The following is a 144179-nucleotide window of genomic DNA, read 5'->3' as shown; positions in this document are numbered from 1 at the left end:
TTTTAAGAAATTGTGTATTTCCTAGCTCTCTCTGCTGTAAAGGCTAAGCAACAGCCAACCCAGGAGCAGGGAGCGCCACTGCTAAACTGGTTGTGGCCGCTAAATACGACTTCTCCCTGGTAATTTACAGGTCCGGGACAGGAACTGTAGCACTTGAGCCTAAACATTCTGTCATCAAGAAAGTAAGGAAGCTATCAAAAACTACTGGGCGGAGGAGTTCATGTCAAAGGTGCATAGGCCAACTCGAGGAAGTTTCTCTTGGCAAAAGACAGAAATCAATAGAAATAACTACTGCTGAGGATTGCAAACACATCAAATACGGTAACATCCATGAGTTTATGATACTTTAAAAAAATCTCATTGGTTACCTTTGGAAGATGTTAAGGAATCAGCTCATAATTCTTAAATCTGGTAAATACAGAGAAAGAATCAAGCATTTAACGTGCCTGTTCGTATCGAATACTTCAGTGCACTGCTCTGATCCCCCGCTCCAAGACTGAGATGTTCATCCGACTGTCGGGAGCCTCTATGGCTAAAGGTTCCTGGCTGAGCCTTCCCCAGGAACTGCCTTTTGATAAAGGCTGTTGTCTTACACAAGAAAACATTCTCAATCCCGAGGCAGCCCACAAACAAGGATTTGTCATTGCAAAGGTAGAATGGGAATACGAAGGCACAACCTCCGTTCCGAAGAGTTTTCCCAGCTTCAAAGTTCCCTGTGGGATGGGCTGAGTCCTCCTTGGCAATTCCTTCACCATTCAATCTCTCCCTCATCCAGTCCCTGCCTCCATCGCTCTCTTACAGGTGTTGTTCCCCAGAACTCTCCCCTGTAAGCCTCTGATAGGCAATCTCCACCTCAAAGTCTGTTTCCCAGGGCACCGACCTATGATACTTACCCTTATAAAATATACCTTAAGGTGACAAAATAATCAGTGGGGGAAAGTTTTCTCAATAATACATAGAAAAAGAATGATGTAGCCACACAAACACCATTTTGTTGATTTCTAGTTAAATCATGGATCTAGGCAATGATTATCCATGGTTTCTGATATCACAAAAAGAGAGATAATTGGATATTATATATCTTGTAATACACACCACCATTTACCAGGTACTCTTGCAAAAAAAAAAATTTAACCTGAATTCAACCACATCTCCACAACCAACTACCAGTTTATAAGAAGTACAGAGACAGAGGGTCATAATCTGGAATGTAGGAGACTCAGGTGGATAACCAAGCTTCCTCAATAAATAGGGAGAAATCTATCTATAAGTTATAAGAAAAGGACTTTGGTTTCTGGTCTCTGATTTAAAAAAATACACACATATTGAAAAATTATGGAATAATCAGAGAAATTTGAACCCTAATTTGATATTTGATAATATAAAAAAATTATACATTGTTTTAGGTATGATAATTTTTATAGGTATATTTTTAAAATATCTTTCTCTTTTTACAGATATATACTGATGTAATTTATCATGGAAATGTTTTGAAGTCTGGAATTTGTTCTAAAATGACTGAAGTGGTGGGAAGGAGGCAGAATGGGTAAAGTTATAGATAAAACAATGCTGGCCATGAGGTAGTAACTGTTGAAGCTGGTTGATGATACAGGAAGTTCTTAAAAATACTCCTCCTTTTGTATACATTTGAAATTTTCAATAAAAAAATAAAATAATATAGGGGTGACTGAGTGGCTCAGTTGGTTAGATGTCTAACCCTTGATCTCAGCGTGCATCTTGCTCTCAGGGTCATGAATTCAAGCTCCACGCTGGGATCCACAATGGGCATGGCTCTACTCTGAGATCATGACCTGAGCCAAAATCAAGGTTCCAACACTTAACTGACTGAGCCACTCAGGTGCCTCAGGGTTATTTTGAAGTGAAATGTAATTTTAAAACACTAAATGATAACATTCAACTCACATAAGCAATGATACTACAGAATGGATATTTTTAAAAACATTTTATTGGGGTGCCTGGGTGGCTCAGTTGGGTAAGTATCTGCCTTCAGCTCAAGCCATGATCTCAGGATCCTGGGATTGAGTCCCACATCGAGCTCCCAGCTCAGTGGGGAGCCTGCTTCTCCCTCTCTCTCTCTCTGCTGCTCCCCCATTTGTGCGCTCTCTCTCTGTAAAATAAACAAATAAAATCTTTTAAAAAAAACATTTTATTTTTCACTATGGAATAATTAGAACAGAACTAAGGGAAAAGGAGATGCTTTCCAATAAAATTTTCCTGGTAAAATATAGAACACCAAGTTAAATTTGGATTTCAGATAGAAATAACAAATAATTTCTTAATTTATGTCCCAAATATTTTTATTTGTTATATCAACCCTACTCTTAATTATTTTTTTCCAGTTTTGAGGTGTAATTGACATATAACTTTGAGTAAGTTTAAGGTGTACAATGTGATGATTTTGTATATGTATATATTGTGAAATGCTTTCACACTTGTTTTTTTAGTCGAATTTTTTTTTCTTCCACCATTTGATTACCTGTCCTAAAATGTTATCCATATGGTGCTTCATTAAGGAAACTATTATTTAAAGCCTCTCATGTTAAGAAGCCAAGAGAGATTTCTAGCACTGTCACCTTGGAGATGGCAGTTCTGGTACAGGTATTTAATTTTGAGATCTCAAAATACCAGCAGAAAAATTATCCCCTAGAGAATGAGGAATCTGGAAAGTGTTTTTGACAGATGCACCACACTCTTACACCAGCAAACGCAGCTACTTTGTTCTGTCTGCTCCTCCCCTTTCCCTTGCAATAACACACAAGCCGTATTAATCAACCAGATAATGGCGGTGGTGAGTGGGGGTTGATGAGGGCTCCACTGTACTGACTGTGCTGACTTGACCAGATGTATGGCTTGAGGTGGGAAAAATAGGAACCAGAATGTGGCCTCTTAGTCCCAACCACAGCCCTTTAGAGATGACTCCATTTCTTCTACGTCTCCACAACTGTGCACTCATATTTACGTTGTGTTTAGAGTACCTTCCTACACTTCCCTCTGCTACTCAGAAATCTGCTACTCAGATAAAAATGTTAAGCAACCGGTCAAAAGTCACACACCTTGTGCTCCTGATCTCATTTCGGGATTCTCGTCATAATCTGGATAAAGTTGAGCTCTGGTAAAGTTAGGGATTCTATTCACCGGATTTCCTGTGAACTGATCACAGTTCCAGTCCCAGCCTTTGATCCTTCTAGGTGAGGGGCTCGCTCTGCACACAGTCTCACATTCTCAGCTCATTCAGTCCTCAATACAGATTGGACGAACGTTGGATTCACTGTGAGGAAACTGTGAGGGACAAGACAGAAAAGGTCTCTGCCTTCCTTGAGCTCACAGTGTAGGGGGAAATAGACAATTAGATACGCGGTAACAATAAAACGTGATGAGTGCTATCACAGAGTTGTCAGAACATAATTAGGTCTTTAACCTCTATGTTGGGGAAGCCTCCCAAGGAAGGAATGCTCAAGCTGAGACCTGCAAGACTAATAATAATAAAGGTGAAGGGAAAGAGGGTCAGAGAGACCAGAATAGTTTCCCTAGCATGGGATTAGATGTGCAAAGATTTGGAGGAGAGAAAAAGTGATATGAGCACGCTGTCATAGGGAGGGCAAACCAAAACATGGGGATGCATGAGGCAGGTCGACAATTTGTGCCTTTTCAAATCAGTATATTTAATATATTTGCTAAATATTTCCTTAGAAGAGAAGTTGATTAGCCTGGGGAAAAAATTAGCAGGGGGGACACTGGTGTCCCCTCAGCTACTCCTCTATGGTCCTAAGCAGGGACACCCTTTGGCCCCAAAACTGCAATGTCTCAGCCTAATAAAAGATCTGCACCTAGCAGGTCCTGCCCTTCTTAGAACCAGTTTAATGACTGTCTTTGTTACTGAACTAAACTCCTGGGGGAGCTCATGCCCTCTTCCATTCACTACCCCAAGAAGCTTCTTTTCAACCATAAACCCGGTTCAGTTCTTGCTGAAGAGTTTTACTAAAGACAATTTCTGCTATCTTGGTACATTCAAATGTTTTGCTTTAGCACCCTTCTTAACTGGCCAGCTTTCTGACCATGAGAGAGACAGATGAGTATGAAGAATCGACAAGGACCAAGAGTGGGGAGTTTTGTACAGAATTGGACGTCATAGGGGCACTTGGATGGCTCAGTGGGTTGAGCCTCTGCCTTCGGCTCAGGTCGTGATCTCAGGGTCCTGGGATCATGCTCCGTGTCGGGCTCTCTGCTCAGCGGGGAGCCTGTTTCCTCCTTCTCTCTCTGCCTGCTGCTCTGCCTACTTGTGATCTCTGTCTGTCAAATAAATAAAATCTTTAAAAAAAAAAAAAAGAATTGGACATCATAGGTAGCTCCTCTGGTATCTCTCAGTCACGAGGCTGGGTGTTGAGGCCTGTGCACAAGAACACATCCTGCCTCCTTGCTAACTTAGGAGCAGTGCAGGGGTCCTTGTCCTAACAGCAAATCAACAAGGCTTTGGGGTGCCTGGGTGGCTCAGTCAGTTAAGTGTCTGCCTTTGGCTCAGGTCATGATCTCAGGGTCAGGGGATCAAGTCCTGCATCAGGCTCTCTGCTCAGCAGAGAGCCTGCTTCTCCTTCTGCCTGAAGTTCCCCCTGCTTGTGCTCTCTCTCTCATACCCTCCCTCTCTCTGACAAATAAATAAGTAAAATCTATTAAAAAAAAAATACAGGTGCCTTGGTCCCATTCCTAACCTACTAAATCAGAATTTCCAGGGATAGAATTTAGGAATTTGTATTTTCAACATTCTTCTTGAGTGAATCTGATATAAAACAAATAGTAAAACCGAAATTCAAACTCTGTCTCCAGCATTTATTAGCTGTGTGATCTGGGATAAGAATTTATTTATTTATTTGTTTGTTTGTTTATTTATTTATTTTTGCCTCTCTGAGCTTCAGTTTCTCCAGTTTAAAAAAAAAAAAAAGAATTAGAAAGGCGGGAGAGGAGAAGGAGGTGGGGGAGGAAGAGGAGGAGAAAGAAATAACATGACTTACCTCATACTATTAGAGGATTCAGTGAGAGCATGGCTGGCAAGTACTTGTCACAGTAGTCCATAAATGGAATTAATTCCTATATTATCCTACCTTAACTTACCGGGATGCCAAACTCATCCTGGTACAAGCCCCATCTGCAGCCCTACTCACAACCTCTTTTTATTTCCCAAATACCTATTTTAATGCTCCTCTAACTTACTGGCAACTTTCACGGGAAATGACAAGAGAGAGTGGTCCTGCCTACTGAGAAGAGGAGTTGAAATTGAAGCTACAGAAAAGGAGTCTGTCTATACACTTCCCACCCCTACCTGAGGACCCCACCTCTGGCACAAAGACTTGCCCAAAAAGCTGGCCATCCCTCCTGTTGACTGGATAGAGTTGCTGTATACTGATCCAGGTCGACTTGACCTTTTCTTAGACATCAGGGTCAGCACACACAAATAGTTCTGAAGTGGTAATGGCACATACACTGTGCTCTTCTAATGCCTGGGAATAACTTCTAATTATTGAAAGCCACATCTGTTTATTATTAAGAAAAAAGTTGCACATGGAGACATATACTAATTTTTTCCTCTAACATAAATACTTAGCTTGTTTAGCACATGTTTGTCAGGATTCAGTTTTAAATTGTTATTTTAGGGGCACCTGGGTGGCTCAGTGGGTTAAAGTCTCTGCCTTCAGCTCAGGTCATGATCCCAGGGTCCTGGGATGGAGCCCTGCATCAGGCTCTCTGCTTGGCAGGGAGCCTGCTTCCCCTTCTCTCTCTGCCTGCCTCTCTGCCTACTTGTGATCTCTCTCTCTCTGTGTCAAATAAATAAAATCTTTTTAAAAAGTTATTATTTTATTTCCATTTTCCTTACAACATCATTATGAATTAGGCTAGAATACATTGCTTCTATTAAAAATGTCTTTTCCTGGTGGTAAAATTAATATACTATACAAACCAAGAAACAGACACTTAACTATAGAGAACAAACTGATGGTCACCAGAGGAGAGGGGAGATGGGTGAAATAGGTGAAGGGGATTAAGGAGGGCACTTGTGCTGAGTACTGGGTTATGTATGGAAGTGTTGAATCACTATATCGTACACCTGAAAATAGTATGCAGTGTATTAACTAACTGGAATTAAAATAAAAACTTTAAAAATTAGTATACTGTATGTTCATTAGACACAATTTGGGAAATAGTAAAAATACTATATAAAGAAGAAAATTAAAACCATCTCTATCGCCTAGAAATAATGAAATTAACATGTTGATGTATTTGTTTCAAATATTTTATTTTTTTAAAGAGTAGAGCCAGAGAGTGAGCAGGAGGAGGGGCAGAGGGAGAGAATCTCAAGCAGACTTCCTGCTGAGTGTGGGGCTCAGTCTCATAATCCTGAGATCATGACCTGAGCCAAAATCAAGAATTAGATACTTAACCTACTGAGCCAGGCAGGTGCCCCCTCAAGTCTGTTATGATCATGTATTTTATTTTATTTTTTTTTATAATCATGTATTTTAGAAAGTTGGCATAACTCGATATGTATAGTTTCTGAATCATGCTTTTTTCCCTTAACCTTATATTGTAACTTTTTAGTACATTGCTAAAAATTTTCAAAACTGTAATTTTTAATGTTGGTAATATTATACTTTATAAATATATTCCATAATCTACTTCCTTGTTATTGGACACTTGGGCTTCCTCCCTCTATTTTTGGTCATCACAAATAGTAAGATGAGCTTTGCTATTTTCAATTTACCTTTGGGAAAACAGCACTACAGAGGTTAAATGGCTTGCTGCAGGACTAGGACTGGAACACAAATTCTGTACTCCAGCCTAATTCTCTTTTTCATAGACCAAACTTTAATTTGTTTTAAAACTATTAATCAGTGCTTAGACCATACTTGCCACTTCAATACATTTTTATTTCCTGGCCTTCATATTTAAAAATAAATATTACTGACAAGCTAGGAGGGTATGAATCAAGTTATACATAGTCCCAAAGTGGGGGTGAATAGGGTGAGGGGGTAATTCAGAGTCCCTACAGCTCTGTTCTTTGTTTCTACCTTTTCTCATTGTACCAGCTTCCCCAAATGAATCACCTAATAGTGATAACATCACTCTCTTTTGATTCATAAGAAGAGATAAAGTTTCTCTGGTGCTCAGCATCGACCCCTACATGATTGATGGTTCTTCCCCTCTTTCTTCACCTGATTTCCCAGCTCCCTTGTTCACTCACTTACACTCTTTCTTTCTCTCTCTCTCAAAGTCTGACTGGTCTCTGATTTTCTGTAAAAACCACTGGTATTTGCTGTTCTGCTGTCACATCATTAAAAACATATTTATGGTATAAGATACAACTACCCTGTGTCTATTCTTCCATGCTGCTTGGAGTCATACTTCAAGGAGGTTCCGCACCAGGCCATGGAAAAAAACCAGTCCTGAGAACCTGGAAGCCCACACTACCAGTGTTCGGCTGAGCTCTTTCACTGCTCAGACGGCTGAGTCTGATGTTGGGCAAGTTACTGGTATCTGTGGTTTCTATTCCATCTTCATTAGCCGATCCTGAAGATTCCTTCCAGTTTGACCTCATAGCTTTGAATAGTGTTGTTCTTTCTGATGCTCTTTTAGAACATCTCTCGAAACTGCCCTGTTTAAAAAATAACTTGTTTGAAATGCTTCTTTCTGGCCATCAAACACCTTTGCTTCCATTTCTGTACAGGTCCTACACAAGAGACAATGCCCGTAGGAGGATTCCACACCAGAGTTTTCTTGTCAGCAATACTGCTCTTGATCCAATCAACCAAGACTTCTTTCCTGGGTCTAATGTTTTAGGTCCTATTCTGGCCCTCCTCGCCCCTCCTCCTCCTCCTCCCCATAAGGTGACAGGTCTGTCAGGATTTGCCCTCCTGGAACCTCCTCTCCTTCTTCTAAACCAAGCTCTCTTTACCTAGGAAACCTAGAATTCCCTGCTCATGAAGCCCTGAGCCTTCTTGAGGTGACTGCTTGAGTTCTGCTCCTCTCTGTTCTCTTGAGGGCAGACTATATTATGCACAGCAAGGTCAAGAGGTGACTACTTGTGCAATTTGTGTGTGGACTTGTGGAGAGAGCTTGGATATGTAGGATATGTAGGGTGAAGTCTATACATTTATACACAAGTTTCTCTGAAGTCAGTATGGACAGAAGTGTATATGGCCCATTGAGATAGGGGGAAGGTTGGAGACAACCATTTGCACATTCATCTCAGGCTCACAAATGTTAGGGATGGTCCCGCTTGTGAGATAAACTGCCTTGCACAGAGTGGCATACAGCAGCAAAGAAGAGTGGCTCTTCAAAGACTCTATGAGTTATTTGTAGCCACATTGGAGAACTTGCTAACTGGGATGAGTGGCCAATGGAAAGAGCATGGGGAAGCCAGAGACTTTTCATCTTCGGCTCTAGCTAGATGCAAGTTCTGGACACAAAGATAACTTATAATTTCTTACAAACTCGAGTTGTGATCTTGTAGACACAAAGTGTGATATTTATTAACAGTAATGACAATAGATTATTGAGCCTAACCTAACACCCATTTCTCTCTATGTGTGTTGTTCCATTTTCCCTCAACTCTCTCCTCCACCAAAATAAAATCTTAGGTAAACCAAAGCAATCTTCTTGGACCTAGTCAACCCTCAATTAACCACCACCTCTGAGACCATTGTTATGATAAATGTTCTATTAAAAAGCATGGTAGGGGCGCCTGGGTGGCTCAGTCGTTAAGCGCCTGCCTTCTGCTCAGGTCCTGATCCCAGGGTCCTGGGATCAAGTCCTGCATTGGGCTCCCTGCTCAGCAGGGAGCCTGCTTCTCCCTCTGCCTGCTGCTCTGTCTACTTGTGATCACTCTTTGTCTGTCAAATAAATAAATCTTTAAAAAAAAAAAAAAGCACGGTAATTCCAAACCTCATTTAACTATTTCTCACATCACAGTGTTTTTTTAAGATTAGGAGTCATGATTTCATAAATTTGGTTCTTTAAATTATATTCATATGACAGCTCGAAAGGATCAAGATGGAAAAGTTTATGCCCCTTAAAATGGCTTTAGTTGTAGTTCTACCCAATTCAAAAAATTAGCTTCAGAAAAATTCTAAACAGTTTACAAATTAGCTGGATGACATTGAACAAGTTATTTACCCTCTTGGGACCTCGATTTCTTTAACTGTAAAATGAGGGGGTTGGATTAAATGATCTCTAAATTTCCTTAAAAAATCTAAGGTTTTATGATTGCCTATGATTTTCTAAGCAGTTATGCCTAGAGCCATTTAGCAGAGAAAATTGCAGAATGTGAAAGCCTTCAGGACTTAGTGAAAAAATGAAAAGCCCATTCATCAGGAAATGGGGTCAAGTTAGAGAGCAAAGAGTGTAGTTGCCTGAGCAACTAGACTTTGAAAAGAAATTATTACAGAGTTAAGCACAGGCCTGTGCAGGCCAAGGAGAAAGAAAAGAAATGAGAGCCCCATCTTTTCCTGACGCTGTCCTGGAAGAGGAGTCATATAACTGCTTGACTTTGGGGAACAAGGTGAGGTATAAAAAACCAAACACACAGAATACCCAATTATAGGTTGATTATAGCTGTATCTGCTACAGCTTCCTTCCAAGTGTTTTAATCAAAGTCTAAAAGCTCGAATGCCAACTCCCCATGGGTACCTCAGTGGCTATCCACAGCATGCAAATTTTCCCTCCCTCTTTCAGTGTTAGAAATCCCAACCAAAGTCCTACAAGTATAATGCTATCCCGAAACTGGGGTTTAAAGCTGGTATCAAGCCCCAAAATCCTGTTAGTGATAATATGACAAAGTAAGACATTCAACTTTGTTGGGAAACTAAGTCATATTACAGCAGACAACAATATGAAATTACTCTGTCAGAGTGTTCAACCCAAAGCTACAAACTACCCCAGAGAATATGGAGGCTCTCCAGAAGGGGAGGCCTTTTAGTCCTATAACTTCTTGCTAAAGAGAAAGTGAGGAGCTATGTGGTCTGTGTTGGAAATCTAACCCTATTATGAGAAATCAATTTCACACCTGACTTCACATGCTCTGTAATTCATCAAAATGCAGAAAATTGCAGGTTTAGGGTGGGAAGGAAACAGGAACAAAAAACTTGTAAAATACCAGATCTGGCTAATCAGCCCTTGTATAAATAAAAATTGGATGTATTTCTAATACCTATAATATTAAAATTTGAAAATGTGAGTTATAAATATATATTGTCAATGAATTTCATATCATTTTCTTGCATTCAGAAAGTTAAAGATTTCCTATGAATCCAGACAATTTTTATTGTATTTATGTTTCTGAAATCTAACTCAATTTCTTCCATGATATGTTTTTGCAAAGCTCCTCTACTTAAGAGAATATTTTGTTGAACACAAAGAATGTGCTAACAACTATCTAGAAAGCAGATACTCGATATCAGTCCATCTTCTATTTAACCTAAATAAGGTATCATTTCTCATTAGAAGCTTAGACATCCAGAGCAGGCCACTGGACATACATAGGACTTCTAGGAGCACTGAATAGAGACATCTCTACAGTGAGGCCACTGATGAACTGGAGAAGGAAGATTTTTCACACCACATTTTGGGCAACTTCAGCTGCATTTGAACTTTAGGAAGGTTTCATGAACAGCTGCTTCTTCAGGAAACTCAGAAAAACAGTCGCAGTGCTCGTACCATTGTGCCATTCTTTTTTTTTTTTTAAGATCTTATTTCTTTATTTGACAGAGAGAGAGATCACAAGTAGACAGAGAGGCAGGCAGAGAGAGGGGGAAGGCAGGCTCCCTGCAGAGCAGAGAGCCTGATGCAGGGCTTGATCCCAGGACCCTGAGATCACGACCTGAGCCGAAGACAGAGGCTTAACCCACTGAGCCACCCAGGCACCCCTGTGCCATTCTTATTTAACAAACACCTACATAGAGTTTATTATGTACCAGCCCCTGTAAATGCTTTACAAATACTAATCTTTGATTTTTTTCATAGCAATCCTATAGAGTAGGTGATATCATCATCACCATCCTTGTTCCTGTTCCCATTTTAATAGATGAAGAAATTGAGTTACAAGGAGGTAAGTCATTTGTTCAAGCCACAGAGCTAACAAGAGGCAGAACCTGGGGTGTCTGACTGCAGAGTCCACACTCCTAACCAACACACTCCCCTCCTCTCAGAGTAGGTCACTATTTGACGCAGAGGTGGAGGGAAAGAATTAGAAAGCGGCCTTGTGCCAGAGCCCTTTAGTATATCACTTCTCCAGTGTGGAAACACTGCTTTTAAATTCTAGCAAATTCCACCTCTTTAACTTGGAGATTCTTTCTCAAGTCTGTGCTTCTTAGATGTTCCTACAATGAAAGATACGATAACATGAATGCTAAAGAAGAATTTTAAGAGCAACCTCCAGAATGACCTTGCTTAAGGAGATGAGACTGGTGAGCTAAAGGAGTCAACAGCAAGACATTAATGGTTTCTACCACATCAGAGCCCTCTCAGTTACCTTTATAATTCTCATAAAAAATCAACAAATGCTTTTTGTTGCTGTATTTACAGGTTAACATGAATGACTTCTCTTTGGTTTAAGAGAAAAGAAGGTACCAGTTCCTAGAAAATATACGCTTTGGCTAAGGACCTTAGAGAGTGAGGTCCTTTAAGTATGACTAAGAGGTAGTACAAGGATATAAATCTGAAGGAATAGTTGCCATCATAAAAACATAGAAAAACCCTATTTATCTGTCAGTAGGACAACGGGTAAATTAAAGATATCCATGCAATAGAACATGAAGCAATCATTAAAAAGAATCAGGTTGATCTATACATAGTTCTGTGAAAAGATATATAGAACGTACTAAGCGAAGCGGGCAAGCTGCAGAACACCTTCATAGCATTATGCCACTTCCGTGAGAGAATGACACAAGAAACATTTGGGGATTTTTTCTTTACATTCAATTACCCAACATATAGTACATCATTAATTTTGGAGGTAGTGTTCAATAATTTATCAGTTGCATATCACACCCAGGGCTCATCGCATCCTGTGCCTTCCTTAATGCCCATCACCCAACATTTGTTTTTGTATATCTATGACATAAGGCATGCTCACATACAAATTTTAAAAAAGGTCTGAAGGAATATATACACACTTCTTAAGAGTGGTTACCTCTGGACAATGTGCTGAAGGGAGAGGAGGATGGTGGTGAAAAAGAGACAATTTTTTACTTTATAGACTTCTACTTGCTTGTGGTAGGTAAGATTCACCAAATGCACATGAGTTAAAGCATAAGCAAGCATATGGAAACCATTAAACAACTGGAGAAAGATTAAGAAATCATCAATTATAAATATGCAGGGTATAAATTTGACAAACTGATTCCTGAGATACATCATGTAACCACTTTATGCACTAGTTCTTCAATAATTATGTATACATTACTGTGCTGGATTTACTAGGTTTCTATTTTGCTAATGCTATGGATTTTGAGGTCTTAACTTTTTTTTTTTTTTTAAGATTTTATTTATTTATTTGACAGACAGAGATCACAAGTAGGCAGAGAGGCGGGCAGAGAGGGTGGGGGGAAGCAGGCTCCCTGCTGAGCAGAGAGCCCGATGCGGGGCTCGATCCCAGGACCCTGGGATCATGACCTGAGCTGAAGGCAGAGGCTTTAACCCACTGAGCCACCCAGGCGCCCCAACATTTTTTTTTTTTTTTGAGAAAGAGAAAGTGAAAGCACACGTGGGAGGAGGGGCAGAGGGAGAGAGAGAAAATCTCAAGCAGGCTCTACACTCAGCATAGAACCCAATGTGGGGCTCTATCTCACAACCCCATCATTGTGACCTGACCAAAATCAAGAGCTGGACGCTTAACTGACTGAGCCACCCAGGCACCCTGAAGATTTATTTTCATTAAAACTTAAAGAGGAGGGGCACCTGGTGGCTCAAGTCAGTTAAGGGTTTGCCTTAGGCTCAGGTCATGACCCTGACTCCCAGGACCCAAAAGCAAGTTGATCTCCCTGCTCAGTGGGGAGTCTGCTTCTCCCTCTGACCCTTCCCCTCTCATGCTCCCTTCTCCCTCTCATTCTCTCTCTCAAATACATAAATAAAATCTTTAGAAAAAAAAATTTAAAGAGGAAAAATAATGCCTTCTATAAAACTGATAAGTAAATAGTTAATGTGCCAGTCTTTTGTAATCATATATTCCTTTAGAACTCAGATACACATTATGTGGACCATAACCATATTTTAGACTGACTGGATATCAGTGTAGTATGATAGAAATAATCTTAACTCATGTGATAAATGCAGCACACCAATGAGTTCAGATGGAATCAGTTTTCTTGCCTCATGCTTTCAGGTTTTAGAACTTTCTGGAATTCAGAATTACATCTAAGATATTGTGAACCCATATATGCTACTGCTTCTCTCTTCTGTTTAACACACCCTGCTCCTAGCTGGAATGCCCTTCTTTCCGTGCCCAGCTGGCTAACTTAAATTTAGTCTTTAAACACCATCTGTCCAGTGAACTTCAAAGTTGAACTATCCACGGACAAATCCCCTGTAGACAACCCCCATCCCACAGTCCTGGACACTCACAAAGTCCCTGAAACAGCCCTGGAAAACTTGTGTGAGAATTGGGCTTAAGGGAAACCCTATCCAGGGAAGCGATGAATGGACAAGTACTGTTAATGTTACATATGTCAAATATCTGTTGAATGAAAGGTTTAAAATTTCATAACATTGTTGCATGATACTAGAGAGAGTGGGTGAGTATATTCCTAAATGACTACAATTCAGTGAGTTTTAATCTTCTTTTGATCACCCTCTTGCACCAAAAACTCACAGAAAAAACATAAATAGAAATTTTTGAAAAATACTCATCTTTAGTGTGTGAAATGCATGCTGGAATTTTCTAGGCTGTTATAGTCAAAACCGCTTTTTAAAAATACTGATCGAACCCTAGAAATGGATCATCCCCATCACAGTTTGAAAGATCCCAAACTAAACAATATGTGTTGACAAATGATTACAAACACTGTGAAACAAAGAACCAAAATGTAACTAAAGTTGCAACCAAGGTTTAGTTCCTTTTTTGCCCTTTCCACTTTCATGTTGTTTCTCCCCATTTTTAGCAACTTGTTCGCCCAAGTGGGGGGCAGGAATTCCTGTCCTAAAGTTGGATGACATCTGGCCCAAACCACAGGACGTGTGTTGAGACAGAAACCAGAGCAGCCAGCAATCTGGGAGTTGGGACTGTCTTAGCCAATTTTGGATATTTGGTCACCTTATCTGAGATTACATGTAAACTCACCTGTTTCAGTTTCTCAGAAGGCAGTTTTTATAGTGTCATTTAAAAAGAATTTTTTTTTCTGTGTTGTTTAATGGTTTGAGTTAATTTTAAACAAGGGTTTATGAAATGTGAGCTGGTGCCAGAAAAATGTGGATCTATTGTTGCTTCCCTAGGGAAAGTAGTGGTGCTTTTAATATTATAGATCCTAGTAATGTGTCTATATTTCTTTTGAGGACCTAAAAGGCAAAGCAAAATATGGGTTGGGTAGGGGTGTTTTTAGTATGTATGTAGACCAAATTGCACATAGCCTGAGTAAAAAAAAAAAAAAACTGTACTTATTAGAATTTTGTTTGTAACAAACAGATCATTATTTAGGTACCATGAGAAGAAAAGGAGTTAATTATATGAATATTGTATCATTTAGGATTAACACTGCATGTAAAAGAACTCCAAAATAGTGGTGGGTAACAGTCTTATCTTAAATAAGATAGTATTTAGCCCTCTTAGAAAAGCTAAGAGGTAGACAGTCCAAAACTGGCATTGCTCCATGGTATCAAAGGACCAGGGTTCTTGCCTGTTGCTTACTACTGGTGTTTCTGTCAATGCATTCAAATTCTAGAATGCTGAAAGTAGAAGGGAGGAGAAATGGCATGACCCCTCTTTTTAAGGCTATGACCAGCAAATTGCACACACCATGTCCCCCTGTAGCCCATTAAATAGAATATAATCACGTGGCTGTACTTAGCTGCAGGGAATGTTGGGGAATGTAGTCTTTATACCAGGAGACCATGTACCCAGCTAAACAGTGGAAGGTCTCTTACATAGGAAGATGGCAAGGATGGATACCAGGAAAATAGGCAGATTCTCCCACACATATCCATGGTCTGGGATTTTAAAAGGGGGGGGGCGCCTGGGTGGCTCAGTGGATTAGGCCTCTGCCTTTGGCTCAGGTCATTATCTCGGGGCCCTGGGATGGAGCCCCACATTGGGCTCTCTGCTCAGCGGGGAGCCTGCTTCCTCCTCTCTCTCTGCCTGTCTCTCTGCCTACTTGTGATCTCTCTCTCTGTCAAATAAATAAATAACATCTTTTAAAAAAACAAAAACAAAACAACTTTAGGCTCCATTTCTGCAATCTTTGCCTCTCCTCAGTTTCTCTTTCTCCTTTTTTCCCCAATTGAAGGGAATTACAAAGAGCATGAGTCTGCTTGGCTTAGTTGATTATTTGTTATATGGCAGAACCTGCAATGACAGGACAGCATGTGGATCGTTAGAACTAGAGCCAATCAAACCCTAACCACAAAGCTGGGAAACAGGGTCTAGCCAGGCACCAGGAAGAGGGAAATGAATGTTGGGAAAGCAAGCAACAAATACCTTAACACAATGTCTAGAAGGCAGCTCTAAGTTAACACATTCTAATCAAAATTCTTAATTTCTCCCCCAAATTCCACCTCCAAACACACTACTGTCCACAGTTGTTGATGCCAACAACCTAAGCGTAATCCTTGAGCTTCTTTTCCTCTCACTCCTCATATCTGGTCAGGACCTGCTACATATTATGTGGAGCCCAATAAAAATTTAACATGTAGGGCCCCTTGTTGAAAATTACCAAGAATTTTAAGACCAACTGTGGAGTCCTTCCAAGTGTGGGGTCTGGTGCAAGCGCACATGAAGGCAGACATGCATCCAATATACATCTCATGAAATAATAGAAAATATATATTGGTCTCTGTCCCCAGTTCCTGGCACACAGTTCCTAAAACCCCTATCAATTCCTAAGTGATAAGAGCAGTACAGGCATCTTCTGTTCTAATGAGGTGACTTTGGGTGGGTTCCTGGATGGCTCCTGGATAAGGACTGGTCACTGGAAAGAGGGAGTCATGATTAGAAGCTTGGGACTTTTAGCCACAACCCCATTCTCTTGAGAGGGGCAAGGGCTGAAAATGGAATTAATGATTGATCAGTCATGCCAACATAATAAAACCTCCATAAAATCCCAAAAGTATGGGGTTCAAAGAGCTTCCAAGTGGGTGTACATATCTATACCAAGAGGGTGATGCACTCCAGATCCATGGGCACAGAACCTCCCAGACCTTGCTCTAGGTATCTCTTCATCTGGTTGTACCCCTGTCTCATGTATCATATCCCTGAATGAACCGGTAAAGGTATGTAAGCATTTCCCTGAGTTCTGAGAGTCCCTCTAGCAAATTAATTGTGCTTGTAGAGGGAGTCATTGAAACCTTTGCTCTAGAGCCAGTGGGTCAGAGCCATGGACAATACGAAGCTTGCAACAGGGGTCTGAAGTAGTGGTGGGGAGAGGCGGTCTTATGGGAGTGAGCCCTTAACCCATGAGATCTGAGGCTACCTCAAGGTAGACAGTGTCAGAATTGAGTTGAATGGTAGGACACCCAGCTGACATCAGAGGCTGGCTTGTTGTTGTGAAGAAAACCCCCCACATATCTGGTGACTAGAAATGTCAGAAGTGGTTTGTGTTAGTAGGAAATTCACAGGAAGAAACTCAAAGTAGAGAAGAACTGGGTTTTTCTCTATATAGGAAGGAAAAAAACCTGAGTTTTTCCTTTGTATCTATGTGAAAGTTACTTTTATGTGTCAACTCAACTGGGCAACAGAGTGCACAGACATTTGGTTAAGCATTTTTCTGAGTTTGTCTCTGAGAATGTTTCTGGATGAGATTAACACATGAATCAGTAGACGGAGTAAAGCAGATTGCTCTCTCTAATGTGGGTGGGCTTTATCCAACAAGTTGAGGGCCTGACTAGAACAAAAACAACAAAAAATATGAGGGACCACCTTCTGCCTAGACATAAGTCTTTTCCTGCCCTTAAACTCAAACTGAAACTTCAACTATTCTTGGGTCTCGAGCCTGCCAGCTTCCACCATCAGCCCCCCTGAGTCTGGAGCTTGCCAACCGCCAATCTTGGGACTTCACAGCCTCCATACTTGCATGAGCCAATTCCTTATGAGAAATCACTTTCTTTTCTTTCTCTCTCTCTATCCTACTGGTTTCTCTGGAGAACCACAATACGACCTTCAAAACATTTCTTAAATTGGTAAACCTGTCTCCATCTCCATGATGATATTTTGGATCTTTGGTCCTGGACTAAATGGTGTTGGCCTCTTAACAAATGTACCAGCTTTCACTTTTGCCCCTGCTTCAGTGGTGTTCAATCAGAGAAGCAGAACCGCAAGAAAGGACACACTCACACATAATACATATATAACAAATGTATAAATATAAAATATACATATCATATATGATGAGTATTTACATGAAATATCACATATTTCAAATACAAAACGTATTTACTTATTTATTAAGATTTTATTAGTCTATTTGACAGAGAGAGAGACAGTGAGAGAGGGAACACAAGCAGCAGGAGTGGGAGAGGGAGAAGCAGGCTTCCTGCTGAGCAAGGAGCCGACGTGGGGCTCGATCCCAGGACCCTGGGATCATGACCTGAGCTGAAGGCAGACACTTAACAACTGAGCCACCCAGGTACCCCACAAATAATATTTAAATGTACAAAATACATATCACACATTTGTATATGAAATATATTTAGATAAATATATTAAAATATAAAACATTTAACTCTGAGTGAAAAAAATAAGAACAAAAAGTACAATATATTGAGCACCAAATATGCTGTAAGCATTGTACTACATATTTTATATTATGGTGCAATAGAAAGAATATAGGTTTTGGAGTCAAGACAAAACTGAATTTGAAACCAACTACTCGGGATAGCTCATACAGTTAAGCATCTGCTTTCAGCTCAGGTAATGATCCCAGGGTCCTGGGATTGAGTCCAGCATCGGGTTCCTTGCTCATTGAGGAGCCTGCTTCTCCCTCTGCTTGCTGCTCCCCCTGCTTGTGGTCTCTCTCTCTCTCTCTGATATATCAATAAATAAAATCTTAAAAAAAAAAAAAAGAAACCTACTCTTGTACTCACTAGCTGCATGACTTTGACAAGTCAACTAAACTCTAGGTCTTTATGTTTCCTAATTCATAAATAGAGACAAAAATATTTCCTTTTGAAGTTCTTGAGAAGATGAAGAAATTAGAAAGCAATCGTAAGGATACTCACTGACCCTGAGAAAAGAGTAGAAGCCATCAGGCGGCAGACCCTTACTACAGAGATAAAACAGTTAAAAAAAATCAGAGATGAAGAGTGCAATAAATGAGATTGGAAACAGGCTTGATGCAATGAGCAGCAGGCTGGAAGAACAGGAGGAATGAATTTGTGACCTAGAAGACAAAATAATGGAAAATAATGAAGCTGAACAACAGAGAGAAATAATTATGAAATGGGAGAATGGACTTAGGGAACTGAGTGATTCCATCAAACATAATAACATTCATATTATAGGAGTCCCAAAAGAAGAAGAGAGAAAACAGGGAGCGGAAAATTTATTGGAAGAAATAATAGCTGAAAACTTCTCTAAACTAGAAAAGGAAACAGATATCCAGATGTAGGAGGCACAGAGAACTCCCATCAAAATCAACAGACAGGCAAACGGCAAGACATCGCAATTAAATTTGCAAAATACAGTGATAAAGAAAAGATATTAAAAGCAGAAAGACAAAAGAAGTCCTTAACCTACAACTCTGTACAGAGCTGATGAAAGATTCTTTTGATGATTGCTTCTTCTACTGAGTCACGGTCCCTCAAAGATCTGAACTGGGGAACTCCCCATTAGGACCCCTAGTGAATGCTACATGCCGCAAAAAATAAAGACATTTTTTGGTAATGCAGAAAAAGGATTTTCACATTCCCTGAAATATTAGAGGAATAACAGTTGGAATGCAGACAATGATTCATTAAAAGTTTGCAGGATCCAGATTTAGGAATCGATGTGATTGCAAAGTTGCCAGTGCATCCCTAGGGTACACTGAATCCCTAGGGTAGCTGAATGCTTAACAAGGGCATTGTTAATGGCAATCATGCTTGGTAATGTGGTAAATGTCTGGATTTATAAATCAGAATTTAGGCAGCATAACAGCTGGAAGGAGAAGTGACCTTTGCATTTCTGTTAACACTTAAGAGGCTTTTGCCATAAAGCATCACTATGCCACTGTTGGAAAGTAGTGTGGAAAAATCAGGCTTGTTGGGGTTAAGTTGTTGTAGGAGGAATTTAAAGCAAAACATTACAGGGGAAGCTTAGAACCTCTTGTGAAAATCTCGATTATCCTCCTACTCCTTGCTTTTAAAGAAGTTATTCAAAGGGAGAAAGAGAGAAGACTGAGTATTGGGGTTAGAGGTTAAGGTACTTGTGTAACTGAGTGGAGTGTGCAGAACTCAGCCACCCCCCAAGTTCAGAGAGTTAGTTCACACGGGTCGTTCACCCAACTACCAAAGCCCCCAGGCTATGGGGTAAGTGAGTTACTGACTCTGGGTCAGAGAACACACTGGAAAAAGCCCTAGGCCTAAGTACAAACCATGACTATTGAGTTTTTATCTAGTTGGGAAGCCGGGTCCTAAACAAAAGATCAGTAATACCTCACACATTTTCCCCTACCATAGAGCAGCCTCCAGAGACAGTTTTAATACCCATATCACTACATGGGTTTGGGGGATGAGAAAAAAAGATGTTTCCATCTGTTCTGGCTCTTGTGAGGATAGGTATTTTTTGGAGGGATCAAAAGAACTCAAGAAACTAAGATCCAGAAACAGGAGAGAGGTCACAGAGTCAATCTCTCCTGACCCCATAAACAAAAACGCTTGGTAGATACCATAGCTCTCCCCTCTCTCCTTGGTTGGCCTACACCCCAGTATTAAAGTAGTATGCGGGGTTTCTGTAATCAATGTGGGTCCAAAGGTCAGCCCCAACTCTAAGTGTGAACAAATGTGGTCAAAGCCCTATGTTGAGAATGCCACCTGCTTTCAGGGTAACTATAGAACTCCAGGGATTTTGAATTTGAACCAACACAAATTGGGTAGGGTAGGATGGATTGGACTGGGTAGAGTAGGATGCTACTGCCTAACGAGTCCCAGAAATCCTATAGGCATTAGCAGCAGCTTTAGAGAAAATTTCTAGCAACCCTTCAAGAGACTGGACTAGCCTGGAAGTTGGATGTGGTCCAACTGCCTTAAGTAAAATATAGCGGTACCACGTTTTACTTTCTGATTCCAACTCACCACCCCTTACCTCCAGCCCCTGCCACCCCCTCAGAAGTCCTGTACTAAAACACACAAGAGTCTGCAAATATTTTTCTTGAGAAAATGTATGACAGGAAAGAGAGAGTTTTATTCACCAAAAATCCTCTTAGAAAGGGAGTACTGTCTTTGTTGGAAAAATTCTTTGATAATTACTTGGGGGTAGAAACTGACATTTGAGGGTGCCTGGGTGGCTCAGTGGGTTAAGCCTCTGCCTTTGGCTCAGGTCATGGGGGGGTTCTCAGGGTTCTGGGATCAAGTCCCGCCTCTCTCTCTCTCTGCTTGCCTCTCTGCCTACTTGTGCTCTCTGTCAAATAAATAAATAAAATCTTAAAAAAAAAGAAAGAAACTGACATTTGAGGGGTACTGGTTTTGGTGGCTTATCTGCAGAAGGCAAGGGGATGGTTTTATTGATTGACCCCCGAGAGAAGGGGGAGAAGTGAGAGGAAAATAAGAGGGGAGATGAAAACATGAGATGTGAACTCCCTGCTAGATCAATCACTTGGGGGCAGGAAGAGCTTTAGCAAGCATTAAAACTCAATTTCATAGTTTCTTTCCTAAAAATATGCCAAAGACATATGAAAGATGTTAAAAGTGTGGACTCCTTTCAAGTGCAATTATCTTGGATGCACTTGGTACTAGCTGAGTTGCTAGAAACTGACAAGGAAGCTAAGTTGTACATTCTATGTGTTGTTGCTAAAAAGGAGAGAGATAGCTCTAAAGGTTAAGAACTACCAAGGAGGACACACACACACTAGGAGCAAACTGTGAGAACAGGTCTCATGAAGACGGTCACAGGCCACAGAACTGGGTTTTCATCCAAGTTAACCAGATATTCATGGAGTAGGAAGCCCCTAGCTGACAACGTGGCTATTCTAATTTTGCTGCTGCTGTGTTGTCATCCATCTTACTTCCGAGTGAGTTTTCTATGACACAAATGGAAGCGTGCCATACCAGTGATCAAAATTCTTCAATAATCCCCCATTGCCTACAGGATTGAAATAAAGAAGAAAAAAGAAAACCTCTGCAAGGCATTTAAGGCTTTTCTCAGCTTCTTGCAAACTGCCTGGTGAGCAGTAGGCACTCTAAACACTGACATATAAATAAGTAGGACTGCTTCTCTCATTTCTATCATGCTCCACACAAAAACCACAGGACTAATCAGTAAAGTCATCCCTGGCCATCTGTTGAAATCCCAACAAGCCCTCACACCCAAATCTCCATGACCTCCTTCTCTGCTTATTTCTCCCCTCCGTTCTCATCAATATTTTACATATTAGATATGATATATTTTCCTTATTTAGTTTATTGTCTGTATTCCTCTGTAGGCACATAAATACATAAAAAAATAAACTACGCACGAAAAATCTATGAAGACAGGAATTGTTAACTTTTTAATTTCTTCACTACTCTACCTCCAGGAACTTAGAACAGGACTTGGTACATAGCAAGGGCTTAAAATATATGTAGGTCAGATGGATGGGTCGATGGATGATGAAAGCCTCAGCTCAAAGACAATCTCCATCTGAAGTCGCCAGCAGATTTAGACATTTCTCCTCCCCACTGCTGTCGCGTACATATCTTCTCTTACCATATTGTGCTTCTTTGCATGTTGCTGAGTTGAAAACTACAGCGAAGTTAGGCCCTCACCGTTTCATTTTCATATGCTTACAAGTGAATCCTTTGTATTTTGTACATGACAGGTCCTGAGTGAATGATTAGTTATACCCCCATTTTAAAGATGCGGAAACTGAGATTCAGAAAGATTAAATAACTTTTAAGGACACACACTAGTAAGTTGCAGAGGTTAAGATTTATCATAAACATATGCCACACCATTCCTTTACTTTTCCTTGTCACTACTACCATCTCTCCCTACAATGTTCTAGCCTGCCCCCCACATTTTCTGTTTATCCATATTGAACCCACTGCTAAGTCCCTGCTCAAATCTCACCTATTTAGTGAAATCTTCCTAATGACTTATTCATGGTAATTTCTCCCTTTTTTCTCCAGAAAACTCCTGAGATGACATTCAGGGTGAAAGGGGCATGGGCCTTGGAGAATAGCTTATCCATGTCTCATCTGTGTTCCACACTCCAAATTCAGACTCTCAGTGCAAAGGCCTACATATTTTGCAGGTAACGCACACTCCATTGGTTCCAACTTCAGGTAATGTTCTCTTATGGTCTGCATATCTTTCCTGACGATTTATGTGGCTGATGATGGAGGCAATTATTTGCATGACTTGGTTGAGCTGAGCTCCCAGAAGAAGCTGCAAAATGCAGCAAAGTATCCAAGGTTATCTGAACACACAGCGTCCCTACCCTGAGGTTAGCATTTAGGACACTGAAAATTTTCCCCTCCTTTCTCTGTCTCTGCTTCTCTTGGAAGTAAGTGCTTCAACCTTCCCCAGATGTGACTCCTCCAAGCTTCCTACATAAAAAGCCAAAGCTTATGCCCTATCAGCCATTTCCTCATGTTGCTATATGGGAAATAGAGACTGACTTTTCATTGGCCCAAGTTTTCCCTTTTTAAATAGAGGAATGTATACCAACATTAGAAATAACAATTTTTGTTGTCAGTGGTCCTTAACAAGTAATGCAAAAAGTTACTTACAGTTGAAAGAAAATGTGCTTGTTTCCTGTCCTCACGTCCTCATCGCTCAAGCTGAAACACTTAAAATCGGAACCTGCAAAAATTCGCAGTAACTTCCCACTGTCATTTGTACTTAAAATCTTCGGTAGATATCTAAACATCCTATACCTAATAATGTGCCATCCAAGTCTGTAAAAGGACTGCAACGTTGAACCCTTCATTGTGCCCACATCAAATACTGAGATTAATTTGGGAAGAAGTAGTGAATTAAAAGTGCAGGTTTGGGCTAAACACCTGTGTTCGAATCCCATCTCCATCGTCTACCGGCCATGTAACACTGAGTAAGTTTCTTAACGCCTCGATCTCATTTTCCTCATTTTAAAATGAGATCCCACCCCTTCATAAAGTTGTATGTAATATAAAAAGAGTAGTAAAGGATAAAGCTATTTGGGGGCTTACTATGCTCTAGGCACTATGTTGAGCACTTTACATCCATCTCATCTAATTGTCGCCAATCAGAAGAACCCGCCTTCTTCACGCCTCTATTCTCTTCCCCGCGAAACTGCAGCGCGGGGCGAGCGGCCGCAGGGGTGGGGATCAACCTCTGGAACCCGGTTTCACGCCCGACTCGCAGACCGCGCCTAAGCGACGGCGGCCCTGGGGTGGGGGGAGCCTGTTTCCAGCCGGACCGCGTCCCTGGGCGCTCCGGAGCGCTGCGCCTGCGCGCTCAGCCCGTCGCCGCGCCAGCCCTACGGACGTGCGCTCGCTGCCTTCGCGGCGCCTGGGCCCTGGGATGCGCACCTGCCCGGTCCGTGCAGCTCCAGGTGCGTGAGGAGGACTAGAGGAGTCTGTGTGTGAGGTGGAGCGATCCCCGGGAAGGGTCGGCCCTGCCTCGATCCCTCCAAGGTGCCCGGGGACCCATAGCGGGGACGCCACGACCTCAGCTCCCATTCCTTTTCCAGTCCCCCGCCTCCCGACTGCGTCTCTTGGGGAGCCGCAATCCTTTAGAGGAAGGCGCAGTAAGGATGCATTTCCCCCCGCTGGGGGTCGAGTCGCACGAGGCATTTCCCCCCGACTGCGACCAAAGCCGTTTTCACCCTTGCCCTTCCTTTCCTGGTGTGGGATTTTGCAGTCTCTGGGCTCGACTCGACTCCTTAGGTGCTTATGCGTTGTGGGTGATTAGGGCGACGGCCGGACTTCAGGGTCCTCTGTCCTTTGCAGCCCGTTTGGGACGAGAGGTGAGGGTTTAAGAGCGTGGGCCAGGGGAAGTGGGGCAGAAGCAGCCACCAAGAAGGAAAGGCTGTGATAAATGTCGCCAGAGATTATTCCCCAGCTGGAAGTGGCCCAAGTTTCTCTCAGGGCTTTCGTCTCTTGTTCATTTGCTTTTGTGATGTCCTCACTTCGCCTTTATTATGTTAGTTAGTAAACAACAACAACAACAACGAACAAAAAACACCAAAAAGCTTCAGCCTTGAAGCGTCATTGAATTTTTTTTAAATCGGTTTTTACAGTCTTCCAACAGAGCGTGGCTTGCAGTTGTCAGAATAATCCTCAGGTTGTACCACTGAGATTTACTGTTTTACTTTTTGTTTTCAGTTTAACAGGAAAAAGTACACGGAGTTGGCTTTGGTTTGGTTTGGTTTGGTTTGAATATTACCACCAACAACAATAAAATCAATTGAGAGCACAGAGAATCAGTTGAAGTGGGATTTGCAGCTCTATCAAATTAATGTGCACCCTGTAGAAGTACATATGGGACTGCCCTTGGAGCACTGGAGATCCCTGAGCTATCACTTATAAATAGCAGATGAGATCACTTGTTGCCACCAATGGTTCTAGCAAAGTAAAGTGCTTTCGCACATGGTATGAGGGCAAATGACAATAGTATCCAGTCTTAACTGTTAGTGGTAGTTGATCAGTCGTAGACACTTTGGCACAGGAACTGTAGGTAGTCAATTCCTGTTATAATCAGAGATGGTTGTGTTGTGTGGTTCTAGTCTGGGACTTCTTTCAAGAGTATTCCATAGAAACTATTAAAGAGAAGGAAAGATATACAGTAGGAATAGAGAAGATTGGCTCCTGGACAAAATCCATTGTGTGATCTTTCAGGCCTGAAGGTAGACAATTGCATGTCTTTGGCTGGCCAGCCTTATTAGGGGGGAAAACTGCCCTCCCCACACCAGACTTGTGCATGGCCAGTGCATTGCAGTTTTCTGGAGGGAGTTGCAATCAAGGACTCACCCCATGTTTATACTAGCTTGGGTTGTTGGCTCAGTTACCTGTGTTCAGAAGGTCTTGGTGGGGTGCTTCCCAGGCCCCTTCATCTCTGCCAAGACCCCTTGGGTGGGTAGGGGGAGGGGCTTGCTTGAGGTACTTTGTTCTGTTTTAACTCAGGACTTTTCCACTGCTAGTCCTTCCTTCCTCTTCCTCTGGCGCACAGGCCCATAATGAGGCGGAAGCCTTTTTGTTCCGGCCTCCCCTGCAGGGTGGTGCGGTGTCTGCTGCATCCATCTGATCCTCACCTAGTGTAGTTCTGTCTAATGGACCCTGGGAACCAGTACTTGTTTTGTCTCATCCTTGCATTGTGGCAGTAAGTGAATAAAGGCTTGATTATTATTTTCATCTTGGCTCTTTGTCCTAATTGACCACCCTTACACCTGACAGCTTGACAGGAATGAAATAAATTGCCGTTTTTGGCAATTTATTGGATTCATAACTTAACTTTAAGTCTCGTAACTGTTGGTGTGTTAGCATGTTTAGGGATTTAGAGAGTGTTCAGCAGTATTTTCTCTAACTCAGTGTAGTGAAAATGCATATGAATAGCACCAACAGTTGATTGTTGCTAACATGGATATCTGGGTTATATGGTATATTTTGTAAATTAATATAATGGCTTGCAGAGTCTTACTTTGCATAGACTTGTATGGCATATCCATTTGGCCTCTAATTACATTTTTTGGTAAATATTTCAGGGTTATATGGGCCAAGTGAAAAAAATTAGATACTGCTGCTTTCCTTAGTAATCCTGCCTCATCCTATGGGCCCCAGTCTTACCTAATGGATTACTTGGTTACTTTGAATAAAGTGACTGATTTGTTGTGGTTTCCTCTGACTAGTGTTGTGTGAAGAAATGTACGAGGAACAGCTTTCACCACATTCTTACCTCTTTCAACAGAAGTTTCACAAAACAGTGTTCATCTTTATGTTATGCCATCTGATATTTTCTACTCTTTATTAAACAAGACTGCTGATCGTGACCCACAGGATTGATTTCACAGTGCATTAATGGTAGCAACATGCAGTTGTGTTTTTCAAACACAAAAACACTGTAATAAAGCACCTAGTAGAAGAAACTTGTTCAATAAATGAATGTTTTTGTTTCTAATTCACATTGCTGAAAAGAACCACAGTGGATATGTTTGTGATTTTGTGTTTAGGGTATCTTCTAGGAGAAAACAGTATGCATATATGCAAATAGCATATATGTTGGATGTTTGCTAAGTTAACTGACAAAAGAACACTGCATTTCTGGTAGATTTAACAACTTTCTGATTTCAACCAGAAGATACAACATTAGGTAGAGCAGCTTTTTTTTTTTTTTTTTTAATCTCTGATTCCTTTATTTAAAGTAAATGCAATAGTAGAAGAATGAGAAGATTGGTTTCTCTGATAAAAGAAGATAGGCTGTACAGTTTTTGTGAAAATACCTAGTAATCTTTTGCATGTGTCCTACAGTTATATTAGCGAAAGCATATTTGTCTTTATATTAACTCCAAAACCAAAATGATCCTTTTATTATATTGTCTGAAAAGGAAACAACACTTAACTTTCAGTTACTTAGCCATCGATAAGAATATAAGTAGCCAATTTGCCTCATCAACTCTGTACCTGTCTTTTAGGAATTCCACAACAAATGCAAAGAAGAAATACAAAGAACTATCAATTTGGTTAGTTTGTTTATTTTTTTTTTAGTATATTTATTTCTTAGTTAGAAACCCTAAAAATACATAATATGTAGATAAAGATAAAGTTTTAAAATTTGATTAGTGTTGAGCTAAGTAATACCTCCCTTTTGTATATCACTTCATAGTTTTCCAACACATTTAGATGGATTATTTCCATTGATTCTCACAACTTGATGTGGCATGCAGCCAGGAGGCATTTTCCCTGTTTTAGAGATGAAGAATTTATTTCCTTTTTTCTGCCACTGAGATCATACAGTAACAAATCAGGACTAGAACCCAAGTTATCTGGGGCATTTTCTCCCAGTTGTCCATGTTGTCTTTGTTGGTCCAAAGAGGTAATTAAAAGTAAATACTGTTAATGATATGGCTAAGAAATCCACCCTTGGTAACTGAAACGTTCTCTCAGATCATACCCATGGTATGCTATAATTAAATGCAAATAATCTTATTTTTAGTTTTACATTTTAATTCTTTTATATTTTAATTCTTAATAATATTTATATTTTAATTCTTATACTTTAATTCTTTATATATTTAATTCTTAACTTTAATTGTATTTTATATTTTAATTCTTTACCATTCTAGCTTAATTTTTAAAAAATGACAAAGTGGGACACCTGGGTGGCTTAGTCAGTTGAGCGTCCAACTTGATTTGGGCTCAGGTCATGATCTCATGGTCGTGAGGTGGAGCCCCACATTGGGCTCTGTGCTGAGGGTGGAGCCTGCTAAGATTCTTTTCTCCCACTGCCCCTCCCCACCCTGATTCACACACAGGTTCTCTCTCTCTCTCTCTCAAACATTAATAAATAATAAATAATGACAAAGCAACTAAATAATGGTGATGCTACTTAATAGAGAACTAGGATGGGACGCCTGGGTGGCTCAGTTGGTTAAGCAGCTGCCTTCGGCTCAGGTCATGATCCCAGCATCCTGGGATCGAGTCCCACATCGGGCTCCTTGCTCCACAGGGAGCCTGCTTCTCCCTCTGCCACTCTGTCTGCCTGTGCTCGCTCGCTCGCGCGCTCTCTCTCTCTCTGACAAATAAATAAATAAAATCTTTAAAAAGAAAAATAGAGAATTAGGAAACTTGGAATTAAAGAGTCTATTTATAATGTTAAGAAATTTGACTCCTCTCCCTTTTAATGTATTGTCTCAATTAATTAGAAGTATAGCTTAAAGTTTAGAGATTTTTTTACAATTTCATTTATTTATTTATTTATTTATTTTTAAGTAAGCTCTACACCCAGGGGCTTGAACTCATGATCCTGAGATCAAGAGTCATATACTGTACTAACTAAGCCAGCCAGGCACCCCTAGAAATTTCTTTTAAAGACTCATCATTTCTTTTCTTTTTTTTTTTTTTTAAGATTTTATTTATTTGTCAGAGAGAGAGAGAGTGAACAGGCAGGCAGGTGGCAGGCAGAGGCAGAGAGAGAAGCAGGCTCCCTGCCAAGCAAGTAGCCTGAGAGAGGACTCGATCCCAGGACACTGGGATCATGACCTGAGCTGAAGGCAGACGCTTAACCAACTGAGCCACCTAGGCATCCCAAGACAAATCATTTCTGTGTGTGAATTTAGTTTTATAAAGCTAAAGTTTTCATCTAAAATGGTTATTAACTTACTTTTTAAACATAGAAAAAGGCCAGGTTCTCCTGTACCCTTAATATCTTTAACCAAAGGACAACTTAAATTATTTTTATATGAATAAATAATTTTTAAATTAATACATTTTTATTTTTGATTTTTAGACATCTGTGGAGTTTAAGAACATGGAGTTCATCAGAGTATATCACTGAAGAATATGATGGCTGAAAACAATTTAAAAATGCTAAAGATTCAACAGTGTGTAGTAGCCAACAAACTACCTAGAAACAGGCCATATATTTGCAATATTTGCTTCAAGCACTTTGAAACACCATCAAAATTAGCTAGGCATTATCTCATTCATACTGGTCAAAAGCCATTTGAATGTGATGTGTGTCATAAAACCTTTAGGCAACTGGTTCATCTGGAGAGACATCAACTAACTCATAATCTGCCTTTTAAATGTAGCATTTGTCAACGCCACTTTAAAAATCTGAAGACATTTGTGAAGCACCAACAACTTCACAATGAAACCTACCAGAATGATGTTAAACAGGTCAGAAGACTGTTGGAGGCCAAGCAAGAAAAGCCAGTATATGGAATGTATCATACTTTTACCACAGAGGAAAGATGGGCATTACACCCATGCTCTAAGTCTGATCCTACATACAGCCCTACAAAGAAAAGAAAGAATATTCACGCGTGTACAATCTGTGGCAAGATGTTTCCATCACAGTCAAAACTTGATAGGCATGCACTTATTCATACTGGCCAGAGGCCTTTTAAGTGTGTCTTGTGCAGTAAATCTTTCCGACAGTCAACTCATTTAAAAATTCATCAACTCACACATTCAGAAGAAAGACCTTTTCAATGCTGTTTTTGTCAAAAAGGATTTAAGATTCAGAGCAAACTTATGAAGCATAAACAAATCCATACCAGGAATAAGACTTTTCAGACTCTTTCATTAAAGGTAAAGAGTCCAGAATCATGCCCCCTGCCTAATAAATTAAATGCAAAGCAGGATGGTTTTGAAAATGGTGATATAGGTGAATCTGAGGAGAATAATCAACTTGATGTCCACTCTATTTATATCGTCCCTTTTCAGTGTCCAGAGTGTGAAGAGTGTTTTGAATCAGAGCAGATTCTCAATGGACATAAGTGTTTTCCTGCCAGAGGTGGCAAAATTCCAAGCAGGCTCAAAAGAAACTACAACTATAAAACCGTTGTGAAAAAAATCTTGGCTAAACTTAAACGTGCTGGGGGTAAGAAATTAGATAATTTTCGATCTGAGAAAAAAGTATATAAAAACAGTTTCTTGAAAAATTGCGATCTTATTTCTGGTGAGCAGAGCCCTGAACAAACCCAGAGAACGTTTATGGGTTCTCTTGGCAAACATGGAACATATAAGCCAGTTGGCAATAAAAAGAAGAAAACATTGACTTTGCCATTTTCTTGGCAAAAGCACTTTCAGAGCCAAAATATGGGTAAAAACTTGAAAGGTATCCTTACAACAGAAAACATGTTAACTATAGATAACTCCGTGAATAATAAAGATGTATCTATCTATGGTTCATCAGGAGAGGAATTCTTTGATAACTGTGAAGTGCTTCAGTGTGGTTTTTCAGTTCCAAGTGAAAACATCCATACTGGACATAAGATGTGTCCTTGTGACAAATGTGAGAAAGTGTTTCCTTCTATATCCAAACTACAAAGACACTATTTAATTCATACTGGACAGAGGCCTTTTGGCTGTAATGTTTGTGGGAAATCTTTTAGGCAGTCAGCTCACTTAAAAAGACATAAATTAACTCATATTGATAAGATTCCTTATAGAAGATCTCTTTGCCAAGAATTTGAAAATTTGAACCAACTTCTCATTCATCCAGGTGATAATGTTAACTATAATGCTTCCCAACAATGTCAGACTCTTGGTTTCCAAAAATACGAGGTCTCAGAGTCAGATCAGATATCAGAAATAAAAGTTAAGGCTGAATCAGAGGATTTCATTCTTAGTACCCCCTGTAGGAACAGGCAGCCTTTTCTCTCTAGTGCACTACTGCAATCAGAGCAGAGCCAACACAGTCATTGTTGTAGTTATTCAGGGCGTGCAGAGAGGAATGATGGCCTTCTTTACCAATGCAGCGTTTGTTCCAAAAGTTTTAGATCTCCATCTAAACTGGAAAGACACTATCTAATTCATGCAGGGCAGAAGCCATTTGAATGCTCAGTTTGTGGCAAAACATTCAGACAGGCTCCTCACTGGAAAAGACATCAACTTACTCACTTTAAGGAATGACCAACCACAGGATAAAGTTCTCAGATTCAGTTATGTAACTGACAGAACCAGGAACACATTTGTGGTCTTTGGTGATCTTGTTCTTAAAGCCTTTAACATTTAAAATGTGTTTTCATTAAAAGGCCTTCGTTAGGTTAAGTGATGTCATAGGCAGTTGCTTATCCTGAAAGTAAGAACATAGAAAATTAATACAATAGAAAATTAATACAATGTTTTAGGAACAGCCAAATTAATTTTTAGGGGGAAGAGCATGGTTTGATGCCATATAGAAGACATTTATTTATTTTAATATATACTTTGTATTGAAAATGTAAATCCATGAGGCGGTACAATAACTCAGTTCATTCATCATTTTTTAAAGGAATTACTTCTTTTTTTTTAAAGGAATTATTTCTTACTGTATGCCATCTCCTTTTAGATATATTCAAAAGACAGAGGTAAAAGTTGGGTTTGGCTGCAGCAAATAGCCCCACTACATTTTATTTATTTTGTTTCATATGAAAGCATAATTTTGTCCACCTATGGCTCAAATTCCATTGCAAAATTTTTTCTTGTAAGTTTAAAAACTGAAGGCAGTAAAAGTGAAGATGGATGAAAAAACCATGGCATTATTTTCATTGGTCTTTTGCAACCCATTTATTCTTAGGACCCTGGTAGCTTCACCTCCTTTTCCAGAGGGGATTAGAAGTTGGCCTTTTGCGCAGCTTCTTGTCTTTCCCAAAAGATCTGAAAGTAGGAGAGAGACTAGAATGCGCCTGTATACATTTATCATGTTTACTAATCAGGAATATTTTCCAAGTGCCATAATCTTTTTGAGGATATGTATGCAGTATTATCTTTTCAGAGGAATAAATGAAATTCATCTATTTACTAAATAATTGACAACAGTAGTTGTATAGACTTAAGACTCACCTATAGATCTGCATCTCCACAAGACTTTTGTTTTACTTCAGTAAAACTTTGTTTTAACGCCTCTTGAATTGAGTGGTCCTGTGACTTAACTAAATCTGTTAAGTTTGATCAAATGGCAATGACTAGGTCTAGTTCTAGTTTTTAATTCTGTTGTTTCTCACAAGACACTAATGCTTAAGAATGTTATTTTGATCCTTAGCAAATTGTTTTGATTAGTAAGGTAATTATTCCCAATAGTAATAAAGTGCTTATGGAATTGAGGGTATCATTCTTCAAAACAGCACTGTCATGATTGGGAAATACTGAATCTTAAGTTATAGAAGACATAATCACAAATTGTCCTTTGTATTTGCCATTTTTTAATAAAATCTTTAAGAATGACATTTCTTAGTAATAAAGTAACCATTATCTTTGAAGAGAAGAACAGGTGGGTGTTTGTCCTAGTGTACTTAAATATAGTGACAAGCCCTCTGTTGAGAATGGATAATAAACATTCTTTGCATTGTGAGCTCTTTGTCATACTCTTAAGAATTGTCTGTGTATAGGAGGAAGGGGGAAGAGAGGTTGGTATCTTACTTCTTTTTCAAGTGCATTTTGAGAAACTTGGCTTTAATATACAGAGATAAAATGTAACAGTACAGATAAAATGCCCAATGTGTATAAATATGCAGGAGAATTGTGTTTTAAAGAAGAATTTCTCTTAGGGTTCCTCCAGATATGTTCCTCCAATGCAAGCACGATGATGGTTTACAGAATTTGGTTTACACAAAACTTTTCAAGAACATACCTATTACATAAAAACAAGGAATAATTAGTTCATATTTTCCAAGAATATAGGTAGGCTCAAGGATTTTATGTTTGAAGTGATATATTTGGGGATTTTCCAAAGCTATTTATGTAATTTTATTTGAAGCAAATGTCTCATTTAGCCATTTCCCAACTCAAACAGGGAGAGTCCTAACTGTTGTGCTTGTATGATTATTAGACTTTATTTGCTTAAGTGATACTGCTATCTTTTTTTTTTGACCCATGACTTTTTAAGCTGTTTCATATTGAAAGTTGGAATATTGTAAAAAATTTTGTCAAAGATGTACTGTAGTGCTATTTGAAGTACCTGTAACAATCCTTATTTACCTTTATTACTGCAAGCTTCTTGTGGAAACTTTATAGGAATGAAAATAAACTGTATACCTCCATGATACAAAAATTAAACATTAGATGTTAAATGATGATTTGCTGCATGCTAGAACTGTTAGTATTGTTGAATCAATTATTTTGGTTTTCTGAAAAAATAAACTTTATAAATACCTTTAAAGAGATTTATTAAAAATTTTTTGTTTGGGTGATTCCAGGCTGTAGCATGATTACTTACTGAAGTAGTTCCATTGGCTGAGTTAGTGGTATTATTGTTTCTTGTTTTGTACTGCAGTAGGGCCAACAATTTTAAGACAAAATGTGTGTGTGTGTTGAAAGAAAGTGGATGGTGGTTAAGAGTCCTGAAGAATTTAAATTTCAGAGTATTTTAAAAATAAACTTTCAAATTACAGAGTTTGGACTTTTTTTTTTTTTTAATAGAAGGCAAAAGCACATAATACTAGAATAAGGTGCTGATGGCCAAACACTTTCCTGGGCCCACTCCAATCCACCTTCTACACTGAATTTCCTAACATGGATATTTAATCATCTCCCTTCTACTTGTTTTTTTTTTTTTTTTTTTTTTTACTTTTCCTTTTTAGTACATTTCTTTGATAGTTTATTACCACCTACAAAAGGATGTTAGCTGCATTACATGTCACATGATCTACCTGTTTATCCACTTACCTTCCTCTTTGGCCTTGCTCCAGATTTGTGCTAAAGAAATATAGAATTAATTCCTCCCATGCATATTCTTGCTATTCTTTTCTCCATTTTGTCTACGCACTGTTATTTTAAATTAGATACAGACTTCACACTGTTCAAAGAAGAAATTCAGTTCAGCCAGATTTTATTTGACTTTACATGATTATGGGGAAAAAAACTAAAGTGTTTAAAACTGGCTTGCAGAAAACATTTTTTTAAATGATGAATTGACTTTTACTTACTTATTTTTTTAACATAATCTCTAGCCCCAACATGGGGCTTCAACTCACAGCCCTGGGATCAAGAGTCGCATGTTCTATTGACTGAGCCAGCCAGGAGCCCCCAAAACATTTCCATTTACATGTTATGTTAAATAACCCATATTTGGGTTTTCTGTTGTTTTTTAGTAATCTCTACACTATATGTGGGGGGCTTGAACTCATGGCTCTGGGATCAAGAGTCCAGGCCATGTACTGAGCCAGCCAGATGCCTCAAGGACTTTTTGATGAAACACAGTATCTGCTTTTTAGAAGCAGGAAAGAACATTTAATTCCTGTCTTGAACTTTCGACTGCTGGTTAGAAGGACTTAAATTTCAGGGCTAACTGCTGGGGTTCAGTTAGCACTAGGAGAAAAAAAAACAGAAAAGTGACACAATGGTATTATTAAAGGAATATGGAACTCGTAATATTTTATATCTACACTGGCAAATTTCTATTCATTCTTTGAGTTTGAACTTAAATACTACTTCCTCTGGAAGCCTTTCTGATTTACCCAAACAATCCATCCCCTGTGCTCCCACTGCTTTTTGTTCATCACTCCATTAATTGCAACTGTTGATCAGTGGTTTTCAAACTGTGTGTGCATTGGAATCATGTAGAGAGTTTGTTAAAAGCATGGATAGCTAAGCCACATCTTCAGAGTTTCTCTCCTGTCTGGTGTTGGGCCCAATAATTTGCATTTATTTGCATTTATGCAGGTTAGCTATTAGGTCAAATTTGAAGTTGTGTTTGGAAAAAGGGAGGATAGGCCAAAAAAAAAAAAAAAAACCACAGCACCTTGTGTAAAAACAGATAACAGTTGGGACAAGTAACTTGAGTTTTACCTGTTATTTTGGTTACTGTTGTATCTTTTTGTCTTTTATATTGAAAATCCATTTTACACCTACTTTCTCCATTGCCTCTTCACTCACTAACCTCTCAGCTCCTTTTTACCTAGTAGCCCTTTTCCCCTAGTATGGCAATAGGGATGAATTGCAAAAGGCATGAGGAAACTTTTCGGGGTGTTGAATATGCTTAACATCCAGATTTTGGTGATGGTTTCACGGATGTAGGACTGAAAACAGATCAAATTTTACACTCCAAACAGATCAAATTTTACACTTCATGAATCTTTTAAAAACATTTAAAACCAAGCCCCTCATACCCAGCCTATGTTTTTTTCACTACTGCTTTTTTTAGGTTTGAGAGAACTGCCAAGTCTCCCCGACCCCGACACCTCTACCAGGAGAACCCTCGCCCAACACCAACACCATCTACCTGCCCAGTCATTGAGACTCGATCCGGACTACCGAGTGCGTTCTCCCATCTTCCCGCTAGGGGGCGCACGCTGAGGAGGCCGAAGCCCCTGTATTCTGTAGCTCAGACCCAACGCCAGCACGAACTTCCGGCCCCGTTCCGTTCTGCTTCCGGGGAGATATACGGGATCCTGTACGCCTTCCTCCCAGACTGTGAACAGTGAGGGTAATCTGGCCCGCGGGCTCCTGGTTCGCGGAGTTGGGCAGCCGCAGCTGCCTGTTAGGGGACGTGCATCGGGTTCTTCACTGCTCCGAGCGGACCTTTCCATTCCACTGGAGCGGAGTGAGAGTGCTGCCATGGCGGCCCCTGCTCAGCCCAAGAAAATCGTGGCTCCTACGGTGTCCCAGATCAACGCGGAATTCGTAACCCAGGTGCGCTTGGCCGAGTCTGGTGTGTGTGAAAGGAGGAGATGTCAAGGTTCCCGAGGCCTCGGTCTGGGACTTTCCGTGGGACTGGGAACACCTAGGAAGCATTCGTTCGTCAATTCATTCACTCAAGTTTTCGAACTGAGTATCTGCTCTGTGTCGGCCACTGTGTGAGGCGCTGGGGATACCACAGGGAAAGAGCCGCCTTGCCCTACGGAGTACGGGTTCTAGGGAAGATAGACAAATAAAAAGAAATATACTAAGCGAGCTTCTCTGTACTGGAGTCTGTCGCAAGCGGTAGATTCACAGAAGAAAGCACCCCAGCCTATCTGAGACTGGCAGGGTTTCGTAGCCGAGATGATGCCTAAACAGAGAAGAAGGAGTAGAGTTTTTTTTAGCCTTAGAGTAACTAGGCTTTTGAGTGGGGTGACGAGAGTCGGCCAAGACACCTGCTCCAAGTAAATGCATCTATGAAGAGAGCAATGGCGTTATCCGAAAGCACTCATTTAGAACCCGTTTACTGTGTTGCATTGTGAACCGCGGTGGGCTGTGAAAAAGGAAACACAGTCCTGTAGCCCTCAACAACTTTCCTAATCCTTATTTCGCTGCTTTGGGTGTTGGTTAAGAGTGCAAGTAGCTCCCTGCCCAAGTTATCCCATCTTCCTCTTTCTTCTTTGGTCTGTCTCAGATTTGCCAACGCAGAAGTCTCAGGGTCATTTTGAACCCCCATTTCCCTTAACCACTACGTGTTTACATTCTAAATATCTTTCAGGTTTGTCTGCTTCTTTGTACACTAAGCTAGGTTGCCCTTGTTTACTCTCTGGGCCTAGGCACCCTAACCTGTCTTGTGGTTCCTCTTGCTTTCCCCCAGCCCAGCCTTCATATTGCTGCCAGTGATTTTACACAAATGCAAATCCATTCATACCACTTACCTTCGTAAAATCTATAGAGTTCTAATTTCTCTTAGGATAATGACCAGGATCCTTCAAAATATTATGTGATCTGGCATGGGCTTATATCTAGTTTCCTCTCTCTTTCTAACTCTGCTTTAGCCATACTGACCCGCATTTACTTAAATTCGACATGCTTTCTTTCACCTCCTGGTCTTTCAGCATTGTTCCTTCTGCTCAGAATCCTCATTTTCTCCCGCTTTATGCGGTTAATTCATTGTCATCCATCTACATTACTTGGGAGAAGCTTTCCTGACAACTTAAACTAGATTAGATCTCCCTTTTCCCATGTACCTGTATTTTTATGGTTAAAGCCCTTTATTAATTTCCTTCGCTCAAGAAGCTTAGATTTTAGAGATGAGTCAGACAAATTAACAGTACAGTTTCAAATAGGGATAAGTGGTATCAGGAAAATGAAGCAGGGTGTTATGGCACTGACTAGGGTGGGGTGTATGAAAGGCTGTCAGGAAAGTTCTCTCTGAGGTGACATTTGAACTAAGACCTGAATGCGAAGAAATGCCAGCTTGGGGGAGAGCAGGGAAACAATCCAGGGAATAGCAAGCGCGAATGCTTTATGGTGTGAATATAAAAAACGCCGGGATAGAAACATAAGAGGGAGAATGGGGTGAGGTGAGGACAGATAGTATGTAGACATCATATATAGTTTTGGAGGGTGAGATAAGAAGTTTGGATTTCATTCTCAGTACAGTAGATTTTAATTGCAATCCAGGGAATATTTTAGAAAGGATCTTCTGGCTAATGGATGGAAACTGGATGGGAGTGAAAGAGCAAAAGTAGCAGTAGGGTTACCAGTGACTCCAGGTAAGAGATGATGGTGGTCTCTACTATTAAAGATTAGGGTAAGGCGCCTGGGTGGCTCAGTTGGTTAAGCAGCTGCTTTCAGCTCAGGTCGTGATCCTGGAGTCCTGGGATGGTGATCCTGGAGTCCTGGGATGGTGATCCTGGAGTCCTGGGTTGGAGTCCCACATCGGGCTCCCTGCTCAGCAGGAAGTCTGCTTCTCCCTCAACCCTTCCCCTTCTCATGCTCTCTCTCTCTCTCTCTCAAATAAATAAATAAAGACTTAAAAATATATTAAAAAATAATTTAAAAAAAGATTAGTGTAGACTGATACATACTGAGGTTAGAGGCAGCAGGACTTGGTGATGATTGATTGTGGAAGGATGGAGGAAAAGATGAATTGGGCATAGTTTGAACAACTAGGTGAATGGTATGGACATTTACTGAGATAGGAAAGGAGAGGGTTTAGTGGGGGAATATCAAGAGCTCTCTTTGGGACTTATTAAATGTGAGATGCCTCGTAAACATTCAGTTGAGAATATTGAGGAGGCAGTTGAATATGTGAGTCGAGAGTACCTGAGCAAGCTGTGGGCTTGAATATAAATTTTATATTTTTTGACCCAAGATGGTATTTAAAACTGTAGGATTGACTGATATGTCCCAGGGAATATTTTTTGTAAACATATAACTTTTATTGTATCCTGCATTAGATTGAGAGAGCTGAGGCTGGGAACCGTGTCTGATTTATTCCCCATGTACTCCCAGTGCCTAGCATTGTACTAGGTGCACATTGTGTGATGAGTATTTGTTAAAAGAGTGAGTGAATTAATGGATAAACATACCAGAGCATTAAAATGTAGAAGTAGGGATGAACATTCTCAGCAGTATTGGGCCATGATAGCAAACATGAGTGCCTGATATCTGCTAGACACTGTTTTGGGCTCTTATAGGCTGCAAAGGTAAATAAAATGTGATCCTTGTATTTAGGGAGTTCAGTTTCTGGGAGACTTTAAGAGACTCACCATAGTTCAGTTGATAAATGCCAGAATAGAGATGTGAGGGAAATGCTTTGAGAATACAGTTTTAAATGAAAAGTTTTGTCTAAGAAAAGACTGTCAAGAAAGAATCTTTTCCCCATTGAGAAAGTGCCATTTTAGATGGACTTTAAAACATAAATAGGGACGTGAGGAAATGGGTTTTCTAGCTGGAGGGGTTATCTTGGATTTAGGTGGTGGTTTATTCTTTTTCTTCTTCTCTTTCTCCTCCCATTCCTCCCTCCTTCTTCATTTCTGAGTACCTGACCAAAGAAGGTGTTTTTAAATTATTATTAAATGAGTAAGTTGCAGAGCTTAAAATTTAGTTTTAAAGAGATCAGAGATCTGAACTTTGTGAATTCAGTTTTTTATGCTATTGTATTTTATGTCCTTTTTGTCTTTCAGTAAAATTTATTTTGAACAATCTATGCTGTCATAGCTATGTTAAGTGCGAAATGGAAAGAGTTTCTATTTTGCATGAGACTGAAGAGTATGGGGAAAGGCAGTATATTCCTGAAGGTAGTAGTGTCTGAGAGGTCACAGGTTAGACCCCAAGGAAAAGCTGGATCAGATATTTACAATAAGCAGTTTTGATCAGAAGATAGGATTTACATATGTGTTTGGAAGACCCTAAATCCATGAAAACTGATCAGATTCAGTTCGCTTAATGGTATGAGGTGAGTAAAAGTAGTTTGTGTGATGCCCATAGGCAGTGGAATGAGGAATGAGAATACCATAAGATAATTGGGGGTAAAAGTGTTTTCTGTTGGGTTGGAGGGTAATTGATAGTTCGGGAAGATGTCACGTAAGTGGGCCGTTCCGATACGGGTTTGGAGAGACTTCCTCAGGGTCAGTGTCCTCACTGCTTGGGAGGCCCTTTGGGTGTACTTACTAGGATAGGTACTTAGCTATAGAAGCAAAGAAGATATGAGTCCCATCTCTTTAGTGTCCCACTTAGGCAGACAGGAAGATAGATAAGCAATCAAATGATTAATAATACAGAAAGATAAGACTATAGTAGAGTTCTTTATGAAATGAAGAGAAGGAAGAAACAATTATCACCATCAGGTAGGGTTGAGGAAAGCCTCATAGAAGAGGTAACATTTCAGATTTTACTTTATTTGTTCATTCAGCCATGCACCTGTGTGTATATACCTACATACGTCAATCCATTGGCTATTATTTGAGTTCCTCCAGTATACTAGATACTGTGCAGATAACACTTTCTTATAAATGTGTTGAGTCTTTGTGCTTACCAGAGTTTTCTGTTTTTCAAGTGATTGCAGTTTAGTTTCTTTTTTAAAAAAATGCATATTAATAAGACCAAGTTTTTTCTTGATATTATATAATAATATACAACCCATCTAAAGATCTGGAAATATTGTGTGTGTATATATATATATAATCTGCGGAAGTATATCAGCTCTTTTGTTCTCTGTAATAACCTGTTTATAGAGTAGAAACTTTTTAGGTTTCATTATGTGTGTCTGGGTGTCCACTAATCACTTAAAAGTTATTGTTTTACAGATAAACATTCCTGAAGATTTTGAATCTGTTTTTTAATACTGGCTCAACTCTTAACTAATTGTATGGGGAGCTCACTTAACCCTAGGTTCTAGGGTGTTCTTTCTAGGCAGTTTCTGGGTTTCATTGTCTCTGTGCTGAAGATGTTTGACTGTGGTTATTAACTGGGTCCTACTGTTCCTCTTGGTGTGGTTAGAAAAGTTTGTTTTGTTTTTGTAAATCACAAGAGCAGGGTGCAGTGCTGGGCATTACTGGCATTTAGTGGATTGGGGCCAAGGATGCTAACTGGCCTGCATGCCTGTATAGTCCTCCTGGGAGGTGGGATTACTCTGTCCTCCCAATGCCTGTAGTGCCCTGTTAAGAAATAGCTTGTTACTGTATGAACCCAATCTTCTAGCTCAACAATGGTATGAACCTGTGACTTATTATTTATACTATTTATTTTTGCAGTTAGCATGTAAATACTGGGCTCCTCATATCAAGAAAAAATCACCTTTTGATATAAAGGTAAGTATTTGGGGGGTTACAACATTCTTTTTGTATAGGTATGTTCTTTTTATCTCATTTTTAAGGACTAATACAACAAAAGCATTCCATGATTTTTTTAAGTTCAAATTATAGTTTTCTAATTATCAGATTGACAGTTATTCATCTTAGAAAATTTGGAAAATAACAGAAGTTACACATTAGAAAATAAAAATCACTACCCAGAGATAACCTCTGCTATCATTTTGTTATGTTAAATTTTTTTTAAAATGTGTATATATAACTTAACTGTTTTTCTGTTATAGATTCTTGGTTTGTTTTAAGTATATTATTATAATGACCATGTAATGAAAATTTTTGTAAATATACAGAAATTTCTGTACAGTTTTTTGACAGTTCCTTTAGGGTAGAGTCTATTGTTTTTTATTTTTAGGTTGATGAGCTGAGGTAAAGATTTGTAAGAATGGTGGGAGAAGTGGGAGTTGTTTAGGGGAGAGGATTAGATGACCAAAGACCAGTAATATTTCAATTAGGGAATGGACTTATGGTTTAGGTGTAGCAATTTAGGATAAATGAAAACAAAAATTTGTAAATGTGGGATTAATTCTCATTGAGATAGCTTCTTAAAGAGAGATCTTTAAAGAAAATAGAGATGATATATTGCATGCCATTTAACAAATGTAGTTGACCCTTGAACAAAACAAGTTTGAACTGCATGGGTCCATTTATACACGGATTTTTTTGGGGGGGGTAAGTACAGTACAATACTGTAAATGTATTTTCTCTTCCCTATGGTTAAAGTGTGACTTCATTAGATGACCCTTGAACAACACAGGGTTGGGGTGCTGATCCCCCAATGCAGTCAAAAACCCATAGAAATTTTTTTTTATTTTTAAGATTTTACTTATTTGAGAGAGAGAGAGAGAGCGAGCGAGCACGTACATGCATGAGCAGGAGGAGTAACAGACTGCTTTAGGCATACTTGGTAAAAACTGAAATTAACCCAAAATTTTAACCCAAAATTTCTTATATCATTTGAGCTTCAGTGTTTCATTTATGAATATATTTCTGTTTTGCCAGCAATCCCTTTTATTCATCAGGAGGACATTCGTAAACATGGCATACATTAATTACTCTAATTACCAGTAGAGTTGCTTTATCTTCTTATATGCTATTTGTATGTGTTTGTATTAGTATATGTTGGATCTGAGAGTTCTTAGGGTCACTTTTCATTAGTAACAGGAATATCTTAATGACACTACTAGATCGAGTTGAATTTAATTAGATTAAGACTTTCAGAAATTATTTTCAGATCATTATAATTCTGAATGAAGCTATGTATGCCTGTTTAGAAGAACTTTATTATAGGTTGGTATTTGAAGATTATGCCCTTCATTTTATTATTTAATTTGAATTTTTGTAAAAAGAAAGGCAAAACAGAAATTTTGTCTAAATTGAAAAAGACTTGGGGTGCCTGGGTGGCTCATTTGGTTAAGTGTCTGACCTCAGCTCAGGTCATGATCTCCAGGTCCTGGGATCAAGCCCTTTGGGCTCCATGCTCAGTGGGGAGTCTGCTTGCTCCCTGCTTGTACTCTCTCTCTCTTAAATACATAAAATCCTTAAATATAAAAATATAACCCACATTAACTTGACAAATGTATTTTGAGCATTTAAAAGACATTATAGCTACATAAAATATATACCATATTAAAGTATTTCATAATTTTATAGCAGGACTTTTTTTTAACTGCTGTTATCACTAGCCACTAGCAGTGCTTTGACTTCTACTGGTAACTCTTATTAAAGACTCATGGGTGGGTGGTTTGAAACAGGCTTCTAACACCAATGCTGAATTCTGAAGTATCACACCATCCTGGCCTCCCTAACCTGAAAGAATTGAAATTCTGAGGATTTATCACTTGTGTTTGGAAAACAGGATCTAGTTTGCTTCTATTATGTCCTCATACTTCTGATTTACTATCTGTCTGGCTTTTAAAACTACATTGTTAGGATTCTTTGATGGAGTCTGATAGCATATACCTTAAAATTAAGTTTTTAAAAATATTCTGATCTGTGAGTTTTTATTTTCCCTGGAAGTATAAATACATCATTTTAGAAGTCCAGTGCTAGGGGCACCTAGGTGACTCAGTGGGTTAGGGCCTCTGCCTTCGGCTCAGGTCATGATCTCAGGGTCCTGGGATCGAGCCCCGAATCGGGCTCTCTGCTCTGTGGATAGCCTGCTTCCCCTTCTCTCTGCCTGCCTCTCTGCCTACTTGTGATCTCTGTGAAATAAATAAATAAAATCTTAAAAAAAAAAAAAAAAAAGAAGAAGTCCAGTGCTCTATCCGCTGCATGACAGAGCCACCTTGAATACATGATTTTAGTGATTGTTTCTAGGACTCTTTTCATGTATATATAGTTTATTATTTATCTTCTACTACTTTGCTTTCTATTATTTTACATTTTGAGGAATATGATGAGATTATAAAAAATCTTTTAAGTAGTTATTTCAATAATATTTTATAACTATTCTAAGCCAGCTTATTTTATATAATCTCAGTAACTGTAAACTATCAACTTGGGATCTAAAAAAATGCTGTTTGAGATATTAAACATTTTTATATTTTTGATAACAGGTCATTGAAGATATATATGAAAAAGAGATTGTCAAATCAAGGTAAGAATGAGTTTAATTTTCATACATAGAGGTTAGGTGGGACCAAGTTGGATCTCTTCTGCACTTCTAAACTAAATGTGATCATAACTAGGAACTTTTTTCTTTCTTTTTGATTTGGTCATTGGGGAGATGGTGGCCAGAAAAACTTTTATATCTAGCTGCTGCAATGTATAGAATATATGTAAAATAATTAAATAATAGAAAAGAAGGGGGTAAGTTTCAAGAAATCGTCCCTGTCCCTTAACCCTTGATTTATTTATCTACATATTTTTTTTAATACGGAAAGTTTATACTGTACACATCATTCCATCTCATCTTTTTTTTTTTTAATGTATTTTGGGTATGTTTCTGGATCTGCAGCTGTAGACATACATGCCCAGTGAGTATTTTAGAAGAATAATTGACTGTTTTCATATAAAATGGAAACATTTAGGTTATGACTAAAAAAACTTACAAAATCTCAGATTTGTTATTTTTCATGTGTTTGAGTCCTAGAAGGTTAATTTTACTAAACATTATGAAGGCAAATCCATGGTAGCATCAAAATGAGAGGCTAGTTGTTTTTGCTTTAATGATTGATTTGTGAGCATATAAAAGGAAGCAGGACCAAAGGTCATGTTAAGGATTTTGTTTCTTATCTGAAGAATAATGGGAGGTTAAGCATGTAAGCTTAACTTGGTTAAGATGGTGGTAGTTAAAAAAAAGAATTTGGAGGGTATAAGAAGCAAGAAATTAGGTGAGTATTATAGTAATTACGTTCCAGATAATGATGGCTTGAATTAGCTTGGAAGATTGAGATAAAGAGGTGTGCCAATTTGAGATAGAAGTGACAAGATGGTTGTGGTTGGATGTGGTGAATGAGGGAAAGGGGAGAATCAAAGGTGACTTCTCTAAGTTTTTGGCTTAGGTTAATTAGTGGATTCCATTATGGATTTCTCCTGTTGTTGTTAGGGATCGAGTTGGACATAGATCATTAGTCCACTTTTAGAAATGTTTAATTCTAAGTAGTAAAGAGCCGTGCAGATGGAGATGTAGAATAAACAGTTGGGTATCTCAGTACAGAGCTCAAAAAAGATGACAGAGTTGAGCCTGCTTTGTATCAACCACTATGTCAGTGCTAAAGGTACAACAGTGAACATGGCAGATAAATTCTCTACTCACTGAGCTTGTGTTCTAGTTCTAGTCCAGACAGACAGGAAATATACAGGTATATAATGTCTCAGGTAGTATTATAAATTTAAGTGTGTTTAGGGTAGTCGCAAGGACCATTTTAGGTCGAATGATTGGGGAAATCCTCTAAAGATACAACATTTGAGCAGATACATAACTTATAACTTTGTCTGGGAATGGGTATGGATGAGATTACCTAGTAAAACTTAAGATAAATGGGTAGATAAATTCTAGGATTATTTTTTCATACATATTAAGGATATACCAATCTGAAAATCATCTTGAACCTTCTCAACTAGTTTTCTGTCTCTTCGGAGTGGCTTTACTCCAGTGGAAAATAATTGCTTGTGGTTTTGTTTGCTTGTTTGTTTCATTCAAAACCTTAATGATTAATATTTCTTCCTTAAAGGTAATTTTTATGTGACTAATAACCAAAAGCTGCCAGTGTTTTTGAAATTATATACTTGGCTACATTATTTTTAATTGTTTAAAGAGTAACTGTAGTTGGCCAGGCTCACTAAGATTTATCATGGCCCTCTTACCATTTTCTCACCTTGTATACATTTGAATACTTAAATGAAAGTAAACTGATTACATTTTGCCCTCAGATCTCAAAGTTCAGAAAGTTAAGTGTACTTCTATAATACATAAACTGTAATGTGTGTATATGTTTTCATCATAAGTGCACTCTTGAATTCCCATTCCCTGACGTAAATAATGTATATTTACATTTTTAAATGACCATTTTTTAGACTAGTGCCTGAGGAAGCTGTTTTGCTGAGTTACGTGCTGGTAATATCTTCATTATTGGAGAATGATGATATAAGATTTATTAACTTGTTTGTAGGCTATCAAAATAGACAGTTTAAAGCTATAAGGTACTCTTAATATTATACATTAATGTTCTTATAATACACATTTTTTGCATATCAACCCTATTTCTGTAGGAGGAATCTGGGAAATAAATCAATCAGTTCTTAATATTCTTATGGTAAGAATAACTTCTAGGATCTCAAAAGTGGTAAAATACCATCTCGCTCAGTCACCCATGAATGTGTGGTCTATTACACAATTGATTCGAAATATGAAATATGAAATACGAAAAGGATATTTCATATCCTTACATTTTCAGATTTGGCAAACATATCTTAATATTTTTATCTGTTTAATTTTAATGTGTTAAAAATTATCATAATTGTTATTTGTTAAGTGCTTACTGTGTACCAGATTCTGTTCTAAGCACCTTGCATGTATAGTAGCTCATTTTTCCTCACAAACAACGTGTGATAGTCACAGAATTATCCTTGTTTTATTGATGAGGAAACTGCAGTACAGAGGGGTTAAGTAGTTAACCCAAAATGTTTCCCAGTAGTTAGAGGAAGAGCTGGGTATTAAATCCTGGTTCTTTGACTCTTATCCAATACTCCATTCTTAAGTAGTGCAGGATCCATTGCCTTTTAGAACTCCCTTAAACAGCACACTTTGGTATGACAATTAATTCTGTTATGAATCCATCTAAGTGGTTTTTATGCAGAAAAAAAGTGAATTGTAGTGTAGTTTACTTTTGCAAGTGTTTATATTTGTTTTAATTTAAAATGTTTAATTCCCAGGGTGCCTGGCTGGCTTACCCAGAAGAGCATGTAACTCGACCTCATGGTCATAAGTTTGAGACCCACACGGCATGTAGAGATTACTTAAATAAATTTTAAAAACTTAAAAAAAAATGTTTAAAACCCTTTGCTATGAAACATAATACAGAAAAGGGCATAAAACAGAAATGTTTAGCCTTCTAGATTATTACCATTCATAACCACCACCAAGATAATAAAAGCCAGTAATTGTTAGCATCCCCAAAGCCCTTGCATGGCCTTTTGCTTTAACTAATTTTGAGATGTAAGTATGGAAACATGAACACTATAGTTTTGCTTGTTTTTAAACTTTAAGTAGAATCATGTGATATACTCTTTTGTGGCTGGCTTCTTTTGTTCACTATTATTATTTGTTTTTTTAATCATCTACTTTACAATAAACCTGGATATGGGTAGTTCAGAAGTTAATGTGAGAGCCTTTTGTCAACCTTTTCACAATTTTTTGGGGGTGGGGGGGAGTGCTTTCCCTATGTGGTTGCAAGAGGGCTGCCACAACTCCAGACCTCACGTGTTCACACAGTTATTTCCCAAGAGAACCAGCAGTGGCAATTATAGCAGCAAGGCTTATTGGCAGAATAAAACTCCAAATTTAATGAATACCACCAAGAATGCTAGAGGTAAGATTGAGTGTTTTTGCTTTATCTTGACCTATCATGACTTACTTTTCTCTTGTCCAGTCATTCGGAAGTAAATTGGCTACTTTGCCACTTTTGAATATGAGGAAACTGGGTCCCAGAATGTTTAAAAGATGTTGTGAAGGTAGTTCTGAATCATGACCAAAATATGATCTTCTTCTTCTCTTCTTTTTTTAAAATTAATTAATTAATAATAATAATAATACTTTTTTTTTTTTTTTTTTTTTAGGGAGAGAGAAAGTAAGGGGGCAGGGGTGGGGCAGAGGGAGATGGAGAAAGATCTTAAGCAGGCTCCATGCATAGTGCAGAGGCTCGATCCCATGACCCCAAGATCATGACCTGAGCCAAAACCAAGAGTCAGAGGCTCAACCGACTGAGCCACCCAGGCACCCTTAGCATACTGCCTTCTATCTTATGCACTGGTATTTTTTCTTTCTTCCTTCAAGAGGTCCTTTCTGTGATTGAAGAAATTAAGCATGCAGTTGAGTGCATAGTGGACACTGAATGAATTCTGTTTCACCGTCGTGTCTGCAGCTGGAGACCTAGTGTGTCTGACACACAAGATGTTATATACACTCCGTGGTCTGGCTGGCTGTAGAAGCCAGTACTTTCTCAGTGTTATGTCTTTGTGCTTTTGCACAGTAAAAACTTTCACTTTATTCTCAATAAAGTTCCGTGACATTGCTTAGTGAAACTATGTAAGAGATCAGAAATCAGTACAGTGGTATTTTGACAGGATAATCGTCTCTAGGGGTATTATAGATTCATAATGCCTACACATTTAATTTTCAAAGCTGGAGGCTATTATCTAGTGGCAGTGTTCTGCTCTGACTACTTTATTTCCAATATGCAAAATGATAAAACTGAATTAGTGGACACTTGAACCTGCCTTTGGAGAGATACCTGGTAACTACAGCATTATTTATTCTTATAAAACAAAGTATTTTTACTTTAAAAAGATAGTCTAGTAAATAGAGATATCTAATATTCCTTTCACGATTTTGTCATATTGTAGACTTAAGGTCAGGACTTATGAAAGCTGTGAAAACTCTGATTCCTGTGTTTGTGATGGAGATACATGTGTCCCATGTATTTTCAGGAGGGCATGACTTCAGAATGTTTCCTTTTGAATACTGATAAAAGGATGTTTGTCATTGCTTAAGAAATTGATATAGGCTAACTGTTGGCAATTGTACTCCAATAATATGGATAGTGATGAACATTTGTGTTTTCATTAAAATTATTTGCCTTACTAACCTATGTGTTATATCAGTATGTCATGGTTCTAATTGTGTTTGTTAATATGGGTAGGATAAGGTTTCATCTATCCTATTAAGTAACTTTTCTTAATTTTTAAAAAATAAACTACCCTGACAAAATACAAAGAAAAAGTATAAAAGCAAAATTAACTTTTTTCAATGCATATTAAAATATGATTCTGATAGGTGGGTCGATATTAAAACAAGATTTTATTTTATTTATTTATTTTTTTAAAGATTTTATTTATTTATTTGACAGAGATCACAAGTAGACAGAAAGAGGCAGGCAGAGAGAAAGAGGAGAAAGCAGGCTCCCTGCTGAGCAGAGAGCCTGATGTGGGACTCGATTCCAGGACCCTGGGATCATGACCTGAGCCGGAGGCAGAGGCTTTAACCCACTTAGCCACCCAGGCGCCCCTAAAACAAGATTTTAAAATGCATCTGTATTAATGACTGAAATGTTTATATTTTCTGTTTAAACATTTTTATTATTTATTTTTATACTTTAGGTTTGCCATCAGAAAGATAATGCTCTTGGAATTCAGGTGAGTTAAAAGGCTTTACTTTGATGAAGTTAAATATGGCGTCAGATCTATATTGTCTGTATACCGTAGGGATACCTGTATCATGTTTTTTTAATTCTAGTATAGTTAACATACAGTGTTATGTTAGGTTCAGGTGCAATATAGTGATTTAACAATTCCATACATCAGTAGGTGCTCATCTTGACAAGGGCACTTCTACATCCCCATCACCAATTTCACCCATCTCCCCACCCATCTACCCATATCATCTTGAGCAGATCATCTACTTTCATAGCCTCAGTTCCTTATCTGAAAATGTTAAGAATGGATTTGGAGTTTACTGTATAGTCAGATAACCCCCAAGATAAAACATTAGTATTAAAAACTGACAAGCCAGTGATACCTCTGAGGCATCCAGCAGAAACAAATGTAAGGGTACTCTGGAAGGATATGTATCCCAATTGCATTGCAGAAAAATGCCTATAGAACCCTAGTAAAATTGAGTTCATAGTCCCTAATTACAAAGCATGTTAGGATAATAATCAACTGTAAGCTGGTCAGTTGAAATAACAGGAGAATTATATCCCCATCATACCCACGCAGGACCTTAGATAATAATTGATATACACTGTCAAATCATTATGTTTAAAACTGAATATAAAAGAAGAAATTGTGCGAACATGGAACAGGATACTAAAAATGTACAGATTTGGGGAAAACAGAAATAAAAATTACTGAAATTTTAAAACTCAGTGGACAAATTAGATACAGGCACATTGGAGATATTGCAGGTTCAGTTTGAGACCACTGCAGTAAAGCAAGTCAAATGCATTTTTTGGTTTCCTAGTGCATATAAAAGTTATGTTTATACTATGTTGTAGTCTATTATTTGGCAACAGAATTATGTCTAAAAAAAAAATCTATATACCTTAATTTAAAAATACCTACTTGCTAAAAAGTGCTAATCATCATTTGAGCTTTCAATAAGCATGATCACAAATCATGGATTACCATAACAAATATAGTAATAATCAGAAAGTTTGAAATATTCTTATTGCCAAATTCTTTGATAATTCTTATTACCAAAATGTGACAGACACAGTTAGCAAATACTGTTGGGAAAAAATGGTGCTGTTAGACTTGGTCAATGCAACATTGCCACAAACCTTTCAATTTGTGAAAAATGCAACATCTGCAAAACTGAATAAAGCAAAGCACAATAAAACAGCATAGGCCTGTGCTGGATTAGACACAGCTAAAGAGGGGATTAGTGGACTGGAATATAGAAAATTAATTAATAATAGCAAAGAGAAATAGAGATGAATAATGTAAAAGGAAATTCAGAGATACAGAGGTGAAAATCCGGAAGTCCAATAAGAATTTCAGAAGAGATTTAGGGAGAATGGAGAAGTAGCAATTTAGAAGAGATGGCGGTTAAGAATTTTCTACAGTTGAAACATGAATTTTAGATTCAGGAAGTACAATAATACTCAATAGAGCAACTGAAGACTGACAAAGACGGAATGAAGATCTTATCTGCTAGAGGAAAAAAAGACATTACTCAAACAAGGATACATAGATTAATTGTAGATTTCTCTGTTGTAGTAATAGAGAATGTAATAGAATGAGACTAATACAAGAAAAAAATTACAACCCAGAAAGAATTATTATATAACCAGCTAAATGTCATGAAATAAATTTCAAACAGATTAATACTAACAGATTTGCTGGGAGAAGTTCTAAAGGATATAATTTAGGAAAAAGGAATTTAAACTTGTAAGAAAGGAATGAAGGAAGCTTTGTGCATTTTATTTATGAAAGAGACTTCAGGAGCCTTTTGACCATCATTTTAAGTAAAATTCCACTTGTCCGGTTTTTTAGGTTCTTATAAATAAAGTAAGTATTGCTAAAGATGGAAGTACTGATGTGAGCATAAGAGGAAGTAGAAAAATCACAGTGTTACAGCAGAAACTAAACCACTTAACTATGTGGGTTTGTACATAGGCCTGCACACATGTGTGTGAATGATTGCAACATGCATGTGGAGTGATTTAAAAGTGGGAACAAAACACCTTGCTTTTTTAAAATTGGTGCTCAAGAGTATTTTAACCCCAGTGTGGTAAATGATGTTTATAAGTACCCTGAATGGTAGCTAAGTTTTCTTGTAGAAATCAGAAATACTGAAATTTATTTATAATAATTGTAGCTTTGGAGAATAAGAGTTTATACTTTCGAGGCAGGAAGACAGCAAAGATTACTAACATGTAATTATTACCATCAGAACACTGGATATTCCTTATCTAAAACTCTTGATGAAATAAAAAACCAGAATGATATTATGAGCATTTTCAGCAGATAAATATATCTGGGACATTAATACTACCTCATATGAGGGCCAAATAACTTCCAGAAACTAAGAAAGAGACTTAATAAAAAGAAGCATTTTAATACCTGATTTACTAGGTATTCAACATAAGTCAGTTTTCAAGGTAACTGGCATTTTCCCTCCAAGATACCAAAATTCTTATTTTAAGACTGTGGTGAACAATACTCTTTAATAAATTTTAAAAATTGGTAGCAGATAGCAATGACCTAGATTACAGGTAAGTTTGTGAAGGATTTCCAAGTCATGTAGTTTTTTTAAAGTTTTCAGAAAGTTGTAGATAATCATGCTTTTCCAGGTGAGTGACATAGTATGGTGAGTGGTGGTAACTAATGAAGTATTCTGTGCTTTTTCACTCTTCACAGCCAGTATCTTGAAAATTACCTCTGGATGAATTATTCTCCAGAGGTGTCCAGCAAGGCCTATTTAATGTCAATCTGCTGTATGGTGAATGAGAAATTCAGAGAAAATGTCCCTGCATGGGAGGTAACAGATTTAAATTACTTCAGAGCTTTCATACTGTGTTTAAGCCATTAAAAAGTAGAACTTTTGACTGATAATAAATAATGCTTTTAGAATGGAACTTTGCCCCAAAATTAAGTGTTGAGAAAAAAGTGGATATATGAAGAATAATATTCTTTTCTGGTTTCAATACTTTGTTCAAACTAATTTACTATGATCCAAAACATTATGAAAGTGAAATTATTTTTCTATTTTGGGCTTGAAATGAAGAATGGCATGGATTATAAAGACTTTTCATTAGATTGAAATAAAGTTTATATTAATTAGCACAAATCATGCTCAAATGAGATCATATTTTTCAGTGTCCTTTTTCTCAACAGGGAGTATATACTTGCTTTCTATACATTTCCAAAGTTAAGACATATGTTCATATTATAATTTCACTTTTCCCTTTATCCCCAATTTAGGATCTGCTTTCACTTTTTGAAATTTCTAGTAGAATGACATTTTCTCTTTGTGCTAGTGTAATAGAGGCTTGGTTAGTAGAGGTCCAAAATCTAGGTTCTGTTTGGCTGCCATAAAATGATCAGCTCATCAACTTTTTTAAATGAAGAAAAGGCATGGGTACTTGTCTTTTTGTGGCAGTGGTCTCTAAATTAAGGAAGTATTAAACTCCTTAAGATAAAACCATGGGGACTTCTCTTGGATATTCTTTAAGAAGAACTATCTTTGGGGAGATTAGAGCCCGGAATAAACTATGGGCCTTGTGTATTATTGAAAGATCCTGCAGATTTCTTGAAGTTGCTTCAAGCTATTATAGGAAGGGAAAGGCAAGATTTTTTGAGCTAAAGAATGACCTGATCAGTTTGCATGTTGGTGATTAGGACTTGAAGTAGAGGAATACAGATGAAGAGAAGAGGATACACTAAGATTTAGGAAATAGAATTGAGGGTGCCCGGGTGGCTCATTTGGTTAAGCGACTGCCTTTGGCTCACGTCATGATCCCAGAGTTCCAGGATGGAGTCCTGTATCAGGCTCCCAGCTCCATGGGGAGTCTGCTTCTCCCTCTGACCTTCTCTCCTCTCATCTTCTCTCTCTCTCTCTCTCTCAAATAAATAAAATCTTTTTTTTTTAAAAAGTAGAATTGACAGGATTTCATAATTGAATAATTAATATTAGGGAAGGGTGTTATTTCCAATAAGTTTCCAGGCTTGGGCAACTGAGTGTAATAGATGATACTGCCATTTACTGTGATAGGTAATAATAATAGAGGGTTGAGAAGTACCAAGGAGGGTACAAAAACTGTTGAATTGATTTTTGGACTTAATGAGTTTAAATTGCCTTTTGAATATCTAGATGACATTGTCTAGTAGACAGAGGAATCCTGGAATGTAGAGTTAATGAGAGTAATCTACTGAGGATATATATTTGGAATCATTAGCATATGTTTTTCAAGTCAAGGGAGGGGGAAAAGAAGAATGAGGTTAGAACCATAAAATATCAACATGTATACAACAGAAGAAGAGGAGCCCTCAGCATTTGAAAAGGAGTATGGGGTTGGAAGAGTCCCTTGGACTTGATAGCCCTAATAGCCTCAGGGGCATCCTTGAGGTGGAAGCCTATTTTAGAGAAGTAAATGAAAACAACTAATGTAGATCACCCATTTAGAGCACTTCTCTGAAAGAAGAGATGTGGAAGTAACTTGATGGGGAGGTAGATCAGAGGGAAGCTTGAATATATTTACATTGTCTACTTTTTGTATATTACTTACATGTTAAGAGTAAAGAGCTAATACAACGCAGGAGAGGCTATCTTTGAGATTAGTTAGTGGGAAACTAATTTTTGCTCAAGATGTTTTTTTTGCTTATGTTAGAAGAATTAAAATGTTTATTAAGATCCTTAGAAAACAAACACTAGGCTAAATGTGAGCATAATCCACAAAAGAAAAAAATAAAGGAAGTAAACCATTATTTTAGGGACACCTGGCTGGCTCAGTCAGTAGAGCATGAGACTAGATCTTGGGGTCATGAGTTCAAGACCCCATGTTCGGCATAGGGATTACTTAAAAATTACATATATATATATTTTTTTTTAAACACATGCATAAAACATTATTTTATTAGATAAAGGTTGCCGCAACTCTTTCATGATCTTGCCAGAAACCTGTATTTGATTTGTTACCATTAATTATAATTAAGCAAATAATCTTTTTTGTAATTATTTGGTGTTGTTACTAGACTCCTAAAGAGTCTACTGATGTTTGTTTAAGGGAGAAAAAGTGGAGAGCAAACCATATCAAAATAAATTTGTATTCTTTCTCTTTTCAGACTTTTAAGAAGAAGCCAGACCACTTCCCATTTTTTTTTAAGTGTATTTTGAAAGCAGCATTAGCTGAAACTGATGGTGAATTTTCACTCCATGAACAGACGGTCTTACTGCTTTTTCTTGACCATTGCTTCAATAGTTTGGTAATTTTACTTTATCTTTTGGGAAAACTTTCAAATTTTCTTGTTTTTTAAGTTGAACATAAATGAAATTACTTGTGTAGCCAACTCTTCATCCGTGGTAGCAGGGATGGAGGATAATGCCAAAGCTTCATTTCGGCCACTTCTCAGTAAAAACATTTTAGAAGAGCCATTCACTTTTAAAATAGATTTGGACTGGATCTCCTTTTTTCTGTCTTGACTCTTAAGGAAAGTGGTAATTAGAACTGAGATTCTCCAGAGGTAGAACAGCAAAGAATCTAGCCAGTATGAACTTTGAGTAATGAGATCTGTGCCACAGTTGAGCACAGAAACTAGCTTTATTACTTTTCAGACATGGTTCATGCACAAGTTGCCGGGTCAGCAGGAGAGTTTTGTTTTGAGTTGACCAGTTAGGGGCAGTTGTGGATGATCTCTGAAAATCTCTTGGGTATGTATGACATATTTTCATTCTTTATAAGAGTATCTTCGAAAGAATTAAATATTTATAGTAATTAATATTTTTTTTTGCACTTCCCTACTGTGGTTAAGTGAAGGTCTGTACCTATTTATTTAAAAATATGTGCTTCTGAACTGATTGTGCTTTCAACCCATGCAGGACCCCAAAGCTGGGGTTTCTTTCTTAAGACTGGATGTTGATAGATGGATGGTTATTACTTGTTGTAGGTACTACCTCACATGAATCTTGTAAAGGCATTTTTAAAAAATGCCTTTACAAAAAATAATCTTTAAAAAAAAAAAAGATTTGTGAAGCCCCCAGTAGATGCCACTATTACCACTTTAACATTTACTGAACTACACAATGCAAATGTAAATATAGACAGGACACTATCAGAAATTGAATTAAAAAAAGATTTTTATTTTTAAAAAATCTTAAAAAAAATTTTTTTTATTTAGAATTAGTAGTTTGGTGCTAGGTTTGGTTAACTTAGAAGCTAGTTTATTATTAAAATACTTCAGTTTGGGGCACCTGGGTGGCTCAGTGGGTTAAGCCTCTGCCTTTGGCTCAGGTCATGGTCTCAGAGTCCTGGGATCGAGCCCCGCATTGGGCTCTCCACTCAGTGGGGAGTCTGCTTCCCTCTCTCTCTGTGCCTGCCTCTCTGCTTACCTGTGATTCTCTCTCTCTCTGTCAAATAAATAAAATCTTAAAAAAAAAAAATACTTCACTTTTTTTCAATATGCCATCAGTTCTCATTACTTGAGGTAGTTATGTCTGTGAAGTAGCTGAAAACACTGAATTGGCTGAAACTGAACCATTGTTCCTAGGGAAAATACAGGGTTAGGTCCCTATGAGCCTATGATGACAGCATTTTCATCAGTTGATCAATACATAAACTTGTTTTATGTGTTTCTGTTTCTGTTTAAAGACACCTTATGTAATAACATGTTGTTGATTTATTAACCTTGAAGTCATGGCCAACAGCACTATAACTGAGGTCTAAACAAACCTTATTTACCACAGGTATTTTCTCCGCAAGATACATCACAGCCTTCTTGGAACTGTGGAACACTAACCAGCACTTTAAGCCCTTAATATGAAATATTAAAATATCATTAATTTGAAAGTATTGGTGGTATATTTTCACCCTAGGACTTTAAAAAGTTATAGTTATTCCTTATGTAAAGATTTAAATTAAAATACTGGTGTGCTTATAAATTTTTCTTTGTGCCTTAAACAGGAAGTAGACTTGATAAGGAGTCAAGTACAGCAGCTTATCTCTCTCCCAATGTGGATGGGCTTACAGCCTGTAAGTACCTAATTTCATTCAGAAACTTACGTGTATATGTATTAATGTAAGTGGAAAATGCAGTTTAAGACAATGTAGCTTTAATATGGATATAAAATGGTAACTAAAAATCCCCTTTCCTGCTTAGAAAATACATTTAATTTACTATGCATTAACTTATCATACATGTAGTTTTTTTAATTTTAAAGTTTTTATGTATAAGCTAGGAGATCTTTCACCTAATGTCATTATTATGAGGTAAAATAAGGTAGTATCTATTGAGCTCCTAAAGAAAGGGTTAATTTAGCAAAATGTGGTTGTTATTTCATGCGTGTCTTTGGGTGAGACTAAATACAGACTTGAATTTTTTATTTCCTTAGATTAGAATGTACACACAGTTATAGGAGAAGGTCTAGATCATATTTAATATTAATGACTTCCTTTTTTCTTTCCTCACATCCTTATTGGATCATATGTGTCACTATCAAAACCAAATTAATTGTGATCTTGGGGAATAAAGTTATATCTATCAAATTTCAGGATAAATAATAAATTTATTGAAAATTCCATTTCTTGCATATGGGGTTTTTTTTGCGCATACCCAGATATGCAGGCTTATTCATAGGTACCAGGTGATGGTGATAAAAACAGACATATAAATAATGCTAAGTTAAAACTGATAAGTGCCATTAGAAAGAATATAGTTGTGTAGACATTTCCTTGTTTACTTGTGACTGCTGTTTCTATGTTCAGTGTTTCAGACTTATTTTTCAGATTTCAGTGATTATACTAATAAGTGTTAATGCTCTAATTTTTCAAACTTAAATCCTTAATTTTAGAAATAGGAAAGAAATTTAATTGATTATTGAGCTTAAGACCTTGACAAGAAAAGGCAGTTTTTATTATTTTTTTGTATTATTAGCAATTATTAGAATTGAACGGTTTTTTAAAATAGAGTTATTAGTTTTGTAGTTTTCAGGTTTTATCATGTTGCTTTCAGGTTTTATCCCATTGTATCCAATGGGATATCTTAGGAAATTAGCTAATAGTGGATCTAATTTTTATCCTTGTAAACTTTGAGGTTACTGGTGATTTAATATCGCATCATTCTTTCAGGCACGATTGGAATTAGAATTAAAAAAGACACCTAAGCTAAGAAAATTCTGGAACTTGATTAAAAAGAATGATGAAAAGATGGATCCAGAAGCAAGAGAACAGTATGTTCCCAAAGCTTATTCCTTGTTGGTTTGTTATGCTGTTTTGAGTCTTAGATGATATTGACTGGTTTGTTGTTTCCTTTATATAAGGCTGAACCAAATAATTAAGAGGTGCTTTCACTGTCGTATTTTTCATAAAGATGTGAAGGGAAAACCAGAACATCAACATGTTGTTCTTTCTCCTCTGTCTGCCCCAGTGATAAGTATACCACTGATCTTCTGTCTGTCTGTTGACCATAGTTTGTCTCTCATGGATAGCTCTCGATTTTCTCCACAATCTTCAGTCTGTCAATCCAACTTTTCTTTGTTTTTCTTACTCTCACACACTTAACAATGACTTTTATACACTCTCACCGTCATGCGTTCATTCAACAAATAGTGAATATTTATATTTTGCCAGGTACTATACTAGGAATAGGGGATATAGCAGAGAACAAAGTGGAAGTAATTCTTGCTCTATGGAACTTACATTCTATTTGGGAAAGACAGCAGCAGACAGATCAATTATATAGTATTTTAGATGGTGATACATGCTAGGGAGAAAAATAAATCAGGTATAAGGATTAAAGAAGCAAGTGAGTGTTATGGGTTCTTTTAATAGTAATATTTATAATCAGTTGGGTAAGTCAGGCACTAAGTATTTATTTCACCAAAGTGCTCTTAGTAGGACATGGGGAACTGCATACTTTAAGAGCTCTCTGTCTCTGTCTCTCTTTCTCTTTCTCAGGCTAACTGATCTAACTGTGACCTTGCCTTTCTATGTGATGACTATTGCAGCCATACTCCTTGTTCTGTTTCCATCTTTTATTGTTCTTTTCCACTCACTCCTTTTTCTCTGCTTATGTAAATATGCCGAAGACTTCCTTCCCTTGGACCTAGGATAACTTTCTAGCCCTAGCTTATTTTTTCTTCCACTTAGGAGAGTGCTCTATACATGTGTAGCTAACTAATAATGAAGCCATGAGTATGGGTGAGATGATTTAGTCAGATACATAAACCCTGAAAAGAGGGTTGAGGACAAAAAGAAGTGAAACCTGGAGTTATGCTGGTGGCTACTGAAAATGGGAAGAACTGTAAAAAGCTGCGTGTCAGAGAAATGAGTTTGGGTGAAAGGGAGTGAGAGCTATACGGACAAGATATTATTAGGGTCAGAGTAGGAAAATTCCTTCTTTAATTTCCAACTCTAGTCTCATCTCTCACAGTGCCTTTCCACCCAACAGCCTCTTGATTGAACTAATCACATGGCATCTGTATTGACTACTCTTTTTTTTTTTTTTAAACCCGCTCTTACCATTACTTCAATATGATTTAACCATAAATCTCTGTGGCCCTGTCTTCTCTGCTTCCAGTCTTCATGTAACTCTTTGCTGTATACACTTGGCCCTTGAACAGCACGGCGGTTAGGGGTACCAGTATCCCCCGCCATACAATCAGAAGTCCACATATAATTTGTGACTTCCCAAAAACCTAACTGCTAATACCCCGCTGTTGACCAGAAGCTTTACTAATAACAGTCAGTGAACACATATTTTGTATACTGTATTTATTACATACTGTACTCTTAAAGTAAGCTAGAGAATAGAAAATGTTAAGAAAATCCTAAGGAAGAGAAAATGTATTCACAGTACTTAGTGTATTAATTGAAAAAAATCTGCATGTAAGTAGACCTATACAGTTCAAACCCATGCTATTGAAGAATCCGTTCTGTTTGCCATGAACTCCATTTCGGCTTAAGTAATCATTGTTTTTCCTCCTAAACTTGCCCTTCTAGCCAATTTCTCTTAATTCTTCCAGACAGTAGGGCTTGGAATATTCCAATCCTTTGACTAGCAATTTATATCTCATCCGTCAGTCCTGTTGGATCATCTTTTTTCCTTTTTCTTCTTTCTTGCTATTCACACTGCTGTTGTCTTAATTCACGGCTTCATAGCTTCTGACTAAAGCACTACAATAAATTCCTATTTGGTGTTTCTTCCAGCTTTCCCACAACAATGAGCCTAACTAGCCATCTCCGTAGAAAATTTTGTTTTCCTTGCCATATTCCTATTCACAAGTTTTCAATGGTTTTCCAGTCTGTTCTTTGTTTGTTAAACTTTGCTTCCCTAAGTACCCTTTCCCCTCCATTCCACTTAATTGAAGGCTAACCTAAGCACTTCTAGACAGACTACTTTAGGCTGCAGTGCTTTCTTCTTCTGAATTCCAAAAACATGTTATGTGTTTTTTAATTGCAGTGCCAGCTGTTCATGTAATGGTTAGAATATGTATAGTTATTTAGAGAAAAGATTCTGCAGTCAGACTTAACTAGGCTCCACACTCACTTGCTGTGTAACTGGGGGCAAGGTAACCTCACCTCTTTCAGCACCAGTGTGAAATTGGGACAGTTAGTAGTACCTGTTTCAAGGGCTGTTGTCAGCATTACATGAGATCATTCATATGAAGTACTAAATGCAGCTCAGATCCTGACAAACTAAGTGCTCGATTAATGTCTGCCAGTTTTATTAATTACGTGCTGGTCTGTGTTACTGATTATCTTTAAATTATAATACTTGTTATTTCAAATACACTTTAGTCATTCCTCTCCTTTATGTTTCCAGCAGGACTGGCATAATCATTTGCAGCTGCCCAGTACCTGATGAATGTTTGTTGGTTGATTGGTATATAGTGCATCTTAAATTCGTAATGAGTAGAATATTGTTTTTTAAACCAACATTTAATTTTTAGACATTGTAATATTCTATGTGATACTTCATACATATTAAAGTATAAAATTGCTTATCTTATTTTAACTACATACTTAAACATTAAATTTTGAACCTTAAATCACAAATGAAAACTTTCACAGAAAGAGAAAGGGGTGTTTCTTAGCTGGCTTATTACAGCAGTAATAAAGAAGCAGCTGTATGTTCAAATTATGGTCCCAGTTTCAGAGAAAAATGGAACATTTGAACAGTGTAAGAAAGGCTTGTTTGACATTTACAGTTTACTTTTGAAATAATTATTTTTCAAAAATAATTTGGTCAATGTTACTCTCTGATTTTAGAGCCTATCAAGAAAGAAGATTTCTTTCACAACTTATACAGAAGTTTATCTCTGTGCTGAAATCAGTGCCTCTTTCTGGTAACTATCTTCTCTTAGCTCATTTGTGAAGTTGTCATTTAGGTACCCCGACAGTATTTCCTGGTCTCCAGTCTAAAACCTCTTAGAATAGTTTTAAATTATAATGACAACATATCTGTCCTCCCCTTTTCGTGTATATTACCAGTCTGAGTATTGTGACTGCCTTAGGTGTTCACATATTTTAAAGGTACCTGCATGATTATTGAAATAATTATTTAGCAAATATTTTTTGAGTTTGCTTGCTAGACTTAGGTCCTGAGCAAGGTGCTAGAATACAGTGGTGAACAAGACAGTAACAGAGCCACGTGGCATTTACAATATGGTCCTAAATAGTGTTTTTAAACAACATCAAATACTGTTTGGAGGGGAAAGAATTATTTTTGAGGTATGAGCTACAAGACAAAATGGGAAAGATTTCCCTCCAACATGGCCTCCATTTATTGATGAAACAAATATATGTTGTATAGACTATATACTTAAAAATATACCATGACTATACTATGTGTGTGTGTGTGTGTGTGTGTGTGTGTGTGTGTGTGTAATAATGCCTATATATGGGGGAGGGTAATTACATTATCCTGAGTTTGCAAGATCCTTATAAGCATTTAGTGAATGTACATAGAATATTTTTTACTTAACAAAGGTGTATATATGCTATGTAAGATATGTTTATTTATTGCCAGAAAAGAAAATTTCTTAGATTGACCTTGAGCTTTAATCAAAATTTGTTAACTCTTTGGCAGCTGAACCAACAAGATGATTAAAGAAGTATGCTAGTTCAGAGAGAGTAAAGGTGGACGGATTATATAGTTAGAAAACAGAAAACTGGCTTTTAAAAAATAAGGATTATAGTTTCATTTTACAGGGTCATGAAAAACAGCATATCCATATCAGTTATTATTAAGGAAGTCGTGTAGTTGAGCTGAGGTGTCAGTACTGCTGTCAGAAGAAAGGGGGAAAAAAACCCCACAATGTACATAAGAAGCAAATGATAAGGATATCTCGGTGTCTGAAATTGGAATGACAAGGTTTCTGCTGTAAACAATATGCCTAGTAGGGCCTACATACATAAAAATATGCAGCTTTATTCATCAGAGCTCAGAAGTTGAGTGGCAAGCATCATGTTCTAATTTTAATTTTAAATAGGTCGTTGCCAGTAATTTTCTCAAAACTATAAATAAAAATACAGAGTACAGAGTTTGCTTACTTTGTCAATTTTGGACAAAAATATTTTTCTTTTACAGTAACAAGAAAAAGGAGCAGAGGACTAAATTGAATGGATTTAATTTTTAAGTTGCTTCTTTAAATTCTTTAGTTTCAACAGCTATATGACTAGACTGTGTCTCAGAAAACCTGAGTTTCAGTTCTAACGAGTCATTATTTTGTTCTACACTTTTACGAGGTCATTTTCTCTGGTTTTCACTTTCTCACCTGAAAAATGAAGAGCTAGAATAGGCATTCTCTGTGGTCTTTTCCAGCTATGAAACTTTATGGTTATGTTATTTCATAGTCTAGATTTGGAGCATATATTAGCTAGAAAAGTTTTACTTAATATTTACATATATTAGTCACAAAAATATTCACATTTCTTTCTTTAGATGAAGCCTTCCAATTTCCTGTATAGTACAAATAAATTAAATACATGGATTTATTTAAGCATTCATAAGTTAAATCTAGGCACTGGGGTTAGTCACTGCTGGGAGTCCTTAGACTAAGCAGCAGTGGAGACTCTGGAATTTTTTCCTTTTTAACTGACAGAATCTTGGGACGCCTGGGTGGCTCAGTCGGTTAAGCGGCTGCCTTCGGCTCAGGTCATGATCCCAGGGTGCTGAGATTGAGTTCCGCATCAGGCTCCTTTCTCAGTGGGGAGCCTGCTTCTCTCTCTGCCTCTGCCTGCCTCTCTGCCTACTTGTGATCTCTCTCTCTGTCTCTCTCTCTGACAAATAAATAAATAAATCTTTAATTGACAGAATCTTGGTAGGATGATTACCTAGTAAAATGGTAGACTATTACCTGGCATTAGGGAAAAAAAAACTTTAAAGGTTTGTCATGTCATGAGATTGTAATTATTTAAAAATAGAAGTAAATGTTTTATAAAAATAGTACATTAATAGTCATGAATAGCATAAAATAAGGTAGTGATTTAAAATATTTCCTTGCTCTGTCATTGATGTTTTAATGTTAAAAACTAACATATATATATATGTATATGTGTGTATATATATATATACACACACACACACACACACACACACACACACACACAGAAAAAAACTCATTTAACAATGTCCCTTTAATTAGTTTGGTGTGTACCTTTCCCACCCATTTTCTTTGCATTCTAAAGGTATCTCTGTCTGCATGTACACACATATATATGTGTGTTTATGTATATGAGAGAACTAGAAGTTTAGTGTGTGAAGACAAGAAGGAAAGTGGGTCAAAAACTGATTTAAACTGCCTTTTTTTTTTTCAAGATTTTATTTATTTACTTGACAGAGAGAGACACAGCAAGAGAGGGAACACAAGCAGGGAGAGTGGGAGAGGGAGAAGCAGGCTTCCCGCTGAGCAGGGAGCCTGATGTGGGGCTCCATCTCAGGACCCTGAGATCATGACCCAAGCTAAAGGCAGATGCTTAACAACTGAGCCATCCAGGTGCCCCTTAAATTGCCTTTTTAGTTCTGTTTTGTTTTAGACTGCCTTTTTAGTTTTTGTATCACTTGGTTTTTTCAAATCTAGTCATTTAGTATAGGTCATTTTTTATGACTAATTATTACAGACATTAGTAGGTCTAAACACTTCAAAAATATTTTTGCAAACCTGATTTTTTTATTTTTTTTTAAACAATTTTTTTTTTAACATTTTTTATTTATTTGACAGAGACAGATCACAGTAGACAGAGAGGCAGGCAGAGAGAGAGGGAGAGAGGGAAGCAGGCTCCCCGCTGAGCAGAGAGTCCGACGCGGGACTCGATCCCAGGACCCTGAGATCATGACCTGAGCCGAAGGCAGCGGCTTAACCCACTGAGCCACCCAGGCGCCCCTGCAAACCTGATTTTTTAAATGTGTTTCTGACCCAAGATAGGTTTTTCGTTTTCTTATATTTGTAGAGCTAAACATAAGGGTAAGGCCTGCCTTTTTTGAAATGTAGGTGGGATCCTTATTCAGGATCGTGATCCTGTCCTGTAAGAGACACATGACAGTTTCAGTAACTAAATAACTGCCAGTTATAGGATTTAGTACATTGAATGGCCTAAATAAGAAGATTCTAACATGTTTTCTGTGTTATGTCTAGAGCCAGTCACTATGGACAAAGTTCATTACTGTGAAAGATTCATTGAACTTATGATTGACCTAGAGGTAAGAAATGGGCAGTGGCTTTTCTGTTACATCATCTTTAAAGGGGTAAGGTTAATCATGTAACTATATGAAATATATGAAATATTTCTTCATTACTGGCCTTAGTTTTTTTTTACCCACTTCTAGGTGTAATAGAGAGAGCAAAGTCAAACGCAGTTGGCCCTTGAGGTTTTCAAATAGCTGTCAGATGGCTATTGTTTGTAGAAAAAACTACTATATAGTGTAGTTATTAAACATGAGTCTAGCAATAGCATTTTATTTTTTATCATATTTTAATACCCTATCATAGAGGGTTTGGTTTTGGCTTTGGTTTTTTTCCCCCCATCATAGAGTTTTAATAGTAGCTGAAGTTAGGGGTTTATGTCCATCTCTTTAATAATCTCACTTTTCTAAATGTGCCTAAATATTGATGAAAAAAGATACAGCTGCTATTGTCAATTTTTTAAATTAAGATTCTTAAAGAAGATTTCATGTTATTAGGTGCAAGATTTTGACGGAAAGTTCAGATGCAGAGTTGGTGTAATTCAGATTGAATTCATTTCCTTTCCTTTCCCTCTTTACTGCAGGAAATTGAAAGAAAATCCTTTGTCTTCATTTCTTATCTGGAGAGAGAGGGTGGTTTCTTGACATAAGGATTAGAGTATTGGATTGGCAGCCATTCATGAGATCTTTATTCAGATTCTAGTTCTGCCAGCAACTAATTTATAACCTCTAAGGATCTCGATAACCTCATCTATAAAATGAGGATATTTGGTTAGATAAGTGGTTTTCACACTGATATCAGTATCTCGGCATTTTCTTGCTGACTGTCACAAGGGGGATGTGGGAAGAAGATATGGAGAAAGAAGTCTCCACATATCCCCTTATCCCCAGTCTCTTTTCTTTCAGAGTAGTACCATTTTTAAATTTATACACAATACATATTGGGATTTCATATAGGATTTTGTTTGAAAACTACTGGCCTGTATATCAGTGAAATTTCTTCCAGTACTGGATTTTATTTTTAAACATTGCCGCTGAGTTTACTTACAGCATTGACCAGAACTCTTGCTTTGTGCACCGTGACTTTTCAAGACTAGAGGGAACCTTATATGTGATTGACGCTTATGAGCCAAATAGTAGATTTTTATCTCTAGCTACAGAGAACATACAGACTTACTGCTATGGTATTTATTTTTTGTAGGCCCTCCTCCCCACAAGGCGCTGGTTTAATACCATCCTGGATGACTCCCACCTTTTGGTTCACTGTTACCTTTCCAATCTTGTTCATAGGGAAGAGGATGGCCATCTTTTTTCCCAGGTGAGCTTTGCTATATCGGAACTGTCACATAGTTTTCATTTCTAAATTGGTCTTTTTTCTGCCATGCAACTAAGAATACCAGTGGATGATATAAAGGAAATTTTGCTAAATATTGAATTGAATAATGTAAATTCCTAATTAGTCATTTTAAAGTAAAATCAAGTCTTAATATAGAAAATGAATGAATTAAGAGCTTTTGTTAATCATATGTGATTTTATTATTGAACTGAATTATGATCTTGGCAATGATAGTAATCACTGTGGAATAGAATAGATAATGAGCGTTAATTTCAAGAGAACTATGCCCTAATCTCATGGCTGTCTTTCCATAAGATGATGGTGACAGTTGATAGCATGGAAGTGCTCATTTGCTACCTTGGGTAGAAAGAAGTCTTAGTGTTTTACCTTGTTTCACATCTGCTTTTCAGAAGGAAAGCCTTCTAACAAACTTCTAACCTTACTTTTCAATGAGATCATACTTGGAGATACAATTTTTATATGTTTACATTTTCTTTCAGGAATTCTTTTATCTTTTTTTTTTTCCAATTTATTTTAGAGAGAGTGTACAAGCTAGGGGAGAGGAAAAGAAAGAATCTCAAAAAGACTCCCCACTGAGTGCAGAGTCCCACTTGGGGCTCAATCTCACAATCCTGAGATCATGACCTGAGGCGAAACCAAGAGTCGGATGCTTAACTGACTGCAGTACCTAGGCGCCCCCAAAATTCTTTTATCTTTTATCTATATTTTTTCTCATTCTCTTATTGAATTTCTATCCAGTGATTTGCCACATACATTACAACATACTAAAATTCTCATATCTGATCTTCCATAGATTGGAATTAAGAATAATAAAGATTTGGGGTGAATGCAGCCAGTAGATTCTTGATGCCATTGCTATGAAGGGAGAGCAGGCCTTCATTAGCAGCAGTAACTAGGCCAAAGAAAGGGTTTGGTGGCCATGGAGACTGATGAGAGGAAACTGTATCTTAACTTTCCTCACCTTGCTATTTTTCCCTAATAGAAGCAGCACACAGAGGAGATTATCTCTAATATGAATTACAAAGCCTTCATTCAGAAAATTCTGTATTAAGTGACATAAGTAAAAGACCTCTGCAGTGATGTTTGGTTTTTTTTTTCCCTTAGTATGGCTTCCTTTGATTAGATCCTTAATGTCTGTTCATTATTAGGATTGCAGTTTAAGTTCCTCTCTGTAGAAGTAGACCATGTATATGAAATAGACTTTAACAATTTATTCATTAGACCCATACTTTATATTCTTACACAGATAACACATTTGGATATGTTCTGAAGTGTTTGTTGCAGTGTTTATATTCCATAGTTTTTCAGCACCTCTGAGAAGTTACATGGACTTGTTATTTTTTATAATAGTTTTTGTTCATAGTTTCTTGTTCTTATGTTCACACAGTTTAGTAATGTAAATGTATCCTTTCAGCTTTTGGACATGCTTAAGTTCTATACTGGTTTTGAGATTAACGACCAGACTGGAAATGCTCTGACAGAGAATGAGATGACCACAATTCACTATGACAGAATTACTTCTCTACAGGTAACTTGAAATTCAGTGTAACCTATGCTTCTGCTCCATCAAGTTCGGTCATAAATAATTTAGTTTATGTAGTACAGGTAGAAGAAAATACTAATTTAATAGTGTTTTCATATTGAACTTTTTAAATATTGCTAATTCTAATGAATCCATGGAAAAAAAATGGCTTTCTTCAGTCTTGAGAATCAAGATACTGATATTTGACACTCAGATTTTCTATCAGTTACTGGACCAACTTGATCCATATACTTAACAGTTTCATTTTATGAAAGAATTCCAATACATTGACAAAGTATATGTGAGCATTTTATACATTTTAAAGATAAATACCCAGAATGGGACTGAAATTTGCCAGTACAGTTCAGCTATGTCAGCAAAGTACCTTTGTTTGTTTTCTATTACTAATCTCATCTTGCTCTTACTCTTTCTGGTGGCAGAAAGAAGCTTTTATTTGTCACTTTGAAGAAATTCAGTTCTTTCTGTTTTAAAAGTCTTTTTAGGGGCGCCTGGGTGGCTCAGTGGGTTGGGCCGCTGCCTTCGGCTCGGGTCATGGTCTCGGGGTCCTGGGATCGAGCCCCGCTTCGGGCTCCGTGCTCGGAGGGGAGCCTGCTTCTCTCTCTGCCTCTGCCTGCCTTTCTGCCTGCTTGTGCTCTCTCTCTCTCTCTCTGTCAAATAAATAAATAAAATTTAAAAAAAATAAAAATAAAAGTCTTTTTAGGTAAAGGCTCAGTCAAACTTAAGTTCAAATTGTCTTTCATGATCATTTCCACTATCGCTGAAGGACACTCTGCTCTCCCTCTTCTTTCCCAGAAAGGCATCTGGATATGTGGAGGCACTATGAGAGCCTCATTGTTTTGGAAGAGGAGTCATCTGCACAATGTCCCAGCTCAGATGTCTTTTCCTGCTCTTCTCAGAGCAGTAGTGTTTTTGTCCTTCTGCTTCTGCCTTTGAAGTGACCACAGCTGGTGTGGCATGTGGTCTGCTCTCTTTGCACCAGGCAAGGCATGATGATGGCTCCCGAGGAGCTTGGCTGTCTCCTTGCTGATGAGGCTCCAGCCTTGCTCCTGGTGGTGCCAGAGTTCTCCTGAGAGCTGACTCTCATTCATTTCCTAGCTTAAACAGCTCAGTGAGGCTTGGGTTGCAGGTCATTTTGCTATTACCTATAGTAATCTCATGGCATGCTCACCAGTAATCTTGGCAACTTGTGTTACCATCTGCTGTGGGGCATGAAAACTTCTGAATCTTCTCTGTGCCACATGGGCATTAAGGAATACTAGGGATATTACCTTATACACTCTTACCCAGTCACTATAATGCTGCTGTTTCTGTTTTCTTGCAGCTTACCACATGGCTGGTTGAGGGTTGTTATCCTGAGAGGTCCTTTCTTTCCAGAGTTCCAAAGTAAAAGCACAAACCACTGTGCTTTTGAATTCTCCCTCAAGCTGTCTCTACAGTGGGGATTTCCCTTGGAACTTTCTTTTAGTTTTGTTGGGCTAGTTATTCATAATAAAGTGTTTTATTTTTCTCCTTTCTGTCAGTGAAGCTAGCTCTCATGACTATTTTCATGTTTGTTCAAAATACAGCATTAGAAATAAACTGAACGTTGACTCTTGGTTTTTGTAATCCTGCTGGAATAATTCTAGTTTTTTGCCATTGTATTGAATACTTCTGGCTAAATATGGTAGAGTTCACATAATGAGAAGCATATAAGAAAGAGAAGTGCATTAATATTTTTAAAATATTATTTTTATTTAGTTTATAAATTATAGTTGATTGTATTAATATGTACGCATTAGTTACTGATTTCTTTTTTCTCTTTTCTAGAGAGCTGCTTTTGCACATTTCCCTGAACTCTATGATTTTGCCCTCTCGAATGTGGCAGAAGTAGATACCCGGGAATCGTTGGTCAAGTTTTTTGGACCTCTTAGGTAAGTTGACATGAAAGGAAAACTGAATTTTAATTTTCTTTTTGCCTTTAATCATTTTGCACTACTAGATAATGTAACTTATTGCACCACTTTATTGACAACTAAAACTAGTGCTTCTCTGTAGCAGTTGGTATCTTTAAGGCACTTAGATATAATAATTGATCTTCTGTTTTGGGGGGCAAAATTTATATTTTTCATAACTTAAACATTTCTCCTAAATCATAAATTTTTCTTAGAGTAGAACATAAGACTGGTATTCTGTCAATTATAACATAAAACAGAAACTAGTACATGTTCATATGTGGCATTAGAAGATGAGAAAAATGTGTGTTTAAAATTTATGAAATAATAATATTCTTTGACACTTAGCTAATACACTTTTTTGAAAATGGTAATAATGCATTTGTAGTACATAGGCACTCTACTACATGTGTAAATAATTCTCAAGACATTCATTTGTGTAAGGAGTAGGTACCATTTTAGAAATAAGGTCATTGAGACACAGAATTGATAGGTCATTTGCCTAGATCAAATAGCAAGTAAGTGGCAGAGCTAGGATTCCAACATAAGTAAGTCCAGTTTCAAACCTAGGCAGTATAACTTTTAACTGTGCTCTCATATCTCCCCAGTGTCCTTAATTTTTGGGAGAAATTATGTTTAGTTCATTGACTATTTAAAATGAAACAAACTTGGTTTCAACCTGAAAGTTGGTTTGGTTGTTGATTTTCATAAGAAGATTTAATAATGACTCACAATAACACAAAATCTGTTTCATTCTCCTAATGAACTGCATGAAGTTCCATTGAACAGGTGTACCATACTATTTTTTAATCACTCTCCTATCGACAGATCTTTACTTTCTAAATTTTTGGCCATTACTAACAATTCAGTAATGAACAACACTGTTTCTGTATCTATAAAAAAATCTTGGTGCTGATTCCAGAAGGAGTATAGTGACTGGAAGGAGTTATATATTTAAAATTTGTTATATATTGCTAAATTTCCTTCAAAAATATATATCAATTATACCAACGGTATATGAGTATTTATTTCTTTCCCTACCAAGTAGGTACACTAGTCTTTCATTCTTGCCAATCCAAGAGTAAAAGAACCCTCATTGTTTTACTTTGCATTCTGTGATTATACTGGGGAAATTGAGCATCTTTCTATTTTTCTTGGGTGTTTGCATTTCCTCTGTAACTTTCGTGTTATCTTTTGCTATTTTGTATTTCATTGCTTGTATTGATCTTTTTTTTGAAGAAAGCTTTATGTATTTTGCATGCTAATATTTGGTCTAGTTTGTGTTGTAATTATTTTCTCTCAGTTTCTCACTTTTAAGCTTTATTTTGGTATATTTTATTACTACAAATGTTTTCAATTTTTTAATCCTCTCTGTCAATCATTTTTTAATAACAATAACAAATGGTTTGTGTAGAAGGCCTTTATCACCATAAGATTATAAAATATTATATTTTAAAACACTTCCATAGATTTTTTTTTTATATTCAATTTAGTTGCATCATCCACTTGGGAATTTATTTTCATCCATTGATGCTCCTTTATACTCTTGTAAATTATTGAGGATGCTAAAAAAACTTTTTTTAATGTGGATTATAGCCATTACGTTTACTGTATTAGAAATTAAAACTGGAAAATGTTAAACACTTTATTAAAATCAGTTAAAAACCTATTATATGTTAGCACACATAGTGTTAATGAAAAAGATACTCTCCAAAATTAAAAAAGTATATAGTGAGGAGTGGCATTGTTTTGCATTTTTGCAAATCTTTTTATTTTTTTTAATTTAAATTTTAGTTAACATACAGTGTAATATTGGTCTATAGAGTAGAATTCAGTGATTCACTACCTCCATACAATAATACCCAGTGCTCATCACAGCAAGTGCCCTCTTTAATGCCCATCACCCATTTAGCCCATCCGCCACCCATCTCCTTCCATAGACCTGCAGTTTGTTCTCTGTTGTTAGGAGTCGTTTATGGTTTTCTTCCCTCTCTGTTTTTTTTCCCCTATTCCCATATGTTCATCTATCTTCTTTCTTAAATTCCACATATAAGTGAAATAATATGGTATTTGTCTTTCTCTATTTTATTTAGCATAATATACTCTAGCTCCATCCATGTTGTTGCAAATGGCAAGATTTCATTCTTTCTGATGGCTGAGTAATATTCCATTGTATTTATATACCACCTCTTCTTTATTCATCAGTCAATGGACATTTGGGCTCTCTCCATAGTTTGGCTGTTGTTGATAATGCTGGAATAAACACTGGGGTGCATGTACCCCTTCCAACCTGTATCTTTGTATCCTTTGGGTAAATACCTAGTAGTGTAATTGCTGGATCATAGGGTAGCTCTATTTTTAACTTTTTGAGGAACCTGCAAACTGTTCTCCAGAGTGGCTGCACCAGTTTGCATTCCCACCAGTAGTGCAAGAGGGTTCCCTTTCTCAGCATCCTCACTAATGCCTGTTGTTTCTTGTATTGTTAATTTTAGCCATTCTGACAGGTGGGGGGGGGGTATCTCATCATGGTTTTGATTTTTATTTTCCTGGTGATGAGTGATACTGAGCATTTTTTTCATATACCTATTAGCCAGTTGGGAGTGTCTTCTTCCCATTTCTTAACTGCATTATTTGTTTTTGGGTGTTGAGTTTAATAGATTCTTTATAGATTTTAAATACTAACCCTTTATCAGGTATGTCATTTACAAATATCTTCTCTCATTCCATAGGCTGCCTTTTACTTTTGTTGATTGTTTCCTTTGCTGTGCTACAGAAGCTTTTTATCTTGATGAAGTCCTAGTAATTCATTATTGCTTTGGTTTCCCTTGCCTCCAGCAACGTGACTAGTGAGCTATGACCAAGGTCAATAGGTTTCTGCCTATGCTGTCCTCTAGGACTTTGATGGTTTCCTATCTCACATTTAGGTCTTTTGCCATTTTCAATTTATTTTTGTGTGTGGTGTAAGAAAGTGGTCTGGTTTCATTCTTCTGCATGTTGCTGTCTAGTTTTCCCAACACCATTTGTTGAAAAAACTGTCTTTTTTTCATTGGCTGTTCTTCCCTGCTTTGTTGAAGATGAGTTCACCATATAGGTGTGGGTCCATTTCTGGATTTCCTGTTCTATTCCATTGATCTGTGTGTCTGTTTTGTGCTAGTAGCATACTGTCTTGAACTACAGTTTTATAATACAGCTTGAAATCTGGAATTGTGATGCCTCCAGTTTTGTTTTTCTTTTTCAGGATTGCTTTGGCTATTCGGGATCTTTTGTAGTTCCATACACGTTTTAGGATTGTTTGTTCTAGGTCTTTGAAAAATGCTGATGGTATTTTGATAGGGTTTGTATTAGATGTGTTCATTGCTTTGGGTAGTGTAGAGATTTTAACAATGTTTTTTCTTCCAATCCATGAACATGGAATTCTTTTCCATTTCCTTATTCCTTGTTGAGGGTTTTTATCAAGAATGAATACTTACTTTGTCAAATGCATCTCTTGACAGGATCATATGGTTCTTATCCTTTCTTTTGTTAATAGGGTGTATCACATTGGTTTGCAAATACTGAACCACCCTTGCAGCCCAGGAATAAATCCCACTTGATTGTGGTGAATAATTCTTTGAATGGACTATTGAATTTGATTTGCCAGTATTTTATTGATAATTTTTGCATCCATGTTCATCAGGGATACTGGCCTGTATTTCTCCTTTTTAGAGGGGTCTTTGTTTGGTTTTGGAATCAAAGTAATGCTGGCTTTGTAGAGTAAGTTTGGAAGTTTTCCTTCCATTTCTGTTTTTTGGGACAGTTTGAGAAGAATAGGTATTAATTCTTTAAATGTCTGGTAGAATTCCCTTGGGAAGCTATCTGGCCCATGACTTTTGTTTCTTGGGAGATTTTTGATTACTGATTCAATTTCTTGGCTGGTTATGGGTCTGTTCAAATTTTCTATTTCTTCCTGTTTCAGTTGTGGTAGTTTATAAGTTTCTAGGAGTGTGTCCATCTCTTCTAGATTGCCCAGTTTGTTGGCATATAATTTTTCATAGTATTCTCTTATACTTGTTTGTTTTTCTTTGGTATTGGTTGTGATCTCTCATTTGTGATTTTATCTATTTGGGTCATTTCCCTTTTCTTTTTGATAAGTCTGGCTAAGGATTTATCAGTTTTATTAATTCTTTCAAAGAACCCTCTCTTAGTTTTGTTAATCTGATCTACTCTGTTTCTATATCATTTATTTCTGCTCTGATCTCTATTATTTCCCTTCTTCTGCTGACTTTAGACTTTACTTGCTGTTCCATTTCTTTTTCTTTTAAGTGTAAGGTGAGGTTGTGTATTTGAGACTTTTCTTGCTTCTTGAGGAAGGCCTGTATTGCTATATACTTCCTTCTCAGGACTGCCTTTGCTGCATCCCAAAGGTTTTGGACTGTTCTATTTTCATTTGCTTCCATTTGTTTTTTTTTAATTCTTTAATTTCTTGGTTAACCCACTCATTTTTAGTACGATGTTCTTTAACCGCCATGTATTTAAGGTCTTTGCAAATTTTTTCTTGTGGTTGACTACAAGTTTCATAGCAATGTGGTCTGAAAATGTGCATGATATAATCTCAATTTTTTCATACTTGTTGAGTTACCCGGTATGTGATCTATTCTAGAGAATGTTCCATGTACACTCAAAAAGAATGTGTATGCTGCTGCTTTAGGATGAAATGTTCTGAATATATCCTTTAAGTCCATCCAGTCTAGTGTGTCATTTAAAGCCATTGTTTCCTTGTTGATTTTCTGTAGATGATCTGTCTGTTGATATATGTGGGGTATTAAAGTCCCCTACTATTATTGTATCATTATCAGTGATTTTCTTTATGTTTATTATTTTTTTACTTCATTTCTTAAAATTTAAATTCAGTTAATTAACATGTAATGTATTATTGGTTTCAGAGGTAGAGGTGAGTGATATATCAGTCTTATATCATACTCCATGCTCATTATATTACATGACCTCCTTAATGTCTTTCACCCAGTTACCACATTCCCCACCCCACCCCACTTCCCTCCAGCAACGCTCAGTTTGTTTCCTATGATTAAGAGTCGCTTATGGTTTGTCTCCCTCTCTGATTTCATCTTGTTTTATTTTTCCTTCTCTTCCCCTATGATCTTTTTTGTTTCTTAAATTCCATATGAATAAAATCATAAGATAATCGTCTTTCTCTGGTTGACTTATTTCGCTAAGCATAATATCCTCTAGTTCCATCCACGTCGTTGCAAATGGCAAGATTTCATTTTGTGATGGCTGAGTTGTATTTCATTGTACATATATATATCACAACTTCTTTATCCATTCATCTGTCAGTGAACATCTAGGCTCTTTCCATAGTTTGGCTATTGTAAACATTGCTGCTATGAACATTGGGGTACAGGTGTCCCTTTAGATCACTACATTTGTATCTTTGGGGTAATCCCTAGTAGTGCGATTACTGGTTGTAGGGTAGTTCTATTTTCAATTTTTTGAGAAATCTCTTTATGTTTATTATTAATTGATTTGTATATTTGGGTGTTCCCGAGTTGGGGGCATAAATATTTACAATTGTTTGATCTTCTTGATGGATTCACCCCTTAATTATGGTATAGTGCCCTTCTTCTCTTGTTACAGATTTTGTTTTAAAATCTAGTTCGTCTGATGTAACTATAGCTACTCCAGCTTTCTTTTGATGTCCATTAGCATAATAGATGGTTCTCCGTCCCCTTATTTTCAGTCTTCAGGTGTCTTTACGTCTAAAATGAGTCTCTTGTGGGCAGCATATAGATAAAATTTTTAAAAGATGTTTTTTACTTATTTATTTGACAGAGAGAAAGAGAGATCACAGGTAGGCAGAGAGGCAGGCAGAGAGAGAGGGGGAAGCAGGCTCCCTGCCAAGCAGAGAGCCAGATGTGGGGCTCGATCCCAGGACCATGACCTGAGCCGAAGGCAGAGGCTTAACCTACAGAGGCTTAACCTAGGGGCACCACCCAGGTGCCCCTAGATGAATTTTTTTAAATCCATCCTGATACCTTATGTCTTAAGATTAGAGCATTTAGTCCATTTACATTCAGAATGATTATTGACAGATATAAATCTAGTGCCGTTGTGTTACCTGCAGAGTTGGTATTTCTGGTGGTGTTCTCTGGTCCTTTCTAGTGTTTGTTGCTTTTGGTCTTTTTTTCTCCACTCAAAGAGGCCCCTTAAAGTTTCTTACAGGGCTGGTTTAGTGGTCAAGAATTCCTTTGGTTTTTGTTCATCCGAGAAACTCTTTATCTCTCCTATTCTGAATGACAGCCTTGCTGGATAAAGAATTCTTGGCTGTGTTATTTTCCCATTCAGCACATTGAATACATCCTGCCACTCTTTTCTGGCTCACCAAGTTTCTGTAGATAGATCTGCTGTGAGTCTGATCTGGCTAACCTTGTAGTTGAAGGATTTTTTCTTCCCCTTGCTGCTTTCAGGTTTCTTTCCTTATCTATGTATGTTGTGAATTTGATTATGATATGCCTTGGTGATGGTTGACTTTTGTTGAATATAATAGGAGTTCTCTGTGCTTCTTGGATTTTGATGTCTGTCTCCTTTACCAGATTGGGGAAGTATTCAGCTATAATTTGTTCAAATAAACCTTCTGTCCCTTTTTCCTTTCTCTTTATTTTCTGGGACTCCTTCCAAAAGGTGGTTGCCTTTCTACTTGTAGACTGCAGTTTTTGTTCTCTCAGATCTCCAATTGATTTCTTGGGCATTCAGAATGATTTGATAACTAGCCCTGTTCAAGGCTTAGGGTCCTCCTACTCCTCTATCATCTTAACTCCTCCCCTGAAAATCTCTTTAATGTCTGGCTTAATCAAAGACCGTTGGATTTGTAGATCTGCTTCTGTATTTCATTTATTGTGAGATACTGTTTTGGTTGAAGTAAATGAAGACATTCCCTTATGCAAAAGGGAAATATATTTTAATAACCTTTTCAAATAATTGTGAATATTTTTCTTTGATACTGTATCACAATTTGACAAGTAGTTATTTCTTAAATGTTAGTTTCAATGTGGTATCTGAAACCACGTTAGGGAAGTCTATACTATTAAAGTGAATTAATTTAGGAAATGGAGATACCTGCCTTGCGTATGGATGAGAAGACTCAAGGTATGAATTCTGCCCAAATTGATCCATAGGTGTAACTCAGTTCTAGTCAAAATCCCAGCAGGGTATTTTTCTAGAAATGACAAGCTTGTTCAAAAATTAGTATAGAAAGGCAAAGAGACTAGACTAGCCAAACCATTTTGAAAAAGAACGAAGTTGGAGGATTCCCACTACCTAATTTCAAGACTGCCTATATAGCTATAGTAATCAAGACATTGTGATATTGAATAAAGGACAGATAGACATATAGATCACTGGAACAGAGTAAAGTTCAGAAATAGACCACACATATATGTTAGTTGATTTCTGACTAAGATACCAAAGCAACTACCTGGGGAAAGGTTAGTCTTTTCAACAATGGTGGTGAAACAGTGGGACATCTATGTACAAAGTATGAAACTTGACACATACTTCGCATCATATACACAAACTAACTCACAATGAATCATAGACATATTTATCAGAACCAGAACTAATAGGACATATGGAGAATATTTTTGTGATTATGGTTTGTGCAAAGATTTCCATAGACACCAAAGCACAATCCATAAAGAAAAAAAGAATTGATAAATAGGACTTTATCAAAATTTAAAACTTTTACTCTTTGAAAGACTTTTTTTTTTCTTTTTTTGGAAAGACATTGCTAATAGAATGTAAATATAACCCCAGAGTGGGAGAAAATATTGACTAAACACCTGTCTGATGATGGACTGGTATCTGGAAGTCTCAGAACTCAGTAATAAGAAAACAATTTAAAAATAGCTAAAGATTTGAACAGATACTCCGCCAAAGATGATACATTTCAATAAGGCTACAGAAAGATGCTTAGCATCATTAGTTATTAGAGAAATGCAGATTTAAATCATAATAAGATAACCACTACATATCTATTAGAATTGTTAAAAAAAACATGCAGTGTATTGACTTTTGGCAAGTATGTGGAACAGCTGGAATTCTCACACATTGCTGGTGGGAATTCAAAATGGTAGTGCCTCTTTGGAAAAATGTGGCAGTTTCTTGTAGATAAACATGCTTTTACTGTACAATCTAGCATTCTCACAGATACACCCAAATGAAAATTTATGTTCACACAAAAATCTTTGGGGAAATGTATATAATGGCTTTATAGTTGTCAAAAACAGATACCTTTCAACTGGTGAGTGAATAAACACACTGTGCTACATCTGTATGATGGAATACTACTCAGCAGTAAAAAGGAACCAACTACAAACGCACACAATATGGGTGAATTTAATTGCATTATGCTAAATGAAAGTAACCAGTATCAGATCATAATGTATGATTCCATTTATATGACCTTCTGTGACAAGCAAAATTGTAAAGATCAAAAACAGATTAGTGGTTACCAGGGACTGGGATAGTGTGTGAGGGCATTTGGTGAGGGTGATGAAACTATAAGTCATAGAAAGCTGTTCAACTCATGGTGGTGAATGCACATTTTCCAGAATTCCAGGTTTTCACTTGGAAGTTCAAATTTTATCTTTGGTAACAAATACCATCAGTTGTTTTCCTTAAAGTTACTGTTTATTTTGTTTCAGATTTGTAAAATTTTTGCCATTTATTTAAGTCTGAATAACCAGTTTGTCATCAGTTCTTTCAAGTAAAAATTGTGTGCAAAATGTGTACTTCCCATCTTGTCACACAGAATTTTTTAAAAACAGATACTCAAGAGTCCAAATTTAATTATATTAATAATTAATGCTAAGTAGCAATTTAATTTTAATTAATAAATTAATTTTGCTACTTCATTAAGGTCATCTTAAAAGAAAGTGCCTTTTTTTAAAAAAAAAAAAGATTTTATTTATTTATTTATTTGACAGAGATCACAAGGAGGCAGAGAGGCAGGCAGAGAGAGAGAGAGAGGAGGAAGCAGGCTCCCTGCTGAGCAGAGAGCCTGATGCGGGGCTCGATCCCAGGACCCTGGGATCATGACCTGAGCCAAAGGCAGAGGCTTTAACCCACTGAGCCACCCAGGTGCCCTGAAAGTGGCTTTTTTTTTCTCCCTCTGCATGTGGCAGTAAGGAATACTATCTCTTTATAGTCCTAGTTGGTATCATACTTGGTTGATATGGCCTTCACCCACGCCAGCAGTTTTATCCGCCATTGATTTTCACTGTGTGTGTAAAGATGGTGAAAAAAACAAACAAATAATGTCTTAGTATTAATAGAAGAAATATTGTTCTTGCACACATAGTAGAAAGGTCTCAGGGACCACAGGGGGTTTGCGGAAGACATTTGAGAACCTGCATTAAGGGGATTAACTTTCATTGCTAATTTTTTTTATTTGCTGCAATATCATAGGGTTATATTTGCTGGGGAAGACTTTTTAAGCAGTCTGTAAAATTATGTGTTTCAGAAGTAAAGTAAGGTAAGTTAATAAGATATACTGTTCTGAATATTCCTTATTCTGCAGTTCAAATACACTCCACCAGGTGGCATCATACCTCTGCTTGTTACCAACTCTTCCTAAAAATGAAGACACAACTTTTGATAAAGAATTTCTTCTAGAATTGCTGGTAAATATTAATGTTCTATAAATTTTCTCTTTCTTAAAGATGTATGTTAACAACATTTTTTCCTGGGCTAAAGATTAAGTAGGTCATTTCTACCTGTTTTACAATTACATCATCATCTGATTTTGCCAGATTTCTTATCTATTAGGTTTCTTTTCTTAAGTCTTTTACCTTTTAAAACTGCTTTATGGCATGAGTTCATTCCGTGCAAACATTTTTGAGCAGCTTCTGTGTCAGGCACTGGATTCAGGCATTGGCGATACTTAGTAATTGATTTTTATATGGTAATATAATATAATAGGTAATATGCCTTTTAGAGGTCATAGTTATGCACACACAGTTAATACATACGCACTCATATTTATCTAACCATTTATTTTATTTTATTTTATTTTTTTAAAGATTTTATTTGTTTATTTGACAAAAAGAAATCACAGCTTCCCCGCTCGGCAGAGAGCCCTATGTGGGGCTCGATCCCAGGACCCTGGGATCATGATCTGAGCTGAAGGCACAGGCTTTAACCCACTGAGCCACCCAGGCACCCCTAACCATTTATTTTAAAAGTTTCTTAAATATGGTACCTTGAATATTAAGGCATACCTTTATCATTAGAAAACTCGGGAATATTTATAAAAATTAAGTTATCACTGACTTGGTGATTTAAGAATTCAGTCATTTTGGAAAATAATGGAATTTAACTCAATTTAACTTTTTGGGTAAGGATTTATTTATTTATTTATTTAATAAATTTATTACTTATTTATTTTTAAAGACTGCATTTATTTGAGAGAGAATACAAGCAGGGGGAATGGCACAGGGTGAGGGAGGGGCAGGCTCCTCTCTGAGCAGGGAGCCCAACTCAGGGCTTCGTCCCTGGTCCCCGAGATCATGACCCAAGCTGAAGGCAGATGTTCAACCGACTGAGCCACCCAGGTGCCCCTGTTTATTTTTTTAGTGCAGTTTTAGGTTCATAGAAAAATTGAGAAATAGGAATATATTTTTAGCTTTAGTAAAATAATTCATAAAATGCATGAGTAATTATATCCCACTATGAATATTTAAGTTGTTTGCAGTGTTCACTTTTACAAGTAATGATTTGGTCCTGGCTCATGTCTGTGCACATGTGTGGACGTTTAGGAGAGGCACCTAGAAGTGAAATTCTTTGATTGAAGCATGTGCTTATTTAAAAGGTGTAAGATTCAGCCACATTATCCTCTGAAAGATGTATGTTGCTACCAACAATGTGTTAGAGTGTATCTCCTTAAGCTCTTACCAGCATTGGATGTTACAAGTCATCCCAATTTCTGCCAGTTGCATGGTTTGTACAAAAAAGAATAGCTTGTTTTAATTTTTTGTTTTCTGTCTGCTGTAGATTGAGTATTTTTTTTGTTTGTTTTTTATAACTCTACAGACATACACTGTGTGGGTGTGTATATGCATTTTTTTACATGTGTGGAACGGTCCTGGGCACACAGTTTTGTGATTATATTCCAAACTAATACTTCTAATATGGGGGTAAAATACAGTCTCTTATTGTAGAGAAGATGATAATGCTAGTTTTGGGGATAGTAACCAGAAGCTATTGGTAACAGCTGTTTTAAGCTTGATAACAGGTGTTTTAGTGCCAATTGGAGAGAAATTCTTGGAGTTTTAACTTAATTCAAGTATGGAAAATACTTTTTTATTGGTATGTTTCTTTGTGTGAAGTATATGTCTTAGGTCACCATCTTTGCTGCCTTTTCATTATTTCTGACTACAAGTGCTTTCTAAAAATTCTTTGTCCTATTTTCTGACAACGTGAAATCTTTTCTCATTAAGTCGGTTTTGGGGATTAATAATAAATCCTTACTATAAGAAATGAGGATTTTTTTAAGGAATCTTTTTAATGGACAATAGGTTTAAGTATAAGGCTGAGCCTTTGCCTTTTACAGTCTTACAGCTAAGATTTGATCTATGAAATTTAAATATTTATGCCAACAAGAAAACAATTTAAAAAATTTATAGTGCTACAGCATTATCTTTCATTTCCTCTCTCTCCTGAAGGATTTCCGTAAGCTTTGGATTCTTTAATACCTGAATTATGACAAAGAAGTTGAAATATGTGAATTTTTTAGATGATGTCACACTATTTTCTTTCCTAAAATAATACTCTCTCTACTGAAGAGAACATGACAAATTTTTCACATATATCATTATTTTAACTTGTTAATTAGATAACAAGCTTATTTCTGTGTTTGAGATAGAGGACTATAATATTAACATTGGACATCTACATAGAGGTCATAAAGGCAAACTCTGATTTTACAAGGAAAATTGAGGCCATGTGTTTGTGTGTGTGTGTGTTTTGTTTTGTTTTTAAGATTGATTTATTTCAGAGAGAGAGAGAGAGACAGCATGAGCAAGGCTAGGGGTTCGGGTGGCTGAGGGAGAGGGAAAGCAGACTCCCCACTGAGCATGGAGCCCAACACTGAGTTCTGTCTCCTGACTTGGAGATCATGACCTGAGCTGAAACCAAATCATACACCTAAGCGACTGAACCACCCAGGTGCCCCGAGGTTTTTAATAAACAAAATTTTCAAGATTGTTTAATTAGTAGAAGAATGAAAACTATAATCTACTCAGAGCTTAACATTGTTGAATATTAAGGGCTGTGGATTTTAAGGTCTTGGCATGTACCAGGCACTTCGATGCTGTTTTATAGTATTCTGTTTCATTTTCATAAGAAACTTGAGAGGTAAATGGTGTATTATCTGTTTTACTGAAAAGGAAGCTAAGATCAGGGAAGTTGAAGTAATGTGCCCAGTTTTTACATAGCTCATAAATTACAGGGACTTGGTATTGAACTCTGATCTGCCTGATTTTCCAAAGCCCATCATAATTGGTGCCTCTTTCATCTTTGATTTATGGAGAAAATGGAAAAATGAAAAAAAAACCCTTTTATAAAGTGCTACCATAACTGAAAGACATGAAACTTCTCATTCTGTACTTCATGGTGAATTTCTCCATAAATTATTTTGATTAAAAAAAGATTGCTTTTACTTTGCATGATCCTGTTTCTTTTAGGTATCTCGTCATGAACGTCGAATTTCTCAGATTCAGCAGTTGAACCAGATGCCTTTGTATCCAACTGAGAAAATCATATGGGATGAAAATATTGTCCCAACTGAGTACTATTCTGGGGAAGGTATGGCAGAGAAGTACGGAATACAACTGTATCAGAAAGTTTAGTTTAAAATTTATCATATGTAACTGAAAATACCTCTATGTGTTACATGCATTAGGATAATTTTCTGGTACTCTCAAGTTCAGTTTTAAAGGTGGAAACTATTCAGTATTTTGAATGCATAGTATTAAGGATTTTTGTTAAATTTAACCATGCCCTAATGTGTATGTGTGCATGCGCAAGCACGCTACACACACAACTCAGACGTGCACATGTATACGTGTATTGGCATGATATGTGTGTGTGAATACATATATCATCCTTTATAAAATATGACCATAACATAAAACTATGTTTTAAGGAGACCTAATAGTGGAGGAAGTATGGCTCTCAATATGTCACTGTAAAAGGCTTTGTTTTGTTTGGTAGTGTTTTATTTTTCAAAGCCTTTTTTAGAAGTTCTTTTGAATTTCTTGTTAAGCCAACTAATGACCACCAAAAATTGTCAGTACTTAATAATAAACCCTTAGTTTTAATTAAAAATAGTTATTCCCTGGTTTATTTATCTATTTCAACAGATTTGTTCCTAAATGCTTTTGTTCATCCTCTGAGGTTGAGAATTTGTCACAACTGAGTATAGACTGAAGTACATTCTGACATATTTTGAAGGCATATTTCAAAAAAAAAAATCAAGGAAATTTTTGAACAATGGCATCATTATGAGAAGTTTGGCTGTTTTAAAGATATCACCAGTGGTAATTTATTTAAAAGAAAAATAGATACTTCAGAGTCATATGCTGAAGCCATAACTTCAGTAAACCCAGTGCACCAAAGTTGTGCTAGATTTCAGGATAGGCAGGCTTCATAATTTTTTTTGTTCTTACAAAGATCATGCCTTGTTTTTTTACTTTTCTAATTTGTTCATGCTAATAGCATTTATGACCATGCATGCATGAATCTAACTCTTCGTCTAATCAGTTCCTAAAAGGGAAATACCACTTAATATTTTGTCTTATCAGTACAGAGCTTATGTGTCCTTAAACATGTATAGTCTTACATCTAGCTTTTGGTGCTATTCAGTGATGCTGCTCTGAGTTTAAAAATACATTTTGCTTAATATGTAAAGTATTGTTCTTCTTTCCCTCCTGTAATTAATGAAGGTTAAGGCAAGTATTTCGGAACAATATTCGTTGCCAAGTGGTTTAACTGTAATAAAGCTGTCTTCAGATATTTGGCTGTGTCTTGCCATTGTTCTTTAGTGACCATGATGACATCGTGTTTTAGGGGCTCAATAGTTGATGCTAATGAATAGGCAAGGATCAAAGCTAATACTAATGTTTATGCAGACTGTTTCTAGCTCCCAAGAAGAGAAAATAAGTGAAATTGGTACAGATATTTAAAGAAATATAGTTAAGAATTATAAAGAAAATCCTTGTAAAATTTTTTGCCCTAATTTTGAGCCTTTTAAAGAAAATAAACACAAATATAGAAATCCACACAACATAAACATAAGGCTTAACAAATTATTATGAGGGAAATAACCACCTTATTGGCTATCCCAGAAACCTCCCATAAGCTCTTTCCTAGTTACTGCTTCTCCCTCCATGTGAAAGTAACCATTTCCTGACTTCTATAGCAATCACTGTATATTTCTTCATAGCTTTATCACTGACTTGTGCATCTGTGTATGATAGTCAATCCTGTACATTTTTAAAATGTATTTTACTTCACAAGTGCCCTCTGTATCCCTTCCTTTTCTTTTGAAGAACCTGAGTTGTTTGATCTATATAGTTTTCCACAGTCTGTTTTTTTCTAATTGACTGCTCAGTGTACAGTTGAGTATGTCTTTCTGCTCTTTATTTTTCTTGCAGATTGGCAGCTGAATGCAGAGGCTTGGTCAGGCTGACGTTTTCTCTCTGGCAGGATTCTTGGTGGTGCTGTATTCTTTCATCAGAGGCACTGATTATCTGGTTGTTTTTGTCTGTGTGTGATATAAGTAGCCATTGCTGCTTAATGGCTAGATTTGTTAATTCAATGACAGTTGCAAAATGGTCACATTTTAATTCTTTTTTTTTTTTTTTAGTAAAATTATGGTGTTCAAAGAGACACTTTCCCTTAGCCTCTGGCCTGAAAGACACTGAGTTAGATTATAAGTCAGAATTTGCTAACATAAATGATGTGAAAATTTTTTTCACATTGATGTTTTTGCCCTTAGGTTCATTATTGCTTTGGTAAGAATGGATTCAGATGATGAAAATAATATGATTTTCCAGTAAAATGTGTTTATTTTGAGGTTCTTTTTTTTTTTTAATCTTTTTGATATTGCAGCTGAGTGCTTACTCACTTATTATCCAAGGGCAATAGCAGTTACTGAAGATACTAGAAAGAATATTGTTCATTAATATAGTCAGAGAAGGGAAATAACTCCAGTAATAGCATACAGCCAACACCTTATCCTTAAAGTCTAGCCAAAAGTTAGAGATTCAGAACACAATAGCACCCTTTGGAGATAGATTAATATGTTGTAATATACTAACTAATTAGCTTTCATGGTAAATTTGTCATGGGCTTAGTTTATGGTCATTATTTACTTCGAGCTTTGCCAAATATATATTAGGGGTAAAGGAAGAATTTTTAAACTACTCGAGACTATATTAATTTTAAGTATCTTCAGCTACTTTTGAGAAGCCTGTTTGTATATGAATCATCGATGCATGGTTATATGTATTAATGAGTTTTATCCTTCCTTCCCAACTCTTTTTTTTTTTTTTTAAGATTTTATTTATTTATTTGACAGACAGAAATCACAAGTAGGCAGAGAGGCAGGCAGAGAGAGAGAGGGAAGCAGGCTATCTGCCAAGCAGAGAACCCGATGTGGGGCTCGATCCCAGGACCCTGGGATCATGACCCGAGCCGAAAGCAGAGGCTTTAACCCACTGAGCCACCCAGGCGCCCCTTCCTTCCCAACTCTTAATAGATAGCATTTGTTAACATGATTTTTCAATTTCTGTGTGAAAATAAAAATAGAACCTTATCAAATAAGCTATATTTGAGACATCATTAAATTAAACTCTTAACCAAATTTGTAGTACATTTCTTTATACATAGTACGGTTGTCTAATTAAAAGAATAATTCAAATGTGGATGTTGTTTTCTTTTTCAGGTTGTCTTGCTCTTCCCAAGTTGAATTTGCAGTTTTTGACTCTTCATGATTACCTCTTAAGGAATTTTAATCTCTTCCGCTTAGAATCAACTTACGAAATTAGGCAAGACATTGAGGATAGTGTCAGCAGAATGAAGCCTTGGTAAGTAAATTGGTTCCATTTGTAATGAAGAGCTGCAAACAGTGACTGATACAACCTCTGTCAGAAACCTCATAAATGTATTTAGAAATAGTATGCCTGGCATGAAGACGCCCTCTAAAATATGAAATATTTACTCTTTGAGAAATTCTCTAATATGGATTAGAGTATATCAAAAGTGCTAAAATATAAAATATGTATCTGGGTACTTGGGGGTGGTGCTGAGGGACTGGGGATAAGGGAGAAGAGGTCTTCATTCTTGGAGGATTGTAGGGGGAGAAATAGAGAGGGGAGAGTATGTTGGACATTAGCAAAAGGGTAAAGAGGGAGTGAATGGGCTGACCAGCAGGCCTTTACTAGGACAGGACGGTTTAAGTCCTGGGAGCTTATGGTAAAGGGGTCTTCTACCCCAGCTGCTCTTGTGGCTATCACCAGTATCTCAGTTAGCCTCTCTAAGGAATCTGGCAAGAGATGAGGAATACTGCTGAGCTTCACATGGCATTGAATGTTGCAAAGTCTTGCCAGGTCCTCCATCCATAGATTACCTTGACTAAACCATCAGGATTTACTTTGGGAGCCAGTTGAGTAGGTCTTTTTGCTTGAGGAAGTCTTAAACTCAACTCCCCACTTGCTAGCTCATTTCTGGAATTCTGTTAGCTAAGAAAAAATTTTCATTCTGGTTATTATAGGCAGCTCTGTATTACGAGATTTGTGAAGGTCTGTTTTGCTTTTTAGACATGAAATAATGCCCTTCATTCACTATTTCATTCTACGTATGAAATTGATGAGAGTACGTTATATGTCATAAGTGACTGTGAATCTATAAAACAGATTTTTATTACATTCTGGTCATTATATGACCAGAATTAAAAAAAAAAAATGCTTAACAAGTTTCTGAATGTGAATGGCTTCAGGTATCTTCCAGGCTTCTCTCCTTACTAATTATAGAGAGCTACATGGACACTATGATTATGATCTATTTTTTTCACTTCCACATTTTATTTCATACACAGTTCTATTTTTTAATTAGTTATTATGTGAAAAGTTATTCTGGGTGAGACTATACAACACAACATAAAGTATTTTTGACTTAATAATCAGTTGAGTCAGTAGGCAGGGTAGCACTGTGAGGTTTGTATACTCGCTGGCTGATCATCCCTGCCCACAGCTTTGCTGGAATTATTGCCCATTGTTTGGACCCCGGGGGTGTGCTTGATCAGAAAGCTTTCTTTCAGTTTATGGTTACCTTGGGTTATACATGCTCGGATTCTAAACCTAATTTTGGCCATTTTGCAAACTAGGGATTTATGAACTAGCAGTTTATCAAATAGAATTCACTTATATTTTACTTAAATGCCAAATAAAGCAAAAATACTTAAGAGTTCTTATGGTCTATTAATAAAGGACATTTTTTTAACTTACATTATTTTCTGCTAAGGGAAAGAAAATGTCATTTTTCAGAATTAACTTGTGATAATAAATTTTTCTAGATTTTCATTCCTAATTGCCCTTCATTGAAGGCCTTTAAGAATGATGAGATCCAAAAAGAGGCCAAGCTTCTTTCTGTTTCTTGTGTGCTGATGGTGGAAAGTAGGGGCATAAATTTTACTCAGTGCTTTGTACTAACGATCACGTATGTATTCAGTCTGCTGAAACCACTGAGCGACATAAGGGAGAATGTACTTATGATGGGCAGAAATCTATCCTTTTTAATTATTCGTGTCATAGGTAGATTTTATAAGAGGAAAAAAGTGTTGGGGAGAATAGATTAGTGGTTGTCTGGGGGTAGTAACAGGATTGACTGTAGTCAAATGAGAGGGATCTTTTATACATAGGATGGAAATGTTCTCAAATTAGATTGGGTGATGGGTACAGAACTGTGCAAATTTACTTAACAGCATTGAATTGTGCATTTACAGTGAATGCATTTTATTGTATATAAGCTATACTGTAGTAAAATTGTAAAAAATGGAGGAGATAATAGTTATTACAAAAGGGCTTAGACACAAGGTAATACCTTTTAGAAATTCCCTGTATTAAGTCACTGGATGCAGAACTTTTATTTTTAATTAGTTTCACTCTTTGATGTTGTAGAGTTCTACAGTTTTTTCTTATAACACAAAGCCCTTACCTGTGATGTAGCTTTTCTTTATCTGTGTAAGCATGTCACTTTTGGCAGTACTTTCCAGTTTTGGAACGCTGCTGGAGTATTTATATTACACATTTCCCAGATACACTACTTAATGTAAAATCTAAAACACCAGTTAGACTAACATAAGAAGGAAGAGTGGGTATTTGAATGTTAGTGATTCTGGTTATTGTAACTAGCTTGATTATTTTTACCCCCAATCCATGGCAGTATCTCTTAAATGATTCAAATATTACCTTAAAGCAAGCATTTGCGTAGATATTATCGTTTGTTGGTTTGTTTTTAATTTTTAAAATTCTGCTTGTTCCAAAACAGCTTGTAGAAATACCTAAATATATAAAGTGTGAACAGTTGAGACTGTCTTGATGAAGAGAGAAAAAGGATTAAAATTATTACTCTATAATAATAATATAGATTATAATATAATAATAGATTACTCTATTATTATTACAGATTATTCTTTTTTTCTTTTAAAGGTTTTATTTATTTATTTGACAGACAGAGATCACAAGTAGGCAGAGAGGCAGGCAGAGAGAGAGGAGGAAGCAGGCTCCCCGCTGAGCAGAGAGCCCGACGCGGGGCTCGATCCCAGGACCATGGGATCATGACCTGAGCCGAAGGCAGAGGCTTTAACCTACTGAGCCACCCAGGCGCCCCATTACAGATTATTCTTGACAAAATGCCTCTGCTATTATGTATATAGAGTTATCTTTTTTTCTGTGTGTGTGGGATAAATACTCCTCTTTACTTCCCTTTCTTTTTTGGACCATATCTGCCTGTTCATAACTACTGAAGGTATTCCCTATATGTAGGGACTTAATCTTTTTTTTGAGTTTAGAAATAAGTTACTGATGTCAGGGCTTAGTAGTTAAATATGTGTTCCTCCTTACTAATTTTCCTTGACAAAAGTTGGGGAAAAGTCATTTTTTCTTGGAGTAATCACGTGCTTCTTTGCTTTTCAGGCAGTCTGAATATGGTGGTGTAGTGTTTGGTGGTTGGGCACGAATGGCCCAGCCTATTGTGGCTTTCACTGTAGTTGAGGTTGCCAAGCCAAACATAGGTGAAAACTGGCCAACCCGAGTTCGTGCAGATGTTACCATCAATCTGAATGTCAGAGATCACATCAAAGATGAATGGGAAGGTAATTTTCTATTTCAAAAAATAAAGTTACATTTTTGCCTTTTTAGTTAATAGACTTCCACTTAGAAAATTGGCAGAGTACTTTTATTAAACATTATTCTTCCAAACATTTATGAAATTTTATCTTTAAAAATTGTCTTTGTAATTATTAGTAGTAAAAATATCAAGGATCATACAAGAATAATTGTCTTAATACTTTAATAAAAAGCATAAAATAGTATGCATATCACAGGATTTTGAAAATTGCAGTTTGCAGAGCTGAGAGGAGAGCTCTTTAAATCCAAATTTAGTAAGATAGTATTTATGAATATGTAGGATCAATATAAAAAGAATCAAAATATTACTGTTCACTAAAGAAAGAGGGGGAAGCCACATATAACTTGTACACATGCAGAGCTAGTAAAGCAAATTAGTATTTTTAAGAGATAAAAGCTGCCAAAGTAAAGAGAATAGAGATGCATAAAGTTGCTGGAAAATAAAGATACAAAATCAAAATCAGACAAACTTAAAAGAAATTTTAAGGGGATCTGGTAAAACAACTCAGAAATAGATATAATAGTTTAACTATTTGCATCAAAGGGAGGAAGTCAGAATTAGTGATATTAAGTGTATTCAAGGATAAATAATAGATGTAGAGAATTTAGCTGAGTTATTTCCCCTATTCTTTTCTAGGCAAGATTTTAGGTACAGGAGTTCTGTGTCACAAGGAGTTTTGTTTAGAGGCAGATATGTTCAGAGTTACTAAGCCAAGTAGACTGAAAACACTGGTAACACCTGTGCCAGAAATGACACATGACCTAATTTTTAAGTGTCACTTTTATATTTTTCCTCCAGCTGTCTGTGAGAGCTCTTGCTTGCTGTCCTGTTGTGAGAAACAGTAGCTGGTAGATTTTATCTCTTTCCACTTTCTTAGCATGCCAGAAGGAAAGGCATAGTCCCTTAATGGATCAGTTTTCAGAAATTATTGCTCCCAGTATAGCTGTTTATAACCATAGGGACTATATGATATGTTTATCCAGTAATTCTAAAGGAATCCAGCACCAAAGCTGGCCACATGTTTGACATATGATCACTCTAGTGGGTATAGTTTGTGACAAATTGTTTTTGTATTCCTGTATCCTTCAAAAGAGTTGTAATCTAGTCTAGTGTATTACACATCTAGAATGCTATATATCTTCATTATTGCTAAACCTTAAGAAAGACATTATTTTGCTAAAGAAGGTTTTGTACTTACTACCTTTGGCGTTTAAGAAGGTACTAAAATAAATACTATTTTACACAGTTACCTAAGCTTTCCTTCATTACTTTGGAGACTTCTATCAGAAGAACATTAAACAGTCTTTTTTTTTTCCCTTTCATTCTTTTAAACATAGGCCTCTGATAGAATGAGAAATGTAATAGATAAATTTTGATGAGAAAGAGAGGGGACAGTAGGGTATTGTGGGACAAGTGATTCATAGTATGGGGCATGGTGGGAAGAAAAGTGTTTTCTAGGAGGCCAGAGCCAAAATTCAGGTCCTCTGTTAATCACAGATGGAGTAACTAAATAGAAAATGGAGGGGAAAAAATGAGAGGAAGTTTCTTTAGTAGTAATGAATATTGTCCTGTGGGAACAGTTTTGAAGAGTTTAAGCTAAATATATGAAACATTGTTCTTGTTTCTTCAAAAGGTATGAAGTTCAGGGCCTTATCTTCTCCATTACCCCATTTTAAAATTAAGAAAACATAATTAAGGACATAGAAATGCTGGATTCTGCTCCAGAGGCACAGTCAGGATAGAGTGGATACAAATGGTTGAAAGGAGAAAGGTAGTTGAACTCACCGTTACATAAGGACTTTTTTAATGTAGATCTGAGATGTCCCACAGTGAAATGATCTGTCTTAGTAGGGAATATTCAGTCATCCCTCGGTGATACCAAAAAGTGACACGGGTAGGAACTAAATTACTTCTCAGGGCCACCTCTTTGACTTGAAGACATAGATGTTATATAATGAGCTGTGCAGATCAGAAGTCCTAAAGGCAGTACAACTCAGATAGTAGAACAGTTCACCTTAGTTCTCATTGCTTCTTCTGCTTCTGATTTGTTGGGAAATAATAAAGTCGTTATTGTTAGAGCAATTACTACTAGCACACTTAAACCCCACTCCATATTAAGTCAGAATGGTCCCAGTACTATTAGCCACACACCGACATTGCTGATTTGATTTAGTTGTATATTTTATTACCAAGGTTATAAGTTTGCATTTATGTCATACAGTGGCTAACAAAACGAATCAGGAAAGAAATGAAGGTTAAGTGGTATGACATTACATGGATATGTGATGTAAATTTATGTCCCTTGTCTTCCCATGTCTCTACTTTTAATAGAGCTGGGGATCTAGTTGAGTCCAGCATTTGGTCTAATGACTGAAGCTACGGACTTTGGCACAAGTTTCCTATTTCTTGTCATTTACTTATAAAAATTTTTATTTGCCAAATGAAACTGTATATATCCAACCATGTTCTGAATTTGATATCTATAAACAGTGCTTTTGTGCCTTGATGAATTATTCTTGCGTTGACCTCTTTCAGGGAATGCAGTTAGACTGTTGTTGGAATGACAGTGATGAATAGTTTAAACTGATGTTAGAAACCTGCTAAGTATAATATAGCTGGATTATATGCCAACCATATTTTCAGTTACTTATTAAGAATGCTAAAACTAAGAATGATGATGAACATCCAATTTTGGAGCTCTAACATGACTTGAGGGCTTACTCAGTAATGTATTCGTGGTATAAAAGTTTCTAATTTTAACACAAAGAAATTTTCATTTTAAGTATTCCTTTCAAACATTGAATTTAAAGATTATAGGAAAACCTGTAATTATATTACAATGCAAATGTAATCATTGATCACCTTTGGTACTTCACATGTTTCTTAAATCTCCTAAGAGGATGACAGTTTGCCAACAAAAGACTAAAAACAATAACATTCTGATAAGTAAAAATATCTTTATGTTCTACCAGGTCTTCGTAAGCATGATGTATGCTTTTTAATCACTGTACGGCCCACAAAACCTTATGGTACTAAGTTTGACCGGAGAAGACCTTTTATTGAGCAGATTGGCCTGGTTTATGTCAGAGGCTGTGAAATCCAGGGCATGCTGGATGATAAAGGACGCGTCATTGAAGACGGTATGGCAATCTGTAATTTTGAAAGAGTATGTGTACATAATGATAAGTTTTTGTGCCTTTTTTATTTTTGCATCTTAAGTAATATTTTTTAGTTATTTTACATACCAAATCAGCACAAAGGATTATATATAAAATATGTGTAAGGTACCTACCACCCACTTCTAGAAATAAATAATATGGTTTCTAAACTTTTTATTAGATATTGGAAAGGATAGGATCTTTTTAAATTACCTTTATTTAAAATTTTCCTTTTATAATACTTTACAATATTGCCTTTTTAAAACCTCCAAACACCTCTTATGACATATTTGCCTAATTTTTCCTTCTTAAGTTTTATTGATTTGATTCGTTATAGCAGTGGCTCTCAGTTGGAAATAGCACTACCCTGTATTTTGAAATTAATTTTGGTATTTATCTTGTCATGTGCTGGGGGTAGGAGTAGGGGATGGTGAATTTTATGGGGGGTGAAATTTGTTGGATGGGTCTAGGGATGCTAAACATCTAAACAGAGCTGCCTTGGGGCACCTGGGTGGCTCAGTCGGTTAAGTGTCCGATTCTTGTTTACAGCTCAAGTCATGATCTCAGGGTGGTAAGATTGAGCCCCACCTTGGGCTTTGTGCCAAGCCTGGAGCCTACTTAAGATTCTTTCTCTCCCTTTCTCTCTGCCCTTCTCCTATCACCTGCTCACACATGGCACATGCCCCTACTCTCTCTCTCTCCAAAAAAAAAAAAAAAAAAAAAAAAAGATTTAAACAGAGCTGCCTTGTAGAAAGAATTGTCATACCTAACATGCAAACATTATCCCATTTAGAAGTACTGCCTTAGTGATTTGTCAGCTCTTTGATTTCTCAGTCTTATCATTGGCTTTTCCTTGAAATTCTTTATCTTGTTTGACTTCCCTGTTATACTTAACTGTTAAATTATAACTGCATCTATTTCCAGAGGTTATTCCAATTTGCTTACTAAACTTCTCTCAGAACTTGAATTGATTTCTACCTGTGATTTTAAGATTGCACCATTGTAAAAGTGCTGGTAATTAAGCTGACCTCATCACTAGAATAAAAGAAAATAGGAAAGGTGGAATAACCATAAGGTCACATATTGGGACTAGAGTTAGAGGACTAAGACAAAAGTAAGGAGACGAGGCAAAGGGGCAAGAAAAAGCCTCTGAGCTTTTAGCTCAGTATATGAAATCATTAGTATATGAAATTTCCTTTCACACTGGTGATACTAGAAATGGAATGTGAAAGGACAAAAAGAGTGATCAGTCGAGTGCTTACTATAGGTAAGGCAGTAATGGAAGCTATGAGTAACTGACAAAAAGTAAAGTTGTTTGACTTTTAGGGCTCTTATTTTGGTTGAGAACATATACAGAAAATTGCAGTCTATGGCCTTGCATCATAAACATCACATCACAAACATTTTTCTGGGAAAGAAATAGTAAGAATTTAGGGAAAAGAGAAAATATTTACAGCCTCTAGGCATTTGAAAAGGATGAGTGGAAAACATTTTAGTCAGGAGAAGGACTGGGGTTCAGTGTGAACAGTTTACTCATCATTTCTGAAAAAGGAATACTGCTAACTTACTTTGAAAAGTCTGTATTTCATTTGAAAAGTCTGTATTTCACTTACCAAACTTTTTCAAAATGTCTAGGACCTGAGCCAAGACCCAATCTTAGAGGAGAGTCGAGGACATTTAGAGTGTTCTTGGATCCAAACCAGTATCAACAAGATATGACTAATACTATACAAAATGGAGCAGAAGATGTGTATGAAACTTTTAATATCATAATGAGGAGAAAACCAAAAGAAAATAACTTTAAGGTAATTTTTAGGCTATGTAACTAAAAGTACTCTGTCCAGTTTGAGTAACTTCTAAAACATAAATACATAAATACTAGATAAAAGAATGTTTTGTTAAGGAAATGATCGCTGCTTTTATTCTCATTCTAAACAATTCTCTTATATTCTTTTTTTTTTATTTTTTATTATTTTTTTTTATTTATTTGTCAGAGAGAGAGAGGAGCGAGAGTGAGCACAAGTAGACAGAGTGGCAGGCAGAGGCAGAGGGAGAAGCAGGCTCCCTGCCGAGCAAGGAGCCCGATGTGGGACTCGATCCCAGGACGCTGGGATCATGACCTGAGCCGAAGGCAGCTGCTTAACCAACTGAGCCACCCAGGCGTCCCAATTCTCTTATATTCTTAACATGTAGACTAAATATAAAAACTTAAGAAAATTTATTTACTTAATCTGTTTTGTCTTTTGATAAGTTTAGAAACTCAGCAATATAAATTAATCCACGTCAGCCTCCTTCCTTGCATTTTGCATATTAGATGCTCAGGATAGCCAGGATAAGGTAAAGAAAACTGCTTGTTTATTTGTTTAGTGGGAGTTCTTTTTTAAATCAAAAGTAAGTGTACTTCCAAATCACTTTATGAACACAGATGTGAGAGCCGTGGTTTTGAATCACTTTATTATATAATGTGTTTTACTCCTTAGCAGGAAAAGGGAGGTTTAGGGGCTAGAGAATTTCACTTTTATAACTTAATGGAGATAAGGAGTTTTGATAAAATGTATTTTTTAATTATTTGAAACTACTACATTATAAAATGTAAACATTGAATGGTTTTAGCATTTGGTAACACTACCTTCTGTATAAGTACTTTTCTTTTTTCTCTTCCCCCCAAACATAGTGCTTCTTATGCGTTATCAGTTTATTGCCTTTTTTTTTTCCCTGTTCTTGTAATTAAAAGAAGACGACTTCACATACAAAAGCATTTATTCCCCATTTTGCCCTATTATTGAAGACAGGACAGCAGAAGTACTCTTATTTCTTTTTGTCTCACAGTCTACATCCAGTCCATCAGTCAGTCTGGTTAGCTCACTACCTCCACTTATAGCACGTCCAAGACACCTTCATCTCACATCCCTGCTTCCATTCTCCATGGCTCCTCTCTTTCTGCTATTCTCCACATAACTACTGAATATAAATTATGCCTTGGTACCCTGTTCAACACTCTAATGGTTTCCTATCATAGTAGAAAATTATTACCATAATCCAAGAGGCTCCTTCATTATCTGTCCTCTGGCCACCTCTTCAACCTCATTTTCTGACACCTTTCCCTGATGCATTCGATGGCAGATGTGCTGACCTTCCTGCTGTTCTTTAAGAATCCAAGCCTTGGTCCATGGTGTTCCCTCTACCAATACAGTCTTCCTCCCAGGTATTTGCCTGGATCGCTCCCTCACTGCACGTAGGCAATTCTACTTAGATGTTAACTCCCAAGAGAAGTTTTTTTCTGGAAACCTTACCTAAAGTAGTATTTTCTCTTCTTCTCATTCTTAATCCAATTGTCTTTATTTCTCCTTACAGTCTTTATTATACTTGATGACTTGATTTGTTTTTGATCTGACTTCACCATTAGAATGCAGGTCTGTGAGGGCAAGGTCTCATTCGTTTGCCTCTGTTTTGTTTCTCAGTAATGACTGAATTTCAGTCACTTTACTAAAAATGAAAAAAAAGTTCCTTATGTATTCGTTTGACCATTTTATTTAATGCCCACTGTGTGTCTGGCATTGTACTAAGTGGTATGGAGCCAGTAAAGTTGAGTAAGACACAGCTTATGTTTTTAGGGAGTTTAGACTACCAATAAAGGAAGTTAAAAATATAAACAAATAACTACCATGAAATGTTAGAAGGTGCCAGAAATCATAAGAAGGATGCAGGTAAAAGTGTCACAGAAGGGACGCCTGGCTGGCACAGTTGGAAGAGCATGTGAGTCTTGATCCTCAGGGTCATGAGTTCAAGCCCCACACTGGATGTAGAGATTACTAAAAAAATAAACTTTTAAAAACAACAACAACAACAAAGTGTCAGGGGAGGTCAAAGAGGCATTCAGATTCCAATCCAAGAAACAGGGGCAGTGATTAACTCTCCTATGTTTGGGAAAGGACAGATGCTCTTTTGGTGTCTTCAGTGTTTTGTTATCTACCTGGGCAGCATTCCTTACTTCCTTCTCTTTTTCTCAATTGATACAGCCTGTTCTGAACGGGATGTTTTATTTCTTGCCTAAATAGTTGCACTAAATCACTTCTTCTGCCCTAGCCCTGTTCTCCTGGTCAGTCACCTGTTTTTCATATGCCTCCACTGATCATTTCATTCAGTTTCTCAAAACATTTCTGTGACTTTCCATTAATGATTAAATAAACCAAGGTTCCTTCAGAGATCCTTTTGTTTGAGCAAAATTGAAATACCACTTTTCTCCATGAAACCTTTCCTAAGGTCAGAAGTCTTCCCTGCATGTGTCTGTCTTGGAACTGTGTTCCCATTGTATTTTATAATATGCTGTGTTACTGACCACACTCTGCTGCTTTGTGTCATTGCTTAAGGACATATTTCCTCTCCCTGCTAAAATTTTAATTTTCTTAGAGAGTAGAGCTCTTGTCTTATCTATCCATCATTATGTAAACATACTCATTGATGTGTCCATCCAGTGATTTACCCATCTCATAGTAAAACTTCCTAGATCCCTGCTCTCATGGAAATGATATTCTAGTGGGGATTAGACAAATGATAAACAGGTAACTTAGTACATGAATAAGAGAATTTCAGGTAGTGATTAGTGCAAAAAAAAAATAAAATAACGTGATGTGATAGGAGTGTGAATAACACACACTGTCCTGTTACTTTGTTGTCCTGTTGTAGTATATAGCATTTGTGACATAAAAATGGCTGGGTTTGTTATTTTAGTCTTTGTAGTTAATAGCCTAGCCTTCTGATTTCCATATAGGAGATAGAGCACTTTGTCTAGAAGTAATTATTAGAAAGTCTGAAAGTTTGCCTTGACTTTTGGTAATTTTGATAATGTATAGGTTAACAATTACAATGACTTTTTATTGTAGAATGTTTCATTCTGAAATTTATTTGACATTTCACTTTTATCTTTTTGTCTACTTTATTTTTTATTTCTAACTTTATTTCTTCTAACAGTGTTAATTTTAATATTTTTAAGTTATGAGATGTTTCACAACTGAGGCATATATTAATATGTTTCTGGTTGTGTGTCATCTTAGCATGGAGGAACTGTGGAATAAAAGAGTTCTCCTCTTTTATTATCTGCCCAGGAATTTCTAAGAGGAAACGTACTCTTTAAGCGTTTGTTCTATAATATTTTCTTATTGTTACGTAGTCCTGATCAGGTTTTCTTTCTGCCCAACGGGAGTCAAGTGATGAACTCATTTATGACATTCTGTCTAAATGAACTCCTAACGGATAAACTGTCCTTGCTAAGTTTGGTCTTTTGTTTAACTCAGTGTATGGTATCAGCTGAAAATATAGCTGTTGATTCAGTCTAGCCAAGCACCTGTCAGCAGAAAATAGCTTCTTGCCCTGAAACACTCGGGAATTCTGGATTAGTGCAGCCAGCTCTGCATTCCACTGAAGTGCAAATGTTTGAGATGGCTTCTTGACACAACCCTTTTCTGTCCTTTCCCTGACAGGCTGTGCTGGAGACCATTCGGAACCTGATGAATACTGATTGTGTGGTACCTGACTGGCTGCATGACATCATTTTGGGTTATGGGGATCCAAGTAGTGCACATTATTCAAAAATGCCCAATCAGATTGCCACTCTTGATTTCAACGATACGTTTCTCTCCATCGAACATTTAAAAACCAGCTTTCCTGGTCATAATGTTAAAGTAACTGTGGATGACCCAGCTCTACAGATACCCCCTTTCAGGTAAAGTCAGAAGTGGATACACTCCTTTCAAACTTTCTGTAGCCAGTGTGAGATAGGCCATGGGACTCTAGCTAAAATTTTGAATATCTTGACTGTGTTTGGGCAGTCTTTACCTTCACCATATAATGACTGGGATAAATTTACTTTATTTGACTCTATTTCTTAGTATAGAAAACAATTTTAAGACTGTAATAAAAGTAGCCTCACGTCTGATAAGGGATCAGTAAATGCTTGTTGTCTGAAGAGCATTATATAAACATATTTATAGCATTTGACTAAAGAAATATGTCTGTCTATTATGTATAATCTGGTATATTTCCTAATTAATAGACATAGTCCTGGGATGTTGAATTTTCTTTTGTTTTGATTTTAGAAAAATTCTATTTTTCTCATAAGTTTCCTTGCTTTCACAAAACTTAAATATTCACAATATAGTTATATTTCATGTTAAAGAAGCTTTGGTTTTAATTTTGAGTAGAAATGGAACAAAGCACCTGAAGCAGCAATTCATCACTCTTCCCTGAATACTATTACATGGAAGAAGTGTACATAGAGAATTTTTTTTTTGTTTTGGTTTAATTTTAATGTATTCGTTGACTCCCCCAGGTAGTGGGGGGCATTACTTCCTGAGGTGTCCCTGACCCCAGGTTAAGAACTTCTGCCTTAAGGCGCCTGAGTAACTCAGTCAGCTAAGTGACTGCCTTCGGTTCAGTTCACGATCTCCAGGTTCCAGGATCAGCCTTTGTTGGGCTCCCTGCTCAGTGGGAAGTCTGCTTCTCGCTCTCCCTCTGCCCCTCCTCCTGCCGCCTGCTTGTGCTCTCTCAAATAAATAAAATCTTAAAAAAAAAAACAAAACTTCTGCCTTAAAGGCTTGACATTTTAAGGGTGTCATAATGGGGATTCAGCCTGTCTCTCCAGCCTTGTGTTCTCTACTGTATCCATTCTAGCAGAACTGGCCACTTGTACTTGAACCTATAGTCTTACGTATTCCCGGAATATCTTCCCTTCCATGTTTGTATGTCTAAGTTCTTGGAAACGCATCTTTTTTTTTTTTTTTAAGATTTTATTTATTTATTTGACAGACAGAGATCACAGGTAGGCAGAGAGGCCCGCAGAGAGAGAGGAAGGGAAGCAGGCTCCCTGCTGAGCAGAGAGCCCAATGCGGGGTTCAATCCCAGGACCCTGGGATCATGACCTGAACCCAAGGCAGAGGCTTTAACCCACTGAGCCACCCAGGCACCCTGGAAACTCATCTTTGATACCATCTCTCCCAAGAAGCCTTTTCTGATTTAAGGAGGGACAATGGGTAAAGCACTTTACAGTGCATGGATATAAGCATAAAAATGTTCCTTCTTGATTCTCCCTTAATCAGTTGACTTTTTCTAATCTGAACACCATTAACACATATTTTAATGCTTTTAAGTCTGCTCTTTTCGGAATATATGTACAGATAGTGAGTTCCTTTAAGCCATAAATGTTTTCTTTCTGATCTGATTACACTCCATACGAAGTCATGCACAAGGTAGGTGGTTGGTAAATGTTGTTAATGGTAAAAATGAACAAAGATCTTGATTTTGTAGGATAACTTTTCCAGTAAGGAGTGGAAAAGGGAAGAAAAGGAAAGATGCAGATGGTGAAGATGAAGATAATGAAGAGGCAAAAACCTTGATTGTTGAACCTCATGTCATTCCTAATAGGGGTCCTTATCCTTACAACCAACCCAAACGGTAATTTTACTGTCTATTAATTGTAATCATGAATAGTAGTTTGTTATTTTGGATTAATAATAGTTTAAATTTTACTATGCCTTTAGAAAGCCCAGGAAACTTCTGTTTCTGGACACTCTTTCCATGTATTCTGTCAGACAGCTGAATAGCTCAGGCATTTTTGGCCATTCTGTAGTTATATTTCCAAAAGGAACACTTTTGGATACTATGAGAAATAAATATTAAAGGGCTATCTTAATTTGAGCACAGCATTCTTACTTCATGACAATGTGTTACACGTAGCAGCTACCCTCATGCATCAGTGGCATGGCTAAAAAAACGGCATTATATTTGGTATTAGATTGGGAACTGGAACTTTGACATTCCAAGTGAAATACAGGAGGAGCTCAGTGTGTTGAAAAATAACCATAGTCTTTTTTTTTCATAACATTCATTTGGTTTTAGCTGGTCAGTAGAGGTTGTAGGTGAAGGAAATCATTCAGAAGAGATTGGTTCAGCCATGTAAGATGTAAAAGTACTGGAGATTTGCTATCCAACATTGTTCTTATAGTTAGCAGTACTGTACTATGCAGTTAAAATTTGTTAAGAGGGTCAGTCTTGTCGATTTTGGTTTTTTGTTTTACCACATACACTCAAATGCACACCCACACATACTCACCCACCCAAAGGGCTGGGGTGGGGGCAAGAAAAGATTGGGAAAACAGGGGCATATACAGAGGAGGCATTTAGACCTCCGATCATTGTCGTCTAAGGTTTTACCAAATGTTGTTCATCTGTGTTTTAACCAACTTTTTATTTACTCTTGTTTGCAGTAATACAATTCAGTTTACTCACACACAGATAGAGGCTATCCGTGCTGGAATGCAGCCTGGGCTAACTATGGTAAGAGAGTTATTTTTACACGTTTTTACATGGATTCAGACAGGAGGTAGGCCTCAAATATTTAGAGTATATTTGAAACACAAAAACCCAACTGAATGTAAGCATTTGTAAGTCATTGTGGCATTGTTTGCTTATGGAGATTTTGCTTACTACTCATTTCAGTATTCATAAATAAAGTTTTATTGGAACATAGCTATGCCTGTTTGGTTATGAATTGCCCCTGCCCAGTTTTATGCTGTAACAGCAGAGTTAAAGTACTTGTAGCAGAAATTATGTGGCCTGCAAAGCCCGAAATGTTTACTTGCTGGCCTTTTACAGATAAAGCCTACTGACTACTGATTTAAAAGTGTGTTTCATTTCCAAGTATTTAGATACTTTCCTGTTATTCTTCCATTTAGTAATTTCTGGTCTAAGTCCCTTATGGACAGAGAAAATACTTTCTGTGATTTCAATTTTTAATTTTTTTAATTTGCTCAAGTTTGTTTTGTGGTCCAGGATATGATCTGTCTTGGTGAATATTTCAGTACACATAAAAAGAGTGTTTATTCTATTGTTTTGGGGTGGAGTATCCTATATATGTCAGATTTATTTGGTTCAATATTTCTTTGTCCTTGCTGATATCCCACTGCTATTTCTGTGGATTACTGAAAAGGAGTATTAAAGTCTCCAACTACAGTTACGTATTTATCTGTTTCTTCTTTGATTTCATTCAGTGTTTGCTTCATGTTTTTTAAAGATTTATGGATAGATACACACATTCAGGGTTGTTACATCTTCTTGGTGAATTAATGCATTTATTATTATGTAATGTCTTTCTTGGTAATTTTTTTTGTTCTGAAACATACTTTAATATTAATATAGCCACTACGGTTTTCTTTTGAGTAGTGTTTGCATGGTATGTCTTTCCCCATTATTTTATTTCTAAACTACCTATTAATGTTTGAAGTGAACTTCTTGTAAACAGCATATAGTTGGGGTATGTTATCTTCTTCATTCTGACAATCTCTGTCTTTTAATTGATATGTTTAGACCATTTACATTAAATGCAATTAATATGTTTAGATTTATTAATTTTTCAGTCTACTTAGAATCACTATTTTGTCTCTTAAGTTGAGTAAAGGATCCTACCTCCATGTAGGTCCCTTTCCCTTTTATGTTGTACTTGTTATGGATATTATATCTACATACATTAGAAATACTGTCAGACAATGTTAGAAAGTCAGACTTTTTTTTAATTAATGAATTTATTTATTTGAGAGGGAGAGCATGCATGTGCATGCAAACAGGGGGAGTGGCAGAGGGAGAGGGAGAAAGAACCTCAAGCAGACTCTGTGCTGTGTGCAGAGCCTGACACAGGGCTCCATCTCAGAATCCTGTGATCATATCGTGAGCCAAAATCAAGAGTTGGACGCTCAGCTGACTGAGCCATCCAGATTCCCCAGAAAGTCATACATTTAAAGAACTCTAGAGGAGAAAAATCTATTATAAATTGACCATTTATCTTTCATTCCTGGATTTTCAGTTTGCTCTGATATCACTTCCTTTCTGTCTGAAGAACTCTTAACCACTTTTAAGAGTAGGTCTGTTAGCAATGAATTATGTTTGTTTTTCTTCTTGTGAGAATGTCTCTAAATCATCTTCATTCTGTAAAGACACTTTCACTGGACATAGAATTCTATGGAGTGCTTTCCTTTCAGAACTTTTAAAATGTTACTCCACTTCCTTCTGGCTTCTATGGTTTCTGAGTGAAACCCACAGTCATTAGAAACGTCCTTTTCCTGTATGTAATGTTTCTTTTTTTTCTGGTTGCTATTAAGAATTTTTCTTTAGTTTTCACGTATTTAATTAAAATGTGTCTGGGCTTGGATTTCTTTTTTTTTTTTTTAAGATTTTATTTATTTATTTGACAGATAGAGATTACAAGTAGGCAGAGAGGCAGGCAGAGAGACAGGGAAGCAGGCTCCCTGCTGAGCAGAAAGCCTGCCCAATGCGTTAGATCCCAGGACCCTGAGATAATGACCTGAGCTGAAGGCAGAGGCTTAACCCATTGAGCCACCCAGGTGCCCCTGGGCTTGGATTTCTTTGGGATTATTCTGTTTGGAGTTTGCTGAGCTTCCTGAGTCTATAGATTTAAGTCTTCTGCCAGATTTTAGAAGTTTTCAGCCATCATTTCTTCATATATTTTTTTCTATACCATAAAATTTTCCTTTTGTTCTAAGACTTCAGTAGCATAAATGTTGGACCTTTTAGTATTGTCCCATAGATTCCTAAGGCTCTGTTTATTCATTTGTTTTCAGTCTTTTCTCTCTGCTTATTTTTCTGTTGCTCTATCTTGAGCTTCACTCTCTTGTCAATTCTGTCATTGAACTTATCCAGCAATTTTTTAAATTTATTTCTCGGTTTTAGAATGTCCATTTTCTAACAATGTGATAACTTAGGAGTTTGATATGTATTCATCTCCTGTTTAGGTTGTGGGTCCACCAGGTACTGGAAAAACAGATGTTGCAGTCCAGATCATATCCAACATCTACCATAATTTCCCAGAGCAGAGGACTCTGATTGTTACTCATTCTAATCAGGTGAGAGTGTGTATGTGTGTGAGTGCATGCATGTGCACACACATATATAGGGTGGATGGTAGGCAAGATAAAAGACGGAGGAATGAATGAAAGCACAATGGAGATTTCTGCTTGTGTGATAACCTGGTCATAGGTACAACAGAATACTGAAAGACTGATGAGTATAGTGTTTGCTGTTAAGTTACTCTTGGATTGTTACTGGTCATAACCAGACTATATTAGGAAAATAAAAAAACAATCTTATTTCTAATGGAGAGGGTCAAAATGTGGGAAAGCTAAGAAGAATTCTTGGATGTATGGTCAGGTATTTAGATTAAATTAAATTGCTCCCTACCGTCTCCCATGCTATGCTGAAGCTTTGAGATTGAAAGCATTAACCATTACTGGTAACATTTTTTTTTTTTTAAGATTTTATTTATTTGACAGAGATCACAAGTTGGCAGAGAGGCAGGCAGAGAGAGAGAGGGGGAAGCAGGCCCCACTGAGCAGAGAGCCCAATGCGGGGCTCGATCCCAGGACCCCGAGACCATGACCTGAGACGAAGGCAGAGGCTTTAACCCACTGAGCCACCCAGGTGCCCCTACTGGTAACATTTTTTATCCTTTAGTAGGATGAATATTACCAAAAGACTAAGGCTCAAATGTATTAACATTGGATTAAGTTATATATCCTTATGAGGTCTACATATGAATATGTGTTACATGGAAGGACTACTTTATGCTGTAGATTCAATACGTAAGTCATTTATAAACCACTAAAGCAATAAAGACAAACTTTTCTCAAATAATGTCTGAAAAATAATCTTTATATCTATGTGTGTGCTATGGTAGTTCTTCTAAAGCTGTTACTATCAGAAATGAGTAGGACAATTAACATTCACTAGCTCTTTTGTAAAATGTGACAGGCAGCTCTCAGAACATCATGAAACTTGCAGCATAGTCTAACCTCCAAAGGTACTTATGTTCTGTAAGTGGTGATTTCAGTTGGCCACTTCCGTAAGAGTTGATCTGGTTTTTGTTTTGTTTTGTTTTGTTTTTTGACAGATCTGGGTTTTTAGAATGCAAAATGTCACTTACTCTATTATTTATCAACTTTTAGTATACCGGTTTTTAAGATTAATGCTATCCAGCTCATTCATATCCAGTTCATTCACTTGTTTTTATATCTTCAAAGTTTTTAAGTAATGGTGTGTTATTCTACAATAATAACAATATTATACTAAATTGTATATAATTATATACGATTGTACAATAATATTGTATACAGTAATACAATATTATAATAAAATTGTGCCAGGGGGAAAAGGTTGACCTAGGCTTTATCTTAATTAAAGAAACAAATTATGTAGAGGCCATTTTCCTTCTACTTAGTAAAATTTAATCTGTAGTAATCTTACCTATTTCCAGATTCTTAAAATGAATAAAGAGTAATTCATCTGTTGTTGTTTTAACATAGTATTTTTAGTTAGTTTTGTCATAACTTGATAATGACTTTCTGTAGAATCTTCTACTTATGATTGACTTGTATAGTATAATTACAGAGAAGGTTGTTTTACCAATATAACCGAAGACTTCATTGTTTGCTAATGAATGACCCTTGATAATCATATCATCCTCAGTGACATCTATTAAATTGTTGATTTGTGGCTTTTTACAGTTGTTTCCTTTGTCAGGTCTTCATTTGCATACTTAACTGCAAACAGTTCTTCAGTATTACTTTAATTCATAATGAAGTCTTGCAGTTTTTTCTGAGAGTGCAATATCGGAGTATTTTTTGTTCTCTAAATCTCTGTGGTTCCTGAGTTTGGATAATGAATAATGCCATGTGGTCTGATCCATTGGATCCCAGGTTTTAAATGGAGAACATCAAGAGTTTCGATACTGGGGAACTTTTTTCTGAAAATTTATATTAATTTCTTCAGTATCTGAGCTCTGACTGCTAGAATTTTGACAGCAAAGGATATCTGTTTTTATATTATATGGCTGGATATTTATAAGACTGGATGTTGACTTCATGGGCAGGTTTAGATTGATAGTAGTTAAGACAGATGTTTGGCTGACTTTTAAATGATATCTTTAAAATTAACATTATCTTTCTATACTATGGAACTTTTGCCTTTCTACAACACATTGTAACTGCAGATGTTCAAGTAATTAATAATAGGATTTAAGGGAACCCTAAATACGAGCATTTCATAGGTAGAAAGGAGTGACTTCTAGGTGGCTTCCATCAGAATAGTTTGCAATAAATGAGTGCTCTACTCATTGTTGTATAGAAAACTTTAGACCTTTGGCCTAAGATTTGAATGAAGCTCTTTCTTTCTACTCTGTGGTCTTTATATATTGTACCTCCTCTTGATATATCGTACCTACACACTCACTACCTGAGAGTCCTCCAGCCACAAAAATGTTTCAGTTTTCTGCAACCCATGGATATTCTATTGAGTGAAATCTTGGTGTGGTTATTAATTATTTTAGTAACTGTTACTATTTGGGGAAGACAGAAACTGATCCGAAGCCTGCCTTTTTTTTTTTTTTTCATAAATTAGAAGCAAAGATTTAATGATTAGATGGTTTTTATGGTTTTCAGTTAATTAGTTGACCAAAGTATATGTGGGCAACAATATCAGAAATCAAGAAAAATACTGTTTCATTTAGATTATAAATGACCTAACATAAGACTTGTTTCTGTGTTTTGAAGTTGATTCTTTTCTGACTGGGCAATGTTCATTCTTTTCTGTCCTCCTAAATTTTGGTTTTTCTTACTGTTGAAGCTGCTGCTGGTTCATTAGAATTCACCATCATCCTTTTTGTTTTATTCTCCAGGCCCTGAACCAGTTGTTTGAGAAGATCATGGCTTTGGACATTGATGAGCGCCACCTCCTGCGTCTCGGTCATGGGGAAGAAGAGCTGGAGACAGAGAAGGATTTCAGCAGGTAAGCAAATGAGGATGAGTTTTGAAATGATATACAAAACAATTTTTAACCTTCTCCTCTTTCTCTTTATTAAAGAAACACCAAGAGACAAGAGTCATGAATAATACAACTTGATTCTGAAAGGTTCTAGCATAAGCTATTTGTAGTTGACCTAAAAGTCTGGCCATGATCTCCCTCAACTCCAGTTCTTTGTGTTTATGCCATTTTTTACTAAAGAATACAGTTACTTCAGTAAAGAGCGTTATTTTTCATCTTTTAAAATTTGGATATTGCCGATTGTTCTCTATTTATTGAGATAATTTTTAAGGTTGCCAACTCAAACTGTATGAGTTTACCTGATCCTTTCCATATTTCATCCAGACATTTAATTTTAATTTAATTTTAGGTATCAATTAAAAAATTTAATGAAACACAGTTGAAGATTAATGACAGTATAAGCTTTGGGGTTGTAAGTCTTATTACAGGTACTTAATTGCCATTTAGCTGGACTTTATGTTTAGCATTACATGAAATAAAGTGACTAGAATTTTACAAATCAGATTTCTTCTGCTGTTAGTATTTTAGGTGTTCTCTTCAAACTTTCTTTATAATATTTCACTTGTTTATATTTAAATCCATTTTGAAAGCATGATTTCAGTTAATAATCATAACAAACAGCTGCACATATTTAATACAGCCTTTGGCTATTAAACTTGACCTTTGACTAAATTGATCTTAGACATCAAAAGAGCTAAAGGAGTGTTAAATTATTATGTTGCATCTATTTTGAGTTCCTGTATCACAGAGCTCACCAAACATTTGTTAGCTTCTAAAAAATCACAGGGCAAGAGCAACACACATTAAGTTATTTGGGGCTCTAGATTCTTAATTTGGGGTTAGCCAGAGATAGTTCTCTGAATTCTTGCCGTGTATATTTCTTCATATTCCACTTACAAAAGTGAGCTATACTCTAAAATTTAATAATCCAGCATTTAGTGAACAGAAAGTTGCTGGTGAAATGCTAAAACTGTAATTATAATTACACTGCAGTAGAATTTATAGTTTTTTTTCAAAAATATAGTAGAACAGAAGTAGAACTGTAAAAAGAATTCAGGTAATACCAAGATTCTGAAGAAAAAAATACCTTTTGCTTTCTGATTTATAAGCCAAGCCCCAGGTCTTATTAGTAGGTATGAGCTCGTTCAGTTGGATATATTCTTTAATTTCTCTCCTTTTATTGTAATTAAAAAGAAAAATAATAATAAAAAAGAAAGAAAAATAGTATTATTTCATAATGAAAGTAGTATCATTTTCCCTAAAGAAAATTTTTTAAACTTTGTGAGATAGTAGAAAGGGAATCCATAATTCTACTACTGTAAGACAACTTTTGTTAGTCTTCTTCTTAATAATCATCTGTAAACATACTATTATTTATAATTGTATACATTACTTCTTTAAATTAATAATTTTTTTAGTGTAACTTTATAGATTTATGGAATAATGGAATTAATAGTACACAGTTCCATTGCATATTGCTTTTAAAATGTAACCCTTATCACAAGAATTTTGGTATTTTATTACGGTCTCCTTATAAGCATCTTTAATTTTTTTCTCATTACCAAAATGTTGTTTATAGAAAAATCATTCAACGCTAGATAAGCAAACAGAAAGAGGTTACCTGGTGTAACATTTATATCCTTCTAAGTTGGAAAATTCTTCAGACATAGACTCTCTCTTATATCCCTTTATTCGCAATCATTCTTGCTGGCTCAGAGGTGAATATCTGATCTGTGGAGCATTCAAGAAGATGATTTCTCTCTGTCCAGTCTTTGAACATGACAGCATCAGTGTTTGTGTTTATGCTATTTTAATTTTTGTTTAATGTTAAAAGGTTATTAAAGAAGGCACTTTTTTATTGTGGAAAGAGTTTTGGTTCACTGCTTTTTTCTTAATTACATGCCTCTGAGTCAGGTACTCTTCAAATTTCAGTTTTATTACTTATTCAGCAAATATTTATGAACCTACTAGGTTCAGGTGCCAGACTACATGCTGAGACAACAAAGAATGATCAGATACATTTTAAAATTACTTTGTGAAGCCTTTAGAACTAATCTACTTATATTGTAGTGTAAAACAGGGTTATTCAAAGCAGCCAGTCTGTAAACTATGTATTCTTGGTCTGTGATAAGATGAACTAGGACCAGAATGCACTGTACTGTTTCCCTCTTTGTGAAGGTCTTGTTATTTAAACAAACAAAACAAACAAAAAAAATGAATTAAATGGTGCATTTAGTGATACAGTTGATTTTCCTTCCTCACAGACCATTAAGATGTTTGCAGATCAACACTGATCCAAGAACTACCACTTATATTAAATATAAACAGTGTTTTCTACTTTATTTTCGTATTTGGCCATTTATAGTTTCTCTTATGGTCTTTTTAAAAATATTTATTCATCTGAGAGAGAGAGAGAGAGATGGGGCATGGGAGTGGCTGGAGGCAGAAGAAGAGAGAATGTCAAGGAGACTCTGCACTGAGCATGGAGCCCAGCAAGGGCCTCAGTCCCACAATCCCGAGATCATGACCCGAGCCAAAACCAAGAGTTGGATGCTTAACTGACTGTACCACCTAAGGCGACCCATTATGATTTTCTTAAATGTTTTGCTGACAGTATCCTTGTAAGTTTCATCATTACATAACTTTGCTTTTTTGCTTAATTGAAATGTCTAGATATGGAAGAGTTAATTATGTCCTGGCTCGAAGAATAGAACTTTTAGAAGAAGTTAAACGATTACAAAAGAGTCTAGGGGTTCCTGGAGATGCTTCATATACTTGTGAAACTGCAGGCTATTTCTTCTTATATCAGGTAAGAGATTTAAGAGTTTTTAAATCATATGGTCTTCAGTTGAACACTGAGATGGGTTCTTGAAATTCTCCTGAAAGCCTGTTTTTTTGTTGAGTAGTTTAAAATGTGTGCTGTTGCCAGAGCTATATCTGTGATTATTAAATGTTTGTATTTCCTATTATCTTTTACTTTCTTATCTAAATAGCTTCTCTTGATGACTCATTCACTGAAAGGCCAGTATTGCTACTTTTTAAATTTTTTTCCTTTTTCTTTCTTGCTACTGACAACTTTTCTAGTCTCTCTCTTTGTTTTCATTACTGTAGAAATATAACTAAATATGCTAGCTACCCAGTGGTAACAAAGTACCATTCTGTAACCTACTTCTATTCATATTAATCAGCTAATGAAGAGAAACATAACTCTCCTTTCAAATTTCTAAAAATAAGTTATGTTTTAGAACTGATTTCAAAGTAGTTAAAAATTCTTTTGACTTCAGTTTAGAGGTGTGCTTTTGCTTTGGTTAGGGTTAATTTTTTAGGTGTGAAAATCATTGAGAAGTGGGAAACTAAATATTTGAACAAAAATAAACCTTAATAGTCATTTGGTTTACTAATAATTTTAAGCAGCTTAAGGCATAATCATATAATGGAGAATTTTATGTAACTTTGTTCTCTTTGTACTCATACTATTTGTATATTTTAAATCCCAATTATAACACTGAAATTTAAAAATGTATAAGAAAGAATACAAAAGGATAAAAATAAAAGAATAAAAATAAAGAATAGGTGTATGTTCATAAGTAGATACACAGAACAGGTCAGTCCATTCAAAATGATCAGATTTCATGGTTTCTTATGACACAGAGAACATAAACATCATCTTACAAAGTAGCCTGCATTGGACTCAGGCAGTTTAGAACTTCAAATAATGGATAATATCATGCCTAAATGTGTATTTGGCACAAAATCAAAATCACTAGGCTCTCAGTGAAAACTACCTTTAAAAGCAGGAGAAATAATCTAAAAATTTGTGGAGGCTTAAGTAATCGATTTGAGAAAAACGAACTTGGAGCCTCACGGTACAGATCAACAATTTTCAACATGTAAGAATCACACTGGGAAAGTTATTTTAAAAGGAAATTGTCAAGTTCTGTCCCCAGAGATTCTCTTTCAGGAGGAGGTGGCATCCAGGAATCATCTACATCTTTATTTAGGTGTTCTGCCTAAGAACCACACTTGGAGAAACCCTGACTGGGAGAATTACCAGAATTGAGATTAAGCAGGAACCACATGGTAGAGGCATAGTAAAATGTACCAGGATAACTACATCACAAAAGTCATAAAATGAGCTTTCAAATATATACTCAGTTTAACAGAAGTGCTTTGTAAATATACCAAAGAGAATTGGAAAAATCATAAAGGTCTAGGAGAAGGGTTGGCGTTTACGAAAATGCTGCTAAAGTAAGATTTAACGTATATGGAGAAAAACTGTGATAATGAAAAAAATATCAGAATTTCTTTGTCCAGAGAATTGAGGTTTTTTGTTTGTTGTTTAAGCATCAGTAATACTGTTTTGAGTATATGTGGAGAATCTGAAATGTCTGAGGTAAAGTCCCATAGGTGATCCTGAGGTTCTTTCTGGTTTATATATATTCATAAATTATATTTTTATTTGTCTTTATATAGAGACATATATTTTTTCTTTTGAGAGAGAGAGCATGGTGGGCAGTGTGGGGAAGCGAGGCAGAGGAAGAGAGAAAATCTTAAGTGGGGTTCATACCCAGTGCAGAGCCCAACTGGATCTCACAACGCTGAGATCATGACCTGAGCTGAAACCAAGAGTTGGACGTCTAACCAACTGAGTCACCCAGTCACCCCTAATTTCTCTGGTTTTGATTAAAGAGCCTTTGTTCAATAATCTTAAAAGTCACTTATTAAAAGGCAATCTGTCAGTGACTCGGGTAAGAAATAAGTCCCGTTAGGTCAGGGATTGCTTTTCTTTTTCTTTCCCTTTACTTAGTAGGTCTTATTTTTACTGGATTTCTTTTTTATTTTATCATTTAAGACATAATAATTAACTAAGAAATCTAATCTCAAGTCCCTTTGTTTCATAGGTCATGTCTCGTTGGGAAGAATATATCAGCAAAGTGAAAAATAAAGGTAGTACGCTGCCAGATGTTACAGAAGTCTCCACTTTCTTCCCTTTTCATGAATACTTTGCAAATGCCCCTCAACCCATTTTTAAAGGCCGATCTTACGAAGAAGACATGGAAATTGCTGAAGGATGTTTCAGGCATATTAAGAAAATCTTCACTCAGCTCGAGGTAAGGATTCTCAGAGTTTTCTTTAACTTGCCTTTAAAAGCTTTAAGGTTAGTTGGGTTTTTTTGTTTTTAATGAGGTAAAATAGAATATTCACATTACAAACCAGATTGTTACTTTTAAGTGAGATTATTGAAAACATTTATAGTTTTAGTTCAAGAACTGAGTAAAAATTAAGGTTTGAATTCAATCCCCATTGTTCTGACTTTTCTGATATAAAAGCCTTAGCATTTAAGAAAGGAATGCTTCCCTCAAGAGATTCCACAGTGTTTCTTTGAATTGGAATCTGAGAATGCCACTTCCAAATGATGGAAAACATCATTGGAGGACTATAGCAGCCTCATAAAGGGATCACCTTGAGGCTCAGATTCCTCAGTAAGGTGATTTAGGATTATTCCAGGTAAGAGGGGCAATGACCTTATCTGTTTTGTCTTTGTACCTTTTAGATAAGATGATATCTCTACTTCACATAGTATATGTTCAGTAAATATTGATGTGTGGTTTAGGTAGGGGGTAGGTGGATAGATGTAGGTACAGAATAATAAATATATAGTATAATAATAAATAAAATTTTAGAACCTACAAAACAACATTAGAGTATGTTTATGATTATATAAACAAAGTAAAAGAATAAGAGCATTTAGTTCATAATAGTAGTTGTTTGGGGATGGGTAGGGAGAGATTTCAACAGACTACTTCTCCTGTATCTGTCATGTTTTAATTATTTAGAAAACAAAAATGTTAAAAATATCTAAAGTATGACATAATGTTCAGAATTTTTAACACTTGATATTAGGTACTCTGCTTAGGCTTGTTTGCTCCTCACTTAATCTCTGTTGTCCATCATTTTACCCTGCTCTGTGGGGATCCTGGGCCATGGTCAGAGGTGGGGCTGATCCTTGGAGGTTTAATTTCCTGGCCTCCCATATTAGCTGACTTCTGGCTGGGTTTAGCTAATAAAAATGTGACAGGAATAGAGAAGCTAGGATATTTCTCCACCAGTTGTCTTGGGTTTCATCTCTTTCATGGCCCCAGTTTTTGTTGGCCTGGCTTGCTATGATTGTTGTTGTAGCTTGTTCTGGTGCCCCAGTCCCTGGGCTCTGAAAACACTGCCTCCTTCTCTTATCTGTTCTAGCCCAGGAATGGTCAAACTTCCTTCTATTGATAATCTCTGGGTTGCCTCAACCATTCATTCCCTGGCTGGCTTTTGTGCTCCTTTGTCACCTGTGAAACCAGACCCCCCTGCATTAAATTTCCTTTGTTATGAATACTTGAAAAAGTTTCTGTTTTTGTGGAGGGACCTTGAGTAGATACTGTGGTGATAGATATTTTATTCTGTATTCTTGTTAATAACTGTCAGTATTTTACCTTATACAAAAAAATGGTCCAAATTATAGCTTGAGTGTCAGTTATTATATGAACTCAATTAGTACCTAATTAATAATGAGCAGAATTGTGATTCATTAGGCTTAGTTTATGATATATTAATTAATCAGGAATTAAATCTGATAAACTGGATTATGTGAATGTATGCATGAAACATGTTTCTTTTCCTAAAATACTCTCTCCCTGACCCCCACTCCCATAGGAATTCAGAGCTTCTGAACTGCTCCGAAGTGGACTGGACAGATCTAAATACCTTCTGGTGAAAGAAGCCAAAATCATTGCTATGACATGTACTCATGCTGCCTTAAAGCGACATGATTTAGTCAAGCTAGGTTTCAAGGTGGGGACTTAGAGTTTCGTTCCTCAATTGATCAGCTGTTCAGCTATTAGATTTCTCTTTCCTTTCCTTTTCTTTCCTTTCCTTTTTTTTTTTTTTAATTTTTATTTTATTATTTAAATTTTCCTTTCCTTTTCTTTTCCTTTCCTTTCCTTTACCAAGGCCATTTCCCTTGAAGACTGGCTTACCTCTTACTCAAGTTCACATTTGTAATTACTTAAAAATGTCTTTTCTGAAAGTGATGGTAATCTCTGATGTTTATATGATTAGTGAACTCTAAATCTGATTTTTCTGAGTCTGTTTATCAGTTATATGTCCATTAAATAACATAACCATATGACTGACTGTCTAAACAAATTCTAATATTTGTTAAGGTAAATTGATTTTTCACTGTGTTAAAAAGATCTCCAAATGTAACTAAAAACTATTTAAAAATTTTGACAGTGTTTTTCACCTATTAGACATTTATATGCTTACATTGTTCATGTTTTAAATACACATCCACTCCCACTAATCTGTTCATTCAGTAGATGGAAAGCGTTCCATATGAGAATATGGAATACTCTTATTTATAAGACTGTAGATGAGATAGTAAAATGATTACATCATATGAAAAAGACACAAGAGCTAATGGGCACCATAGTCTGATAACCTATGACTTGTTTAAAATGGAATGTAATAAATAAGCAGTAAATTTGAATTTGCAGGCTCTTTATAACTAGTGATACTGGCTAGTGATACTGGCCTAAACTCTGACTTCAATGCAAAATCATTTAACTTCGCTGCAGTTGGTTTATCTGTTGTTTAAAATAGGGTTTGTGTACTGGTTTGAATTCAGAGTTAACATTAAGCATTTGTTGTTAATGAAAGTGACTGACAATTTTTAAATGTGAGCTCACTGGAGGATAAGTGCTAAATAAATTCAAGGCGATAAAATAGTTGCTATCTTAGATTGAAGGTTCCTTAGCTGCAAAGTTAGCACAAGCACAATAATTTTATTAAAACGTACTGTGAACTTATGTTAGTGGTGTGAATTACCCTTTTGCAAATTATTAGTGAGAATTTTCACCTAAATATTTTGTTCTTGGGACTAACATAGAAAATATGCTTTGTATTTGATATTAAATCATATCAGTTTAATACGGGAAATGATACAATCATAATTAACATTTTATGATGTGCAGCTTTTTCACATGCATATTTTTTTTTAAGACTTTATTTATTTGAGAGAGAGAGCAAGAGAGAGAGCGTGAGAGGGGAGAGGTCAGAGGGAGAGCAGACTCCCTGCCAAGCAGGGAGCCCTATGTGGTACTCAATCCTGAGACTCCAGGATCATGACCTGAGCCAAAGGCAGTTGCCCAACCAGCTGAGCCGCCCAGGCACTCCTCACATGAGTATTCTTAAAAAAAAATTACTTGTACCTTATCAAACTTTCATTAATCATTTGCTTACATGGTGCTATACATACATAGATAGCATAAGCGCTGATAGTAGTCCTTAGATCTTTTATATTTTTAATTTTGAGGTTTTATTTTTGTCAAACTTCCCCTATATCTGGTTTAAGCATTTAATAAACTTGTAGAGCTACTTCACCTGGAGAAAGGTCAGTCCCCTACTCCCCTGATCAGCCATTCTTTCAACTCTTAGTATTTTCTGTGTTCTTTTTATCTGTATCAATAAAGAATGTTAAATTTGCATTTAGGGGTGCCCGGGTGGCACAGTCGGTTAAGCGTCTGTCTTAAGCTCCGGTCATAATCCCAGGGTCCTAGGATTGAGCCATGCTCCCTGCACAGCAGGAAGCCTGCTTCTCCCTCTGCCTGCCGCTCACCCTGCTTATGCACGCTCTCTCTCTCTCTCTCTCTTTGTCAAATAAATAAATAAAATCTTTATAAAATCAATCAAATCAATCAATCTGCTTTTTTGACATTGTCTTTTGACCCTGTGCCATCCCCAGGGAGACATGCATGCACAGTCATGTGCTCTTTTTGTTCCTTAATATGCCCAGTATGGTTATTTCATAATTTTGCTTTGTGATGAAAATTGCCTTTTAAAAAGCGGAATCTATACATACATTTTTTGTAAGTTAATTTGCATTAGATTTTCAGAGTTGCTTTTCAGAAAGCAGGCTCTTGAAACCATCTTGAGCTGCTCCCACTCTGTTTTGCGTATCATGTCTATTATCCTCTGAGTCCACACAGGGACTTGTGAGAAAATGTGGATCTTAGAACTCCTCCTCCTAAGCTTCCACCAGGATGACCTAATTAATACCTGTAATAGGGAAATTCAGCATCAGATAGAGCTAGAGAAGATACCTATCCACATACCTTTAGGTATGTTCAATAAGAAACAGCACAGAATTGAACCTTAACTTTCATCATTGGATGTCCAGTTGAAATTCATGTGAGCTACTTGTCTTAGACAAACAAATACAAGCATAGTTTGGTGAAAATGAGTAGCGCAGAAATTACAGTATATGTAAACAATTCATTTAAAAACAGAGTTAATAGGGCACCCTGGCAGGATGGCTGAAATTGAAAAAAAAAATCATAATGCAATAAATAAAAGATAGAGTTAATTAAGCATAAAGAGTAAATATGCTCCTACCTTCTACCTTCCAAGGAAACAAAATAAGAGGAGAAAACTTCAAAAACACAAAACAGAGGAACTGTAATTTGTATTTAGTGAGATTCTCAAAGAAGGTATTTTACCAATAAGACAAGGAAGAGGATGTCACACTAAGTAACAAACAGAATTAGAAGTGGAGGGGAAGGAAAACATGTTGAGAATAGATCTAAAAGAGAATTGAGCAGATGGGAGAGCAGTAATCATCAAAAAAGAATGAAATTTCTTAATGTTGGAGAAAGACTTGATTTTTTATTATTTTATAAATGTGCAGTGCCTGATGTTACTGGAAGCTGGGATAGTGGAAGGATGCAGGCATCAAACAAGTAAATATACAGATAGAATTACAAATTGTAATGTCCTGTGAGACAAAGGAAGACAGTTCTGTGAAATCATGTTTAGCCTGGGAGGTCAGAGAAGACATGGATAAAGTGGGTTTTAAGCAGGTACTTTAAGAATGAGGAAGAGCCAAACAGACAAAAAATGAAGAGTGAATGGTATTGTAGAGCGCCTAAGGCCAGAATGGTTTTGCCATTTCTAAGAAAATGAAGTATGTCAACGTGTTGAAGCTTAATTAGTAAGGAGTAAGGTGGCATTTAAGGGAGGAGAGGAAGGTGGGTCAAATTGAATATAGGCCTGATTAATACAGCTATTATAGGCCTTGTTCAAGGCTCTTTTTCCTAAGATAATTGGAAGCCAGTGAAGGGTTTGAAACCAGTTGATCTGATGCCTATTGTATCAGTGGTTTAGGAGAGGCAAGCCAGGGAGGAGCTAGTAAAAGAGATTTCTGGCAGTAGTCAGAGTGGTGGCTTAGAATTTAGTAGTAGAAATGGTGAGAGAGTTCTGAAATAAAATTGCATGCTTTGATGACACATCGAATGCCAGGGGTAAAACAGTGGTAGATTGTCAAGTGCTGGGTAGGAGTCATAAGGGGAAAAAAAAATACCCCAAAATACTACCTGGGGTAAGAATACCAATGGAAATGACCTCATATATAATCGTAAATTCATTCTTGCTTATGTAGAACTTAATGAACTGAACTGAAAATAACTAAATTGATATGCAATGCAAGAAATGTTATGTAGGATCTCTTCAAGGTAAAATTGTATATTCGGGGGCTTCCCTGAGGTCACAGACTTGAACTAGAAAAGCAGGGGCATCATGATAAAAAAATCATGAACTTTCTGTTTGAATAATTTGTATGATATTTTTATCTGAAATTATTTGGGGTTTCTTTGGATAGTTGTTATAGTTATGGTGGTAGTTTTTTGGCTTTCAGGCTGTCTTTTTGACAAGCTTTCCTTTTTCTCCATCTCTCAGTATGACAACATTTTAATGGAAGAGGCTGCTCAGATTCTGGAGATAGAAACTTTTATACCTCTTCTTCTACAGGTAAGAAATGGAGATCTGAGACAAAGAAAGTAGAGTTTGAAGAATTCCGGGGGACAGTGTCAAAAAGCTACACAGTTTTGGGGTGCTAATTGTCGTAATTACATATTCTCTTTAACTTCATTATGTTTGCTATTCTATTTTAAGCCTATAAACGTCCTTTAATCTGTTCACTGGTTATTTAGTAGTTTGTTTTGTTTCCGGGAGTACTATTTAAAAATTCATAGTTTATCTTTAAGTTTTGAAAAGACTTAGTAATTTTAATCAAGAAAATTACATTGTTACGCCGTCTGGAGGGTAGATGAGCTATTTTTTTCTCTTCCTTTGTTAGAGTTGTTTCTAGACTTGTTTTTGATGTTCACTGAGTACATTGCTTTTCTTTATTTTATGCCTTAATTTTTCTGAGCGAAATGGCGATGTTTAAGAACGTTTTTTATTGTACAATAGTCTTTACTATGGAAGAATTAAAAACAAAATGTGGAATTCCCAGTTTAAGAATAGAGACTGCTTTAATTTATAGATAAATTGGGTTCTAAAAGTTGTTTTATAAGCCACCTTATTTGGAACTTGGAATGTGTTTTATCAGGGTATGTTTCAAGGAATAAGATGTATAAAAGTAGTAAATCGAAGTAGTAGTGTGGGAAATTAAAGACATAATTTTTACTGCTTTGGAGATTTTCAGTCTGGCTCTTGGCATAATTGTAATATAGAGTATCTACTTTGATATCTGTCCATTTCCATGCTTGGGTATCTTTTTCTTTCTGTGCACCGTTTGCCCAATTCTGACCTGAGCCTCCCTTGGCTTGCCCCACCTGTTAAAGTAGGGTAATTCCATGCTCGCCTTCTCAATCCCTCCACCCTCCCTCACCCACTGTCAGTGACAAGGGTGATGGCACCTGTTTGTGGTTCACAAGTCATTCTATAAACTTTCCAGATTCCTCTCTGTGAAACTGGTGAATGAGAATTAGTAAGCCAGTAAAGCTGTTTTTTAAATAGCAGGACTCTTGAGCGATTGGTTAGAGACTTAACAGGACAATATATTAATCAGAGTATTTTTGTCATCTCCTCACATTTCATTTCTAGAATCCTCAAGATGGTTTTAGCCGACTGAAACGCTGGATTATGATTGGTGATCATCACCAGTTACCTCCAGTCATTAAGAATATGGCCTTTCAGAAGTATTCAAACATGGAGCAATCTCTTTTCACTCGCTTTGTCCGGGTTGGAGTTCCTACTGTAGATCTTGACGCTCAAGGAAGAGCCAGGGCAAGGTAAAGGAGCCTTAAGTACTCCCTATTTAAGGACCCCCAGCTCCATGATCCAACTGTTTGATATCATGTTCAGTAGAGACTCTAGAATGCCCTGCTGTCTAGGAACCTGCCATCTACAAATCTGAAAGCACCTGTATTGCCTTGTGCATGGGGTGTGAACTGATCGAGTTATTTCCTACACTTAATTCACTAATATTAATTTACGTGAGTTGTAAACCAAAGCTTCTTTTCACTGTCCCTTGCCCTTTCTTCATATCCCCAAGAGATATACAGTTAATATCATTTTGAAATCTAAAACAAAAGGTGAACAAGAGAAAAACACACCAGTTCTTACTTATATTAAGTGTATAGGCTCTCTCTCATAACTACCTCAAAGTATTCCTCAGTTTACAGACTCTTCCCTGATTTTTTTTAAGGAGTAAAGATAGCATTTACCTCATAAAACAAATAGTTTCATTTCTATAATATCAAGTCTGCTGACCTTTGGTTACTTAAAGCAGGAAGACAAGTTAAAAAAGGATTATTACTAAAAAGATGAGTGCAAAATAGCTAAACATGAAAATTAAAAGGAAGAACACAACCCCTTAGGAATCCAAATTTTGCGTCACTAATATTTCCTGTTTGGGGGTCTATTTATCTTTGGAAAGCTTATGTAACCTCTACAACTGGAGATACAAGAATCTGGGAAACCTTCCCCACGTGCAGCTCTTGCCAGAGTTTAGTACAGCAAATGCCGGCTTGCTTTATGACTTCCAGCTCATCAATGTGGAAGATTTTCAAGGAGTGGGAGAGTCTGAACCTAATCCTTATTTTTATCAGGTAAGAAAAACGTAAAACTTCTAAGTTTATTTTGCATTAACTAGCTGAATTACTACCTAAATCAGTGCTGTTGAACCCTTTGACTAGCCATTGAAAAAACAAAATTAAGTTGCCACCTCACACACAACACAAAATTCTGTTTCAGGTAGATTCAAGATATGTACACCAAAGAAGAGAAACTGTAAACACAGTAGAAAGAAGAAGATAGTGATTTAATAGATAATATATACATATATAGTATATATATATTTATAATAGATAACGTTAGGGTGAGAAAGGTCTTAAGCTCATTACCAAAAGCAGAAATCATAAAGAAGAATGTTGATTGAGATCAAAATTTATTTCCAAGATTTAACAGTGGGTTGAATTCTGAATATATATATACAGAACTCCTATAAATCACTTTTTAAAATAACACCCCAACAGAAAAATGCAATAAGGATAAGAATATGCAGTTCACAAAAAAAAAAGATTTGTAGCAAGTAAAAGTCACTAGACTGTATATTCACCTCTGATAATACTCAGTGTGGAGTAGGTTTAGGGAAATTTTATACTCATGCAATGCTAAAAGGAAAGCAATTTGGTGAACAGATTGTCAGTATGTATTAAAAGCAGTGTCCTCACTCTGAAGAATTTATCCTAAAAAATAAACGGGCAAGTTTGCAAGGACTTATATACTGAAATGTCCATCAGATCTTTTTCTTTTACTGCATATTATTTTAGAAATGAGAAATAACCAAAGTATCTATCAGTAGGGGTTAATTACATTAGTACCTATTCCATATAATGAATAGGCACTAAGTACGATAACATTATAACTTCATTTACTGACAAGAAAAATGTTTATGCTATATTAAATGAAAAAAAAAAAAACTAGGTTGTAAAATATATTGTATAGGGTCCTGGTCCTGGTTTTTTGTTTTTTTTTTTGTTTTTTTTTTTAAGATTTACTTATTTATTTATTTGAGAGAGAGAGAGAGTGAGGGTAGGGGAGTATGGGCTGCAGAGGGAGAGGGAGAGAGAGAATCTTAAGCAGACTCCCCCCTGAGCATGGAGCCCAACACAGGGCTTGATCCTACAACCCTGAGATCATGACCCAAGATGACATCAAGAGTCAGATGCTTAACAGACTGAGGCACCCAAGCGCCCTGTCCGATTTTATTTTTAAAGAGGTACAGCAAAACGTGGAAGTTCATACAGATAATCTACATAAAAAGATCCAGCAGCATATACACCAAAAGGTTGGTTGGTTGGTTGGTTTTTTATCTATACTAGTAGAACTGACGCTTAAAGGTAGTTTGCTATCAGTAGAGAGTGGAAAAATTCGTACACATGTAGCTTCTTTTCTCTCCTGTCTTCTTTCCTCTCCTGAAAGAGGTAACTCAGGCTGTGAGAGTATAACCAAGAACTAGAATATAAATGATTTTTCTGAAGGTGTTCCTGAATTGTACTTTTGCCTTTAAATGAAAACCAGCTTCTTGTCTTTCTTTTTTGATTCATGTTATGTTTTATATTCTTGTTTTACTTTCTTCTCTCATCTAATGCTTCTAATTTAGTCTCTACTGTACTGGACAGAGCAGCCTTGTGTGCACTTCCTCACTTGCAGATTCAGCTAAGCATAAACATAAGCCAGACCCACCAATTTGAGACCACATCCTCTTCCCACTTAAAGTGGTCTCTTTATAAGGGGAGAACAAATACAAAAAATACTAAGAAGTGTAAGGAAAAAGAAAAAACCATTGCCCCAACATTGAGAGTGCCCTGCAGTACAGCTAGATACATAGGCTATTAGACTAGATTTTCTACTGGCTTCTTAGTCAGTGACCTTGCTTCTTTGTAGTAGTATTTCTTTCATACCTACAGTTGCAGTACACTGCAGCAGAATATTATTGATCTGTATTATGACCGTTGTGGACCTAGAAATATTAAGCCTTTAAGTTGGTAACTTTTATTTTATGATGATTCCATATGTTGTTAATATATTATAAGTGTCAAAGAGAAGTAATTACCAGATACTCTTTTTATTTATCAGTGTTAACCTAGGATAGGATTATTCCTTAGTTTTATGAAAGGTGTTCACTTGTCCAAGTTGATTGACTTCACTTCTTGAGGTGTGATAAATGAACAGTTGTGCCACTTACTCATTCTTTCCGCAAAATTGAAAAAGGAAATAAATGCATAATCTGATCATTTTTACATTACAGAATCTTGGAGAAGCAGAATATGTGGTGGCACTTTTTATGTATATGTGTTTACTTGGTTATCCTGCTGATAAGATCAGTATTCTAACAACATATAATGGGCAAAAGCATCTTATTCGTGACATCATCAATAGACGATGTGGAAGCAATCCATTGATTGGAAGACCAAATAAGGTAATTTTGTGAATATGATATGTTCTGTTATTCATCATGTTGGCAAGATGGGAAAATTTTATTATGAGTTATTTATATTGTTCTACTTTGTCTCTTCGCTATCTCCTTTTAAGACATAAGAAAATAAAATAATAGGAGCTATAAACAATTCTCTAGCAGTCCTGTCTTGACAGTGTTATTGGTTTACTATGAACTTCTGTCTCAACTATCACATTGAAGATTTTGTTGATGGTAATCAGAAGTAAATGATCCTGAAACTTTTTGTTGGTAAAATGGAGGATAATGAAATTACATTATTTATGTACTGTTATAGTAGAAGTAGGATTGTAGCTTTTTTTTATTATTTTGCAAAAGTATAATTTGTACTGTTTTATTGGTGTGTGTGGGAGAGTATTTTTTCTTGAGAATAAGGGAAGATTGTAGAGTACCTTTGGACCTGAGGATTATTTTTTATACTTTTATTTTTTGTGTCATATAGAGTAGTATCAAGTAAGATGCTTGATTATATCAATAAAAGGCTGAAAGTTCAGAATAACAACTGTATTACTAATGATGAAATTAAGACTGATTGTAAACATGGCTGTATAGAAGCTCTTTCACTTTTTCTTGGAAATCATCCAAGACTAGCAGGAAAATGGGAGGAGGGAAGGACAAATGACATTTTTAGTGAGATGACACAAATCAGAGGACTAAGATCAAGGAGAAAATTAGGAAGAAGAGAATTTAGAGGACCAGTCTTGAAAGTACCAGTGGAAACACTTTCTGAAGGTGAGTGGCATACTCTGACACACAAGAGCCATGTTCCTGTTACAGAACAGTGGGTGTGAAATTGGGGTGAGCAGGAGCCTTCCTGGTCCCAAACTGGTTCAAAGAAGCCTCCATGGGAGCCATGCTCCCCCAAAAGCAGACTTTTCTCTACAGTAGCAGAGGCATGTAGCTGGCATGTAGCTAATCTAAGAAACCACTTATTCAGTGATGAAGTAGAAAAAGGAACCTAGCACGAGCTCGATTTATATAGGGAAAAAAGGAGGACATCAGAACATACCGACAAGACATTTGCTTCAAAAACATGTTGGTCTGGAACAGATGAAAACTTTGAATACACATTTGGCTGTGAATTTTGAAATGCTTAATGAAGTAACCATTTCTGTGGGGGAAGGCTACAAAGCAGAGAAATTTAATAACTCAGGAAGAGATGAAATATGAGCTGGAAGAAAATAAAAACAGAAATGGAGACATAGTTGAAAGGAGTACAAGGATATACTGAATACTTCACATAGAAAGTGAAACTGAGAAACTAGTAACTTTGAAATGGAGACAGCTTGAAAGTAGAAGAACCTCAGTATCTGAGTCCTTTTATTTATAACAGAAAAACTTAAATAATGAAGGAAAGTTCACCACCACCACCCCCCCCTTCTTGTAACAAGAAGACAAAAGTGAAATGGTTCTAGGACTGGATTACAGAGTGACTCCATGGTGTATCAAAGACCAAGGTGTTCATTTCATCCTCCTCCTTTGCCATTCTGAGTGTGTGAGCCCAGTTCCCAGACAAGCTCTCCACATGGTCAGGTTGGCAACAGAAATTTCCAGGGATTATATCCCCACGTAAGAGCAAAAGACTAAAATCCAAAATATACAAATTCCTGTAACAGTCATTGTTAAATAAAGACAGCCCAATACAGAATTGGCAAACGAATAGTCACTTCGCATGAGAAGACATAGGAATGGCCAGTAAGCACATGCAAAGTGCTTACCATCATTCTTTGTGTCAGGGGAATACAGATTAAAACTATAATGAGGTACATTGCACACCAAATAGGTTGGCTAAAATTGACAAGATTCACAGTGTACCAGTTGTTGGCAAGGATGTGGAGCAACTGGAATCTGAATCTGGAACAATGCTAGTGAATGTGCAGTGGTACAGCACCTTTGGAAAACAGCTTGACAGTTTCTCATGAAGTTAAACACACTTACTGTACAGTTCAGCAGTTTCACTCCTAGATATTTATTCAAGAGCAGTGAAAACATAATGTCCACAAAAATACTTATACTATGAATTGCAGCTTTATTCAAGATAGCCCCAAACCAAATGCAAACTGCTACAGCCACTGTGGAAAACAGTATGGTGGTTCCTCAAAAAGTTAAAAGTAGATCTACTCTATGACCCAGCAAACACACTACTGGGTATTTACCCAAAGAATACAAAAGCACTAATTCAAAGTGGTACACACAGCCCTATGTTTATAGCAGCATTATCTACAATAGCCAACTTACAGAAGCAGTGTCCATCGATTGATAAATGAGTAAAGTAGATGTAAGATATGTGTTTGTGTGTGCGTGCATATATATGTATGTGTGTGTGTGTGTGTGTGTGTGTATGCACGCACACACAATGGAATATCATTCAGCCTTTTAAAATGAAATCCTGCCATTTGCAACAACATGGATGGAGCTGGAGAGTATAATGCTAAGCAAAATAAGTCAGAGAAAGACAAACGCCATATGATTTCACTGATGTGGAATTTAAAAAATTAAACATGACCAGAGGGGCAAAAAGACAAATTAAGAAACACTCAGTTACAGAGAACAAACTGATGGGGAGGAGTATGGCAGGTTGGGTGAACTAGGTGATGGGGATTAAGGAGTACACCCGCCACGACAAGTATCAGGTGATGTGTAGAATTGCTGAATCACTGTACTGTATACCTGAAACTAAAATAACACTATATGTTGACTACACTGAAATCAAATTTTAAAACAAAAAAGCCCCAACCAGAAACAACCCAAATGACATGAATGGGTAAATGGATAATCAAATGTGGAATATTGTTCATTAGAATACTATTCAACAGGCAAAAGGTATGAACTTCTAATGGACACAACACATGGATGAATTTCAAAAACATGCCAAGTGAAAGAAGCCAAGCAAAAAAAGTATATGACTCAATTTTTAAGGAATTTTAGATGGGCAGAAAGTAATCTATAGTGACAGAAAGCAGATCAGTGTTTGCCCAGGGCTTAGGCATACAGTTTTGACTACAAAGGGGCCTGAAGTAATGGAAATCTTCATTGTGGTGCTTACCTAGGAGCATATATTGTCAGAATTTATCAAAGTAGATACTTCAAGTGAATGCATTTTATTATATGTAAATTATACTTCTGTGAAGTTGATTGAAAAGAAATGTTTTGTAAAATTCCTAAAGGTATGGACCGTGAATTATAGCTTATGCAGATAAGCACTTTAACTTTTTTTTGTTGGGTTAGTGATAAAGAAATAAATGCCTGAGTGCCAGTATTAGACTAAAACCTGCATGAACTTTCCTATGAAAATTATTTATTTTTTGTGTGTCAGAAGGTGCTATCTGTGAGAACTAAGAATATATTAAATAATAAGTGAGCATACTGAGTTATACTGCTGGGCATCAAACTGGGATACCAGGTCCCTGCGTCCAGCATGTTGGGCAGTCTAGTAGGAGAAGACTGTTTATTCTATAGATAGTAATTTGGTTGTCAGCAGAGGTAAAGATCAGTGCTATAAGTGTAATAACAGGAACATAGCCTAATCTGGTTACTAAGGTTTATTTCATTGTGTTCGTTAACTGGTTTTCTCAGTTCCAAGTATATGATCATGTTTCCTTTTCGGGTTGACTGTTTTAATGATAAGACTTTTATTTTTGAAATGTTATTTAAATTCTCTCTCTAGAGTTTTATTTATTGTACTTTTGAAAATATACCATATTTCCCATTTTTTCTTCCTAGGTGACAACTGTTGACAGATTTCAAGGTCAACAGAATGATTATATTCTCCTTTCTCTAGTAAGAACCAGAGCAGTGGGCCATCTGAGGTACATAAAGAAAACTTTTAATATTATTGAAATTTATTATCTGCTTCAGTTTTGAACTTCTTATTAATTGTTATGGCAACATTTGGCTTGGCAAGCTTTTTGTTGGAGTATAACAATATCAGATTCTTTGTAGAGTTAACTATTGTCATTGCTTCTGAATTTTTTCAATCTTAAATATTTTAGTACATTTACTTTTTAGTCTTCAGTAACACTCAGAGATAGGATTTTATTATAAAATCTTAGTATCTTATATTTGTCAGAAGCAGTGTCAGAAATTTAAAAAGGTAAGGTGGTAAAAGGAGTCTTCAGAGTACATTTTTCATTGCACAGGATTTCTGACTTTTTTTCCCACGCAGTCTTTCGGCTTCACTGTTAGAGGATAAAGGAATCATTTGTTCTCCCAGGATTAAGAACTGTCAAAACGAACAATAATCTATTTTTATCATTTATTGTGATGTATTTATGTGCTAGAGATTTATGGGAATAATATCTTCTTATTACAAAGCAGCCGTTTAGTTTTATATAAACCTTTATCTCATACGACTTACTAACAAAACTAATGAGAATTTGTTTTATTATTTTATTTGGTAGATATAAAGATAAAAGTCTCTAAGCTCTCTCCAAGCTCTCATAATGTTGTCATTAAGTCAAAATCTATTTGGAGCTTAGCTCAGTGATCAAGTTCCATCAAACTGATAACTTTTATATAAGAGTAAACAAAGATGTAATGTTTTGAGAAATTGTTTCAAAACTATTGCATTCTAAAATAGTTTATTTTGCTTACTTACCAAACATGTATTTGGAGACAAACTTTTCTAAAAAGCATTTCCTTTTTCGCATTAAGATTTATAGCTGCTGTTTGAATGGGGCATCATTATGATTTACATAATTAAAATCTCCAAAACTCACAGTATGAATATATGAATATATGAATAATGCCTCGTCCCATCCCCATCTTTTTTCTTACTGTGTCATGCTTTTTTCTTTTTCACACTTAATGACTTGACTTCGTGTTCCATAATTCTAATGTAGCTACTTTAAATCAGTGCATTAGTCATGATTCCCCTCCTCCCACAAAAACAAAAACATGAACATAGAGTTTAGTGATAAAGCAGTAACTTTACTTGGTTTAACTTATCACTTGGTATTAACTTAATGTTTGTTCTGAATTTCAGTTTTTAAGATGCCTAACTTTTTATTGCCATAGCTTAACAGGGATATTTAGTAAAATAAGTTAAAAAAAAAAAAAGGGAAGAAGAAAAGCTGCATACAAATGTTACTAATCTTGAACTGTGCTAACTAATTTTGTTTCCCAAAGGGATGTCCGTCGCTTAGTCGTGGCCATGTCTAGAGCCAGACTTGGACTATATATCTTCGCAAGAGTATCCCTCTTCCAGAACTGTTTTGAACTAACTCCAGCTTTCAGCCAGCTTACTGCCCGTCCACTTCATTTGCATATTATTCCGACAGAACCTTTCCCAACCAGTAGAAAGGTAGGCCTCTTTCTTCATTGTATAGAGCAGCACTCTCCAGTAGGTGATCACAGTAGCTAGAAACAGCATTGCGTAGATCATCCCATCAGTGGTTTAGAGCACTCCCTACACTGTGGAACTGAATTAGATTTTCTGTGTAAAATAATAGTACATGCTAACGTTTATTGAAGACTCACTATGTATCAGGCAATTAGCTCTTCCTTATTAATCCCATTTTATGTATGAGGAAACAGGATTAGCAAAGTTAAGTAGTTTGGTCATGCATCTCATAGATGGAGAATCCAAGATTTTAAAACTCAGGCAGTGTGACTCCAGAATCCATGTACTTTACTGCCTCTGTTCAGCTTTTTAGGGAGAACTTAACTAATTGATGACAGAGTAATAAATGGCTTACCTGTTAGAGAACCCTGAAGAAACCTACACTTTGGAGGACTTAGGAGGGAACAGCAACAAAGGACCTACTCAGAAGTGCCACTCCCCTCCCTCCTTATCCTTGTACCCTTTCCCAACTGTCCTCCTTGCTCCCCTTTCTCACCCTCTACCCCAGGCCCTTTAGTTTCTGGTTTATCCTTCCTATATTTCTTTTGCATAAAGAAGCAAATACTTATTTTCTTATATTTTCTTTCTTTCATAAAGGTTAGCATGCTAATCTTTAGGTTGTGACTTTGGGGCTTTGCATTTTTCATTTAATGCACTGTCTTAGAGGTGCATTTAGATTTTAAATAGAGCTTTTTTTTTTTTAATTTTTTACTTTTTTTTTTAAATTTCTTTTTAGTGTTCCAGAATTCATTGTTTTCGCACCATACCCAGTGCTCCATGCAATACGTGCCCTCCTTAATACCCACCACCAGGCTCACCCAACCTCCCCTCCCATCCCCCTCCCCTCCAAAACCCTGAGTTAGTTCCTCAGAGTCCACAGTCTCTCATGATTCATCTCCCCCTCCAATTTCCCCCAATAAAGCTGTTTTAAATGTTCACAGTACACTTCTTTCCCTCCCTCTGAAGAAAAAGATGAAATTATGTGTTTGTTTTATAATAAGGCTGAGTACATTTTTTTAAACTTTTTTTTTCCTTGGAAGTGCCTCTCTACAGGAATAGAGGGATATGGGTGGAATGATATGATGGGGTGGGGCCCTGTGAAGCCTTGAGTGTCAGCCTCTGAGGTCTGGACATGGTCCTGTAGCCCTGTGTTTCTCAATCTTTTGTGGGCTGATTATTACACAAGCAGGTTCCTAACACAAGGTCTGAGGCACAGCCTTCTTATGCGGTGGCCGCAGGGACGTGTCTGGGGGCACATGGAGGTCAGGGAGTGCCAATGAACAGAAGGCTTGAAAGCCAGTGCTTTACCCGACACCTGGGGTGCTAAGGGCTAGGAGCAGCTCCCTCTCTTCTGCTCAAGAGACTGGTGTTGGAGGCAGAGAGGGCCACACAGCTAGCACTGCGTCTCAGAAGAGGCAGCTCCTAGCAGAGCCCCAGGAAAATACGCAAACACACACAGAACCTCCCATGTTGTGAAGGCCGTGTTTCGTAGTTGTAATAGCAGTGCTGTCTTTGCACTCAAGTGTGACCCTCGCAGAAAGTGACTGCTATCAGAAGAATACCTGCCTACATGTAATACTGCCATCCTGCTTAATTCTGAGAAATACAATTTAATACACTCACTGTTGCTAATGTTATGTGTGCTGATTTGTTACTTTATGGTAAAAGCCCTTTTTCTTGATAGAAGTTTTTTTACCTTTATGGTTTTCTGAACTGCGTCTATGGTAAGAAAGGGTGAGACTTTATAAACATTTTGTAATGACTATAAATAGGAGATGTGTTCATCTTTATTCTAGGATAGTTTAGGGAGAAGTGCAGATTGTTTACCATCTTCATTTGCTTTACCACTTTACCTGCGCTGGTGGTTGTCAGAAACCACTGCAGCAGCAGCCCGCCGTTCTCCGGCAGACCTACTGAATTCCAGGCCCCGGCAGCTGGCCACACACCTCCACAAGTTAGCAGTCTGCCCCAGACAGTTCTGAAACATACCACAAAGTTTGGACTTTACTATTTGACCATGCATTTTATTAGTTTAAAAAAAAAACAAGAAACCTTTTGAATATCAACCCTCATGACTAACAGTCCGTGTATTAAATAATAGTAATGTTAGCTTATTTTTAAAGAAACATAAATAGGAAAAGTAGTTTTAATGTTTTCCTTCTGAGGAAGCTTGAAAATTGCCTTTGGAGCATACACGGTGTTAGAGACCATGCTTTAGGCCATGTTGACTTTTCTCTCTATTCAAATGATCCTGTATCTCTTGCTCTTCCACATGGGTTCCTAGACCCAAACTCCTTATCTTACTTGCCAGCCTGATATTAAAAGGTGGTAACTCTTAGTTCTCTTTGAGTCTCTACCTTTTGCTAAATTTAAATTGAATCTCTTCTCTTTATGAAGTCGTTATTGGGCTCTCACTCACACTGACATGTCCTGGTACTGTTCTGTTGTCCTCCAAACCCTAGTAGTGCTTGTATGTAAGATGGAGACATGGGCATCTGGAATGTTCGCTTTTAGCATATCAACTTTCTCACTGTCCTTAACTTTCTCTTTGCTTTCTAGAATGGAGAGCGACCATCTCACGAAGTACAGGTAATAAAGAACATGCCCCAGATGGCGAACTTTGTATACAACATGTACATGCATTTGATACAGACCACACATCATTATCATCAGGTGAGTTTTGTCAAAATTCATTCTTATTTTTCTTGTACAAAGAATCTACTCCTTTGCAGACTACATCTTTAAAGTACTCAGTTCCTCATGGGAAACCAGCTAAACCATCCAAGGTTGTTGTTAATTCATGTAACATCCATAGTTTTAAAACACCTTTGTGTAGATATAATTTGGCCTACAATAAATTCCACATATTTAAAGCATATAATTTAATATGTTCTGACATATGTAAATACCTGTGAAACCATCACCCCAATCAAGATAGTGAACATACCCATTATCTCCAGAAGTTTCCTCATGCCCCTTGGTAACCCTTCTCATCCTTCACCAGTCCCTTTCCTGACTTCTGCAGGCAACCAAGGATCTTACCCTCAATCTGTAGCTCCTCTTTACTGCCAAATAGTATTCCATTATAGGGACCTACCAGGTGTATCCATTGACCTGTTGATGGACATTTGGGTTCTTTCCACCTTTGGCTGTTACAAAGAAAGCTGCTGTGAATATTCTTGTCCCAGTCTTTGTAAGGGGGGGTGGGGGTTGTATGGGGTGGGGGTGGCGCGTGTAAAATCCCTAGCAGCAGAATGGCTGAAAAATAGAGAATATGTGTTCAACTTTTTAAGAAAGTGCCCACTCATTTTGCCAAGTAGTTGCACCACATTCCCAGCAGCAGTGTTTGAGAGCTGTGGTCGCTCCACATCCTCATCCACACGTGTTATGGGTGGCCTTTTTTATTTTGCCATTCTAAACAGGAGGCTAAACATGTAGAGCTGCTCCAGTGTTCTGGTTGAGTGTGGACAGAAGCTTCGTGCCCTGCCATGGTTTTGTCTGAAGGCTTGTTCCTCCCCACCCCTCACACATCTCCTTGACTGAGGTTGGCCCTTCAGTTGTGTCAGTCAGTCCTAATCAGCCACTGTTTTTGCAGAAGTGTTACAGCCAATTTATTTGCTAAAAAAGTTAATACGTTTTCGTATTATTTTCTTCTCTGAAGATACAATACTTTGATCTTTGGAGTCAGCAAAAAAAAGGCCATTGCCGTCAGAGTTATGTTTGTAATATAAAGTGACCAGCAGTGTTTTAGAGCACTCTGGATTGAACAGTATCTATTAGTAAGGTAATGTGAGAGCTTAGCTTTGTAAGCCAGTGTTTTTTTCATCTAATTCATATTGATGTTTTCTTTCTTTCATTAGACTTTATTACAGCTACCACCTGCTATGGTAGAAGAAGGTGAGGAAGTTCAAAGTCAGGAAGCGGAGTTGGAAACAGAAGAGGAGGCCAATCCTGCTCAAACTGACCTATCCAGTCTGACAGATGCCACCTCCAGTCAAGAATCCTCAGCCTCTCTGAATGAGCCCACCTGCAGTCAGACTGAGAGCACCCCCACTCAGACGGGAGCTAGGTGCAATCCAGAAGCCACCCCTGCTGCATCTGATGTCACTGCTGCTGCGGCAGGACCTATAGCCATACCAGCAGAGGCACATGCCCCTCAGGATGTCACACCGGCCCCACAGGAGACCAAGTAGCCCAACTGTGGCCTTTCTTGCGGGGACATTGCTTTCATAAAGTCTAACTAAAGCTACTTTCTGTATTTTATATTTGCTTCTGCTCTTTTAGGGTACTAATTTGTGTTCATTCCTAATTTTTGGTCACCAATCTCAGTGTTTGTCTTCTTGGATATATTTAAAAGAAAATTGTATCTGTGTGAATAACTTCAGTTTCATTTGTTCAGTCAGAAGGGCAAATAGACATTCCTTTGATGTTTTTATAATTGAATGTATCTGTAATTATACCTACATTAAAAGAATTTTCTGTAGAATACACAAGACATACTTTCTATTTTCAGTGAACTTCTCTAAAGAAAAGGACAGAATACACCAAAATTAGCTCTAAACACCCTTAAGTAAATGTTCGAATTGGGAGGAAGTTGTTTCTTCTCTCATAGTATCAGAGACTCAAGTTGTGTTTCCTTTTTTCCTCCCTTTCACATGTATTTTCTTCCTCAAAGTCTCATTATGTGTTAGAACCACCTAGGATGTCTGTTTATTCTTGGGGCCACTCTAGACTGAATGAATCAGAATCTCGCGGTTAGAGCCCAGGTATCTGTATTTTAGCATGTGCTCCTGATGTTTGAGTTGCTGGCAGAATGGCATCAAATCAAGCTGTAAGGCTGAGCCAGGATGTGTCATGCAGCTAAGCAAGAAGAAGCTGGCAAATCCATCTGGGCAAGAAGAAAGATCCAGAACCCGGGCACTGAAAGTCAGTGAACTTAACTCCCCCAGATATCTTACCTTTTTTTTTTTTTTTTTAAGATTTTATTTATTTACTTGACGGAGATCACAAATAGGCAGGGGCAGGCAGAGAGAGAGAGAGAGAGGAGGAAGCAGGCTCCCTGCTGCGCAGAGAGCCCGATGTGGGGCTTGATCCCAGGACCCTGAGATCATGACCTGAGCCGAAGGCCTAGGCTTTAACCCACTGAGCCACCCAGGCGCCCCAGATATCATATCTTATACTCAGATATCTGCTTATCTTGATAGATAAGCAGCCACAAGGAGACCTTAAGGTAAAATGTGCTCGAGATTTGGGAGGGCAGAGATACTAGGACCTTGCTACTCAAGTGGGGTTTGCAGACCAGAGGTACCAGCATCCACTGAGGCTCACTGAAATTGAAGCAGTTTGCACTGTCCCCCAGACCTCTTAAATCTGAATCTCCTCAGCAAAGTGCCCAGGTGATTTATATGCACTCTGTAGTTTGAGAAGCATTGTTCTCAGATTGTTGTACTGACCTCAGCACGAATGAGCGAGCGGTAGAGTGATGATAAAGTACCGATAAATCACTGATAAAGTTAACAGCGAGTGTGACCGATGTTTTCTGACAGGGGACCTCTGCTTATAAAGTTTCCTGGGCATGTCGGCCAAAAAAGAGGAAAAAGGTAGGGAGAACTTGCCCGCTGCTTCTCTTCCCCATTTCAGCGTCTGCTAGCGTGGCTGGTGGGGAGCATTTCCCTAAAGTATCCCCACTGGTGCCTCCATGGCTTGACCATGTTCGAGGAACCTTGAATGAAGTAGGCAAGCACGGCACACTGCCGCTGACATGCCTCTGCTCCTGACATTTTGAAAGAATGAGTTCAGAAGGAGATGAAACCGAGAAAGTCAAGTCGATGACACTTTTGACTGACTAGTGTTTGCTCAGCTCTACCAGGCTGTGGTCAAGACTAGTCAGGCTTTCATATTATAAGGTGTGCTACTGCATCAGAACACAGCAGAAGGAAAGTGCATGCCAAGGAAGCGGGACTGGGAATCCTTGGTCTCCTCGTTACCAGAGTAAGGATTGAGCCAGATAGTCTGTTACATAATTTCTCTGATGATAAGAATTTGGAAGCAGGTGTCGTGGGCATCTGTATGAGGAAGAGCACTCAGAATTATTTTCATCTGTGAGTATTCTAGTATCAGCTTAAGCGAGAGGGAAAGAAGCCTTATTACTGTGTTTCCTGGAAAAGATGAATTTTTCTCTCTACCCTTTAGAGGGTATGAATCATGATACCTGCAACTAAAATAAGCAAACAGTTACTCTGCTTTCTCATTAAGTAAACCATTTTTCCAGATGCTATGTATCATTCTGTCTCGGTAGTGACTTGCTTTTTTCTTTGCTGTTTGATTTTCTATCACACTAAAAAGAGAATTTAACCAGAAGTCCTTCACCTTTCTCAAAGAAATTTTAAAAGAGACAATGATGGTGGGATTTGAATTACTTTAAATTGTTTTTTCACAGGAATGGTAAGTGAAATTATGGAATTTTTAAAAGAGCTTAAGAGATCAGTTCTTACTTTAAACGATGAGGAAACTGAGTCAGATAGTCTTAACCAGGGTGGCAACTGTGAAAGAGGGGGTAGAATTCAAGTCTGCAGTCCTAGGACAGTGTTTTGTTTACTGTTATTTTCAATCAAGCGTATAAGCATGACTGCTTCATAAATTCAAGGGTTTTCTATTGGGATTAGAGACACAGGTACTTCAGCCATGTGACCATTTCAGATTAGTGTTCTCATTGCCCTCCATCCTCTTTTTCAGATCTGAATATGTCATGATTTTGGAATCTATTTTTAAAAGCAAACCAAAAAGATGTATGCAAGAGAATGAGCGTGAAATGAAGCAATTCAAGTATTTAGACTTTTTTCCACAAAATGCTGAGTTAAGGAAGTTCATTACCAGCAGTTGAGAATAAATAGCTCCATTGATTTGAGCAAATGAATGAGTTGATCTAAACATTATCAGGTCTCTTGAAGTTAGTGTGATGATAAAAATTGAGATGTTGCACTAGATACAGAGAAAAGTGGCATAAATGGGTCATTTGTGCTCCTATATAAATGGAGTTTTTTTATGATCAGGAAACAGCATGCTATTGTAAAAGTTGACTTTGGACTCATGCAGACCTGGCTCAAATTTTATCTCATTTACTCATCAGCATTTAGTTTGACCTTAGATATGTTTTATAACCTTTCTAAGCCCCAGTTTTCTTTCTTCTCAAAATTGGAAAAAGATCTCTTTGTTAATGAGGTAATGTTTGTGAAAATATCTGGCACCTGGGTGCCCAGTAGATACTAGCCCTTCTCTCTCCATTTTTTTTCCCCAAATTCTTGAGAAATTATAGGATATTGCCAACCAATCCTCTGACTTGGGTAATTGATTATCTTTGCCCCTATTCCAAGAGCATGGAAGATGATGAAGAAGGGGACACGTGGCAGCAGTTGACAATGGAAGATAAAGAATTAAGTCTACTTGAGGATGGTCTCTGCTGAAATTAAAATTCTGACAGAACAGGATAACCAGAGGGAAGACATTAGGCACCATCATGCGTTTGATGACTACTGTCAGTTCCGAATCCTGCACTCCCCAACCCCAGATCATATAATTGTTGAATTTAGTTAGCTCTGTGCCTTTAAATGTGCCTTTTCCTTTTTTTTAAATTTTTTTAAAAATTTTTTCAGTGTTCCAAGATTCATTATTTATGCACATGCCCTGTGCTCCACGCAATATGTGCCCTCCTTAATACCCACCACCAGGCTAACCCAGTCCCCCACCTTTTCTCCTCCAAAACCCTCAGGTTGTTTCGCAGAGTCCACAGTCTCTCATGGTTCGTCTCCCCCTCCGATTTCCCCCAGTTCACTTTTCCTTTCCTTCTCCTAATGTCCTCCATGTTATTCCTCATGTTCCACAAGTAAGCGAAACAATATGATAATTGACTCTCTCTGCTTGACTTATTTCACCCAGCATAATCTCTTCCAGTCCCGGCCATGTTGATACAAAAGTTGGGTATTCATCCTTTCTGGTGGAGGCATAATACTCCATCATATATGTGGACCATATCTTCTTTATCCATTTGTCTGTTGAAGGGCATCTTGGCACTTTCCACAGTTTGGCGACTGTGGCCATTGTGCCTTTTCCTTTTTATCTTGCAGTCACTCAAATGACATTTTAGAGATGTTTCTTCAGTTAACATAAGAGTAAAAAGATTTTTTTTAAAGTGACCCTTTTGCATGAGCCAGAAGAGCAGTTAAAGACAAGCAGTGCCTTGCTTCCTGTGAAAAAGGCTTGGCAGTTAGCCTTTGTAATTATGAAGCAATCATGTTAATAGATGTTTAAGAATAATGCAACTGGAGCTTTACTGAGCCAAGGATGGAAATGAACACATGAGACCATTTTTTCTTCATCCATTGGTACTCTTTTTAGTGTCCAAGAAGGGGTTTTAATTCAGTAAGATCCAGAAGTTTTGGACACTTTAGTTTTTCTTCCTAGGGACAAACCAGAGTGTAGTCACTGGAGCATTTCTCAGGATGTAGCATGGTTCATGCTGATGGACATCATGAAACCTTTATTTAGTCAGTTAGGCTTATACTTATTCAGTAGCTGTTCAAACTTCTACCCTTACATGCAAGGGTGAGTAATCTCATTACTTCTCAACATACATTACAGGAAAACACTAGTCTTGAAAAATTCTGAAAAACATGCGCCATGACCAAATAAACTTGAGGAACACAATGAATTATTCCTTTTTTGCAGAATCACATCGCATTGTTAGTAAACAAAAGGTTCTGAGAACCCCTGCTGGAAAAAAAATCCGTTAACTTTGTTTAACCCAGCACTTCCCAAACTTAGTTGACCATAGAACTTTTTTCTTAAAAGACACTTTCAGGGAACTAACTGCAGGATGGTTTGGGAACCAATATCTTTACCAGGGCAGTTGAACTTTGATTTCCCCTTAGAAAACTATGGGGATTATAATATGCCACCCTGAAATATGCCACTTTGGCATAAGGATTATTTTGACCTAAAGGCAATTGAGAAGCAGCAGATGTAGGAAGAACTGTCTGTCCTCTGCTTCTACCAAAAATCAGGGCATCAATGTCCCTTTGTAAAAGTGACACAAATTTTCATTTGTAAAGGTGTCCCCTCTCTTCTGTACTAGGAAGAGGAAAATAACCCTTATTACCAGAAACAGATGGCGCTGAGATGAATCTGCATAAATAAACCTTACTAAAATAACCCTTATTCTCCATCAGTTTGCCCATATATTTACTTTTCCCCAATTTGCCACCTCTATAAGCCCAAGCCCCTTTTTGTTTGCCTATTTGGTTCACATTTTATCACTCTCTGTTAAAACAGTATATAAGCTTCTAAACCTAACAGCTTCTTTCAAGTTTTTACTTTTCAGTGTATTCCCCATGAAAGTAAAATTTAAAAGATCAATTAAATTTGTATGCTTCTCCTGCTACCCTGTCTTGTCCATTTAATTCACAGGCCCCAGTCACCAACCCTAAAGAGGTAGAGGTCAAGTTTTTCCTTCCCTACACACACATACACACACTCTTAATTTTGTTTCTAATTAACCCAGAGTCTGAAGTAACAGCTGAAGAAGAAACTAGAGGTGAAATGATTGGTACAGAATGTCACGTTGTAGTGTAATTTGTTGAGTGTCATGGTATTAATAGCAACATCCTGAAAATGAAAATAAATAAAAGTTTGATCAATGTACCATGACATTCTTTCATGTGAGCCTCCTAAGAAAAGGTCAGTGAGCGTTCTCCATTTAGATTTTAATTTTAGACTCCAGGATTTCACACTAGGCCTTTCTCATTCCTAACCATGCAGTGAAAGAACAGTTCACATTTCCAATATACCTTGTTTTCCTAGCCCTTTAAATATGTGTTTCTTTAAAACGTTTTAAGTTTCTAGAAGGGAGAAGAATGGGCAAGAAGGGTGGGCCAGAAATAATAGAAGAAAATAAACGTAAAATATAGAAAATGAAGAAAATCCCCCCTTCCTAAGGAAGTTTAACACAAAGGACCCCAAAAGTTACACCTTGTGTCAGACATGTTGAATTCTTTTGGTTGATCTCCAGAGATGATTGTCCCCACTATCCCCTTCCTCTCCATCTTTGGCTTACATAATCCACACACCTAACACTTAACTCTTCTTGCAGAAAATCTGAGTTCAAGAGCCTCAATGGTTGCCGCTTCTCCTTGGGAGATTCCTGGTTTAATATAAAAAGCTCTTTTGAGAAATTGATTTTACTGACATTTTTCAAAAAATTCAAAATTCTGGATAAGATCTGATTATATAAAATACTATTTTTTTTCTACTTTATTTCATTGGCTCATTTTGGTCATTTGGGAAGGGTTTGTTTTTGTTTTTTTCTTTCAGTTGTTCATGAATAAATGTGCCTTCTGTACTATTGTATTCTCATTACCCCTTTGCTTCCAGGAGCTCCTTTCTGTGTGATTTCTTCTTCTAATTCCAGACTGTCCCAAGAACAGTAATGGAACTGGAGTAGACCTAGTTAATTTGCATTTTATTTTTCTGGCTTACTACTTTTCACAGAAATGAATTGAGTTAAATATATGAAAAAGCTGGAAGATGTCTTTGAAAGTATTTAATTCTTGCGCATTCACTGACTACTGAGGGCCTACTGTGTGGCAGGCAACAATGCCAAAAATGACCCATTAATTCATAGATAAGAGCACAAAGGAATTGGGTGATTTGCCTAGAACACTACAATTAGTCGAATGGTGACTAGAACCACGCTCCAACTTTCAGGCAAATCCCTTACGATGTTGCTCTTCAAACCTATTTGCTTGAGAGAAGTAAAAGGAATAACACCTATACTCCGCACAGGAGTAAGGCGAGCTTCCTAAAGAATTCCTCTCATGGGGCGCCTGGGTGGCTCAGTGGGCTAAAGCCTCTGCCTTTGGCTCAGGTCATGATCCCAGGGTCCTGGGATCGAGCCCCACATTGGGCTCTCTGTTCAGCGGGGAGCCTGCTTCCCTTCCTCTCTCTGCCTGCCTCTGTCTACTTCTAATCTCTGTCTGTCAAATAAATAAATAAAATCTTAAAAAAAAAAAAAAAAAAGAATTCCTCTCATGGTTAGAGCACCAGAGAGGATACTAGGTTGCCCAAGATCAGGATAGGAGATGAGAGATTGATAGAAAGTATTCTTTGACGTTTATAGTGTTTATACTTATGGGTGAAAGCCAAATTAATACTTGTTTTGTTCTGAAAAAGGTATGAGAAACAGAATGGGAAAGAGCTCTGATAAGCAGTACTTAATCTGTGCCTCTGAAATGCTAAAGCCTAAAGTCTTTGTGAGGGAGACCCTCTAAATAATCTTTATTTTTTTCTTTTCAAATTTATATTTAAATCTTAGCTAGTTCACATACAGTGCAATAGTGGGTTCAGGAGTAAAACTCAGTGATTCATCACTTACATACAACACCCAGTGCTCATCGCAAGTGCCCTTAATGCCCATCAGTCATCTGGCCCATCCCCCGCCCCCTCCCTCCATCAACCCTCAGTTTGCTCTCTAAGAGTCTCTTATGGTTTGCTTGCCTCTCTCTTTTTTAATTTTTTAAAGTTTGGGGTTGCTTTGATTTGTTTCATTTTTTAAGCACAGTCAGAACAGGTTAATATGTAATAATATGAACAAGTGTAATATGTAATAAGGGGAAAGATATGATTTACCAAAACCTGCACTTTGAGTTACCATTTTATGACATCTGTTTCAGCCTCTCATTTTAACTGTACAGACCACAAACCTTTAGCACACTTGGGAGCTGAAAAGAAAATCTACGTGAGTTCAAGTTCCCAGGAGTAAAAGTCTATTGTTAACACAACTCAAAGCAAGATGCTCTTATACAAGTATAAAACCAATTGAATTAAGTTTTGTAGAAGCTACCATTGTACTTCTTGATCTAGTTGAACTGTTAGTAAGTGAATGGGCTCATCAAAGAAAGTAGAGACTGCGTTTTCCTCTGCAGGAATACACCCCTAGCTTTGGTGAAGACTCGTGAATGTTAGCAAGCATTGATACTTCAGGAATTAAATTGATCAGGTGGTTCCCTTAAGTTACCATAGTACTTTTAATATTGGGCATAGGACATGAAATTATTGGCCCTTGTCTAGAATTAAATAACAGTAATCACCTCACTCTGACCTGGCTAGTCTGAAATGGCAAATGCTGATGAAAGGAATGTAAAGATCTCTGACATCAGATTTGTCACTCTCAGAACACATTGAAAATATCAGCTCTGAGGAGTTCCTAAGTTAGTGGGACCTTGCAAAAAGCAGGACATGCTACCTATCAGTAGGCATTTGGGGATCCTAAAGGAGGTATTTGGTGATATATTGTGTGAAATACTGACATAATTTTTTTAGGAATAAATGACAACAGAGGGAGGGTATTTTGTTTGTGAAATGCACAAACTCCTTTGATTCTGATGCCAGCCATGTATACACCAGTTTCTTCTGTTTAAGTAAACTTTTTAGTGAAGTGTATTATACATATAGAAAACTACATATGCCAGGGGAACAACTGTACATTTTCATAAAGTGAATACAATCATGTAATCATCACCCAAATCAAGAAATAGAACATGGCCAGCTCCAGAAATTTGCTATCAGACCCCTTACCAGTCATTATCCCTGCCAAATAAATACCTTGTCTTCAGCCATGATTAGTTTTGGTTTTGAGCTTTCCATAAATGGAATCATACAGAATGTGCTTTTTTTGTCTATCCTCTCAAATAGATTTCTCTGTATGGTGTGAGGTAGGGATCAAGATTGAGCACTATTTATTAGAAGACCATCTTTTCCCTTGCTACACTATAATATCATCTTTGTCATAAATCAAGTGATAGTTTATGTGTGAGTCTATTTCTGAACTTGTTTCATTTATATAGTTTTCTTGTGCCAACATTTCACTGCTTTAATTGGTGTCACTATATAATAGTGATGTTTGGTTGTGTGTATGCTTCAGCTGTATGCTTCCTTAGTCATTGTGTATAAAGTTTAGAATCATCCTGTCAATTCTACAAAAAAAAAGGGGGGGGGGGGTTTAACTGGGATGACATTGAATCTATAAATCAATTCTTTACAATCTAGGAACATGGCATCTCCTTCCATTTACTTAAGCCTTTTCATCTCAATGTTTTATAGTTTTCTATACAAAGGTCTTGGCCATCTTCTGTGAAATTTATTACTAGGTACTTTTTTTTGTGCTATTATAAATGGAACTTTTTTATTACACTTTATTACATTTTCTAATTGTTTGTTACTGGTATATAGAAATACAATATATTTTTGTATGTTGACCTGGTGCATGCTGATATTGATGAATTCAAAGTTTCTTATAGTTTACTATTTCTTATAGTTTAACTGTAGACTCTTGGATTTTTTACACACGTAATTTTATCATCTGTGAATGACAGTACTTTCATTTCTATTTATAATCTTAATAGTTTTTACTTCCTCTTTAATTATATGCCTTGTATTTCTCTTTTCTGCCTTATTAACCTGGTGGCCTCTAGTACAATGTTGGGTAGAGGCCATCAGAGTGAGTATCTTTGTTTCTTCCCAATTTGGGGGGCAGGCTTTCAATATTTCACTAGTCAGTGTTTGCTGTAGGATTTCTGATGCTCTGTATCAGATTTTAAGAGTTTCCTTCTATTCGTAGTATGCCAAGTGGGGTTTTTTTCAACATGAATGAATGTTGAATTTAACAAATTTTTTTCTGTGTTCATCAAGATGATTATAAACTTTTCTCCTTTATTAATGTGGTGAATTGCATCGATGTGCTTTTCTATCAATTGTTTTTTCTTCTTCTGGTTATGGGCCAAAATTGCTACTCTTTACATGCCTCATAATTTTTATTGGATCCTAGAAATTACAAATGCTATGTTGCTGAATGTTTAGATTTTTTTTGGTCTTTTTTTTTTTTTAAGATTTTATTTATTTATTTATTTGAGAGAGAGAGAGCATGTTGTGTGCACAAGTGGGGGCAGGGACCAAGACGAAGGGAGAAGAAGAGAATCTCAAGCAGACTCTGCTTTGGCGGGCAGTTGTGGATTGTGTGGTCAATTTTTGATGTTTGTTTTTAAGTTTTGTTGCCCTGGAACACAGTACCTTTCACTCTAGGGCTAACTTAGTTCAGTCAGTTCTAACCCTTCCTGTGGTCACTGTCCCAGGTGTTCAGTGAGGTATCGTACTCTGGCTGGTGGAAATTGAAACATTTCTTACACTTGTGCAAGCTCTGGAAATTGCTTAGCTTACAGCTTATGGCTGTTAGTTGTGCTTCACTTGACTTCATGGAGTTCTACCCTGCACGTGTGTGGGTTATTATTCAGCCAAAGACTTGAGGAGACCCCTCTTCGGAGTTCTCCAGCTCTTTGTGGGCATAACTCTGTTTATGTATGTACTCTGCTCCACACATCCTAGCCAGCTCAGCCTGCACAGGTTTCTAGCTCCTAAATTCAGTAGGGCTGTGAGGCCTCTACTTAGGTTCTCCTTCCGGAGCTGCTGTTGGGAAATTGCCTCTGGGCAAAAGGCCAGGGAGTCACCGGGCTCATCTCGTTTTGCTCCTTTCTCTGGGGGATGTACTGTCTGCAAGTAGTTGCTTCCTATATTTCTTCCAGATTTCTAGTTGATTATGTAGGATGATGAGTTACTGATTCATGAGCAGAAGCAGAAGTCCTTAGAATTTGATTGATTTTTCAAATATGAAAGCAACCTGACATTCCTAATTAAAAAAAAAAATTGTCACACTAAGTTTGCTAATATTTTTATTAGGATTCTTGTATTTATATTTATGAGAGAGATTGGTCTATAATTATTGTGATCGTATCATTCTTGTCAAATTGGGCATTAAGATTACGCTGGCCTCATAAATGGAGTTGAAAGTGTTTTCTCCCTTTTCTATTCACTGGAAAATATTTTGTAAAATTGGTATTCCTTTTTCGGCCTTTGGAACAATTCTGTGAAATCATCTAAGCCTAGGGATTTCTTTGCAGAAAGGTTTTTAATTTCAAATATAATTTAGTTATAATAGTATAGAACTATTCTCTGTCTTTTGTATTGGTTTGGTAAATTTTGTTTTTCTATGAATGTGTCCAGTTTATACTGCCAAAAGTAATTGGGTGTGGAGTTTGATTTCCTACTTGTAAGCTAGTACGATGAAGACATAGAACACCCGGGTGACACACAGAAGGCTGCACCAATCACAGCACCGCAAGCAGCACCGCAAGCAGCGTGGGCATCAGGACGACGCTTGTTTGCGTCGGTTCCCCTTGCTCCCCAAGTCCCACAGACGTGACGTGGAGGGCCCCCAGGGATGCCTGCATACTCAGGGGATTGTCTTATAGCAGAGGAACACTGGGGAATCCACCCCTCTGGTAGCAGGCAGTAAGCAAGCTTGTTTATTGTCCCAGAGGGAGACTTGACCTCATCCGCAAGGTTGCTTGCTGCGAATTCAGCCCTGGGGAAACGGCCTGAATAAAGAGCAGTCTTGTATTCTCCGTGTGCCCAGCAAGAGCGCATCTCTGACTGTGAACTCGTTTCTTTCTCCTTATACTTCTGTCAATTCTTTGCATTGACAATTGATGCATTTTGAGACTATGTTATTAAATTTATACAAATTTATAATTATTATACCTTCCTGGTTTGTGGACCTTTTTATCATGAGGAAATGATTCCCCTGGAACTTCAGTAAAGATTCTTGCCTTAAAGTCTACCATGCCGTATGTTAATGTAACTGTACCAGTTTTCTTTTGGTTAGATTTTTCATGCCATATTTGCTTCTAGCCTCCTACTCAATCTTTCTGCATGCTTATATTTAAGATTTCTCTTTTGTCAGCAGCACATATAATTAGTGTAATGATTTTTGTCTTTTAATTAGAGTAAATCATTTTACTTTTATATAATTGCTGATATATTTGGGTTTATTTTAACCATTTAATTTTCCCTAGGTTTTGTGTTCTTTTTTTCTCATCTTTCTTGACTTCCTTTGTATATATAAAGTATTGTTTATTATTTTATCTTCCTCATTCTATTAGTTTATTAGTAATACATTATTTTACCAGTTATCCTAACGATTACAAAAGACATTCTTTTGTTTTAAAGATTCTTTATTTATTTATTTGAGAGAGAGAGAATGCACAAGCGGAGAGAGGGGCAGAGGGAGAGGGATAAGCCGACTCTGAGATGAGTGCAGAGCCTGAGATGGGGCTTGATCCCCAGACCCCGAGATCCTGAAGCCGAAACCAAGAGTTGGGACACTTTAACTGACTGAGCCATCCAGGTGCCCCACAAAAGACATTCTGGACTTACTATAGTCTACTAAGAATTAATGCCTATTTCACTCCAGATGATGCTAAGCCTTACAGTACTAACTACATTAAATCCTCCTGCTTTGTCTTACTGTTGTTATATATTTTATTTTTACATAAAATTTTGTAAAACTTTTTCTACGTTAGATTGCTTCAATCTAGTTGGGACCATACCTCCCCAGACTGGCTTGCTGTCTCTGGGAAGGTCATGTTAGCTCTGGCTCACCCTCAGTCCTAGGATGTGGGACCTAGAGGTCCCAGTGGAAAGCCTGGGATAGTTCTTGAACTGGTTGTCCGTGGCTAGTCCTGAACTCAGTTTTTGTCTCTGTCGCATCACGAAACAACCCAAAACTCCACTTTGCTATTTCACCCAGTTTCTGTTTGGTTTGCAGGCCTCTTGTCCTGCATAACTGAATCAGTAAATAACCCGAGGAAAACTGATGCTGATGGTGGGCTCCCATTTTTGTATTCCATTTTTCTCTAGGATCTTTGTTCTAAGTCCTAATTGCCTTGACAGCTCCCAACTTCAGTATATATCTTCCCAGTTCCTCACTGTTTGTCCTGCACCAAGAATTGCTGAATGCCCTATTTTGTTGCATTTGGACAGCTATGACAAAAATACCATGGACTGAGTGGCTTAAATGACAAACCTTTTTTTCTCACAGTTCTGGGGGCTAGGGAGTCCAATATCTATGTGCCAACAGTTTCAGGTCTGGCTAACACCCACCTTGTTTCATAATGTACAGTCTTTTCACTGTGACCTCATGTGTTAGAGGGCGAGAATGTCCTGTGGTCCCTTTTGTAAGAGCCCTAATCTCATGCATAAAGGCTCCACCCTCATAACCTAATCCCTTCCCACAGGCCTCCACCTCCAAATATTAAGACAAGGGGGGTTCAGATTTCAACCTAAGAATTGGGAAAGGACACAAACATCCAGTCCACTGCATGCCCCTAAGAGGAAAAAACTGTGCAAAAAATTGGGATTTCCTGTTAGCTTCCCTTCCCGCAAGTCCTGGGTATCTCAGCAGGTTTCCAGTCTCTTCTAACAGGCTTTTTCCCCTCTAATCTAGCTTTTTAAATGGTTCTCAGTGAGTATTGGTCAGGCTACAGCATGAGAGCCAGACTGGATGACATTCAAGAAACACTGATTTACTGCCTTATTGTACCTGTTCTTTCACTGAACTTTAACTTGTATCCCTCTAGCATAAGAAGAGAAACCAAACAAACACCATTTCACTTTAGCAGGCTCTGGAGTTGTGCTGTTGCAGAAAAATTCCCCTTAATCGTCAGCTTGGTCAGACCCTACTTCATTCCTGATACCACTTGGCTCTTCTTCTCATCTAGGAACCTCTAGACCCACCTGCAGGCGTGGCCTTATCCCTGATCTTGGACCAATCCTGGGACTCATCAGCAGAAGGTGAAAGGCAGACACCCAGGACTAGCCCTGTGACCTCCAGCTTCTAGGTCAGCCCTGCCACCAGGTGGGCTTACAGCTTATGTGATAGACAGGAGCACTTGCACGTTTTGGTGGGTCCAAAGCCTAAACAATTTTAAGGGCCATCGTTAAGAAGGAGGATGCAAGGGGCGCCTGGGTGGCTCAGTGGGTTAAGCCCCTGCCTTCGGCTCAGGTCATGATCTCGGGGTCCTGGGATCGAGCCCCACATCGGGCTCTCTGCTCAGCAGGGAGCCTGCTTCCTCCTCTCTCTCTGCCTGCCTCTCTGTCTACTTGTGATCTCTCTGTCAAATAAATGAATAAAATCTTAAAAAAAAAAAAAAAAGAAGGAGGAGGATGCAAATTTATGAATATGAAATTAAGCGTAAGGTCCTAGAAGGGGCCATGCAAGAGAGGAGTCTTAAAACCCAACCTTGACTCACTGCCTCCTAATTCTGCCTCCTTACATGATGTTCCATCTTCATGAAAACAACTACTCTAGCGAGATCTGTTTCTTCCATGTAAGATTTGGGACCCTGCCACTGACTTGAGTTCTAATTTGACATCTGGACTGAGTACATCCTTAAAAGTGTCTGGCAGGAAGAAATGTTTTAAGGTTCTCCAGGAAGAGGGACCACGGAGCCAGGAGAAGGCTCACAAATCGATGAGAGACACTGAAGAGAGACCTTTAGATAAAGTAGTAAAGGTGTTTACTGGGTATTTACTGTGGTTTTACACACACTCTCATTTGATTTTCTCAAGAACCCTAAGACATAGGTAGTACTTTGAAATCCCCATTGTACATTTGAGAAAACTTCGCTAAGCCTTATTTATTCGAAGTCAGAAAATGTAGAAATGAAAGAACTGGGATTTGAACTTTGACTCCAAAGTGCTTCATTCTCTAAACTGCTTCAAAACAGAACCATTTTGTTATATTTATCTACAAAGGCCTGGCTCCGAGGTGGGTTGTACTGTCTGTGATGATATTAGAAAACTTGCTTTATGGTGCTGAGATGACCATAGGTCATACTTACACTGTTCTCCCTATTGATGGAGATAATAAACTCTTTAGTCAGTGTTTTGCTTGTAACAGCCATAGATCTCCTTACTTCAGACATTATCACCCATTTATTTTTTGTTCTGTCCCCATGGTTATGAATATATTTACACCATTTTTTAGTTACTTGTAAATCCAGTGCCAGAGAACTCTCCATTGGCATTATTCCAAATTTGTACCATAGTATTTTTAATGTAGACTATCATAGGGATACGTGCTCATGATCATTTCATGACTTATTACCAGAGGAGTCAGTATCCCTCTAGCATAAGAAGAGAAACCCAACAAACACTA

The 144179-nt window shown here is 37.0% G+C and overlaps 2 protein-coding genes across 2 annotated transcripts; both read left to right on the top strand.

Moving 5' to 3' along the window:
* The first annotated feature begins 23814 nt into the window (after window positions 1-23814).
* On the top strand, window positions 23815-33163 carry ZNF770 (zinc finger protein 770). Its single transcript, XM_080808182.1, has 2 exons — window positions 23815-23915; window positions 28805-33163. The coding sequence occupies exon 2, from the start codon at window positions 28858-28860 to the stop codon at window positions 30934-30936; it is 2079 nt and encodes a 692-aa protein (XP_080664308.1). The 5' UTR covers window positions 23815-23915; window positions 28805-28857; the 3' UTR covers window positions 30937-33163.
* Window positions 33164-35375: 2212 nt separating this feature from the next.
* Window positions 35376-129698, top strand: AQR (aquarius intron-binding spliceosomal factor). The gene is made up of 35 exons (XM_080807984.1): window positions 35376-35634; window positions 40386-40442; window positions 43058-43098; window positions 48321-48356; window positions 51084-51204; window positions 53508-53648; window positions 55343-55411; window positions 56507-56607; window positions 59648-59724; window positions 63016-63080; window positions 64264-64380; window positions 65834-65947; window positions 67769-67872; window positions 77468-77570; window positions 80631-80751; window positions 83894-84035; window positions 87144-87322; window positions 90330-90497; window positions 92151-92320; window positions 95996-96237; window positions 97818-97964; window positions 98777-98846; window positions 101315-101425; window positions 104251-104360; window positions 107070-107205; window positions 109298-109507; window positions 111093-111230; window positions 115170-115241; window positions 116322-116509; window positions 117157-117328; window positions 119533-119703; window positions 123463-123548; window positions 124867-125041; window positions 127640-127753; window positions 128941-129698. Exons 1-35 carry the CDS (start codon window positions 35560-35562, stop codon window positions 129271-129273), a joined length of 4476 nt encoding a protein of 1491 aa, XP_080664110.1. The 5' UTR covers window positions 35376-35559; the 3' UTR covers window positions 129274-129698.
* The last annotated feature ends 14481 nt before the right edge of the window (window positions 129699-144179 follow it).

This window comes from Martes martes, assembly GCF_963455335.1.
Source record: "Martes martes genome assembly, chromosome: 7".
In the NCBI taxonomy this organism is placed as follows: domain Eukaryota; kingdom Metazoa; phylum Chordata; class Mammalia; order Carnivora; family Mustelidae; genus Martes; species Martes martes.
This window is presented reverse-complemented; position numbering and strand designations above follow the sequence as displayed.

Coding starts and splice junctions, on each gene's coding strand:
- ZNF770 (XM_080808182.1), top strand. CDS start 28,858: ATGATGGCTGAAAACAATTTAAAAATGCTAAAGATTCAACAGTGTGTA.
- AQR (XM_080807984.1), top strand. CDS start 35,560: ATGGCGGCCCCTGCTCAGCCCAAGAAAATCGTGGCTCCTACGGTGTCC. Junction 35,635..40,385: donor ACGCGGAATTCGTAACCCAG/GTGCGCTTGGCC, acceptor TTATTTTTGCAG/TTAGCATGTAAATACTGGGC. Junction 92,321..95,995: donor CAAAAGAAAATAACTTTAAG/GTAATTTTTAGG, acceptor TTTCCCTGACAG/GCTGTGCTGGAGACCATTCG.